The following is a 108,911-nucleotide window of genomic DNA, read 5'->3' as shown; positions in this document are numbered from 1 at the left end:
TCAAAATGAAAATATTGCCCGTTTTCCTGTACTATCTCAGGCTTATGTTGTAAAAATGTGTATACAAAACTTTAATAAAAAGAATTTATAAAAAAAAATAAAAGCATAATTTCCAGGGCTTGGAAAATGTACTTGTCCTCATGTCTCCGACGAGAGGACGCCGGAGCCGGACGAGTAGCTTCCCAGCCGGCCATTGTAATTAAACGGCCAGCCAGGAGCTTCTTGGATGGCGGTTAACCTTTAAGCGACCGGGCGTCTGTAGAGAAGACCGATCACTTGTATTAGCTGCGGTTTAAGTCGTCCCCCCGCTGCTGTTACTGCCGCTGCCAGTCCCGAGGTCCGCTGTGCCCAGGAACGGCATGGCTGCTCTGTGACAGGAGATCAAAGGGAGAACAGTACACAATCTCCCTCTGACCTCACAGATCCCTGAATGCAGGAAGTGATGTATATTTACCCGACGTGACCCCATCTTTTATGTTGTTACCAAAAAAATGGTAAGAATAAATGTTTTATAACATAACGTAGGGAAAACTGCTTTTTTTTCCCCCAAAAATGTATGGTACTTTTTTCATTATATAGTAAAAAAAAATAACCCCCCCAAGTGGTGATTAGATACCACCAAAAACAAGCTCTTCGTGTCCCAAAAAAAAAACGTTAAACTGCACGGCTATAGATTTTTTTCAAGCCCTGATCATTACCCAGGAATGAAAAAAGAAAAAAAAAAAAAGAAAAAAGGAAACTGTCCACAACCACCTGAAGGCTGGTGCAAACCTGGGCGAACCAGGAAGCACGCCCCGAAACTGCGCGATCGTGTGGACTTGCGTGGTCCCATTGATTGCAATGGGGTTACATCAACGTTGCACATTAAAAACAAAAAAGAATACACAAGATTCACCCGGCGCCAATAGAAAAAGGATGGCAGCACCAGCGGTGGTGTGCAACTCCGTGATCGCACAGCAATCCGTGTGCACAATTGCCACGCGGTCACGGATTGCACAAGTGTGAAACTGGCCTGAATGGAAAGCAAAAAGCATGCAGATTAAACATGCCTCCCATAAGATACGAATTGTCTCGCTGTCTCTGGCTTCATTACTTGGGACTCATTGAGAAGATACAAGCATGCAGCAAAATAGGTCAGAGTGAAGGCAGAACACTGGATTTGTACAATTATTCCAGGTCAATGACTCAAAAGAACTGGAACCAATGGATTAGCATGCCAGTTACACAACTAGAATTTTCAAAAGAAGTCATCTACAGATTTCTCCCAAAGTACTGTAATTTTCCTTAAAATGTTTCCACTTTTGCAGCCCAATTGGGAGAACACCTATGTCATATTTGTTACATGTTCCCATTCACATGACAGAACTAAGAATAATTTAAAAAAACCAAAAACAATGTTTCTTACATATTACTTTCTCTTTCTAAAAAAGAAATCTTCCTCTAGGTTGTATTGTTCTCTGGAATGCAAGTGGGGTGGGAAGGTTAAAAGGGAAATTGCACTTAAAAAATAAATACACTTCTTCAAAAAAGAAAAAATATGCATTTAGTATTTGTCTGCGTAGGAACCATTACCGCATTGCAACCACAAATCAGAGGATCGCAGGTGCAATGCTCTGGCTCCTGCAGACTCTTCCTTACTTCCGTCCACATGCATACCAGGTACAGACACTCATTAGCATGGAAATGGGAGGAAGTGTCAATGGCCTATGCACTTGTCGACGTCACCGCACTTTCATTGCATACTATCACAGTGGCTGATGGGACTTAGTTTGTCCATTCACAGACCTGGCTGTGTGGGCAGAGACACACAGTTGCACTGAATTAAAAAAATTATGTTCATCCTTGGGGTTTACATATACTTTACACAAGAACGGTAAGAATTGACGGCAAGAAGAGGCAGTAAAATAAACTGCTCAAATTATACAAAGGCTGCTTTCAAGACGGTTGCAAGCTCACAGCATGAAAAGAAAAAAAAATAGTTTACTGTTCGCATATGTACCTAGAATCTATAAGCAGTAATCCACATGTCATAATATGCATTATGATTACATGCAGTTTGGGATAGATCACCGTCCCTGGACGCATGACAGCAGCCGCATCTAAACAGCATATCTGGGATTCCTGCTGCAGGAATCCGTAGGTTCATGCGGCAGGAATCCCAAAACCCAGAGTGTGAATGGGGCTTAAAAAGGAGAACTACAGGTGAGTGATTTCCACTCATCCTCATAGTTAGAGCCGACCTGTGACAAAAGCTGTCACAGGTCGGCTCTATCGATCAGGAAGTGAGCAGAAACATGCAGCCGATCCGTTCACTTCCCGATAGTCACCGCTTCCCGCAGGGATTCCCCCCTCCTGTCACCGATCCTCCAGCGCCGAGTGGAGCAAGGAACAGGAGAGGGGGCGGGCATAACTGGCTCTGCCTCTAGATAGGCAGAGCCAACTGTCACTCACGCAGCTGGGTGGATCCAGACAGTATCGCCGGGATCCGTCCCGGCTGCGGCACTCAGTATATCGCACTCAGTATATCGTGTATATCCTGTGCCTGCTATATGTCCTCCCGTGACCCGAAAGAGAACTATGGGGAAAAACACTTACCCCATAGTTCTCTTTTAAGTGCTCATTTTGTCTAGGGGAATAAAATAAAGCAGATATACTCACCTGAATCTCGGTCACGTGGCGGTCAGCACTCTACTCTCTCTCACCCCCCTCTGCATCTTCAGTTAATGGACCTGCATACGTAATGACAACAGTCCTTGGACTACTGGAGCCCGGGGAAGAAGAGGCAGTGGGGGCCCGTCTAGCAGCTCAAAAGGAGCTGGCGGCAATAAGGAGCTTTAATATTGTCCTGTAGATAAAACAATCATTTATCCTTGCAGTGCAGGAGTAGCCCCTCTGCAAGTTTTTGTTTGCCCTGAGTTCTTCTTTAAAAAGGTACCGGCTGGCTGGCACTTGATAGCATCTAGCACACAGGAGGAGTTTAATTTGGCACATTCAGCCACAGCACGGATTTACTGTATTTACACTTAGACTTGTTTTAGTATCTCTCCCACCCCCGGCTATAACCATATATTAACATCATTACACAATATAATTCAGGGGAAGATAAAAGCGGTCAGGACATACCAGTAGCAGATGGAAGGGAAGCCATGTCTACATACTGAATGTGAGCTTTGAGGGCCTGCAGGGTTGGGTAGAAAGCACAACGGCATGATTCAGGGGGATGGCTGACGATTTATGACTCTTTGACAGATAAATGTCACTGGGGCCCGAAGGACAGACCATGAATGGAAGGTAAATAACGGAGAATGAATGGGATCCGGACAGGGGAGGAGGGAGGGACATTCACACAGCTCCACCGCCAAAAAGAAGTCTAAGTTTTGTTTATCATTATGTTGTATGATGAGATACCATTTGTGGAAACATTTAGAATACTTATCTGAATACACAAAGAGTAGAGATGAGTGATGAGACTCTGGTAGCCAACTTGAAAATGTCGGAAGGTTCGATCTGATGGAGAACCAAAATCTGAGAAGAATATAAACTCTGAAGAGGACATCATGGCTGAAGCCTCAACAAAAGTATGGAACCCGATGATGCTTTTATATAAATCCCCATCCGGTCATCTGATTGCACATATCTCCATTTCTCAAAACTACATTTCCGCAAGCAATGATAATGTTACATTGTTCAGACACTGAATTGTAGTTCAGAAGGTAGGCTCCGTGACAGCTATGACACAGGGAAGTGCATATTCACAGGGCTGAGTAGAATTGTGTCAGTGCATTGAGGAAGTACATCCGATGGGCATCTTCAATAAATAAGTTAGTTTACGTCAATAAGCAAGTTTGCAAACTTCTAGACCGATAGAGTTATTGGGAGTGGAATAGAACTTTTAGAACAAAGATACCCTTTATAGTGCATCTTAACCCAAGATGAAAACATTAAAATTACTAGACGTGGTGGCTGCGCTTCGTTTCCCCCGCAATTTTTTCCCCCTGTTGATCTTCCTAGTAACACATTTTCTGTTCTGTCCACTGTACTATAGAGAAGCAGCATTGTCACACTAGGACATGAGTGTGTAAGGACTACAGAACAACCCCCCTTCCTCATCTCCATAACATATGGGGGAGCATGTTAATGAGCTGAAACTCTGACCCTCAGTCTGTCCCTCTACTTACACACTGCTCAGAGTAGCCTGGAATATGCACAGAGGTCTTCACCAAAGAAACAGCTAAAAAAGGTAAGAAGCAGATGTAAAAAAAAAAAAGAAGAAGTTCTGCTGTGTGCATGGGAACACAAACAAATAGGAGGGGTTTTCTTGAAATACACTTCATCCAAAACTGAAAGCTTAAAAAAGGCCATTCCCACTTCTATGTTTATGTGTTCCCATTCACACAGCACAACTAAAAATATACTTCTTACCTTAGAGGATTCTTGGCGAAGGCCTTTGTGCAGATTCCAGGCTACCCTGAGGAGTTTGAAATGAGAGGATGAAACTGAAATGTCTCTCATTAACATACACGGGGGGGGGGGAATTTATAAAACTGGAGCAAACAGACTCTGGAGCAGTTACCCATGGCAACAAATCAGCCTCTCTCTCTCTCTCATTTTTAAATCTTAGCGGAGCAGATTGGCTGCAGTGCCAATATGCTCCAGATTTTGTCTACTCCAGTTTTGATAAATTCCCCCCATTGCCTCTACGTCTTTAAAAGGAGAATTATGAGGAGAGTGAAAAAATCCCTCAGCCTCATAGTTCTAGCCGACCTGTGACAGTGAAACTGGATAGGCAGAGCCAGCTGTCACTCATGCAGCTGGGTGGATCCAGACAGTAATGTCGGGATCCGTCCCGGCTGCGGCGTCTCAGTATACCGCGAGCTGTAGCTTGCGGTATACAGAGCTTAGGGTGACGGGAGGACGCTAGTTTGTGTCCTCCCGTTACCCTTAGGAGAACTATGGGGAAAAGCCCTAACCCCATAGTTCTCCTTTAACCCTTTGTTAGGACAAACAGATTAGTTTACAACTGATAATAAATCTGCCAGCACAGACAGGGTCAATTAAACATTACATAGGTGGATGATAGGTAGGATATTTATGCAATTAAAAAGCACCAATTTTTGAAGATTTTTTTCCTTTAAGTTACACAATGTAAATATAAATATGTTATAAATATAAAGTAGATGGCATCCCAATTTGGCTGCATAAGTAGAAGTACACGTAGAAGTACTTTAGGAGTATGGGAGGGTTAGAACCGCTGGACGTTTTTTTTTTTTCTTCTTCTTTTGGGTCCCCATCCATGTCCTATTGGGAAGATTTCCCTTCACTTCCTGTCCCAAAGTCACAACAGGAAGCAAAGAGAAAATCTCTCCAAAGTGAGGGAAATCCCGGGTGGTCAGCGGGGTCACCAGAACTAGCGTCCTCATTGGAAGATTTCCCACCTATTCCTGTTCTGATGACAATCAAAATTTTGGGATTTCCTTTCACTTTAATAATAACGGTCACTAAGGCAAACAGGGAGGGTGAATCTCCCCGACGGGGACACAGACCAGACAAGTGTTCTAATCCCTTTCCACTCTATACAAAAGTCAAAAATGTTCTGGCTTCAGTTACATGTGAGTGAATCTTTTATACAACCCCCACCCTTACAACATCTCAGGGTTACTGCACCTTTAAAGTGAAAAGGTTTTTAAGCCATTTCAAATGCTGATGAAATCACTTACAACGGATGCTGCTCCTTAAATGTTTAAAAGTTTTAGCTTCCTGCAGAATTAGCTAGTCCCCTGAGCACTGGCCCAGATATCTGGGTTTTAGGTTGGCTCCTTTCCCATTCAGGGTCCTATGGAGACACCCTCGTGTGTGTTCGTAACCCGTGTGCGTCGCCACAAAACACACAGACAAAGCAGGGCAAGTTACTCCCTTCCTCCCCTCTCCTCCTTCCTCAGCTCTTCTCCAAGCTAGTAGATGAACAGTTGCTGGAGACTGCGCTGTCCCTTGTGATCTTAGCCCTCGTTCACATCTGAACGTTTTGTAGCGCGTTTTACGCTCGACGAACGCTCTACAAAACGCTCAAAAATATAAATCCCATTGTATTCAATGGTCTCGTTCCCACCTTGGCGTATTTCCGCCCGTCCCTAACGCACTACAAAACGGCCCACGCCTGAAAAGGTACAGGTACTACTTGTGGGCCGTTTTCATTATGACTAAGTGGCTGAGCAAAAACGTAAAGACATTTTGCTGGGCGATGTAGACTTGTATGATCTGGATTCATTATTGAAGAAAAGTTTAGGGAGTTTCATTTCAGTACAGTCATCATGTGTCTCAGTGTCAATACATCAAAAATAAATCCAGACTCGGGACATACATGGCAGCGCACATGTATATTAGACATACACAGCTTGTAACAAGTGTACAGGGCACGCCGCTGACTCAAAAGCTAGGAAGCAAACAGGGAAAACTACCTGGAATTTGTAGCTGCCCTTCCCTAAATCCACCCAGACACCACGCTACAGTCCCTTCAACTTCCTAGCACACCCTCCCCCGACATTCTCATTTATTGTGGAAGGTCTAATTATGGCGCCCTGAACAGGCAGATTAAATGAGTGTACAAAGTTCACCTACAACAAGCAGATAATGTCCTCGCTTCTTTTAACTCTCCGTGTACCACTGCAATCTATGCCATGTAGATTTAGCAGCACAATAATGAAGTGAGAGGGTCATTGCATCTTGTTTTTGAGGGGAACGGAGTTGGGGAAAGCCCTTATAAATAAGGTTTTCATTGCAGTCTGACTTGTGTCAGAGCTGGGGATATGCACCCCTCTATATGTCCTGTGGCCATTGTCGCTGGAATGAAAAAGTGATGGCAAATCTGACATTTTACACCCAAACAACCAGAGGTGAGGGTGAGGCCTCTTTCACATGCTGTTCCGATTAGGTCCACCTGTGTTTTCTGGTGGACCTGATCAGAAAGCTCAGTGGTAGTCTATGGGCCTGTATCCATTTACATCAGATTACCTCAGACTCCATCTAGGTCTGAAAAAAAAAATGAAAAACATTCAGAGTTATTAACAAAAGGGTGAAGAGTTTGGAGAAGACATGAGAAGGGAACAATCTAGGACAACATCGCTGAACTGGAAAGTGAGCTGAATTGGAGAATTTTTCCAAATCAGCTATTTTGGCCTAGATCATTAAAGTGACATTAAACCCTCAGATTTTTTAGCATACACCATTACTGTAATGTGTGCCTTACTGTAATCCATGGTTGTTTCCCTTCTCTTTGCTGCTCTTCCTTTTAAATCCTTATCTCTTCTCATGCTTGGGGAGAACTTCCCTTTGCAGCTGAGTGCCTCTTCCTGTAGTGCTGGCTCAGGTTGTGAACCTACACACAGACACCATGTATCCATTTCAGAGACAAGGCAGTCTGCTGCAAAACAGAAGTTCTGCCCAGCATGAGAACAGATACAGATATAAAAGGAAGAGCAGCAAAGGGCACACATTACAGTATTGTTTTATGTTAAAAAAATCTGAGGGTTTAATGTCACTTTAACTTCTGCTGCCTTCTCCAATATCTTCACCCTTCTGTGAATAACCCTGTCAGTTTTGATGAACCTGATCGTGACGGATTGGAAGTAATCGGATGTAAATGGACACGTCTGCTTACATTCGGCAGCCCATAGATCGAACATGGGTCCAACAGTTTTTCTTCTCACAAGATGCAGGAAAAAACTATAGGGGCATGGATGTCACTGATTTGTGTTCTGTTCTTTCTGATCAGCAGGAGTTCTTTGAACGCATTCCCTGCTGATTGGAACAGACGCCGCCCGTGTGAAAGGGGCCTAAAGAAGAGGCGTGTTCACTTGCTCAGCCGCTGCGAGTGCTGAGTTAGCAAACCGCCGCTGAATGCTGTGCTGCAAGTCGGCGCTCAGCACTGCTAACTTAGCACTCACAGCGGAAGTGAATGTGGATGCAGAGTGCCGAGTGTGACAGAGAGGTGGGGACAGAGCACCATCTGCCATATTTACTGTGGGCACACCTGGCAGCATGGGAGAAAGGTGCCTGTACCCCAATGGAGGAAATCAAACCTACAATTGAATGTTTTCGTGGACGACCACACCAAATATTTGTTGGTGGGAAAAAAAATTATCATCCGCCATTTTTCTGACCATTGTGCAGCCGAAGCGTTCAGTGAAGCTGCTGCAGAACAGCTACTCGCTTGGCTAAGGAACTGAGCAGGCCTTCGGGTATACACGGTTAGAATTTCAAAATGAACAAAAATCGATTTTTGAATGTTTGTTTCACTTTCTATGAATGAATGCATGAATGAATGAATGAAATCAATGATAGATTATGACCGCAGTGACAAAACAAATTAGTAGGAGCACGTTGGAAAATGTTTCTCAAACGAAATGTGAATGTGGTTTTCGTTCAGGAAACTCCATTCATTCCAAAATCAAATAATAAACGGCAATTAAAATCAAACAAAATTTTAGCCTACAATCGCCAAGTCTTTGATGGCATTATCAAACATTCCGACTGTATTGTACGTACGAAAGACTACCTGTGTATACCTACTTTAATCTTCCAATGGGAACACCTGTTTCAAGGACAACGGTAAGAGGGGAGTTCCTCTCACTTAAAAGTCTCTAGGACAGGAAGTGAAGGTAAATAATCCCAATGGAACATGGGCAAAAAAAAAAAAAGGAATTTTAACCCTTCCATACTCAATAACAAAACAAAAAAAAAAGGGAAAGTTTAGACTATACATACACTGCCATATAGCACACTGAACTGGACTATAAAGTGAGCCACTGACATGAGAGGACAGCTGGCCAGCAATAATGTCACATCTATTAGGAGGCTCCATCATTGTCAGCCGACCATTGTCTAGGAATCTGATTGCATGGTTTACAAAATGTATTTGTTTCCTTTGCCCATGCCCAACCCTAACAGCCCTACCAAGGGGATCATTATCTGATCTACATGATGCAGGATATAAGAGACCACCGACATCGATTCTCAATGGTGTGGATATAGATGGCAGTCAATGGGCAAATGTGGACCATTATCACCAAAAGAGAAAGTGAGGTCACATCTAAAAACTTTTGAGTTGTCACCAAAACAAAGAGGGGAGGAAAAAAAATCCTCCAAAAGGGGAAACCTTTTCCTTTAAAAACTCTCTGCCCCATTGCCACACAACAGATTATGTTCCCTGCCTCTTCTACTGATAGAGAGAAAAAGCTCTATGCTGCCGGCTATTGCCAATCGTCACAGAACGCTGCAAGGTCACTACGAGACTACAAGAACTGTGTATTTTGCTAAATCAATGACAGGGGAGTTCTCTGCTCCCCTGTCACCACCTATAGTTCCACCCACAGCTCTGCCCACCCAGCTGCTGTGGAGGAGTAAATTATTAGAGACCACAGGGCCAAAAAGAGTCATGCAAGACTTGATCCCTATCCAGGTCATGCAATTGTGCCTTATAGCCCTATATATGTCAATCTTTCTGCCTGCAAAGTAAAGAAAAATCCACTGCGTAGCCTCCGCTCATAGTACATCTCCTGCCATGCTTTCGGCTGCCCATCACATCAGAGATGCGTTTATGACAGATTCCATCCCCTCTCTGTTAGAACTACAGAACACCTCTCCTCATCGCCATACCATAAGAGGGAGGTGTTCTGAAGTTCACTGCTTAAGATTTCAGCAAAGGCAGAGTGCACAGGACGTTTGTCAGACTGGAGGGATCAACAGGTTTTGTTTTCTTTTACATTTATCAAAAAGATAGAACAAAACTGTGTCAGTAGTATATTTCAACAGAACATAAGGGCACAAATATAATTTCATTGTTAGAATTTACATCCATTTTAGAGGGTTAGCCAATCTCTGCCCTTCAGCTGTAGTGAATCTACAAATCCCATCCTGCATCTGTCTCTAGAAGTAATGTCTGTGGCTGTGGCTGTCAGTCTTGCAATGCCTTATGGGACTTGTAGTTTATAGCTGGAGTTTGGCTACCTTACACAATAATGGTAAGAAATCACAGCAAAGTATACAAAGACCGCTCTTCTGCATTGCTACACGCACTCAACATCAATAGAAAGGTCGCTTTTCACATATGTACCTGGAGGACAGCTATTGAAGGAATTGCTCCGGTTGTCAAAATGTTGATCTCTCAGCAACATCAATGAAAACAAATACCAATGCAGAGAAATAGAGAAGCTTCCAATGTCAACTTTCTTATGAAAAATGCTCAATGCCTGGCTGTCATGCTGCCCCCCCAGCTTCAATACTAACAAAGTCACTGATCTGGATCTAAAGTGCAGCCAGTGAAGTCAGAATGGTGTCGGCACTCCTGATCTGCATCCTTGCCCTGGCTAGTAACTTGAAGCGCTGCAGTCAGGAGGTCAGCATGGAAGCCAGGCAACTAGCATTTACAAAAGCAGAAACCAGCAATGGCGGCTTGCATACTTCCCTTAAAAGGCCCACATACAATACTGTATTCTGGGAACTGAATGGGGATGTAATGATCTTATTTAATACATTATTTTATTTCATTTCTCGTTATTTATTATGGTTTCCACTTTTACATCCAGACCAAGCTGTCCAGTAAAGTAACATGGGTTGGGACAAACCACATCACACTTTGGGGGGGGAGGGGAGGGCTTATAACGGTCAGCTTTTATTCGAATGGTTTAACAACTGCTTAGCTGGAATGAAAATGTATGTGAAGACAAAACTTCCGGTATCAGGAAGCTGGGCGGCCAGTCATTACACCTCCCCCCAGCCTCCTGATTGGCTGGGATGCCGTCTCCACGGTGATTTGGTGATGGAGGAAGCATGGAGCCGGCTTCCCGGCCAATTAGGAAGCCGGGCGGTGTGTAATGACTCGCCGCCCAGCTTCCGGATTGGTCGGGAGGCTGGCCAATCAGGACACCCGGTGGCAAGTCATTATCAGTACTCATACTCGATACTGTAAAACCAATATCGGTGCATCCCTAGCTTTGCTACATTGGGATAACACTTTATATTTGATACAAGATTCTCATGTACGTTGCATAATTTACATTTTTATTTGAAATTGCTTCTTGCCCAATACATGTTCTCTTGCAGCAGTCCTCAACCCGGGGTACTTGAAAATATTTTTGTTAAAAATCTGTGGCAGTGGTGAGTCAGGGACTTTGTGTGCAGAAGATCCGCAGAGTAATCCTGCGGCTGTATTTTCCAACACTCAGTCTATAGTTCCCGGCTGCCAACAATTCATTTAATCCCCCAGCTGAGTGATGTGCCCTTTGCATCTCATAAGTGAAAGGAGCACTAGATCCAGGGAATCCATCGTAATAAACTGCACCCCACAGAGACCCCAAGACAACACTGAACACACCACTGCAATACAGCAAAGACCAGAGAGCCCCCCAGTCTACCCGCTCCCTCCATCATCCCACTGACACAGTGGCATTCGAGACCCTCCTTCTGTTTGTACAATCTGGCCACATCTACCCTTCTGCATGGCACGCTATTAGCCCTACCCCCACTGAGGGGTACAGTTTATACCAGAAGTAGCCAAACTCCGGCCCTCCGGCTGTGGTGGAACTACAAATCCCACGAGGCATTGCAAGATTCTCACAACCACAGACATGACTACGGGAGAGAGAGAGATGCATCATGGGATTTGTAGTTTTAACATAGCCGGAGGGCCGGAGTTTGGCAACCCCTGGTATAAACTGTACCCCACCCAAAAAAGGGTTGGTAACCACTGATCTATTCTGAAAAAAGTCCCCTGTACTGAATTTTTCTTTAAAATGCAAGGTAGGTAGCTGGGCAGGTTAATGTCAACATAATGAACCCTGTACATAGTGTGGTCATTATCAGTTGTCAACTAGATATGAACACTGTCTGTCCTAACAAAGGGTTAAAGATCTAGACGCATTGTAAGTTAATGAGAGGAAGCTCACTCTGTCCCTAGTCTTTCTATGGGGACAGACAGAGCTTCCTGCCACTTGCAAAAGGCCGCTACACAGATACATTTAAAAAGGAAAGAAATATTTTTGGAAAGAGGATTTCAGGCATGCAGTGTGAACATATAGAGGACTGGTCACAAATGGAGATACACTTAGTAAACTGACAACACTGCGAAAGGATTTCACTGCCGTGTAAATATCATAGTCACCCTGTATATAGAAGAAAAATAACAGATGTACTGGAAGGATCAACAGATAATAAAACGAAGGAAACTGCTGTAGTGACTCGGTCACTGAACTGAAACAATCACTGCAAAGAAAAACAAAAGCCAACCGACTGAAGAGAAATTGTCTGCTGGAGTCTCTGAAAACCGACCTTCCTGGGAATGTCCATCGCCTGTGTGTCCCCCTCCATCGACGTCTATGTCAGCACTGGAGAGTGACTTTCACATCTGTCCACTCTAGTGTGTTGTGTTAATGTGCGTTGGGTCTCATGTGAACGTGCATTCATTTTAGAAGAGCTCCCAATGCACAAGAACGGATGGAAAAACGCACACACAGCATTGTGTCGAATACAGCGCACAGGAACGCATCTGCTAACGCGCAAACTGATGCCCACATTAGCGCAAGGGCGCGTTTCTTGAAGGTCATCTGCATGTGAATATATTATTTTTTTCCATTATTATTGTTATTAATACATTTTATCACATTATTTTAGACCCAGCAACGTTATTACTGGGTCACTGTGCTTCTTACTACAATACAGGTAGATCATGGCTGGTGGGAGGAGCCGCCAGGGTGCTGTACTTCTAGACCAGTCTCCACAGCCTCTTCTCCCGGGCTGTGGTGGTCTAAGGAACGCTGACAAAGTATAATGCAGGTCCACGGACTTGCATTAGCCCTCATTCACATTACAGCGACATCAAACATGTATGATTTCATGTAGCATGTTTTGCACGTTTTTACATGCATTTTTGCAAGCAGATTGTGACGCATTAATGTAAATGTGCAAACGCACTAATGTAAATGTGCAAACGCACGGAAAACATGCGTAAAAACACATATGCAGCAATACGTGCGTTTTTTGAGCATTTCCATCGAAGTCTATTGGGCCCAAGAAGCGCATAATCTGCCAAAAAGAAGCTATTTTTTTCCAGCAAAGTGTGTTTTGCATTCCTTATGGCCAATTTTGGGTGCCAGTTTGTCGGTGTTTCATGGAGGCGCGCAATTTTAAGGCTTGCCATGTTTGGTATCCATTTGCTTGGCGCAACCTCATCTTTCATATTTTACCAAAATAAAATAAAAAAATGATATTGTTTTTTGCTATTTTATATATTATTTATTTTCTGCATGCAATAGCAATCAGTCGTATGGGTTCAAAGACGGCTACTAAAGCAGATTCCTGATTCCTTCATCCACACTACACAGCATTGATGGGGGGGGATTTTTTTTTACAATTGGGGGGGGGGGGGGGGTACCCCTCCCCCCCCCACCATGCCAGGCTATTGCATTCAGACAGGCTAGGTGTGCCAACGTCAGAAAACCCCGCAGCACAGTGACTGCAGTCACTGTTCGGCCACCAATCTGTTGCCTGGCTCCTTTGATCAGGCGGGAGGCTGTTGATGGGCCACCCACGCAGTGAATGTCATTTGGGTTCTCAAGAACCATCCGGCATTTGCTCTATGGTTATATCTTTAGCAGCCCAATGGAATGAGGTTTTTCCTTTCTCTAGACCAGATCAACTTCATTTTTTGAACCTTATTACCAATGTAACTATGTGACCGCCGTAATCAGAAATCTGATTGGTTACTACCTCAAGGGCTCTGTCCATCATCTTATTACATCAAACCCTGGCTGGAATATTTGGAATACAGCTGCACAATCGATGCTTTGAGTTCTCTGGTGGATCTTCCCGGGAATGTATACACTACATCCAATGTTTCCATAAACTCTGTATAAATGACTAACAATAACATGAAACAAGGAGTATAAACAATGGCATGGCCCTTCCAGTCTCAGCGTCATTAACACTCAGGGCAGAGACACTTGTGGATGTGGTCCGCCTCTCCGGGATTTTATCATCAAAGGTTTGCCCAGGTCAATGGTAAATCATAATATCAGCTCCTAACCCACAGAAGGTCAGATGAGCTGCGATGATCTGCACAAACCACAAGGGCTCATAAAAACAAAACAATGGGTTGCTATGTGTCCTGTTCACACCAGAATGCCGAGTTGAGGTGCAATGCGCTGCAGAAAATGCAGATTAGGGCTTGTTCACACCAAGCGCGGAGCAGATCCGGACCAGAGCAGGTGCAGACCGGATCAAAACTGCGTCCAATGTATTCCTATGGTATTTTGACCTCCAGTTCACATCGCAGCGTGCGGATCCAGACCAGATGCAGACCGGATGAAAAAAATGCGGCAAGCCCTATTTTACCTGCTCTGGAATGCATCTAAAACGCAAAAACGCATCAAAAACGCATGCAAGTGCCTGAAAGTCCATGTTAAACTTTTTTTTTAACCAAAACCGGCCCTAAACGCACCCAAAACGCGTCTAAAACGCGGCACAACCCACTACACTGCGTGTGCAGAAACCTGACCGGATCTGGTCTGCATTTGGTGTGAACAAGGCCTCAGAAGCTTTATGCAGCATACCGCATGTCACCACAACTTTATTGAGATTCACCCAGTGTCACACTCACAGAGGGTCAAGGGGTACATCAGGAGGGGAGATGCGCCCAGTGTCACACCACTGGCAGTACATTTAGGAGGGGAGATGCGCCCAGTGTCACACCACTGGCAGTACATTTAGGAGGGGAGATTCGCCCAGTGTCACACTGGCAGTACATTTAGGAGGGGAGATTCACCCAGTGTCACACCACTGGCAGTACAGATGGGGAGATTCGCCCAGTATCACAATGACCGTACAGGAGTCTGGCTAGATACATTAGAGAGGACGAGTACCCAGCTCAGCAGCCTGTGACTCCGCCCCCAGCACAGTGTAACTTAGGACCCCGCCCCCCAGACTACACACCTGTTGTAGCAGACACACATATGTGCTTTGCTGGCCACATTCCATGCAAGTCCCCCTACATCCTCTGTGCACCATCACCACACCTGTAACACCATCTCCCACCGTGCACCGAGAACAAGCGGGCAGCCCCCACTCTGCAGCACATCTCAGACTCTCCATCACAGCCCTGCATCCCCGCGGACGTCACCGGGCCACCTATTACCCACCAAGCCGTCATAGCACTTCCACACCAGCCCGCACACACCACTTTCCCAAAGTCCGGTCCCTCACAGCCAGCTGCACGCCCCCTCACCTTGCTCGTGTCCGGTTGCTCCCCCGATCCGTGTCCCGCGGGAGGCGCCTGGGCCGCAGCCGCTTCCTGGTTCCCTCTGCCAGGGGCCGGCTTATTGCATATTCATAACGCCCTTACGTCGGGCAGCCAATAGAAAAAAGCGTCTCCGGCTTTCAGGTTCCGCCCCGCAGGCATAGATGACGTTGCGATGGCTTTTGCTCCGCCCCTCATCTCATGAATAATGTTATGGAACTGATGGTTTGATTCCTCCGCGCACCTGGCTCACCTGTGTAGCAGTACACCAAGGCCCCGCCCGTAACACTCCGCCGTGCAGAAAAGTAAACCCTCGGCTGAGGTCGAAGTGTCCATACACGGTGTATACACAGGAGAGAGGGATCGACAGCGGCTCAGGCAGCGATGTCATCGTTTATATAGTGACGCACTACTTTAAAAGCCTCATTGATCTTATTTATGAAAAACTTGGCACTGTCCAAAATTCCTTCAGTGTTGTGCTGGAGTAGGACTACTTTTCCAATATAATGTGAATGGAGTACAATGGAGCAGAATGGTGCATTCTGGGGTACCGCAAGCAATATACTGTAGGGGATACGTGAAATAAAATAGTAAAATCTGCGTCACAGGTCCTGCGTGTTGACCATATTTAGACATTTTCATGCGTACAGTGCACATGCATCCTTGGAAGCACTTGCACCCTCCAGCCACCTAGCGTCATTTGTCCCTAAAATGCAGGCGGCAGAAGCTCTCTAGGTTCCTAGCAACCAATAAAACACTATATGCTGTACATATGTAAACATTGCACAAACATTACATGCAGACACAACAGTGTTTACACTGGACCTGTGTGCATGAGCCCTAATGACCTCTGTTGCTGGGTTTTTGTTTGATTTAAATGGGTTTTGAATTTATATACAAGTCTATGGGAATGCAAAACTGCTTGAAGGAGGTCAGCTTCAGGTCAGGAGGAGGTCAGCTGCAGGTCATAAAGAAGGCAGCTTCAGGTCAGGAGGAGGTCAGCTGCAGGTCATAAAGAAGGCAGCTTCAGGTCAGGTGGTCAGCTGCAGGTCATAAAGAAGGCAGCTTCAGGTCAGGTGGTCAGCTGCAGGTCATAAAGAAGGCAGCTTTAGGTTAGGTCAGCTGCAGGTCATAAAGAAGGCAGCTTCAGGTTAGGTCAGCTGCAGGTCATAAAGAAGGCAGCTTCAGGTTAGGTCAGCTGCAGGTCATAAAGAAGGCAGCTTCAGGTTAGGTCAGCTGCAGGTCATAATGAAGAAGGCTGCAGCTTAGGAGGTGGTCAGCTGCAGGTCATAAAGAAGGCAGCTTGAGGTTAGGTCAGCTGCAGGTCATAAAGAAGGCAGCTTCCGGGAAGTGCTGCATGTGATTAGTACGCAGCCCCTGTTCTTCTCTATGAGACCACGCGGGCGAACAACGCCCTACGCTCACCCTCCTGCGCGTCCGTACGGGTGCAGGTGTCCCGGCTCTGACGCAGACAGGATTCATCCTGTCAGCGTACGAGTACGGACACCCGCACAGACGTGCAAGGCGCTTGAGTGTAGGGCGGCGTTCGCCCGTGTGGTCCCATAGAGAAGAACAGGGGCTGCGTACTAATCACACGCAGCACCTGTCCTTCCCGGAAGCTGCCCGATACGGCCCTGCATGCAGCATGGAGCTGTACGTGCCTGCCGTTTCTTGTGTGAATGAGGCCTAAATGTAATAAAATCCCAGAGTTCTTCTTTAAACGTAAAAATTTTTACTGATATATAAATCAGCTAATATATTTTCAGTTCATTATTTTCTCCTGTATTTTTTTATAATAAATGGTTTGTTTAAATTGTAATCAATCCAGGTAGTATCATCTTGGTGGGGAGTGGCAGTTAATTTTCTTAAGGGGCCACATGAGAAACTGGGACTGTTGTGGATGGCCAAACCAATAGACATTGTAGGTGTGAGGGCCTGTTTACACCTCTGCTATGCAATTGACGTGCAGTATTGCGCAACGCATGTACCGTGTGTTACAGTGCAGCATGTGCATTGCAGTGCCATTCATTTGAATGCACCTCCCAGTCACATTGCGTTCAACCGCACTGCAACTCGTGGTACCACAACACCATGCATTGCGGTGCAGTATGCATTGCGGTGCAGTTGAAAAAAGTAGTGCATGAAACGCAACGCACACGCCGCACTGTGATGCACAGTAGGTGCGTTTCACAGTAGGGCCCTGAATGAAGCCTGATTGTCCCCACATAGTGTGTGGTGCATACCTTATTTTCTTTTTTCTTGACAGGCCAGAGTCGGGAGGCAGGAGATGGAGCAGCAGGAGAGGACTGAAGAAGAAGATACTCTTCTGTTCTCCTGTAATGCTGGAGGTGGGAACACATTTGATGTCACTGGTTGCTAGGACCACCTGCTGATCCTAGCAACCAATAACTGCAGAGGAGGAGGGCCCCTGACGTCAATGGTTGGAAGGACGCCAGCTGTCCTAGCAACCAGGGATGGTAGAGGACTGCGGTCCGGACACACCCCGATCGCGGACCTGTTCTGGGCTATGGCCTTGGCATTCACTGTCAGCTAGCACCGAGCTCAGCTCAGCGATCATTCTGTGTCCAGGCAGAGGGCCGGACAGGGACAGACAAATAGCCAGATACGGCCTGGGGACTGTATAATGCCCAGGTCTGATCTGGGTGGTCTTGAAATGTCACTGAATGCATCTCACTGGATGAGGGACAAGTGAGCATAAGGCTTCATTCACACAAGTTATCTGAGAAATATAAACAAGTTTTAAGCCTAGTTCACAAGAGCGGCAGACTTTACCTTGTTCTGCGTTGGATTTCTTTATAGACGGCGGTAGAGCAGTGGCTTTTAGGTGTTCAGGAGGCGATACTGCTGCCTTTTTTTATCCTGGGAGGGGGGAGTTTACAAGTAACTACCACACTGCAATCGCGTGCCAAGCCTTTGCCACACCGTTGTGGCGCAGTCCTATTCACATCAATGGACGTGTTTGGCAGGTGCCAACTCCTGCCAAAAGCAACATGCTGTATAATTTTTGCCATGCAATAAGTACAGCATTGTCCAACTGCAGTGATTCCTTTTCAGCCGGCGGCCAGGGAGTTGTAAAAACATAGATAAACCTTCTGTTTTTACTGCCCCCCTTAATTTTGGACAGAGTGGAGAGGGATTAGGATACCTCTCATGTTTTTATTGCCGTGTCCTCGTTAGGAAGATTCACCCTCTATATTTGTCCTGGTGACCATTATCACTGAAAGTGAGGGTTAGTTCACACCATAAGCAGTGCGTTCCGGTCCGATTTAGGCCGGAACGCACTGACTCGCATTGCGGCCAGCTCACTTTTTTGCAGGGCTGGAGGGGGCGTGACGGGTCATTGAAGTGAATGGCACCGTAGCCACGCCCTCCGGCCGCAATGCGATCGCCCTGCAATCAAAATAGTGCTTGCAGCATTTTGACTGTACCGGACCGCACTGCAGGCACAATGTGCCTTGTGATCCCGTGCTGGCGATTGCATTGCGGCCGGAAGGTGTGGCTACGGTGCCATTCACTTCAATGGCCTGCCACACCCTTTCCAGCCCGGTAAAAAAGTGAGCCGGCCGCAATGCGAGTCAGTGATTATCCTGCTCACCCACAGGGACTTCCCTCACTTTGGTGCAGTTTACTCTCACTTCCTGTTGAGACATACAAGCAGGGAGCGAAGGGAAATCTACCTAATGGGGCACATAGGCCAAAAAAATAGCTGACAGAATGTCTAAAGGTGCCCATACACTGCTCGATTCTCGTACGAGAATCGCGGGAAATCCCGCGATCGTACGAGAATCAAACAGTGTGAACGAAGATGTGCGACCGTTTCTAATGTACGGTCGCACGTCTTTTGTCAAAGGAGCATGTTAGAAAACCAGCCGAGAATCGTACGATTTTCGGCTGGTTTGAACAGTGCTCGGGAGACAAATGCCGAACGGGCCTGTGTGCGCACGCGCACACTGCCCGTTCGGCATTGCGGTCATCAGAAGCCCGCCCCTCAGGGGGGCGGGCTTGCGATGATCGAGAGTGCGATCTGCCTGTCCAAGATGGGCAGATCGTACGTTTTTTAAATCACTTTACAACCATTGCAAGACTAAGGTCTTGCGATGGTTGTACAGTGTATGGCCACCTTAACCCTCCTCTAGTATATCCACAACTAAAAACCAGTTTTGTCTTCAGTTCTACTTTAGACACTATTTTTTTTGCTCAATCTTTATAGTACAGTAAATCAAATACAACAGATATAGGGCAGATATAGTGCAAGTTCAACTACAAGCCCCAGCAAAGTCCTCTATCCATTCTTTCTTTTGCAGTTCTCCAAATGCTTCCACGCTGTGATTGCGCAATCCTGCCGCTTTGGTTACGACATTCCAGTATAGTTGATACTGACAGGTGGGATCACTTGTGCAATCCATTGTTAATTCATGACACAGGTGCCCAGCATTTCTGGGTGCAACCTTGTAGAAACACAGAGCTCATTTGTCTTGTAGCAGATGCTGATCTCTTGTTTTTTAATAGGTAGTTTGGTTTATTGAACGTGTTAACCAAAAATATTGCACTATTCAAAGCCATTACTTAAGGTGCCCATACACCTTGCGATTATCGTACGATAATCGCGGGAAATCCCGCGATCGTACGATAATCGCAAGGTGTATGAAAGGAGTGCAACCGTTTTTACTATACGGTCGCACGTCCTTTGTCGAACCAGCATGCTAGAAAACCCGCCGAGAATCGTACGATTGTAGGCGGGTTTCTAGCCCGTGTGCGCACGCACATACAGCCCGTTCAGCATTGCGGTCATCGGAAGCCCGCCCCTCAGCGGGGCGAGGTTTCGATGATCGCAAGTACAATCTGCCTGTCCAAGATGGGCAGATCGTGCAAGCTTTTAATTCGCTTACGACCATCGCAAGACAGGTGTTTTGCGATGGTTGTAAGGTGTATGGGCACCTTAAAGGTGCCCATACACTGCACGATTATCGTACGATAATCGTATGCGATCGGTATTTCGTACGATAATCGAGCAGTGTGAACGGAGACGTGCGACCGTTTCTACTGTACGGTCGCACGTCTTCTGTCGAACCAGCATGTTCGAAAACCAGCCGGGAATCGTACGATTCTCGGCTGGTTAGAACGGTGCTCGGAAGACAAATGCCGAATGGGCCGGTGTGCGCACGCGCACACTGCCCGTTCAGCATTGCGGTCATCGGATCGAGAGGGCGATCTGCCTGTCCAAGATAGGCAGATCGTACGTTTTTTTAATCCCTGTACAACCATCGCAAGACTAAGGTCTTGCGATGGTTGTAGAGTGTATGGCCACCTTAACAGTCCCACATTTGGAGAATTTGTCCATCGAACTGCCAGTCCCTGATAATGTAACTTTTTTTTTTAAAGGTTTTTTATTTAACAAGAAAGTTGGACATTAAGACCTCGTTCACACATAGGGCGTAGCAGACATGTTCTTCGTGGTGACATGACTTTGCGGGTGTTTGTTTCCTGCGTTCTGTTTCTATTCCCCATGATTTCAATGGCTGCCGAACACGCACGAAATGAGGGGAAAGTCGCACATGTTTTAAATTCTGCGATATGTGTTCTCTGTTTTTTTTCCCCGCACACTCATAGGGAGAAAAAAGCACATTTACTCCACCGTGTTTGAGTTGCCATTTACTGGTAATGGCGATGCAAGTGCATGCCATGTTTGTGAGCGTTTTGTGCAGGTATGTCAAACTCGCGCACTTTTGATGTTTGACACACATTCATAAAGTGCCTATGTACTAAAAGGGCCCATTCAAACCAGGCCCGTGCTTTAATTGTGCGGTACCTCGTACTGCACCTACTGTGCCTTACATTAGTGGAGGTGCATTGCATTGCCATTCATATGAATAGCACTCCGAACGAGCCTCGCGCCTGCGATCGACCGTGTTGCAATGTAAGGTACCACAATATCGTGGGGTGGAAAAAATAGTGCATGCACTACTTTTCACAACCGCTCCGCAACGCATGGTATTGAGGTACTGTGCATTGCAACGTGGTCGTTCACATTGCAGGCAGTAAGTACAGTACATTTGGGGTGCCATTCTAATGAATTGCAACACAACGCGCCTCCCGCACTATTAACAGTCAGTAGGTGCATTGCGTGGTACCGTGCATTAATCGCACAGAAACGTGTGATTAACGCACGCCCCCGGTTTTAATACATTTTTGTTCATTTCGTTAGTGGTAGTATGTATGAATTTTCATTACAAACGCATTTTTGTTGCAGCAAGGAGACATTAGACAAAAGGGAAAAAAATAAATAAATGTTTTTGCCTTTTGTCTAATGTCACTTTGCTGCAACGAGAATTTGCTTGTAACGAAAATTCATACATACTACCGCTAACAAAAATTTGGATTTTTTTAGGTTGATGCTTTATTCGGGAAAGACATTTCGGATGCATCTGAAATTTTCGTTATCACAAATTCGTATTTGTTTTCATTCGTTATTGCTGTCATTCGCAAATTCATATACATCTGAATGTACGAATTTTCGAAAACTACTCGCACATGTCTAACAAGTAGTTAACCCTTGCAGTGCAGAAATAGCCCCGCTGCATTGTTGATTTTTACATTTCCCGGAGATCTTCTTTAAATACTTGTTAAGTCTAGGGGTAGAGGAATAAGGTGTAATACTTTATTTTCTCACTCCATTAGGTTTCAGCACTCACCTCTTCTCCCTGATGCTCTGTGTTGTGGGTGCTTTCTCACCAACCCCATGTACAATGCAGGACTATTGGACTACTGCATTGTATGTGGTGACATAAGCTTGTGACCACTGCTGGCCACAGCGCATTAGATAAGAGGTATCAGGGGCATCCAGGGCCTGGTCGCACAGGTTGGTGACACTGTAGGTGCGCTGGAATAGACAGGAGGAAAACAAGTAAAGAACAGTCTTTTAAGCCAAGGGAGTGGAGTTTTTTTTTTTTTAAAAGAGGAGTGGGTGGTCAGCTGTATCAAAGGCAGCAGAAAAGTCTAAGAGTACGAGTACAGAGTAGTGATCATTGTATTTAGCAGTTAGTAAGTCGTTAGTGAGCTTTAGGAGGGCAGTTTCAGTGGAGTGTTGTGGGCGAAAGCCAGACTGTAGAGGGTCAAAAAGGTTGTTATCAGTGAGTTGGTGGCTCAGATGGTTGTAGACAAGGCATTGAAGGAGTTTCAAGGTAAATGGGAGCTAGGAGACTGGTCTTAGGTTGTTCAAACTGGTGGGGTCTAGTGAGGGTTTTTAAGTATCGGGCAGACTAGTGCATGTTTAAGGCTGGGCACACACCTTACAACCATCGCAAGACTTTTGTCTTGCGATGGTTGTAAGGTACTTAAAAAAAAGTACGATCTGCCCATCTTGCATAGGCAGATCGTACTTGCGATGACCGCAATGCCGAACGGGCAGTGTGCGCTTGCGCACACTGGCCCGTCCGGCTTTTATCTTACGAGCATGCTACACACCCGCCGAACATTGTACGATGCCTAGTCTGTTTGCAAACATGTTCGTAAGTTTAAAGTCGTGCGACCTTACAGTAGTAGAGGTCGCACGGCTTCCACACACCTTATGATAATCGTACGATCGCTGGATTTCCCGCGATTATCGTACAATTATCGTAAGGTGTGTGGGGACCTTTAGAGTGCAGAGGAAGATACCAGTGGAGAAGGAGAGGTTGAAGATGAGGGTTAGAGAGTGTGATATCGAGCAAGAGAGAGATCGTAGTACAGATACTCCTCACTTAACGACTGAGTTGCGTTCCTATGAGTTGGTCACTATGCGAGCAATAGAGGAAATCAGCTCTAATATACGGTACAGTGTACAGTACTGACAGTTCAGAGAGCTGGTCGTAAGTCTAAATGGTCAATTACTTAGGTTTGCATACTGTTAATACCCAAGCTCTTGCACATTGTACAATACTGACTGTTTGGAAAGATGGTCGTAAATCCGAATGGTCGATTACTTAAACTTGCATACTGTAAATACCCAAGTTCCTGTTCTGGTCGTAAGTCCGAACTGTCATTAAACAGGTAGGTCGTTATGTGAGGAGTAGCTGTAGTTTTGAGGAAACAGGGAGCAGGTGGTTAGGTGGGAGTCAGAAAAAAGTTTAGCAACCTGCATTGTGTCAAAAGTGGAAAGTATTGAAAGTGATGGTTGATGTAGTATGCTAGGTGAGGGAGATGTCTGAACAGTGGAGATATCATTACAAATTGCATCAGTCTTGTTTTTGAAATGATTGGCAATCCCTTGAGCAGTGAATGAGTTAATTGGTGGAGGTAGTGGGGGACGAAGTAGAGAGTTAAGGTGCCCATACACTGTGCGATTATCGCACGATAATCGCGGGAAATCCCGCGATCGTACGATAATCGCAAAGTGTATGGCAGGCGTGCAACCGCTTTTACTGTACGGTCGCACGTCTTTTGTCTAAGGAGCATGTTCGAAAACCAGCCAAAAATCTTACGATTTTCGGCTGGTTTGTGGCATGCTTGGGAGACAAATGCCGAACGGGCCGGTGTGCGCACGCGCACACTGCCCGTTCAGCATTGCTGTCATCGGAAGCCAGCCCCTCAGCGGGAAGGTGGGCAGATTGTACGTTTTTTTGTAATTACTTTACAACCATCGCAAGACTAAGGTCTTGTGATGGTTGTAAAGTGTATGGCCACCTTTAGAGGTAGCAAAAAATTGACTGTATGGAGTGACGAAATAGGTCTGTTTGGCAGGGTAGAGGCAGGAATTATATCTTAGGAAGACAGAAGAGAAGTCATGCAGTAATTTACTTTTGTATCATAGTCACTCAAGAGCACAGCTCTGTTTTTTGAGACATCTGGTGTTTTTGCCAGGGGTTGTAGAGGTCGGGGCCTAATTTTGCATGTAGTGAGGGAAGCGATGACCCCTGGGGTACCTAACTTGTCTAGGTATAAGGGGATCAACATAACTGTACTTTCTTTTCACTACATCATATACTGTAAATTAACCTATGAGCAAGCATTCTCTATAATGGTACCTTCTGAGGGAATAATAAATAATACATTTACAACCCAGTAAAAAAGAAATATGTGCTGCAACACACGGCAAGAGTCTGAATCAGCCATAAAAGATGCAATAGTAGCCAAAAAAAAAAATGAGGGTTTGGGTCATGATGTGAATGGCTCTTGTTCAAATGTGCAGTGCCATTGAAAGGCTCACTTGCATGTATACAAGGCCCTATTGTTACATAGTTACATAGTTAGTCAGGTTGAAAAAAGACTCAAGTCTATCGAGTTCAACCTATAGTGATACAGAGCAAAAAAGAGAAGAAAAGCCTAAACAGAACGCTATGCCCACAGCTACCCCCTGTTGATCCAGAGGAAGGCAACAAAAACCCCTACAAACCACGGTTATTTAATCGAACTTAATAATCGGCTAACTAATCGATTTTGAAAATAATCGTTAGCTGCAGCTCTACTCAATATCCAGTAATATCCTGTGCATTTCAGAATACATCCAGATGTTTTTTAAAACAATTAACTGAGCTAGCTATAACTAGCTCCTGGGGGAGTCTATTCCACATTTTCACAGCTCTAACTGTGAAGAATCCTTTCCGTACGCAAAGGTTAAACCTCTTTTCCTCCAGACGCAAAGAGTGCCCTCCTTGTCCTTTGCAGCGACCTAACGTGAATAATTTGGCACCAAGCTCTTTATATGTCTTCCTACTTGTACTCAGTACTTGAGTCAATAAAGCCATGAACTCTAAACCTGGTTTTCCCATTTTTTGCTTTGTCTAATGTCACAGGTAAGCTCCCTGTTAAGTCTTGTCAGCTAGAATTGTATTTGAAGGACCTCTGCAAGGAAGAGGGTGGAAGGAAGGCCTGGGGCTGCCACTGCTGCCTCCTTATACAAAATGTTTGATGCCTGGCTGTGTCTAGCTTCAATACATTGAATCACAAACAAGGACTAAGCATGCTCTATATAAGGCCCCGTTCACACCTTTCCGTTTTGTCGGGCGTTCAACGCTCTATGAACGCTCTACAAAACGTACAACCATGAAAATCCCATTGTTTTCTATGGGTATGGTTCACACCTTTCCGTATTTCCGCCCGTCTGAACGCCCTACAAAACGGCTGACGCCCAAACAAGTACATGTACTTCTTTGGGCCGTTTTGGAGGGCGTTTTCCATTGGGATACAGCCAAGTAGCCTTCGGAATCGTGCGACGGTCGCGCATTTTTTTTACCGCGAATCGCGGTAAAAAAACCCGCGTGACGGTCGCGCGACAGACGTGCATGCATAATACGCCTAGGTGTGAACCCAGCCTAAGTGTCACAGTTTCTTCTCTCTATACTTAGTGCAGGTCAGTGACTCAGAAAGCATTGATGCCAATAACAAAGAGACAATTAACATTCTAAAAAGCAGAGGTTAACAAGTATCAGCATACATACTATAATTATCTCATGACAAGCTATTCACACCATTGCAGCGTATTACTACAACGTGTGAATGGGCCCTAAAAGGAAACCTGTCATGAGAACTTAATGCAGGCAGCCACTACTGTTCTGCTTCTTCAACTGCTAGTTACCTGGCTGTCATGCTGGTCCTCTGGTTTCAGCTTTGAATCACTATCCTGCAATTACTATAGAAATAAAAGATATGGACTTTCATTTTTAGCATATTTGTTCCAGGTATGCGACTCCAGGTATAAAGTACTGAAGTCAGAGGAAGCCAGCAATGGAAGCTTCCTTATTTCTCTCATGTCAGCAGGGTGACACAGGTACTGATAAATATGAATTTCAACATTTGTAAACCAGTTCTAGGAAGGTATCCAGAGCTTATGGGAAGTGGGGCATAAGATAGATAGATAGATTAGATAGGATAGATAGATAGTATAGTCAGACTCGGATCTCAGTTTAAACACTTGCTGTCCGCCCTTTGTACATAAACGGACAGACGCTACACTCTCCAGTGAAGAAAGATGTTTTAAATTTCTTTTTTTGTACTTGTGCATACCCTATAGCACACGCACAAGAACTGCACTTTCCAATGGAAAGTGTAGATCACAAAACGTGGATACAGAGCCAATGAGAATGCTCTGTACCAAGTGACTGCTGTCACCAAACACAACATCACACAATGTAAACAATGGTTGCAGTTAGCAGTCAGCTCTCACTTTCCTCTCACACCCAGAAACCAGTGTAAACTAACACCAGCGTCATCCAGTAACAGAAACTATGTTAATCACTCCTCTACTGTATACAGTATGTCAGCTCCATCCTTGCTCTGATCTGACCTGTATATTAACAGTAACAGCTTGTTTTTTTTTCTCAAATGTTTTGGTTTTTTTTCCCTTTACTGTATATAGTAAAAAATATAAAGTGGCTGTCTAAAAAAATATGATATAAAAGTTATTTGGGTACAGTGTTGCAAGACCGAGTAATTGTCAAACTATCACTTTGCTGAAAACTGAAAAATGTCCTGGACAAGAATGGGATTTAACATGCTGGACCTCCAGTGGTTAAGGAGCTGTGCTTCTGGCTGGACAAACTTGCCAATCCATAAATTCAAATTAAAATCAGCGCTAATTGAATAAGACAAAATGATTATGTGTAATGCAAATTATTACAGCAGTATGCAGAAAGACTGATCATTCAAATAAATATTAAAACTGCAGAGCTTCGAGTCAGGCTCCCCCTCCTGTGATTACAATTCACTACAACTTGGCCTTCACTATGTAAATAAAAAAGCAGCTCACCAGAATGCAATATTCCAGAGGTTAGATCAGGGGTAGCCAAACTCCGGCCCTCCAGCTTTGATGGAACTACAAATCCCATGTGGCATTGCAAGATTCTCAAAGCTACAGACATGACTCCCAGAGAGAGATGCATCATGGGATTTGTAGTTTCCCCACAGCTGGAGGGCCGGAGTTTGGCTACCCCTGGGTTAGATGCACATTGTGCACTGAATCCACATTAAGTGCCGCAGTACAAGTGAGATTCCCTTGCCTTGCCAACTTCCACCACTACCTCAGAAGAAAGGTAAAAGTTTTAACAAGAAGATGGACCCCAAAAGGTCAATATGAACTTATTTATGGTACAATCCCAATACAGTATTAGCTGGAACCATGAAACTCTAAACAGCCAAAGCTATGCACCCAACGATGCGCTAATTGTCTTAGATGCTTTGATTTAAAAATACAGCATAATAGACAGTTTATAGTCATAGCAATGTACTAAAACAGTTATATAGAATTACCTACACATATACATTATAGACAACCTTGTTAATAAATACCATTCATAACACTTACCAATCAGATGATTGCATTCACGCTCCAACCATCACCAAAAGAATTAAAGAAAGAATGGTCTTGGCTTTTGTTGGAAGTGCCTCAAAGCTTTCCTTTGCTTCAGTTTTTTAAAATGCAACTCAAAGGTTTCTGGACTTATATAACAGGTACAGAACACCTTTATTACTACTGTAAAACTCTGTTATAATTAAAAAGCATGCAAGTAGGTTAATTGCTCAGTGGCTAATACGTTCTGGTGAGTACAGAGGAATGATACAGGAAATGCCACCTATGCAGGAACTGTAATAGCCTTCTGTGACACTCACAAAATCTAATACATGATAACATAGTCATCTTTATTAAGATATGATATGATTTTTGTACTCATCATAAAATCCTTTTCTCGCAGTCCTTTGAGGGACACAGCTTCATGATAATAAGCAACCTAGGGTTATAGTGATGCCTACAGGAGAAATGGATGCTAGGTACATAGAAAACTGCCCCCTTGCAGCTATAACCTACCCTACCTCATTCCTGCTCAGTTGTAACAAGCAGTCCAAAGATGTATATGAGGGGGGTGGGGGGTTAGCTGTGTCCTAACTCCAAGAAAAGGATTTTGTGGTGAGTACAAAAAGCGTATTTTCTCTCATTTATTACAGGGACGGCTTGGTTATGAAAAGCAACCTAGAGATGACCAAAGGTAGTCCAAATTGAGGGGTACACACACAAAATTCACAGGTGAACCAGACCAACAAGGATAAAAGAATAAAAAAGAAAAGAAAAACCCAGGGTATTATATAGCCACCTGCAGAACATTTAGATAAAAACTAGCATTTGCAGAGGCAGATACATCGACCTTGTAGAACTTAAGGTGCCCATACACTGCTCGATTCTCGTACGAGAATCGCGGGTAATCCGGCGATCGTTCGAGAATCGAGCAGTGTGAACGAAGACGTGCGACCGTTTCTACTGTACGGTCGCACGTCTTTTGTCTAAGGAGCACGCTAGAAAACCAGCCGAAAATCGTACGATTTTCGGCTGGTTTGAACGGTGCTCGGGAGACAAATGCCGAACGGGCCGGTGTGCACACGCGCACCCTGCCTGTTCAGCATTGCAGTCATCGGAAGCCCGCCCCTCAGGGGGGCGGGCTTGCGATGATCGAGAGTACGATCTGCCTGTCCAAGATGGGCAGATCGTACGTTTTTTAAATCACTTTACAACCATCGCAAGACTAACGTCTTGCGATGGTTGTAGAGTGTATGGCCACCTTTAGAGAACATATGTACAGATGACCAGGTCACAGACTTACAGATCTGAGACACAGAGGTCTGATGATGAAAAGCCCAGGAAGCACACTCTGCCCTAGTGGAGTGGAATTTAATGCTGTCAGGACCGGACACCGCAGACACTCCAGCCAGAGTAAATAGTGGTGAGTGTCTTCACCTCTAGTAGCTGCCTTTCAAGGATGCTTTATATGTGCCGCAGGTCCTCAGATTCCCCCAGGTCTGGAACTATATACTCTGACTGTAGAATATCACAGGTTGCCCCAAGGTATAGAGTTGAAGTACTGACTCTTGATGGAGGACATGAAGTGCTGGCTCTCCAGTGGAGACAGGGCTTGTGACGGACAGGTCAGGGTCTAGTGCAGCCTGCAGAGGAAACAGATGCATAACAAGGGCTGAATGGGCTGCAGAGAGGAGTGCATTTTCCAATGATAAACTGAGGTCAGGAGTGGAGGCAGGCAGAAAGCATTTCAGGGACAGGCTGAGGTCAGGACTGGCGTCAGACAGAGTATTCCTGTTACAGGCTGAGGTCAGCAGTGGAGGCAGACAGACAGTATTCCTAGGGACAAGATATTGACACAGGACAGGTTGCCAGATACAATATTTTGAGACAGGAACAGAATGCAAAGTCCAGTGCCCTGGACTTTTGATGCTTAAATAAAGTGCCACTAGCCAATCCCAAAGCTGAAGGGCATGTGGTCAAGCTCATTAGCCCACAGCTAAAAAAGTAATCAGGGAACGGTGCTAAGGGTGTGTGACCAGGCTCATTAGCCCACAGCTGACAACAATGGAATGGTGCAGAGGCAGCAACCCCCAAGAAAAGTTGGGAGGCTTCGACAGAAGTGTGAGACATTCTCCTAACAAATGGAAAACGGAGGAACTTTATCTCGCAATTTATAAACCTGCATAGTAACTTCCACTTACAAATAGTGGATCTGGAATATTATACAGGGAATCATTCTGCCTAAAGGAAGCAGTGGCAATAAAGATCTGCTGGTGTACACCAGTCCCAGACACAGGAAAGGCAACATAATATGCTCAGTAGGGTGAAAAGAAGTTTGAGATTGAGCCCAGGAGCTAAAACCTGACCATGCAGAAACATAATGAATGTTTTGATGCAGGAAATGTTGGTAGAGACCTGTGCTGTTGATTTTTAGCTTTTTGTTGCTGGGGTAAGTGAGTACTGTTACAATAGTGAGGTTCAAGGAACCCCAATCTGTGTGAGGAGAATGGGGGAGGTATACTAAACATAGTGCCACCCTCGTTTTCTCCAAAATGCGCAAGTCAGTAACAAACATGGTTATATTTACATCTCATGTGCTCAGTCAGTGCTAGACAGCCAGGGAAGGTGACACATTTTAAAAACCACAGTCCCATCTTTTTTTTTTTTTAAACAAATTTTATTAGAATTTTGTGATATAATAACATTGCGCATCTGCAAGCAGATAATGCAGTCTTTAACAAAGGTGATATCAAGATATGACATGTAAAGGCCTCAATCTCAGGCCACATTAAAGAAAGCAAAAAGAAAAACAAAAAATTGGGTAGGTAGCTGTATTTTTATGTGAACAGGATGCCGTAACGGGAGCGCCGTCTCCCTGCTGCCACTCACATGGGTGCCGGAACCGGAAGCCCCCACAGTCCCATCTTAAAGCACCTTTGATAGAAAACAGAGAACAGAATGCAGAGATGTCATAAACCTCCACTAGCAGAGTCCTTAAAACACTCAATGTAGCCATGCTGTAAATAGCCAGGTTGTAAACAGTCTGGCAGAACAAAGTTTATATATAATCTATCATTTCTGCTGTGATTGGGTTATCTTCATAAACAGTGGTCACATTAATGCAGGCAAGATAGATACCAATCAGCTAGACACCAAACACATATATACAAGGTCCAGAAGGCTAATGGGACACTTTAGAATGACTAAGTGAGATGTACATAATATCTATATCATATTTGGGATCAGAACAGAATTTAATTTTCTAAATAATATCCTAGTTGTCAGACAGGGAAACCTTGTTAGATGGAAATATAGCTGTGCTCAGGTAAGTTAGTTGTATGGGTGTGTCCGCTGGTGCATAAATAGAATACTCCATCACAACTATGCCACACCCCTTGGATCTTTTGATTGTGTGTGGTAATTCTGCAATGCCCTGACAAGGGACCAGAAAAGATGGCTGCAGTTGCAGCACTAAGCTCTTGCTTGACATCAAAACCACCATGCATACTCAGTCACTTTTTCTGAGGGCATGTGACTCTTGCAGTTATTGGATCAGAGCAAACTGGACACTGCATGGAAGCAAAGACCAGGCAAAGCTTCACTCTTAACCTCTTTTATCTGTCTGATGTTTATGTCTGTTGTATAATATCTTTTCTGTAAATATTTTCTTGCATGGTTTTTCATTCCATTATATTATTTAAAAATTGTTGAGCTAAATCTCTGAATGCTCCAATTATTATTACAGTTGCCTCTGTAAGGAGCTACTGTAGTGTAAACTCTGGCATATTCCTGTCTGGGCGTGGCAGCAATTATACCTTTTCTTAAAAATCATCATTGCAATAGCAGATGCTGTGCACTGTATGTTTCTGTAAAAATGTGTGGTGGTGGCTACCATGTATATATGTATGTGTAAAAGGTTAATCTGCACCTGGTGATGATTATTCTGTTTGCTGGTGATTAGATTGTTGTCCGAGAGCTGCAATTTCAGCGCAAGCGAAGTATGTAATGCATCACATTCTGGTCGTAGCAGTCAGGATCTAAGAGTGTAATTGTCACAATCCGACGGTCCTACCGTAGGAATGAACACTCGCTCTTCAAATCTCTAACTACCTTGTCATTGCTGAACGTACTGGGCCTGTCGCAAAGAGGAGCAATGGCAGATTCTTGGTACCAAAATTGATTAACAATGTTGTAATAAGCAATTAAAATTACATTATCTTACTCACAATTAGTTAAAGTGCATCTAAATACAAGAACAAAAAGTATAATATATTATAGCTTGCCAGATCACAGAAGTGGGGGCTGCATTTATTTTCCTTTTCCTTTATTGTCATCTTTTGCTAAAGCCAGTAACCAGCCAAAAAATGTTACCAGTACCCCGGATTCTCGTCAAGGAACACCAACAGAAACGGTCTTCTTACACTAACAGGGTCTTAAACTCACCGTTTGTATGTTTAAATTTTTACAATTTAAAGAATACACAGGGGAAGGCGCTCTTTCATTTCTCGCAAAGCCAGTAACCATTCCTGTCCTAGAGTGCTTACTTATTTCATCTACAGAGAAGCACAGTTGTCACCTTAAGCTGCTCGCTCCTTATTTGGAGTACAGAGCATCTCTCTCTCTTCTCAGCTATGTAACATATAAGGGGAGGTGTTCTGTAGTTCAGAGAGAGATGGGCGGGGCTGATAACACTGCATGAGATTTCAGTGCAGCACAGGCAGAATCTTCATGAAGCTCACTGGATACTGGTATAAATCAACAGGTAATTTTTTTCTTGTTCTCAAACATATATAAACAAAACACTTGAGAACTATGGGGGAAAACACTTACCCCATAGTTTTCTTTTAAGGGTCACGGGAGGACATAAAACTAGCGTCCGCTTGTGACCCAAAGCTCAGTATATCACGAGCTACTGCTCGTGGTATACTGAGACTGCTGCAGCCGGGACGGATCACAACATTACTGTCAAGATCCACCTAGCAGCGTGTGTGACTGCGGGCTCTCCCTATCTAGAGGCAGAGCCAGCTGTACCCGCCCTCTCCCCCGTCCATTCCTCCAAGTCAGTGCTGGAGGATCGGACAGGGGAAGGGGGGGAATCCCTGTAGGGAGCCGTGACTGACAGTCATCACTCTGTGCAGGAAGATGATCGAGAAGTGAGCGAGCGACGGTATGCGTTCGCTCACTTCCCGATCTATTGAGTCGATGTGCAACAGTTTCATTGTCACACGTCGGCTCGAACTATGAGGATGAGTGATTTATCTATTTAAATTAGTTCTCCTTTAACACTGGTTTATTGTTGGGTTTTACACATACATTATTAAAATTATATATGCAACAATCAGTTGCAAGAGTTTTTTTTGCACACAGCGTTAGCATAATTAAAAAGACAATCTCTGGGAAAATATTACCCCCCAACCCTTTTTTTTTTTTTACCTCCAGTGATGCAGATGTGCCCATGACACTACTGCAAAGCGCTTCTTCTGCATCCTGAGAGAACCCCACCACTGGACAGCCAATGTGTCCACTTCACACAGGTAGAGACATGGACGACAAAGGAGAGAAGACATGGGACTGGAGTGTCATGTGACTTTGGTTTTAGGGGAGTAAAAAGGGAACTTAGATTTTTATTTCTATTGCCTACCAACAGAGTGGGAAGGGATGGGGGAACCTGGAGATCAGCTTTAAAAGTCCAGCCAAGCAGACTGGTTATAAAAGAACACATGCTTACAATATTATCTTTATTAAAATAAACATATTTGAAATAATTCATTTTGCTGAAACAGCATTTTGATTAATTCTGCAAAAGTGCCAGTGAAATGTATCAAATTCAAGGATATACATCTACAGGCAGCTGAAAGTCTTTGAAAGTGTAAAAGGCCACTTCTCCATAATCCACGAGGGCAAACACCAAGGGAACATCTCCGCTTTGATAGGCCAGGGTCTTCAGCGTGAGCAGGGTGGGAATTTGCTCATCAAAGCTAAAAGCAGAACATAGGTAATAATTATAATTTATTAAAAGGGAAGTATTATGCCAATACTGCAATCCAATTTTACGTTCACATTTGTATTAGTTTGCCATTTAATATTGTTATTTTATTATAGCAGAATTATGCCATGGGGTTGGATGAAGCTGGGCATCATTTAACCCACTTTCAGTGAGCCCAGGCCATCATGGACATGCCCCCTAGGGGGTGTGTCACCACACAGCCTGGACTCACATGAAAATGCTTTCTCGGAACTCCCTGCAGCACAGAGGACTGCCCACTGCTGGAGGAACTGGAAGAAGTAGAAACTGGAAGAAAAGTAATAGTAACCTACTTGTCATATGACTGGACAGAAGACATTTGAATCCATGTATGGATCCTGGAGTTTGTAGCACTTTAATGTGGGTGGGGGCTGCCTTACCTCCCTGCTTTAATCTGTATATTAAATGTCTACAGTGCTGGGGATGCAATAATAACATCCTCCCCTTGAGAGCCATCAGCAGACACTTACTGTAATGCAGCTGGTGGCTCTCAATACCAGCAGTCACTGACAATTCTAGTCCCCACTGATCATCAGGAACCAACCAGCTTTGACATAACATTGCCAGCTGGAAGATTCACTGACAAAATAGGGCTTCAGCCTGAAGATGAACACTGGCATCTTAGGACTGAAGTAGGATCTGCAGTGCCATCTACTGAATGGTCTAAATGCCAGATATATTTACGGTACATGAAAAATATATAAATGTTTTATTAATCTATAAAATATATTTTTATATATAAAAAATGTATTTTGATATGCGAATTAGGAAGAGTTATTGTCAAATTAAAAGACGCATACTGAAGCTGATAAATTTAGCCTGGACATAAATGATATCTTTTAACCCTTTTTGTGGCTAGATATCAAGATAGCGTTCATACATTATTTCCAACATTGCAGATTTATCAGGGTCATAGTAACATCCTACCACTGCTAAGTGGAATATAGTGTTTATCGTTCAGAAAGGACAGCTTCAATCAATGTACAATGTAGACAATTCTTATGAAGGCCTTCAATCCTCATTCACACGGGACACACTCGTTCGTGCGGCGTGCACGCCAGTAAACGGGCCTACCCGGGAGGGACAGGTGCTGTCTGTGCAGCCTATTCTTCCCTATGGTAGGATAAGACCATACACTGTGACACGCAACCCGAACATCCATGGGTGTACGGGTGGACACAGACAGGATGTATCCTGTGTCCAAATGCGGACACCCGTACCCCCACGGATGTGCAGTTTGTGTATGCATTTTACAGCATATGGCCACGTGCTCCCATAGGGAAGAACAGGCTGCTGCGCACATCACGCGCAGCACCTGTCCCTCCCGGGATCAGCTTGTTTATGGGCGTGCAGGCCGCACGGACGTGTATGCCCCCCATGTGAATGAGGCTTTAAGAATGAAACATAAATTAGGATAAATTGGTCACTATATTTAATCAAGGATGCAACAGACACAGATGTGACAACATGGATAAATTACCCCCATTGTGTCATTAGCACCTGCTTTGCGATTATGAAAATGCATTATGGGCAACATTTATCTAAGTGTGATATATAAGGCTGGTCATATATGGCTTGATTAGACAGGCCAATGCAATAATCTGAGATTTTCCTAAACATGCATATGCTTCTTGGATGAGTCACACAATAAACAGCACAGGTCCCATGTGTACACATGTGCCGATATCTCCCTGCCTATTGTTCCCAGGGAAACACTGGCCTCGATTTGTGTCACCTTCAAACTGCTTTCACTACAGCTGGGGCTATGGAGAAGTACATCTTGTAGACATTCAGAAGATCTGTCTTTCACTGTGTCATTGCACCCCACTCAACACTGCATTGTTATATGTGGCCTGTGCACAGTGAAAGATCAACAACTGCAAGACATTTTCCAAACTCATACTGCAACACAAATAAGAGCCCAGGAGCTAAGGGTCACAGTCATCTGTGAGGTATGCATATGTAAAGGCATGAATGCACATGTATAACATTACCCAAAGTCTGAGCAGCCCCTAATGATAGCCACATTAGGTACGGATCTGGCCGTTTGAAGTGATATTAAACTGCTTTTTTTACTGTTTTAGATGCCAATGTTACAGTCTGCCGCTTCTTCTGATGTTTCTGCTTTCCATTTTTAACTGGTCTAGGCATTGGCACCGCTACCAGTTGTAGGGGGGCTCATTGCTTGCAGGTTCCTATAGAGCCCCAACAGATCCAGCTTTTCATATGTGCACCTGGGAAGAGGACTACAGGCTGACAAAGACGCTCCCTGCCTTGACAAGACACAGGCAGCCCAAGAGCAATAGATTAGGGCTGCGGAAATTAACGATTAATCCCTCGATTAATCGTAAATTTTTTTGATCGATCAAAAGTATTTTGATCGGTACTCACCTCTCCGCCGGCTTCCGGGTCTTTCGAGAGTTCCGTCGGAGATCCGGTGACGTCACGGACATCGACGTCACGGGCTCCTCCCCCTTCCCCAAGTGGCTCCTCCGGCTAATGAAGGGATTCGTACTCGTGAAAATGACCCAATACTAAACGCAGATACTGGCACTGGCTAAACTACCAGGGCTGCATCAGTCGCATTTCACGACCAGGCCCTGGTGTTCCGCCAGTTTGGGGGGCCCAGAGAGACCAGAACACTGATATTGACTTGCCATGTGTTTCTGGAGATCACACTGCGGCTGGGGGGCGTACCTGCGTTGCCATTGACTTTAATGCAACAACACGCCCCCTCCCACCCCAGAATGCAGTGAGGCGGCCGGGATGTGATCCAGTGCATTCCAACACGAATCGGCCCGGAACGCACTGGAACTGGTGTGAACTAGCCCTGAAAGTCATAACATACATAGAGGGGAATTTATCAAAACTTGAGCAGACAGAATCTGGAGCAGTTGCCTGTGGCAACCAATCAGCATCCAACTTTTATTTTTAAACCTTAACTGAACAAACTGAAGAGAGAAGCCGATTGCTTGTCATAGGCAACTGCTCCAGATACTTTTGCTTCAGTTTTGATAAATTCCCCTCATACTGTTTGAGTGTGTGTGTAGGCCAATGTAGTTGGATCTGTATGTGCGTTATAATTAATCGAAATTAATCGATTAAAAAAAATTTCGATTAATCGAACAGGATTTTTTTTTATCATTACCAGCCCTACAATAGATGCACTAAAACAGACCTCTGTCAAGTGATGAATGGCTGCTTGCAGGGGCCGTGCATGTGTGGTGGCGCTATACATTAAGGAACTAGTCCTGAGGAAAGGGATCAGTTTACTGTGACAAAAGCTATGAGTGCGCACTTCCCAATCTGGAAGTTCAGGGAAGCGGTGAAGAAGAATCCAGAGGCTGCGCCTGTAATAACATTAAAGAGGAACTTTACCCATAACTTTAAACTAAGAACTAGGTCACCTTTGGAAATGCTTAGTAATGACAATCTACAAACGGATACCTATAGAGGATTAGCAGCTTTTTATTCTTTATATACCTTATTTTTCTTTTCTTCACAAGTTTTCCGACAGTGGCCATTGTTACCAAAGGCACATTAATATACAGTAAGCTCCCAGTTATCTGGCACCCACGAGGATTGAATTTGAAATAGCCAATAGCAGGCTGGCTATTTCTCCCCATTATTTACATTCTGCTGCCGACAGTGAAATCTAGCCGCCGGCCGGCAACGAAATATAAACAAAGAAATTATTTAGCAGCTAAAGTTGCTAACAAAATTTGTAGTGTGCACCAAGAAACTGACAGCTTTTTAACCTCTTGCCGTCCGCCCGTAGTAAAAAAACGGACGGACGGCACTGCAGCATCTGCGGGTTGCCGTCTCCAGACGGCAATTTTTTTCTGCTCGCGCGCGCCCCCTAGCGGGCACGAACGGGCAGAAAAGACCCGCTAAATGCACACACCCGTTACCGGGTGTTTCACATATAGGCGATCGGCGGGTCCATAGCCCGCCGATCGCCTATATGTGCTCGTTCGCGGCACCTCAGATCTCTGCTTTATCAGCTTCTTTTGGGGTCCATAGGTGATATTAGGGGTCCTAGAGACCCCTAATATCTCCATAAAGAGGACCTGTCAGTGTGCCTTTGCTATTATATAGGGGGTTGTTATCCCCCTATATAATAGCAATAACAATAAGTGCAAAAAAAAAAATATAAATAAAAAAAAAAAAAAATAACACATAAAAAAATAAAATAAAATAAAAGCCACATATAAAAAAAGGGGAAAAAACCCCCCCAAAATGTTTAACTCCCCCACCCCCACGTTTACGCGCCTATAAACGTAAATACGCGTCCGGTGCCCCAGCGCGCAAAAATTACAATTGCGCTACACATGTTACATATCGCCGCGAACGTCGCAGTGAGAGCAATCATTTTAGGGCCATCAATCACTGATAACACTAAACTGATGAGCGGTAACAGCTTTTAAAGCGTCGCCTATGGCCAATTTTGGGTATTATCGTTTTTTGAGGTTTCGCGCGCGCACGCAATTTTAAGGCTTGACATGTTTAGTGTCTTTTTACCCGACGTGACCCCATCTTTTATATTTTACCAAAAAATTGGGTAATAATAAATGTTTTATCATTTAATATAGGGGAAACTGTTTTTTTTTTTAAATTTCGGTAATTTTTCCTTAATATAGTAAAAAAATAAAACCCCCAGTGGTGAATAAATACCACCAAAAGAAAGCTCTATCTGTCCCCAAAAAAGGGTATAAAATTCATTTCAGTACAGCGCTGCATGACGGAATAAATGTCAGTTAAAGTACCGCAGCGCTGAATACTGAAAAATGGCCTGGATGGGAAGGGGGTTTAACACCGCGGATGTCAACTGGTTAATGCACATCAAGTCACTAGTTGCTTGAGAGTGCCGGTTGCTTTAATGCTGGATAATGGGGAACTTACTGCATCTCCCTTCGGTTCCGGGAACGTGACTAGGACATGTGATCATCTTAAGGGAGGAAAATGCCTTTCCCTGAGATGTTGTGAGATTGCAGATGAGAATTCCCAGCAATGCTCTACGGATGTAACCTCCCAGGATGCAATGCTTGGGCACAGATTACATCATTTGTGCCAAAGTGGACCAGGAAGTGTATAAACTCTATTTGTACGTAAATGAAAAACATGTTTGTTTGGCTAATGAATGGAATATGATTTCATATGAGCATGCAGAGCTGCGTGTTGATGTGATTTTTAATGAAAGGGGTAAAAGGTCCGCTTTAAGTAGTAAGTGCTAATTTTTTTTAATACAGATGTCTTTTTGGGAAAAAAACAAAACCACAGCGCCTTTAGTACTACTTAAATGAAAACATAGTTTCACTATTCTCAATGAATCTAAGAAAAACCATTAGTTCATTACTGCCATTTTAATCATTTTGCATACTACAAACTAGAGTCAAATCAAATTATCAATAATCCAGGGGCGAGTACGGAGTTCACCCAGAATCTGTTTTTAGCACAGTTCCAGGCGCATGAGTTGGAAAATTGACTCATTTTTGCACATGGGCTCCTTAAATGTTTAATGTTTATTATGCTGGAAATTGCAGGGGGGTGCATTGGGGCGGATCTAAGGGGGGGGGGAGGGGGGAGTCTGATTGGGGCCATTGCTTATGGCATTTATGTAGTAATGGGCATATGCTATGCCGTAATGTATTGATGGCTAGGTACCATGTTGGTGTCATGTTGTACACTAAAATATGCAAAATGAATATAAAGATTTACAACAAAAAAAACAATTATCAATAAATCAAATTAGAAATAAAACTAGATCCCAAAAAGTGATTTTTTTTTTTTTAAAGCATTTGAGTGGCTATAAGGTTCAAAAACTATTGGTGGGTTTATAGCCAGAATAACACCAGTAGGGCCATTTATGTGCAAAGAACCGCACAACAATGATACACACAAGCAGCCACCCTGTTCGGTGGATCTTTCCAGTAAGAGGTACAGCATAATGTACCCAGCTTTGAAGATTCTCCCACTCAAACATGGTGAATACAACATGTCTTCCTCCCATCGACAATGACAACTAACCTGAAGAAGTTTTTGTGTTAAACCAAGCAATGGGTTTCACCCAGCTACCCACCTTCGTACACACAAATGTGCATAGGGCTTCCCTGGTTTGGACTTCTTGAATGTCGAGGTTCCATCAGCCTGATACAGGTTGAAGTGAATCTGTGGTAGGTTTGGAAGCTTTTGAATCCTGGTAAAGCAGAAATGAAGTTATATAGGTTGGGCAGACGGTGGATTTGTAAAGAGCCAATAAAGCACATTGAACCTAAAACGTGTTTATACAAAAAAAAACAAAAAAACAAAAAACTTAAAATCATATGACATACATAAAATTAAACCTACTATAGACATAAACACTATAGAACACAGTTTTTTACTTTTGGTCTCCAGTTTCTCAGACAGACTGGCAGATCTCTTTTAGATGAACGATTAAAGAAGAACTCTGAGCAGAAACAAAATGAACCTTTGCAGTGGGGCTACTTCCACAATGCAAGGGTTCACTGTTCCTTTTCATCTAGGGTATAATTTCATATATATTTATATATGTTGCACTTGGCTGCCTTTATTAGTTCTGGAGATTACCACAGAGGACAAACCTCTGCTGCAGTTCAGGTACAAGGCAAATATTTCTACATGCAGCTTCTCATACCACTCTGAAACACAACAGTTCCTATAGGCTGTCTTCCACAGGTGGGGTAAAGTCATAGCATTCCTGCTTATTCACCCCCCTGAGTATGCTGAATATATATAACCTTATCAAATGAAACCATAACGGGAAAGAGAGACAGAAAGGAAAAATGCAACAATGCAACCCAGATGGTAGAAACACTAATGGTGCCCACACACTGAGCAAACGGTCTTTTGAACTCATATCAAACAGTTGATGGCACATCGGTGATTTTAGTTTTTGTGATATTGTGATCAAAATTGTAGGTTTGGTCAGGTTGGAAATTTTTTCTCTAACCGAACAATAATGGATGAATCAGTAGGGTTTCTGTTCGTCAAAAATCTCTGCAAGAACACAGCACATGTACAAAAGGAAATTATTTCCGTCGTTCGTCACAAATTGGTTGGTTAGTATGACTAACGAACGATTTCCGAAATCGACATTTGGCTATGCTTGATGGGGAAATCTAGGTATATTCCAACAAGGGTTTGTTCCAGAAACAAAAAAACTTCAAACGAAATCGTACAATGTATGGCCAATGTAAAGCTGGCCATAGATCTTACAACCATTGCAAGACTTTTGTCTTGCGATGGTTGTAAGGTAATTTCAAAAAACTTACAATCTTCCCATCTTGGACAGGCAGATCGTACTTGCGATCATCAAAAAGCCCACCCTCCTGAGGGGCGGGCGTCCGATGACTGCAATGCTGAACTTGCGCACACCGGCCCGTTCGGCATTTGTCTTACGAGCATGCCACTAACCCCTCGACAATCGTACGATTCTCGTTGGGTTTTCGAACATGCTCTTAAGACAAAAGTTGTGCGACCGTACAGTAGCAGAGGTCACACGCCTTCCATACACCTTGCGATTATCGTACGATCGCAGGATTTCCTACGATTATGGTACCATAATCACAAGGTGTACAGGCACCTTAACATTTATCTGGAGGATCCAAGCAGGGCAACCAGACATTCACCTGTGGAGCAGATACGCCCAGGTGTCATTGAAATCAAGGAAGAAAACTCATCTGAGAAAAAAGGAAATAAGGTGAGCTCAGGAAACAATAGGCAAGTCCTAATATTTGTTAAACCTTAAGCTGCCCATACATCTTGATCTCATCGGACGACACTTTTCGTCCGATGATCGAACTGTTGTACGGCGGCCCCATCCTGCCCCGATTATCGCAAAGTTGGATCTGCGGTAATTAAAAGAAAGCACCTGAACGAATTGCGGTAATCAACCGCAGGTATTTTCATCTGCGCATGAGCAGTGTAAATCGTACGAATTTTGACGTATGGAAATGCCACCAACCTTGTGAAAATCGTACGATTGACCAAAGTTTTCTAACCTGCTGGTTAGTCAAAAGTCGATCAATTGTACAGTATTTGCGGTTGTACACTCCCCATCAACCTTACGAATATTGGACGAAAACGCGGTCGCATACGAAAACCAGCCGACATTCGTAAGGTGTATGGGCATCTTTAGATATGAGAAGAAAAAAAAGGGATGAAGAAAAAGGACAAGTGTAAAACATGACACTGCATACCATCACCCCTTTATACCGACTTTATACCACCACCTCTGCCTCAAGGTAGACTAGGGTGATAAAACCAGCACCCCTTTACCTCGATAAACCTGTATTTTAATATAAAAACAGGAAATGCAGGCCATCTATTCCGTACCTTACCACCAAACAAAAATGACTTCAGGGTTCTCCATGTTGAATCCATTGCAGGAGCAACAATCACCTTGCCTTCTGGTGTACACATGCAGGGAAATTGCAGCTGCCGAGCCCCAAAAGTGGAAGCTGCCAGGAGTCATTAGATGGGGGGCATAGAGATGGGTCTGGGTGCCCAGTGCACTGTGTGTTGTGCTGTTTGTGTTATGCCCTGTGTGTGTGTATTATGCTCTGTGCGTTGCGCTGTGTGTGTTATGCCCTATGTGTTATGCTCTGTGTGCTGTGCAGTGTGTATTATGCCCTGTGGTTTGTGCTGTGTGTGTGTTATGCTGTGTTTTATGCTGTGTGTGTGTAATGCCCTATGTTTGTGAGATATGTTGTGCGTTGTGCTGGGTGTGTATATGTTATGGAGCGAATTACAGCTGAATTGATGATGCCCTGTACTTAACTATAGGGCTCCATCAATTTGGGTGGAATTCACACCATATTGAGTGTGAGGAGGGCTTACTGGTCTTTTGGGTTTATTTGCATCTCTTTTTTTAAATGGTGGAAGAGGGCAATGTTAAAAGGAGGGGAGGCGGGCAGGATAAGATAGGATGGGTTCAGGCTGGGCAACTGGTGGCAAGTAACTTTTAAGGCCTGGCTAGTAGCTCAGGACCTGAGATTTTGACAGACACACACACACACACACTTGTAATAAGTTGTATTTTGCCCTTCGTAGTAAGGGTAAACCATAGTACTCAGTACCTACCTCTTACTATCATCCAGCAGAGTAGACTGGCTCATCACTGAGATGTCTTCCAAAACAGAAGCTGCATAAAGAAATACAGACATTAAATACTTGAAGCCCAAGAGGGGGCAAATGACAGCTCAGAGAAATGACTACATATCCCCGCAGCTGGAATTTAACTAACGTGCACACACAAGTTAAAAAGTGATCATAACAATACTAGTACATTGACCATTATCACCTGTGGATTTGATGGGTCCGAGTATCAGCATTGGTTGAACGGTACTATTCCAAAGATGTGGAGGTCTCTCTTGGTCTCTCCGACATGCCTTCTTGAGCAGGTGCTGCTTGTATTCCTTCCAGTTGGTGCAATTCTTTACTTGGGGGTCTGCATTGATACTAATCTTGTACTTGCGCTCCCAGTCCCATTGCTCTTGCTCTCTTCGAGATGCCTTCTCTCTGCGCAAGTTCAGCTTTCCTAACCAGCGCGATATGTCCACAGGACGCCCCGATATGTTCTCTGGTATTAGATTCGGCTCTGGATCTTGAAACTCAACGCAGGGTTGATTAGGTGCACAATTTGGAAAACGAATTTTCAAGAAGTCCCATCGAGAGCTGGCTGGGAATGTTGCTCCTGCCTTGCTTATTCCTGGATCAGGTTGGGAACTCTTACATGGAGATTTTACATGATTATCTGAATGGTGACTCTCTATTTCATCACTGGCTTGTTGGCTACTTAGATGGATGGGCACAGTTGAAGATGGTGCACTCTCTTCACTGGGGCAGCAGGTACTAGCAGTAATCAAGTTGATTTGGTCACCGTTTGTTGTTTCAAGCTTTGGTCTTAAACTGCAACCACAACAATACACGATTGTAAATTTCAGGACTGATTTTTTTTTTAAAGAAAACCAATACTTAATATACACATTACATTAAAATATATGACAACTGACAAGATCCATTCAAAGGGAATCTGTCCCTAGAACCAAAACATACAACTAATCATTTGGGTCCCTCGCTGGTGTCTATCCTGCGTGCAACGGACCACTAATCCAGCACTGCAGATGTGCTGGCCCAGGCCCCAACTGTCCCTCGCACTGCAGACTTCTCTTCTGGATATTGAGAGGATCCCACAGCTGGCCAGCCAATAGGAAGTGTCAATTTCTTGTGGGCAGTGACATGCACACCCGTAGAAGGACCTCACCTCCTGTAAACAGAAGAGACTCAGGATTGGATGGTCACGTGACCACTGCTTTATAAGTGTCCCTTGCACTGCATACTTCTCTTCTGGATATTGGGAGGATCGCACAGCTGGCCAGCCAATAGGAAGTGTCAATTTCACGTGGGCAGCGACGTGCACACCTGTAGAAGGACCTCACCTCGTGTAAACCGAAGAGACTGAGGATTGGATGGTCACGTGACCACTGCTTTAGGTGACTAAAAATTGCATTTAGATCTTTTTTTTTGTAATGCCAGCGATCACTTTGGTAGGGGTGGGAAGGGGCGAGTGGTTTGAGGTTTTAGGGAGAGTCCAGAGAGCAGCTTAAAATAAAAGCTGCCTCTGCAAAGAAATAGTGTACTTAAATACTACTTTCATGTTATTCACACCACCTATCTCTGCTGGGGCGGAAGAATCTTTAAAACCTGACTTTTCCAGAGTGTTGGATTCCTGGTCCCCTGCTGCACTCCGATTCCTCCCAGACCCCTATATAACTACAGGACACAGCAGCAACTTAGTGGAATGAACCGCAGAGCACAGTGGTGGATCCAGGAACCTGACACTCCTGGAACTTTCGGTTACCGAAGATTCTTCCACTGGCTTTTTCTCATCACTGCAGCAGAGATGGACAGTATGGAATTTAAGTTGAGAAACCTTTAATTTAGGCTTTTTTTTTTTCTTTCTTTAAAACATATGCAAACGCCAGATGTATTATGCATCCCTGTTGCTCAGAATCCTCAGTACACCAGGGATACTGATACTGTTCATTTTTTAAACGCAATCTCTGCTACTTATTAGGAAAAATGAATGTATTCAGCAGCTGCAAATATTATTTGCATCAGCAGGAAGACTAGGTATCCTCTGAGACCTCTGGGCTGAACTTCATTAACAGGAAATCCACAGATGGCATATATTTTTTCCCCACCTCTTCATGAGTATGTCAGAGCCGTCTGACATGCTAAGAAGGGCAGGGGGTGTACTTTGTTGTGCAGTCAATTTTACGTTCCACCCACTCCCTTGCTGCAGCCTCTGTCTGCAGTCTCCTGGGTAGCATATAATCACTAGAGTAGATAGCATTACTTATGTGCCAATGCAAAAAAAATAATACCTGAACTGCCAGCTTGATAGCTACTCAAAAGTTTTAGATAAGGCTCCAAAGAAAGGAGGAGGTATAGTGCGGTGGTAGAATTGGCCTAAAGCGCACCCAGTTAAAAAGTTAAACTAATTGCCAGAGATGACTTCCTGCTAGGGAATAATTAGGCCACTTCCCTTGACGTGAGCGCTCCTTTAACAGCTTAGAGGACATGTAACAGAAGAGGTTTCTGCAAGATGGTGGGTTTTTTATACAGCCTCAGAGAAGAAAGTGGTGCAGGTATGTATGGGTGCAAAACATTTTTACTAGACGTTTTACAAAAATTGCATGAAAAAAAAAAAATGATATATATATATATATCAATCGTGATGGAAATACAAAAGCAGGCATTCGTTATTTCTCCTTGTGAAATTGCTATTTGTCTGGCTTTGGCTTAAATACTTTCCGAGCCACTGACCTAAAACAAGAATAGAGTTAGGGAATCCTGACTTTTTATCAACTTTATTTTGCTATATGTGCTTGTTGCAGGTCTGAGACTCAAGATTAGAGAAACCAGGCACAGCCATGCAGTTGGCCTTTTTGTAGACGGTGGTCAGCAATGGTAGCCTACAGATCTCAACAGGAGAGCATTACTGTACAGCACAAATGGCACTTTCCCAACACGAATGCAATAAGCTTGCATTCATATATTTCTGCACATTTTCAAAGCTCAAAACGTAAAAACTATTATTTCATAATCCCTAAAAAAATGTCCTTTGCAATGAATTAGCATAATCACTTGATGTGTCTTTATATTAAGCTCCTGTATTTATCTAACATGGTAGGGGTTGGGCGAGATAGCATAGTAATAACTTTACCAGTATGTCCCTTCTTTGTCATTGGCTAGTCACAATTTGTTTTTATGGAAATCTCATTGATGGGTTTTAATGAGGATATTATATGTAAGGGTACCAACCTCTATTGATGCTTCTCTTGTTCATACAAGTCAATCGGAAAGCAAAAACCTCATAAAGCAGGTCGATGCAATGTAGATAGAAGTTAAATGCACCTGCCAATGAACTCTGAATGATCTCATAAGCATCTCAAAATGAACCTGAAAATAATCTGCATTTGCCCATCTACATGAACCCAAAGCCCGCAGACATAGGTAGGCCCTAAAAGAGCTATACTAAAGAAGATTGCTTTACATAGGATGGTCTGAATTTCCATTTGCAAAACACTGTTTACTAAAATGACTTCTGATGAGAGGGTGGAGTGTGTGAACAGAGGCTCTAAACATCAGAAGCTATTGTTACCACAGACAAGGAAACCACTACAAAACCAAATGATCACATGTGATGCTCTCATCAACTGCATATACAAGCAATTAAATGTGTTCCTCCTGCTGTCCCAAGGCTCACTATATATAAAATAATTTGCTGAAGCTTTGCTTTCACTTTCATTGTGAATTCTACCTCTTTTATTACTGATCTGGTTAACTGATATGCCGTCACATTTTGTACATACCACTGCAGTTAATAGATCTGATAATTACCAAGGACTTGAGCTCCTTTTGCGCTTACGACTGCGTGCAATATCATGCGTATTCAAGTTCAGCTGTCTCACATATGGCGTCTGTACAGAACTGCAAAAAATAAGAGTAGCACAAATAAAAATTCTGAAAATATATAAACTGCAAATGTCAGTAAATGAAACAAACTGTATACTAGAGAGATGGAAAAACATTCACTTGGTACAGCTGCAGGCTTACAATATCAATTGGTACATATAGAGAGTTAAAGTGGAAACTCACCTGTTTCTGACCCATTTCCTTCCTCTTCTGGTGCTTGGTGGCAAGAAGTGCAACTCTTCATTTTCTCTCCCACCCCACAGTGTACCCCCAGCCTCCCACAAGACCCAATGGCGTTTTTGCAGTGTCCTATGTGGTGCACGCGACTTCCATAGAGCCAGTTTTTACCTAGATGAAAAAGGAGCTACTGCAAAGCCCACTCCCACTGAATTCTAAACCCTAGGTTGCACGGCTTGAATTTGGTCAATTTATGAAGAATCAGATGAAATTCAAGCTGTAAGTGGCCCTGTTGGCAACACCTGGCTGGACTGACTATTACTATAAAATCAAAGGAGCTGGAGGAAAACAGTTGGCCAAACAGCAACTGCATCCAGTCAGATGCCAGTTGTATGAATACAAAAACTCTCTCTCATTCAGCCATGTGTGGCCAGGTTTAGTGAGTACAACTGACATGCTATGTTCCTTATCGTATAGGTGATATAATGTGCTGTGTTATTCACTTATACAGAAGTAGTAAGGAGTGTGTAAATATAGCTCAGTCTGGTGCCTGGGCAGTGTGACCTAGACTGCAAACACATGTAACACAAAGGATCTTGTTTATGGTCTTCTACTGTTTGCTGTGTGTATTAGTATAGAAAGGCATTTTGTCTGCTAAATGTCAATCACTGTTCAATAAGCATACTGCAGTCATGGGCTGGCTCCATGCAGCTCTTCCCACAGATGAAAAGGCAAAGTTTGGTTATATTACTTCGTGCTCTTTCCATTTTTATGAATAACTAAAACCAAAACTTTTTTTTATTTTGTATTCTTTTTTCACCATCTACACCCCAAATGGAGTAATTTCTATCACTTCCTGTTCTATAGACACAGCAGAGTGAGATACAAATCTCTCCAAATTGAGGCAATTGCCCCCTTTAAGTGCCCATACACTGGTCGAATTACTGCCAGTGTTTAATGTACCGGCTGAAATTCGCAGTGTCTTGGGCTGTTGGCTCCCTTTCAGCCTTCCTCGATCAGCTAATTGAAGGAGCCGGCTGGAAAATTTTCCATCGATCAGAGTCGGCAGCAAATGAGCTGCCCGCTCTGATCGGGTATTCTGACTGGTGTCTGGGGCACCTGTCAGAATACAATGCAATCAGAGGGATCGACGCAATTTGTGTTGATGTAGTTCAGACCGCGGGTATGGCCGGCCGACAGATGACACTGAAGTAAGTGTCCAAATTGGAGAATTTTTCATCTCTTTCTATTCTCGTGGCAATTGAAAAGGTTATTAATTGATGCAAACTGGAGTTATGTTTTAAATGCAAGAGCCCTAAGAAAACTACAATGGTAATTGTTAATCTTACTACTGCCCAACCAAGAACTACCTCCCCCCCATGATAGATCAGTTTTGTGGCCAATAGCAATTAGTCTAACCTGGCAGGTCACAGTGATGCAAAATTTACTAAACACTGTTCAGTGCTGCAATTATTGGTTATTACCATGGGTACCTAGTGAGATTATCTTGGATAATTACAATGAGGGGAATTGATCAATACTGGAGCAGTCAGAATCATGAGCATTTGCCCATGGCAATCAGCTTCTCTCTTTCATTTACAAAGCTTAACTGAACAAACTAAAGAGATGCTGATTGGCAACTGCTCCAGATTCTGTCTGCTCCAGTTTTGATGAATTCCCTGCCAATGTATGTAGTCAGTATAGCCTGCTGTTGTTTACAAGGCCTGCAATAAATTGCAGGGAAATTCTTAGGTAAACAGTACGAACAACAATCACTTTGTAAAGGTTTTGTAACCCACAGATGAAACCAAATAGAAACTCAACACTCTCACCTTGGGTTAAAGCGTGTGACAATGTAGCCCAATCTCTTCAAATGGCTATAAACCTGCAGACAAACCATGTACAGACAATAAACTGAGAGCTGAATTTGGTTTGAAAGCACTTCGGTCAATAATGATTCTATTGTTCTGTAAACAGAGGACTAGATCGGAAAGGTCTTTTAAATTGAACAATACCAATACCTGATAGTGCAGCAAGGTGATGGAACCACCTGAAACCAATTTCTCATAGGCCTCCTGGACAGACAGTTGTAGATCCCTAAAGAACAGCTGGATTTTGCCCTAAACAGAAAAAAAAAACCCACTATGACCGACATAAAAATGAAACAAAAAAGAAAAAGCAGAGGAGTGGACATTCTGTTATTTTTTACAATGCAGGCTAACAAATGAAAGCAAATGTAACATTGCTTGGTATGGGCACAACCTAAACAAGCATTTTAATCGGCAATAATCTCTTGGGAGAGCAGGAAAGCTGGACCTCCTCCCCCCCCCCATGCATGTTGTGGGAGACTCCTGGCAGCTTTCCATTTGGGGCACAGTGTCTGCACTCGCCCCGCATGTGTATGTCTTGCTGGTGGTAGAACGAGTAGCGCTGTCACTTCTGACACTGCAAGTAAAGTACTCCCACCAGTGCTAGCCTCGAGGAAACCTGAAACTAGGCATGCTCGAATACTGGTATTTTTGGTACTGAGTACCGATATTTTTTTTTTGTCGGTACTCGCCAATACCAAATACCGAGTACCGGAAGTATCATTCAGGAAGCCAGGCGGGGGTGTAATGACTCGCAACCTGGCTTCCTGATTAACAAGGAAGCTGTCCCATGCTTCTCGACACTGATGAGAAACCATGGAGCCGGCTTGCTGGCCAATCATGGAATATAATCATGGCCGTGTAATGATGCGGCGCCCTGCTTCCCGATTGGCCGGGAAGCAGGCTCCATGCTCCCTCGTCCTTAAAGGACGAGGGAGCAAGAACCGGCTGCCCGGCCAAATCAAAAAGCCAGGTGCTGCGTCATTACACGGCGCCCGGCTTCCTGATTGGCCGGGAAGTCGGCTCTATGCTCTCGTCACAAGTGACGAGGGAGCATGGAGCTGACTTCCCGGCCAATTAGGAAGCCGGGCAGAGTGTAATGACGCAGCGCCCGGCTTCCTGATACAGGAAGTATCGGGCTAGGCATCGGAGCATTTGGACGAGTACTCGCCCAAATACTCGGTATCGATACTAGTATCGGTATCGGTACATCCCTACCTGAAACCACATGGCCACACTATGCTGGAGGCTGTATTGGTCTGGAGCAGATTGTTTTGTGGTGCTCTGGCGGCCACGGACAACTTCCCTGTGAAACAGAAGGCAAGGTGATGGTTGCTCCTGCATTGGATTCAATATGCAGGACCCTAATGTCTGTCTTTTTGGTGGGAAGACACTGAATAGGTTGTCTGTATTTCCTACTTTTATATTAACCCCTTAGTGACGGGAGACATACACTGTACGTCCCCCGTCACCAAGTGCCCAAATGACTGCTCACGTACACTATTGAGGCCTCCATTAATGAAAGAATTAAGCTTTATCAGATACCCAATCGCTTTCAGTGATTGGGTGTCTGACAGTGGTAGGAAGTGCGGTTTACACCTCACTCCTATTACCGTTAGGCAGCTGTACAGATTAGGATTAGCAAATCCCGATCTGTACCGGCTTTTTGCTAAATGTTACAGCATAGAAACATTTCTCTGAGAGCCAGAGAAGAAGATCTGTGCTTCATCAGCTTCTCTGAGGGTCCCAAGATGACATTAGGGGTCTTGGGGAACCCTGATGTCTCCATAAAGAGGACCTGTCATTTTTTCTAGCCATCACATTGGGGGCTTTTTAGTCCCCTATGTGATAGCAATCAAGTGTAAAAAAAAAAAAAAGTTTTTAAATAAAAAATTTAAGTCGCATTAACCGCGTACGCACTTATACACGTAAATAAGCGTTGGTTACAATTGAAAACTATTGCAATTTGAAATATCCAATAGCAGGCTGGCTATTGCTTCCAGCAATAAAGTAAAGTTAAAATTAAAAAAAAAAAGTTAAATAAAAATTTAAATACAAACAAAAACAATTAAGGTAAATAAACTAACATACAGATACACACACAAACTCACATATATATATAGATAGATAGATCTATCTATCTATCTATAGACATACATATACACACACATACAATAGAATAGATTTATATAGAAGTCCTTTTCCATTTCGGCCTGACAAATGTTGCTGCAGGAGGTGCGTTGCAGTGCCATTCATTCAATGGATACCAAATGCTCCTCCCGTCCTCAGTGTGATCGCCTGCACTGGAATGTGCAGTACTGCAATGCCCTGTGTTCCAGTACAATGCGATTGCAAACAATGTGCATACTGTTTTATTATGAAGTAAACTTTAGGTCTGTAAAGCTGCAATTGTGTATTTTATTTTAGATAAATGACGGTATTTAAAAAAAAATCCTATTCGATTAATCGAAGTCAATAATCGGCTAACTAATCGATTATGAAAATAATCGTTAGCTGCAGCCCTATTTAAACACCCTGGTCAGCAAGTGGAAGTGCACTGGGGGTTGCATTTCCTGTCTGGTGGGCGCAGCCATCTCTCATGTATGTCATTTGTGGAAATAGCGTTATCATGTAACTAACTAAACATTTCAGAATTTGATCACACCTTATTTATCCAACCAACAAGAATATTAAGATAGATGTCTGTAAACATTTGAGCTTACAGAATTTTACTTCACAAGCAATTTTCCAGTTCTCGGGGTTACTGCTCCTGGTATTGAAAATGAACCCCGAGCCAGACTCGGTAATACCGCCAGGGAGGTTAAACTGGTGTGAATAGAACCCCAAACATGAATAATGCTCCTAGAATTATTGCTCTCACTTTGGCATGCATGGCGATACCCAACATAAGCAACCAATGTATAGGTGCCCATACACCTTACGACCATTGCAAGACTTTCGTCTTGCGATGGTCGTAACCTTATTGAAAGCTCGTACGATCTGCCCATCTTGGACGGGCAGATCGTACTTGCGATCATTGAAAGCCCGCCCCGCTGAGGGGAGGGCTTCCGATGACTGCAATGCTGAGCGGGCAGTGCGCTTGCAAACACCGGCCCGTTCCGCAGTTGTCGAACGAGCACTCCACTAACCCACCATGCATCGTACGATTCTCGGCGGGTTTTCTAGCATGCTGGTTCGACAAAAGACGTGCGACCGTACAGTAGAAACGGTCGCACGCCTTCCATACACTTTGCGATTATCGCACGATAATAGCAAGGTGTATGGGCACCTTAAGTGTTTCTGCTCATATGTGCTTGTATGCGCGGTGGTGGGGCTTTAATTTTTTTTTATCTCACTCAACTTTTTTTTTTACACCTGCTATCACTTCACATTGCATTCACATAGGGGGCCGATAGTGTGGGGGGTGTCGGGCATGGTATAGAAGCGATCGGGTGGCTTTGGAGTTGTTTAAATTACTTCTACATGAAAGCTGACAGTAGGCTGAGGGAGTGTAAACACGCTCCCTACTGCTATAGCAGCGAGGAGTGTAACTACTGCTCCCTGCTGCTGCAGAAGTAGTACTTGCGTCCGTGGCAGCCAAAGGGTTAAAGATCCTGTAGATCTGCCAGAAATGCACTCAGATGCAGAGTCCTGTTGTGGGATGACAACACACAGTATTTTGGGGGACTTAGTGGCGTCAGCCCTCCCAGTTGTATTTTGCTTAAAGCTGAACTTCAGGCAGAAATATTCTTAACCCATACAGTGGGGCTACCCCACGCTGCAAGGGTTAAGTGCTCATTTTCATCTAGGGAGGAAAATAGTTGGCTGCTAGACTGGTCCAGGCAGCCTCTCTCCTCTTTTGTTCCAGCGGTCTAAGGTCCTGTGAGTCATCACTTCCTATACAGTGTATACGCTGAGGGACATACCATTGCTGGAAAGGAGGAGACTTTCAAGTTTAACGGAGTAATATAGCAGAAATGTTAAATGTTCATTGTCATATTTAAACAAACTACTTACACATTCAAGCAAGTAGAGAGCTTCCTCGGGCAGCAGGCACTGTCTCCCCTCTTTGGCGAAACCCATTGAATGCCAAAATTTGCCCTACACAGAAAGATGGCTGTATTATAGTCACTGCTTTTTTTGTGCGATTACTTACAAGTTAACAGTCACAAACCTGGAAAAATCACACTGAGCATGTGGAGAAAAAAATGCATTCGCACAGGTTATCTTCAGTGAAAACTGTGTATCAAAACAATCAGATGCAGACCTGCAGGCAGTGTCTGCTATAAAAGTCAAGCTTGGCTTATTCCCATCTCCCCATCTTAAAGTGCCTTTCCACTTTTGCAGTCAAATTTTAACAAACGCACATTATACCTAAAAATCATTTCTTACATATTTGATATTTCTTGGGTGAAAACCTTTGTGCACATTGCAGGCTACTCTGAGCATTTCAAAAGTGAAAGCAGAGGGACAAACTGAAGGACAGACGGAGCTTCCTCTCATTAACATTCATAGGGTTATTCACAAAAGGGTGAAGGGTTCGGAGAAGGCAGGAGAAGGGAGCAATCTTCTAGGATAAAATAGCTGAACTGGAAAAATGTTCCTATTCAGCTTACTTTCCAACTCAGCTATGTTGTCCTAGATTGTTCACTTCTCCTGCCTTCTCCAAACTCTTCACCCTTTTGAGAATAACCCTGATAATGATTCTAAGTCTTTAACCCTTTGTTAGGGCAGGCAGTGTCCAAATCTAGATTACAACTGATAATGAAATCTACCAGCACAGTACAGACAGGATTAATTGGAGTTAAAACTTCCTACAGCCCCCTCCATTAACATTACATAAGGAGAAGATGGGCCGGGTTATTAAAGCAAGTAAAAAGCACTTAGCGCTTGTTCACACGACGTTCAGATTTTGCCCAGACCAGAACAGTTTGCTCCTGCACTAAAAATGCATCCCAATGTATTCCTACGTGTTTTATGGGCTCACAGTTCTCACCAGCGCAGTCCTTCCGGACAGAAAAAATGCTGCATGTCACATTCTCTCCGGTCCGGAAACGCACGAACGCGTCAAAAACCCAACGAAAACGTGCCAAAAAACAACCGCACTGCAGTTAACAGCTGACAGCCCCACTCCACACACAAAAAAAAAGGAACTGGAACGCGCTGCACGCATAGCACCGCGTCTGCAGATCTGCACCAGAAAATGGTGTGAACAAGCCCTTAAAGTGACACTAAACTCAGGAATTAAATCTAAAAAATGCATTCAAGCAGCTTAACTATTAAGATAAATGTATATTTATGTATCTCTGAGGTGTAAATCATCTCTGAATCCTAACTACTAACAAACATGTATCTTATTTGTGTATCACTCGCCTGTAGTAAACTACACGTGAGATTGTAGTCCATGAAGGGAGTGACATTGGAGTGGTGACTATGTTACAACACACAGGGACCATAGGGAACAACAGTAGCCACCCTCCAGAAGGAAGGACAGTGTCAGCACCAATTCAGAGATGATTTGAAAACTTGAAAACATTTTTCAGATTAAACTCCTCAGTTTAGTGTTACTTTAAATACTATTTTTTTAAAATTATCTTATGCCATGTGAATGGGAAGATGTAACAAATATAAAGTACGGTAGGTGTAATCCCAGTTTGGCTGCAAAAGTAGAAATACACTTTCAGCCACTAGATGGCGCTGTGTATATGGTAACAATATGTTCTACAGCACCAATTAAAAAATACCACATACTAGAAATGTGGTTGTCAAAATGTTATATAACTCCCTCGCTTCCCCACAGAGAAAAGCCATGACTCATATGTTAACAAGTGATTATTTTGGTTGTCTGGTAACAAGCACAGAGATCGGCAGAGCTTCCAACGCTTCCTCCTCTATCCGAAACTTAAAAAGAAAAGGTTTAGGCTGAGCTCAAAGTTAACAAATGTACGCAGCAAGTAAACCAATGTACATACCGCAGGGAGCGTCAGTTCAACCAAGTCTTCCTCTGGCTTCCATACTCCTCTCCCCAAACGTCCTCTAGAAAAAATAAAATCAAGAATTAGGCAAAGAATTTAGGAGAAATGGAGGAATAGAATTTGGAGAAATGGATTAGGAAAGCTAATCTCACAATTCTGTGCCACGAAAAGGGCAATGAATATTATTTAACCCTGTTTACAAATCTGTAATTAACATAAACACAGGCACTGGAATTATTGACAGTAAAATGAATAGAATAAGGTCTTCACATCTCTTAGAAAGCATACAGAATTCTCAAAACCAATATTGCCGCACACAAGACACATACAAAGGATATTTCTAAATGGACTATTAACTATACCAAAGCATACATATCTGTATAGAGCATCTGCCCTCCAGCTGTGGTGCAACTACATATCCCATTGCAAGACTGACATCCATAGGCATGACTCCCAGAGGCAGCTGCGTGATGGGATTTGTAGTATTACCACAGCTGGAGGGTTGATTTTTTTCCCTACCTCTTGTATAGAGGGTATGTGCATATACTTAAGCATATATAAAAATAAATAAATACAGCTCTGTAATCACTAATAGAGCATTAAATTTATTTTTTAAATGCAAGCAGTCTAAGTACTTGAATTGGGCCTGGTATCAGCCACCTGCAGTCCTCCAGTAGCAACTGAATGCAGAGGCAACTATTTATGATAAGAGTAGATGCATAGTCCTATACAACCGGCCCTTTGAGGGTAACCATACTGCTGATGCGGCCCCCGATGAATTTGAGTTTGCCACCCCTGCTGTAGAGAGTGTAAGAAGAAGAAGCAGTACAAGGAGCTAATCCGTTCATTTGCTGACGATGAGCATTCAAATAGGAGGAGAAAGCAGAGCGACAGGTAGATGAGCTCATCTCTGTGCTGCTTCTCCTCTAACTGCCCAGAAACAGGCTGCAGCAGGTCCAGAAAGGACCTGGGCTCAGAGGAGGTGGATGGAATGTGCTGGCCATCAGACCGAGGACATCTAGTGGCGGACAAAAGTACTGCGGGCAAAGCTCTGGGTTGAAGCTGAATTTTGCTCGCCTAATTTTATCCTTTAATGGCCTATCCATATTATCTTGTTATTTTTGGCTGGAATTCTACTTTAATTATCTTGCACCCAAAATACAAGTATGAAACCCAGAGCGGTCTTAGTGCCAGGAAAATCTGCAGTACAATGCAAAAATCTGAACAACAAACCAGGTCTAGAAAATGTGGTGGACGTGTTGGGGTATCCCCTTTATCAAATGATTCCTTTCTACCTGGTCAACCTGGAGCTATCCTTGGTATACCAGATGCATTTTGGATTAACACAATGGTTGTAAAATGCTACTGAATAATATTAGGATATTTATAAGTTAATTATAAGATTTTCAGTATATATCTTGCATGAGGTATGCATAAACCACAGAATTAGTGACATCACAGCATTACTCATTTACTTACAGGCGCTCAACTCGCTCTTCTCCTAAAAGTTCCCATTGTTCCTCACGGCAGGTCTGCAACTTTGCTCCCTGAACTTCTGAGCCATCTGGCAAAAAGTCCTTCTGCCCGTGAGAACGCTGAGGAAGGTTCTGCTTCCGATTTCGCACAGCGAACAACTCTGCTGGACTGAAAGACACATGAAAACAAAAGCTGCTTTGTTATTTTTTTTACAGCAGAACAAAGAAATGCACAAAATGCACACACGAGTTCAGGTTAAGGCGACATTCGCGGCTCAAGTTTAGGTGCGACTTGGTATTCCTACATTAAGAATCCCTAATCCTCTGTTTAGAAGCGGCAGCTGCATTTGAAAGCGGCACAACGCTGGCACAGCGCATGTATGTGATATGTTTGCATGTGGTTAGGCATCAATCACTATCCCTGGATGCATCGATCGTGCGTCGAGGGACAGTAACCTATTCCTAACAGCATGTAATCGTATCACATACGGTGTGTCAGTGTTCTGCCGCTGTCATCCGATCATTAACTTGAAGAGGTGACATATGGCCATTTACATCCGACTCACCACAGACCCAACATGGGTGCGGTAAATTTAGTTTTTCCCTCCATCGCAAGACAGAGGGAAAAAAATGGACAGTGACATCCATTCCTAACTGCTCTGATCAGCAGCCGAGCTGTGTATGGATCCCCAGCTGATTGGAACTGACAGGCACCTAGGGTCCTAAACCTTTGATATGTAAATATTTGCATGTATAGCCGTTTGTTTTGTTTCAAAGTCTTTTATTCTATAATATTAAAGGTAGGGTTGCACAGATACTTTTTGAGTACCAGTGGCGATACTCGGCATCTTCATGAGAACTACCAGGGTTGCAGCGGTTGCAGCTGGGACCTGGCTCTGGCACTCCACCACTGTCCTGAAATCATTGGTCTGTATTGTTTAAGAAAAACTGTCACATGACAATAAACAAAAATGTATCAGTACTTGTAAGTACTCGGCAAGTACCAGTACTCGTACTCGCAAAACTGGTATCTGTGCATCACTTTATTTATATTTATAAAAACAAAATCGTACATTAAAACAGAGATGTACTAATCCCAGGAGCTCCGTGTGCTCCTTACAAATGACAGCTGCCTCCTAATTTTTGAATTTTTCTCTAGTGTAGTCTTGGAGCTCAAAAGTATCGGTACATGTACTCGTACTTGTACCGAGTATTGTACTTGATATCTGTGCAACCCTAATTAAAAGGGATTCTAAACCCTCACTTTTTTGCATATATCTACTGCTGTCAATGGCATCACTACTGATAATAAAGCTATCATTACACAGCTCGGATTTTGGCTGAATCGTGCTAAATCAGCCAAAATCCAAGCAGTGGGCACCCCTGTCGGCACCACTCGGCTTGACAAGTTTGACTGAGGCGGGGTGAGAATTATCAGTCAAGTAATGATTGAGTGCCATCAGCTGCTGAATAGAATAGCCGGCATTGGAGATTCCTCCATCCTCACCGACGGGTATGGTTGGGGGAATAAATCAAATGGGAAATCTAGCCATGCATGGCAGATGTCACACTGACAGTTTAGCTCTTCTGACTACAAGGAAAAAGCAGGGACCGCCATGTAATCTGAAGGACTACATTGTCATTTTGAGGTCTCAGTCCTGCACAGTGCAGCTGAATTGATGCAAACCACCAGCACTGTGTCCAAGTCTCTCCTATGCTTTATTCCTGCCCTGCTCCTGACCATGGCAATCTGTAAACTGCACCGTGTATACTATATGATACATTTACCACAATGCTGAGTTCTTACCGCTAGGGACATTACTAGGAAGTCATCATTTCATCCCACTGAACACACAGGTACTCTTTGGCCGGTGTCTGATATGGCAGCACTATTTAGAGGGACACATGGACTGTAAACCTCAGTGCCAACCATAGATATCAGTCCCCAGGCAGTAGATGGACACATGGACTGTACACCATTGTCCTAGCCATACATATCACTCCCCAGGCAGTAGAGGGACACATGGACTGTGTACACCGCAGTCCCGGTAATGGATGTCATCAGGCACTAGACTAGAGGGACACATGAACTATGTACACCTCAGTCACAGATATGTCAACGGGCAGTAGAGGAACACATGGACTGTACACCATAGTCCCAGCCATGTATATCAGTCCCCATGCAGTAGAAGGACATATGGACTGTGTACAACTCAGTCACAGCCATAGAAATCAGTCCCCAGGCAGTAGAGGGACACATGGACTGTGTACACCATAGAAATCAGTGCTTAGGCAGTAGAGGGACACATGGACTGTACACCATAGTCCCAGCCATATATATCAGTCCCCAGGCAGTAGAGGGACACAGACTGTACACCATAGTCCCAGCCATATATATCAGTCCCCAGGCAGTAGAGGGACACATGGACTGTACACCATAGTCCCAGCCATGTATATCAGTCCCCAGGCAGTAGAGGACACATGCACTGTGTACAACTCAGTACCAGCCATAGAAATCAGTGCTTAGGCAGTAGAGGACACATGGACTGTACACCATAGTCCCAGCCATAGATATCAGTCCCCAGGCAGTAGAGGACACATGAACTGTGTACTCCTTAGTCCCAGCAATGGATATTAGTCCCCAGGAATAACGGAACAGACTCTATGTACCCGCCTTAGTATTCAGCTGACATGAAAGCACGTACCTTAACATTAGGAAGTTCTACACGACAGGACATCCGGTTCCGGCTCTCCGCCCACATTACACAAGCACCGATGGAAGGAAGAAGAGCGGATACGCACTCCGCTTGGATCAGAGAACCTCTAACTCGCTGAGCCTCGTATATCAGGTGTCCGGCCTCATCTTACACCCAGACCCCGAATAATACACCGAACACACGACATATGATGGGAGGAGCTTCTACAGCGCCCTCAGCTGGAGCTCTGTGTTCGGTCAGGCTGGAGGAGCCAGGAAAAAGGACAGAAGGAGTTCAGATTCTCAGAAGAGGATACTTTATAAAATCACTTATCTTTTATCTCTGTAACACAAAACAAACGTGTTAATGACGGAGAATACCACGCAGCATATTAAAGGATGGAATAAACATTTCTAGTAAATTAATTTAACACTTTTTAGAAATGTCAAAGATATGGGCAGGGCCGTGCCTATAACGAGGTAGCCTGAGGCAGTTGCCTCGGGTGGCATCTGATTGGGTCACATGCTAGCTCTAAGGAACCTGTGACGCTCTGGCCAGTGTCACACCCCAGCTCACTGCCGTCACAGCTCAGCGGGAGGCACTGATTGGGGTTCCACCCAGCTTCTGGCAACCAGTGACGTCAATGAGCTGGGTGGGACGCTGGACAGAGGCATCATGCGTGCCCCCGGACCTGCACCGCCCAATACACATACCCTCCCCCCCTCAGGTAGCTTATTTAGCAGATTCTGCTATAGGCATACCGTGTTTTTTTTCACCATGCGTTTGTGCGAGACAACGTACGTTTTCCCAGCCGCATTGGTTTGCCATTAACAAGTAATGGCAACGGAAGCACGTTGCACTTTTTGACACACTCCATGAACGCATGTCAATGCACACGTTTGACATGTGTTCGCAGAAGGACAACTCCAGGGGCCTCAACAAGAAGACAACAGCATCTATTCTGCTATCTATATCCCAGCGAAGCGAGAGGGGAGGAGAAAAGAGAAACATAAAAAAGGAGACAAAAAGAAAGCAGAGATGCAACAAAGGGAAAAGGTTTATAGGGGGGACGCAGGAACAAGAGGAAGGTAGGGGAGTCCAGGTCATAGAGAACACAACATCACAGATCACCGAAAAGCTCATCAGAGGAGAAGCTACTCACTCACTGTCACATGAGGACTACAAACCGTCAAATGATGTTGCAGCAACATAACATATCCAGGGATTCCAGATATCACATGGCCATCATAAAGGTTGGCCATCGGCTCCTCCATACATCGTACGTACTGCATTCCAGTGGCACGAAATGGCAGCTCTGGTCGCCATTAAAAAGAAAAGGAGAAGACTTCACTTTGCCGATGAGATTGCACCTGGGATAATGGAAAGGAAATAAAACTTTGGGGGTTTGGCTAATAATCGTAATGAACATGCGGTAATAACCATTAAAGATGGCAGTCCAGAAGGGAGTAACACAAGGGCATTCCCACCAAATATACAGGAGAGTCCCCAGGAGAGAGTGACATCGCCAACAGGTGTCAGACATCTGAGGAAACATAAGATGCAGCCTGGTAGGGCGACAATACCACCTGGTCAAAATGTTGAAGTTGCATTCCTGGAGCCTACTAAACATGGAGAATGTATGCGTCAGGATGAAGCACTTGGAGATCTAATCCCCCAAGAGAGTACATCGTAAGTCCATCTCCCATTGAGCCATATAATGGGGAACACCAGCGGTCTCTTAGGTCAAAAGGAGGTCAGAGAGGAAAGTAGTAGAATGGGAAGGTCCATCACTGTGGGAGCAGAGCTACTCGAGGGGCACCAAATGCCTGTGAAGTGCCCCCAAGCTCGCCAATGAGGAGCAGAAGTCCGTCAGATAAGCAAGCCATTGGCCAGGCTGGCGGGTGCAGTCCTGTGTCCGTGAGTGCCAGGTGGATCGAGGAAAGAGATGACAGTCCAAACCACAAATGTATTACAGGACTGACCAGGAGGGAAAGCAGGGTTCCCAAGAACAGGGGTCATGGGACCAATATAAGAAGAAATCTTGTAGGACCGTAACAGAGCATCCTAGGTCTTCAGTAAAGGGGAACACAAAAGTGTCTCAGAAGGGCAGGTGGAAGGGGCAAGACAGGGTAGTGAAAGTGTGTGTTGGGGTGGGAGGGGGGTGAAATAAGGGCCTCTATCAGTCCCCCAAAGTTTATGAGGAGCATGACAAATAGAATCCAAGAGGCATGTCAATAGGGCAGCCGGATAATAAAGCTTTACATGAGGTAGACTCATGCCACCGCTCCCACTTCCATTCAATGAGAATTGTATAACATAAGCGGACCAACAAGCCAGTTCAAATATAACATATCAAAGAAGGTCGTTAAAACCTCCTCAGGAGTACAATAGGGACCATTTGAAGAGGAGACCGGTAAGCATATCCATCTTGTGTAGAGGGCCAAGTGTGATTCAGTCGCTACCAAGTTTGCAGTGGATAGATGAGAACAAGGGTTTATTATTTAAGTCATGCAGCACCTCCAGGGAAGAGCAGCAGACTGCCAAACAGAAGGAAAGCTACTTTGGAGGTCCACTAGCGCTTGATCAGCAGAAATACATTAAAGGCTTCCGATGTATATTGACTTTGAAATTGCTAAGTGCAGCAAAGTGGGAGAACTCCTGCAGGAGGGCCGGAAAAGCAATCCTCGGGTTCATGAGGTCATCTGGATACAAACTAAACTTAAATTCACCAGTCCCAAGCATACTTGGGGCTATGATGGGTGTGTCCAAATTGTGCTTTTAAAACATGGGAGGGGCTTATAAGATAGGTTTGGTGTCTGCAGAATGGTGGATAGGTGGGATCCAGGTGCACAGTTTGTACACCATTACGCTGACACTGCACCTGCTGCCACCTATCCACCATTCCACTGACAATGCCTGTAGGTGGAAGCCAGGTGCATTGTCCATGTCACTGAAATGGTGTATATGTGAAAGCCAGGTGCACACACCTTTCCAGTGACACTGCCACCTACAGGTACTGTAAGTGTCAATGGAATGCCGGATAGGTGAGAATGTCTCTGGAAAGGTGTGTGCACCTGGCTCCCACCTATCCAACCTTCCAGTGATATTGACAGTGCACCTGGCTGCATCCTTCAAGCAATGTCAGTGGAATGTTGGATAGATGGGGGCCAGGTGGACACACCAACCATTTCAGTGACACTGGCTGCATACACAGACAAACATGCATACAAACACATACATACAAAGACTTACCCCTCTGGTGGCATGGCTGGTCTTCAGTTCTCCTAGTAATCCTGGTGGTGGCAGCAGCATCCAACAACGCTGAGGGCACCTTTTCATCCTCCTCCTGCCCAATGCTCATCTATCCAGTGCCAGGACATCATTTGGTGCCCAGGGAGAAGATGTCAAACTGCGATCCTAAGCATTGGTCAGTGGACGTACAAATAACCCCTAACATTGGTACCAGTGGATGCAAAAATAACCCCCAGCATTGGCGTCAGTGGATGCAAAAATAACCCCCAGCATTGGTTCCAGTGGACGTAAAAATAACCCCTAACATTGGTGCCAGTGGATGCAAAAATAACCCCCAGCATTGGCGTCAGTAGATGCGAAAATAACCCCCAGCATTGGTGTCAGTGGATGAAAAAATAACCCCTAGCATTGGTGTCAGTGGATGCAAAAATAAACCCCAGCATTGGTGTCAGTGGATGCAAAAATAACCCCCAGCATTGGCGTCAGTGGATGCGAAAATAACCCCCCGCATTGGTGTCAGTGGATGAAAAAATAACCCCCAGCATTGATGTCAGTGGATGCGAAAAGAACCCCCAGCATTGGTGTCAGTGGATGCGAAAATAACCCCCAGCATTGGTGTCAGTGGATGCAAAAATAACCCCCAGCATTGGCGTCAGTGGATGAAAAAATACCCCCCAGCATTGGCGTCAGTGGATGAAAAAATACCCCCCAGCATTGGCGTCAGTGGATGAAAAAATACCCCCCAGCATTGGCGTCAGTGGATGAAAAAATACCCCCCAGCATTGGCGTCAGTGGATGAAAAAATACCCCCCAGCATTGGCGTCAGTGGATGAAAAAATACCCCCCAGCATTGGCGTCAGTGGATGAAAAAATACCCCCCAGCATTGGCGTCAGTGGATGAAAAAATACCCCCCAGCATTGGCGTCAGTGGATGAAAAAATACCCCCCAGCATTGGCGTCAGTGGATGAAAAAATACCCCCCAGCATTGGCGTCAGTGGATGAAAAAATACCCCCCAGCATTGGCGTCAGTGGATGAAAAAATACCCCCCAGCATTGGCGTCAGTGGATGAAAAAATACCCCCCAGCATTGGCGTCAGTGGATGAAAAAATACCCCCCAGCATTGGCGTCAGTGGATGAAAAAATACCCCCCAGCATTGGCGTCAGTGGATGAAAAAATACCCCCCAGCATTGGCGTCAGTGGATGAAAAAATACCCCCCAGCATTGGCGTCAGTGGATGAAAAAATACCCCCCAGCATTGGCGTCAGTGGATGAAAAAATACCCCCCAGCATTGGCGTCAGTGGATGAAAAAATACCCCCCAGCATTGGCGTCAGTGGATGAAAAAATACCCCCCAGCATTGGCGTCAGTGGATGAAAAAATACCCCCCAGCATTGGCGTCAGTGGATGAAAAAATACCCCCCAGCATTGGCGTCAGTGGATGAAAAAATACCCCCCAGCATTGGCGTCAGTGGATGAAAAAATACCCCCCAGCATTGGCGTCAGTGGATGAAAAAATACCCCCCAGCATTGGCGTCAGTGGATGAAAAAATACCCCCCAGCATTGGCGTCAGTGGATGAAAAAATACCCCCCAGCATTGGCGTCAGTGGATGAAAAAATACCCCCCAGCATTGGCGTCAGTGGATGAAAAAATACCCCCCAGCATTGGCGTCAGTGGATGAAAAAATACCCCCCAGCATTGGCGTCAGTGGATGAAAAAATACCCCCCAGCATTGGCGTCAGTGGATGAAAAAATACCCCCCAGCATTGGCGTCAGTGGATGAAAAAATACCCCCCAGCATTGGCGTCAGTGGATGAAAAAATACCCCCCAGCATTGGCGTCAGTGGATGAAAAAATACCCCCCAGCATTGGCGTCAGTGGATGAAAAAATACCCCCCAGCATTGGCGTCAGTGGATGAAAAAATACCCCCCAGCATTGGCGTCAGTGGATGAAAAAATACCCCCCAGCATTGGCGTCAGTGGATGAAAAAATACCCCCCAGCATTGGCGTCAGTGGATGAAAAAATACCCCCCAGCATTGGCGTCAGTGGATGAAAAAATACCCCCCAGCATTGGCGTCAGTGGATGAAAAAATACCCCCCAGCATTGGCGTCAGTGGATGAAAAAATACCCCCCAGCATTGGCGTCAGTGGATGAAAAAATACCCCCCAGCATTGGCGTCAGTGGATGCGAAAATAACCCCCCGCATTGGTGTCAGTGTATGCAATAATAACCCCCAGCATTGATGTCAGAGGATGCGAAAAGAACCCCCAGCATTGGTGTCAGTGGATGAAAAAATAACCCCCAACATTGGTGTCAGTGGACGCAAGAATAATGCACACACCACTCCAAGTCCAGCCCCAAATAAAGGCAGAGAAATACATCTTGGCACTAGGATATACCCATGGAGACATATCCCTATTCCGGGAGCCATGGGACAGCCATGTGAGTCAGAAAAGCCGTGCAGTCAGGGAGTCCCAGGGAACCCAGCAGCTGACTATTACAGATGAAGATTTTAATAAACAACAGCAAGCAGAATGATGAAACATTAATCTGACAGCTTTCTGTAGCATTACATTCACTGAATAAAATGTGTGACCATTTGGTGACATCAGGGGTTGTACTTGTAGACCCCCATGTCAAGTAAGTAGACCACCACTGATCCACACATTAGGTATCACTAATGTACATCTCTTGGAACTTCATATATTGGTGAATTAGTCCAGATGATTGCACTTTATTTGAAACTCTTCAAGGGTTAAACTAGGAGTCATGGTGATTTATTACGAACAATAAATATTATTTTGTGCCATTCTCTGATTTTGTTTCACTGTGGAGTGTTGACTGACTACATGGCCAAGCTCAGCCAACTTCCATTCCAGCTGTCCTATAAGACTGCCTCGGTGGCATTTGGTGGGTCTTAGCCAGGGAAAGCTGGGACCCCAAGAACTAGCAGTTAGCCTGGAAGACCACAATTTGTATGGCGTACCATGACTTAATGTATGGTGTAAATAAGGATTCTATTGAAAGTGACCCTTTCTTATGTGTTGTGTGGTCATTTAGGGGTAGAGAAAAACCCAAAAGAGATTACTGAGCAGCATTTTTTCTGGCACATTCTTTACTAGGCAGTTGAGGAGTATGGTAATTCTTGCCATAGGGTTGCCATGGATCTTGTTGGGTCACTGCTAAAGACCACTAGGGGGCAGCAGCACATATTGATAATCCTTATCTATGCCAACCAGTATTCAGAAGTGATGCCTCTTAGAAACACATCCTCTAAGGCAGCCTATCTCAACCAGGGTGCCATGGCACATCTAGATGCTTTGGCATATCTAGATGATAACATAATTAGTCTTGACTGGGATTCAGACATCCGGGAGAGAAACATTTTCTCCCTAAAAGGTTTACTCTGCTCTTTGGTTTTTTTTTATGCGCCGGTGCGCCGGCTGCCGTCAGAAAAAAAAAATAAAGCATGGGAATAAATAGCTAGGCTTCTATTGGCTATTTCAATCAGCAGAGGTGGACCTGAAGTTCTCCATCAGGTCCTCCTCTGCTGATTGACACAGCAGAGGGCGGGTGCAATAGCCAGCTTGCTATTGCAAATTCAAATAGCCAATAGCAATCTAGCTATTCATTCCTATGCTTTTTTTTGTGTGTAATTCTGACGGCAGCAACTGTCAGAATACTAAAAAAAAACTGCAGATAGCAAAGGAAGCATTAGCTTCTTTGCCATCTGCCATCATTTCAAGGTGCTCTTCTCTGGTGGGGCAGAGGGCACCTCCCTGAAATGAGAAGAGCACCTCTCTGAATTGAGAAGAGCACCTCCTTGAAGTGAGAAAAGCACCTCTCTGAAATAATGAGAAGAGCATCTCCTTGAAATGGAAATGACAAGAGCACCTCCCTGAAATTACTGTGTTTTCAGGTTGGGATGCATGGGGATTCCACCTACCGAAGTTCCAGGCAAGTCTAGATTCCATTTGTAAGGCCAGGCTAACAGCTAGTCCATAATAAATGCAGAATAGACCTGAAAGAAGCAAAGCAGCTGGGCTACAGCATTAGACAGGGGGTCATAACACTTCTAATGAACCAAAGAAAATAAAAGTTGGTGCCAGTCCATATTAAAAAAAAAGTATTTCTAGGGACTAAAGGATACTGCCGGAGGAATTGTGTATTTTTAATGTTGCCCTTTATGCTGCATTTAAATTCTTCTTCACTCTGATTTTTTTTTTAAATGTTTTCGCATTGGTACATGTCCCCTCCGGCAGTGCCCAGCTACTAATCATCTTTTTTAACAAAAGCTTGCAAATTGGCCTTTAAATAGACAAAACAAAATAGCAAGACTCAGCTCCCATAGACTTCATTTTGGGTGCTATGTTCAAGGTTTGCAAATATATTTTACATGTTCATCAAAAGTCCAGCGACCTAAAGTTTGCTTGGTTTGCTCATCACTACTCCTGTCAAGTTTTTATTGCTGTCTGTGTGCCCCCTAGGTAGGTTCACCCTCTCTATTTGTCCTGATGTCTATTGTCACTTAGAAAGTGATGGTAAGCCAACATTTTACAGTTGTCAGTGTCACCTGAACAGGAGGTGAGGGTAAACCCGCCATCTGTTATGGTGACAACTAAGAGATGAAATCCCCCTATTTTTTAGAGCCTTCCTCTAAATTCCTGTTGTGTCTCCAGTACAGGAAGTGAGGAGAAATCTCCCCAGCAGGACACAGACAGGATCAAATAAACTGACAGGGGTTTTAACCTTTCCCTATTCTATCCAAAACTAAGAAGTCTGTGCTTGACTGGCTGAAGCAGAGAGCAGGGGAGACATTAGGGGTCTAAAAGCAGCGGTGGCACAAGGGTGGGTATCATCTGGTGCGGCCGCCTCGCATGTGTTTTGACGTCTGGGTGGGACGTCTGTGGGGTACGTCACTGCTTGCGGCCATCTTGGTGATCAACATGGCAAAGAAAAGAGGAGATATTAACCTGGCAGGATCAGGTATGCCGTTGGCTCCCTCCCTCTCTCTTGTGCTAAAGCTGGCCATATGCCTTACAATTATCTGCAGATTTTCTGTGGTCAGATGGAAAAGGTGCAACAGATTCCTCCATCTACACTTAACTGTGTAGATGGAGTAATCTCCACCTGGGCAAATCTGTTGCACTTTTTCCATCTGACCACAGAAAATCTGCAGATAATTGTAAGGTGTATGGGCACCTTTACGCTCTCCGTCCATGACAAAGTGCCCAACTTTTAAGAGGGTGTGACACCAAAATGACTGGTCATTTTGGTGTCACTCCCTCTGATGGTGTCACTTGGTGCGGGCCATACCCCATTGTAAAGCCACTGCTAATAGAACCCTGATGTCTCCAAAAAGGGTACCTATCACCTGCCCACCGCTATCACATAGCGGGCCCCCTTGTGACTGCAATAAAAATATATAGATTTGATAAACAAGTGTGGAAAGATGCGTGATAATCTACGGAACCCGTGTTCTTAAAATATATACTGGAATGTTTTGGGGTTTTCAGTAATTTTATAGCCAAAAAAAGATTTTAACATGTGTTCAAAAAATAAAATAATTGCTGCCAGCGAAGTGGTTAAAAAAAAACATAATTTGATTATATCATATATTACCCTTTTGTCAATAGTCAAACATAAATCGCTTTTTATTAATCTAAACAAAAGTCAGCAAAAAATCAAAATATGCCCTTTATACAATATAACTTTTGTGTAGTTGATGGAAATGTTGAAACTACGGAATGATTGAATTAAAATGTGTTTGACCATCATGAGACTTTTGCATTATTTGTGACATTCCCCAGAAGGGAATCCTGCTCCTTTGTAATGATTATCGGTCATCTATGTCTAGATCAGCTGATGGCAGTGATGACAGAATGCGGGATTCCCTGAGTTTGTTTTGTAAACACTAAAGTCAGATATTGCCTTATCGTGTGTCTGCTAATGACAGACAACATTCTTTTCCCAGGGGTGTGACGTTCACAGCTCTCCTACACAATATGACTAGAGCTTCTTTGTTTAAATAATAAGAACCTGGGGGGGGGAATTTCGACAGCCGGTGGGGCTGACTGTACAAATGCAATAGTTGCAGTGGGAGATTCCTCCATCAATTATGTTTAGTGTGAATGGAGGAATCTGTTAGATTGCTAAACTAATAAAATGTAACAATGTATACCCAGTCACACTAGTGTGCCGCGGCACAGTGGTTGAAAAACGCTGGCTTAGGGTATCCCGAAAGCTTAAATTCTTAATAACTTTCGCAAATGACAGCTGGGCGGAGCCAGCCGGGATCTCACGCTTGGCTCAGCCCAGTTGTAATGACAGGTCAGCGACCCCAAATGACCTGGGGATCCTGATCTGTCATTAAACAATAACAACTGGGTGGAGCCAGACATGGTGTCACGGCCGTCTCCTCCCAGTTGTTATTCATTGGCCGGGACCTGCTAGGAGACTCTAGCAGGTGCCGGCCAATAGGAAACAGTTGGGCGGAGCTAGCTGTCACTGCTAGCTCCACCCAATTGTTTTTATTTTTTTTATTATAATTTATTTTCTTTAAAAAATCTTAATTTGTTACTTTTCCTATTTTTTATCATTTTAAAAATAATTTTTAAACTTGTTTTTTGACACTCTTTTAACTTATTTTCTATTCTGCTTGGTACTGCTCGGCAGCATTCGGCTATTCATTCACTGCCATTCGCCCCTATGAGAACAGCAAGTGAGCTGCCAGAACTTTGGCTCTGTCGAAGTCCCTCTGCACTTCGGCAGCCGTACAGAGCCGATGTACGGCTGAAAGCAGCCGTACAAGCCAGAAGTCAATAGCCGAACAGCGTTCTGCTCACTTCACTTCGGCTGGGCTATTCACTCGGCTGCCTTCCACAGCTTTGTGAACAACCCTCATAGAAATCAATAGAAAACAACCTGGGTGTGATGGGCGGGGCACTGTTATAAAAAGCAAACATGCTGAATTTTACCACAGTGCAATGGATCCCACCATGCTGCCCTGCGGAGATCTGAATGTTGTATACAGATTGTACACGCCATATAAAGTTTAAAAAAAAATTTAAACAGTGACAGCTCCAGTAGTGTGCAATACAACGCACACTACCAGAGCTGTCACAGTGCACTACTGAATCGCAGCGTATCAGTGGACGGGCTATTGTAAATGGACTCTAAGTCCCTGTTCACACCTGGACAATTTGACACTCAAAGCTAAGCACGACACAACTCTCAACACAAGAAATCCCATTCATTTCTATGGCCCCTGTTCACACCTGAGAGTTTTGTCGCAAGCTGTAAAATGCTGAACGTTGGAAAAGGTACATGAGCTTTTTTTCGGGCAGATTACAGCGAGTTTGGCCCCACAGACTTCAATGGAAATGCATTTGCACATCTCTGTGTGCGTTTGTGCGCACGTTTGCTTATTTACTGGAATGCATTTCAATCTGCTCAATAAAACGCGCATCTTTGTATATGCGCGCCTAACGTGTGAAAACATTTGCAAAATCGCGCTAAACACACTAGACGGTACACTAAACAAAATGTGTGCTAATATGCACGAAAACCCTGACGCCTAGGTTTGAACAGAGACTAAGGCCTTGTTCACACCAAGCGCGGAGCAGGTGCAGAGCAGAGCAGTTGCAGACCGGATCAAAACTGCGTCCAATGTATTTCAATGGTATTTTTTACTCCAGTTCACATCGCAGCGTTCAGTTCCAGAGCAGGTGAAAAAACTGCAGCAAGCCCTATTTTACCTGCTCTGGACCTGCTTTGGAACGCATGCAAACGCATCAAAATGTCATGCAAATGCCTGGAACGCACTGAAAGCCCATGTTAAACTAAAAAATATATTTTTTTTTAACCAAAAATGGCCTGGAACGCATCAAAAACGTGGCAAAAAATGCAGCAAAAACGCGGCACAACCCTCTGCTCTGCATTTGGTGTGAACAAGGCCTAAGAGACAGATGATCGGCTCTGAACACAGTCTGCATACAGGACTGCCCATTGGTCCCTAGCCTCATATAATTCCTGCTGGGGAAATGTACACTGTTGTCACCCTAGGACAGGAAGTGTGATATTGGCAGGATCACCACATAAAACTAAAGAAAACAAAGCCTGAAAAAAAAACTAATGCAGCCATCACATCTGAGGAATGGTAGGCTGCAATATATTAAACTTTTGTTCTTTTTGTCCACTTTACAGTAAAACTTAAATACAGATGTCACCAGCATAAAAATTCCACGTCAGTGCGAATCCATTTTATTGATAAATGTCACTCAAACAACAAGCGTTTTCGGGGGGCCGCGTAGGGTCCCCTTCATCAGTCTCAGAAATGACATTACATAATAGTACTAGCACTGACAAGAAATGTTTGTGCTGGTGACATCTGTATTTAAGTTTTACGGGGAGTGACAGCATCCGCAGTCATTACGAGCACCCGTTGCTTTTGGTATATCCGGTAAGGAGTGCGGCAAGGTAGATGGATGCCACTTTACAGTAAAATCTCAGGTTTAATAGATAGGTAATCCAACAGCCAACTGAAGGATGCTGGCTTAGCAATGTCAGACTGCAACAGGAAGTGCTCTTACTGGCAGGATCTCCAGTCTGAAACTTTGCAACAGATTCACGACGTTTAATGTGGGTGGCACCCACACGAGAAGAAATCACTGGAAAAAATACAAAGTTTTCCTATTCTTTTTTCTCTAAGTCCTTTAGAACTAAGCACAGATTAGACTTTTTTTTCCCTGTTTAAACAGTATGTGGAGGAAATGATTCCCAGGGCTGGTCAATATCCAACTGGCATCAGATATCAAAGTTCTAGGGTGGTTTGATGTGGTTGTTCTGTGATCACAGCTGTCTAAGTACCAAGTATAAAGAGACTTGTTTCACATCACAGCTCAGATATTACGTCTCAGGCACACGACCATATAAGATTTACGCCGGCTCATGCTGGTACTAGATATGTAAGTTGTGGAAAAATTTGGGTTCGGTTTGGATATTTCGTTATTTCGGGATTCGGATGCGAAATTCAATTAGGTTCGGGTTTACGAATATTTGTTGCGAATACCACAGAAAACCATAGACAGCTATTAATACTAAAGCTGAAGCTCCTAGAGCAGAATGGCATTCGGGAGTCCGAATTTCCAAATAGCATTCGGGAGCTCCAGAAAGCAATAAGGGCTTCAGCTTTAATATGGCTCCCAGGCCCGAATGGCATTCGGGAGCTCTCGAATGCTACTCGGAAATTCAGACTCCATTTGGGTCTTGGAGCATCACTTTTAGTACTAAGTAGTATTCTATAATATGAACAAATTTTCACAGCGGCAACATTGTGACCCATATATACATAAAAGTAACCTGAGGCTCCCAGACTCAAATGGCATTCGGGAGTTACCAAATGCAATTCGAAAACATTTGGATTCAGACACATTCGGATGCATTAAACTGAAAAACACATCTGATTGGCCAGAAAAGTCACATGTCCGATCCAGTTTTGTTTTTGAACTAAATTTGGACAGGTTCTGAAATTCGGAAACGGAAATTCGGATTCGGACGCATTCGGATGCATTGGGATTTGGAAATTCTGATGTGTCCGAATTTTGGAAAATCCGTACAAATTTTAATTTTGAACGAAAGTCAGGGGCAGCACTGCAGCAAGGAGAGGGTAAGTAATTGAAAATTTTTTTTATACAAAAGGAGGGGACAATAAAAAAATATCCTGGATTTTCATTTTAATCACGGCATGCTGTACTCTGAACCATTGCACTATGGTGTAATTATATCACGATGCAATAAAATGTTTTTATGCTTTCTGCATGATCTGAGGTAAGCTGGTGACATATACGTAGGATCTAACGGGACATAGACTCAATAAAAGCCCGAACAAAGTCCAATAAGAGTGCCATGAAAAAGGTCCACAAGTCCAAAAGCTTCACTATCACTAACAATAATATTTGTTCACAAAGAGACAACACAAAACAGCCAACTGATTTCAGGGGTTCAAAGATCGCCCCCTTCATCCAAGCATAGAAGCACATCCATGCTGGTCAGTTTGCATATCACTGTTTCCCTGTTAGAAATAAAGGAAGCTGTGCCGACTCACACCATGCCTATATCTCTGTAGTCAGTTTCTCTCACCTGCCCCCCACCAATCCCAGCCTGCCTATAACGACACTGCTCACCAATCACAGCCTGCCTTTCCTGCCACCTCTCCCATCAATCACATCCTGCCTTTCCCAACACTCTCCCTACCAATCACAGCTTACCTTTCCTGACACCTCCACCATTAATCATAGCCTACCTTTTCCAACACCCCCCACCAATCACAGCCTGCCTTTCCTGACACCTCCCCCATCAATCACAGCCAGCATTTCCCGACACTCGCCCCACCAATCACAGCCTGCCTTTCCCAACACTCCCCATCAATCACAGTCTGCCTTTCCTGACACCTTGCCCATCAATCACAGCCTGCCTTTCCCGACACTCTCCTTACCAATCACAGCCTGCCTTTCCTGACACCTCCCCCATTAATCATAGCCTACCTTTCCCAACACTCCCCCCACCAATCACAGCCTGCCTTTCCCGACACTCCCCGTCAATCACAGTCTGCCTTTCCTGACACTCCCCATCAATCACAGCCTGCCTTTCCTGACACTCCCTACCAATCACAGCCTCTCTTTCCCAGCATAACCCTCACCAATCAAAGCCTGATTTTCCTGACTCTCCCCACCATTCACATTCTGCCCTTTCCAACATACCCCCTACCAAATCACAGCCTGCCTATCCTGGCGTGACCCAAACTCAATGTACACCGATGAGGAAACCCGCTGTGTGTAAGATCACAAACAGCCCACCAAATTAGTAGAATGACACTTGTAATCGTGAAAATGCCCCGATACTTAAAGCCGATACCAGCCCTTTAAATTTCTTAATTACTTCGGCTTCTGTAAGGTTCCGCGCTTGCTGGGGACCTTGCTGCAGCCTGCTGGGGACTTCGCAGCGTCTGTTTACAGCACCGGCCTGGCCGCATATCTCCTGCTCATGCATCCCACTGCCCGCACTCGCTGTACAGACATGGGGAGACCCACAGACGCTGGCACAGCATTGGGGAGACCCGCTACCGCACGTGCCTGAACAGCCATGGGGCGACCCACCACCGCACCCTCCTGAACAGCGATGGGGAGACTTGAAACAGCACCCACCTGAACAGCCATGGCAAAACCCGTACGCAATCCTGGTGACACCGAACGGCCATGGGGAGACTCACACACAGCCCTGGTGAGACCGTGAGCCCTGGTGAGACCTACACACAGCCCTGTTGAGACCGCTGACAGCCATGGTGAGACCCGCAGGCAACCCTGGTGAGACTGCACAGCCCTGGTGAGACCGTGAGCCCTGTTGAGACCGCGCGCAGCCCTAGTGAGACCTGCACACAGCCCTGTTGAGACCGCTGACAACCATGGTGAGATCCGCAGGCAACCATGGTATGACAGCACGTAGCCCTGGTGAGACAGCACGTAGCCCTCTTGAGACACTGCCCACAGCACTGGTGAGACCCCGCACAGCCCTAGTGAGACCCCACACAGCCCTGGTCAGACCCCGTACAGCCTCCTGAGATGCCCCATAGCCCTGGTCAGACCCTACACAGCCTCCTGAGATACCCCATAGCCCTGGTGAGCAACAGAGTATGTAGCGTTATATTATTCTGTTTTTCTGTATAATGGATTGCTGGGATTTGTAGTCCTCTATAGCTGGTGGTATTCTGCATTGCTATATAAGTATAGGTTGGATTTGTAGTCCTCTATCGCTGGTGGTATTCTGCATTGCTATATAATGTATAGCTGGGATTTGTAGTCCTCTTTCGCTGGTGGTATTCTGCATTGCTGTATAATGTATCGCTAGAATTTGTACTCCTCTATAGTTGGTGGTATTACTTGGACCTACCTAACATATCCCATCAAATTATATCCAATCAGGCCCTTGCACTGCATAGTTGTTGGTAGATCTAAAAAAGATTGTAGAATCATATTGAGAGCTTACCACACACATTACAAACTGAGGGCCCGTTCACACATCTAGCAATTACCTACATTGTGCTGCACAAAATCAACACAGGTCACCACAAGGACACATAGAAAACAATTGTGTTCTACCTGTATGTGTCCCTTTCACACTACAATACAGTGGGTGTTACAATAAAATGCAAACATGCTGCATTGTATTCGCAGGGCACTTTATCCTGCCGCAGGCTGCCACAAGACAGCGCAGCCATCTGCGCTGCTGTGCTTGGACCTGAATGTAGTGCACACATTTTACACTCACTGTACAATCTCCTTTAGTTCAACCAAGTATGTAGGGCAAGGGCCTGACTGATTGGATAGATTAGGTAGGTCCTCATATTACCAGTGGCGTATCCAGGGTATGGCACATATGGCAAATGCCCTGGACGCCAGTTGAAAGGGGGGCGCCATTCCATTGGTCAGCGAAAGTTGGCCATACCACGGAGAAAGATGACTTTTCTTCTTTTCCCACCACTCTCCCATACACATCTCCCCGCCTGGCTCCTAGCAACCACGGATTCTCTGGCTGGCTTCCCGCCCAGCTCCTGGCAACCTGTGACATCACTGGTTGCCAAGGGCTAAACGGGACCAGAGCATCCCAGGTTGGTAAGAGCGGGTCGGGGAGATGTGTAAGGGCCATACACATCTTCCTCCCTGGCTAATAGGCACTAGAGCAGGTGGGGAGATGTGTAGGCAGGCCAGATGCTGGCCAGAGTGTCCCAGGTTGCTGAGAGCTGTGCAGGGAGATGTGTAAGGGCTTACACATCTCCCCACCCAGTTGTTAGCAACCTGTAATGCTCTGGCCCAGCTCCTGGCAACCAGTGACATCAGGGGCACAATTTGTTGTAGACACACCTCTGCATATTACATAGTATTGGTAAATCTAAAACTGATTGTGCGAGGATTGTAACATGTATGGTGACCCTAATGCAGTACAATAAAGTGAAAGGCAGAATCAAAAACAAGTTTGGAACAGTTGGATCTTTCACATTCATGTAGTAATAAAACTTATTGGCTTTCCTCTCTCGGAGGGAGTTTCTAAGCGGTCAGCGGCGTAGCTATGATAAACAAAACATTTGTATGTATGTCTGGATTTACTATTATTACATCACGATTCTGAGTCAGCCATCTTTATTAGTGATATGACAGAGAAGAGAGGGCTGTGATTGGCTGGCATCAGTGGACACGTTGTAACACAAGACACCTGTGAACACTGTAACCTTTCTACAACTGTGAGCTCATATTAACCCAATGCGCACTGCCAGAGCATTAATTACACCGGCTGGAAGAGGGAAGAGGCAATTTGCTGCATCTGTCAAGCTCAACGTCCATATAACTGACAGAATACATAGAAAAAGAAAACGAGAGGCCTTATTGAGGTCTGCACAGCAGTATAGAAGTCTATGGGTACGCAGCAGTATAGTAGTCTATGGGTACGCAGCAGTATAGACGTCTATGGGTAAGCAGCAGTATAGAAGTCTATGGGTACACAGCAGTATAGAAGTCTATAGGTACAATGCAGTATAGAAGTTTTTAGGTACACAGCAGCAGGGCTGAAGCTAGGGTGAGGCGGAGGAAGGAGCTGTCACGTTAGAATGGCCGGGGAGGAGAGAGCCGCTTGGCCAGGATCTGACATCCGGCGGCTCTCTCGCTCCTCACCCCTCGACCATCCTGAAGTGACAGCGCTCCCTCCTCCACCCCAATCCCCCCCCTCCCCCCGCTGGCTCCATCGCTTCACTTCTCCTCGGATCCCCACTGCCTCTGCCCATACAGGTGAGAGAAAGCAGCGGGGATCCGAGAGGAAAGGCTGTGCCGCCCCCCTGTGCGTGGCCGAGTGGCAGAGCAAACACTGGAGCGATCAGCTTATCACTCCAGTGTTTGTAAATAACTGGGGACAGATAGTACTATGTGTCCCCAGTTATGAATAAACAGGTGTTTTACATCACTTCCTGTTCATTCATGAGTTTCTGAATGGGTAGTACCACTCAGTATAGAGGCTTCTCCCCATTCGGAAACTGGTTGATAGTAAATATTTAGTAAAGTTGATAGTAAATATTTAGATATTTAGAACAGAGTCTGCTGAAAAAGAGATTGAGGACTCTGTGTCCTCAATTTCTTTTTCTATTTTAAAAAAAAGAAAGCCCCTCTCAATAGTAAAAAATAAATAAATTAAAAAACACATCCTGGAGGCGGGGCACATGACATCACATGACGTGCATGGCATTGGGTGACGCCGCACGCCTTTTTTGGGGGGGCGGGGACATTTTTTTGTTCTTGGCTCGGGCCCAAAAAGAGCTAGCTACGGCTCTGCACAGCAGTATAGAAGTCTATAGGTACACAGCAATATAGAAGTCTATGGGTACACAGCAGTATAGAAGTCTATGGGTACACAGCAGTATAGAAGTCTATGGGTACGCAGCAGTATAGAAGTCTATGGGTACACAACAGTATAGAAGTCTATGGGTGCGCAGCAGTAGTGATGGCAGTGGCGGAACTACCACCATAGCGACCGATGCGGTCGTAATGGAGCCCGCGGCACTGGGGGGGCCCGATCCCCGCTGCTCTCCCCCGCTTGTATGGGCTGAGGCAGCGGGGATCCGGAAAAAAAATGGACGGCGGAGGAGCTGCTGCTGTCCTGAAACTGATAGTAGGACAGCGGCTCGGCTCTCCTCCCCGCCTGCCACTCGATCATCGTGATCGAACGGCAGGCAGGGAGGAGAGCGGAGCCACTGTCCTCCTGTCAGTTTCAGGATGACAGCGGCTGTGGGCATGGACGAGCGGAGGATCGGTAAGTATCATTGATATTTACCGATCCTCCGTGTGAGAAGGACAAACACTGGAGGGATCGTCTGATCACTCCAGTGTTTGTAAATAACTGGGGACACATAGTAGTATGTGTCCCCAGTTATGAATGAACAGGCTGTGATTTACATCACCTCCTGTTCATTCATGAATTTCTCAATGGGGAGAAACAGTCACTACAGAGGCTCCTCCCTTTTGAGAATCTGCTTGATAGTAAATATTTTACTATCAGCAGTTTGTGAATGAATGGGAAGCCTCTGTACTGAGTGCTTCCCATTCACTGAGTGCCGAGGCTGCAGAAAAAGACATTGAGGGCTCTGTGTCCTCAATCTCTTTTTCTATTTCAAAAGGAAAAGTCAGGGGTCTGTTTAGACCCCTAATATTTCCCAGAAGCCCCCCAACAGTAAAATAATAATAAAAAAATAAATTAAAAATGTGTAAATAATAATAAAAAAGCACAACCCCCCTCCTCCCCCGCACACACATAACATACACGTGCACCATATTGTGGTGTACGCCAGGCACATGCTCTGCAGTGCGTTGTTAGAACGCATCGCAGTGCATGATTTTTTTATTTTGTAAAAAAACATTAATTAAACTGTGGCAGCGCATGGCAAAGCTTTGTGACGCATTGCCGTGTGTTGTGATACCTTGTGTTGTAATGAAATATACGTGAAAAATGAATAACTAAATGTGCCGAGCTAAAACAATGATCAGATATAAAGAGTAAAAAAATTAAAAAACAGTGACTCAAACAAATGTCAGTGAAAAAAAATCAATCAGGTGTAAAGTCTTTAAATCTTCATAAATCCGCGAAAGATGTCCAAATATAGCAATAGTGATGAATATTACTTGTTCCTTCACCAAATGCACCACGTGCACCACACCAGATATAGGGGGGCTCACCTTATTGATAGACTCCAGCAAGAGGTCAAACCAGGCAATTCCCTTCTTAACCAGGGGAGGGGGCCCTCAGCTCCAATCGCTCACAGATGTCCCCCCAATGGTTTAATCAGACCAGCAAACAGATCTGTGCAACACTTCTTAAATAGGAAAGCAATAGCCTCCAATGTTTTTTGTTGTTGGGGAGGGGGGGGCCTTACAAAATTTTGCTATGGGGCCCTGGGATTTCTAGTTACGCCCCTGAGTGATGGGCTTGATGTTCGACTTCAACATCATTAGTTCGTGTGTTCCGCAAATAGCCCGCCGAGCGCTCCACAAGACACTGCGCACTGCACGGTGCCTTGTAAAGCCCTGATTGGGTAAAGTCTTGCAACTGACCGTAGGTGCACTGAAGAGCCATGATTGGGCAAATCTTGACCAATCATGGCTCACCTGACAAATGTAAACAGACATGCCACAGGGGATGGCCATAGACTACAGGCATGCCACAAATTCAGTGAAATCTTGTTCTTACAGAGGGAGAGGGAGTTCTGGTAATTAAAGAGGGATAGGAGGTTCTGGTTCTTACAGAGGGACAGGGAGTTCTGGTTCTTATAGAGGGATGGGGGTTCTGGTTCTTATAGAGGGACGGGGTTCTGGTTCTGAGAGGGACAGGGAGTTCTGGTAATGAAAGAAGGATAGGAGGTTCTGTTTCTTACAGAGGGACAGGGAGTTCTGGTTCTTATAGAGGGATGGGGGTTCTGGTTCTTATAGAAGGACAGGGGGTTCTGGTTCTCATAGAGGGACGAGGGGATTGGTTCTGAGAGGGAGAGGGAGTTCTGGTAATTAAAGAGGGATAGGAGGTTCTGGTTCTTACAGAGGGACAGGGAGTTCTGGTTCGTATAGAGGGATGGGGGTTCTGGTTCTTATAGAAGGACAGGGAGTTCTGGTTCTTATAGAGGGATGGGGGTTCTGGTTCTTATAGAGGCACAGGGAGTTCTGGTTCTTATAGAGGGATGGGGGTTCTGGTTCTTATAGAGGCACAGGGAGTTCTGGTTCTTATAGAGGGATGGGAGTTCTGGTTCTTATAGAGGGATGGGGGTTCTGGTTCTGAGAGGGACAGGGAGTTCTGGTAATTAAATAGGGATAGGAGGTTCTGGTTCTTACAAAGAGACAGGGAGTTCACCTGTAGATTTTCTGCAGCTTTTCTATGGTCAGATGGAAAAAGTGCAACAGATTCCTCCAACTACTCTAAACTGTGTGGATGGAGGACTCTCCCGCTGGGCTTCAGAATCTTGCTTGTCAGCCCCACTAAAATACCTGAACAATCTGATTGGATGCAGGCATTGTTCAGGTATTTTGAGAGCCAGCGGGGCCAACTAGCAAGATTCTGAAGCTTGGCACAGTGGGAGATTCCTCCAGCCACACAGTTTAGCATAGTTGGAGGAATCTGTTGCACGTTTTCCATCTGACCATAGAAAATCTGCAGACAATCTATAGGTGTATGGCCAGCGTTAGACTATGAAAAGACATTCGGTATCTAACAGGCAGTTTGGAGTTGGACACACGATAAGATCCGATCATTCAATCTTCTTTATCAGAACTGTCTGCACTGCCTGTTGGTAGATCTATAGAGACTGTACGATCCGATTGGAAGGTGTGTGTGTGTGTGTGCATCATCACTTCCAGATACAACTTCTCCTGGTCAGCACTGCCAGGAATGACAGCGGGCTGGTCCGCGTCCAAACCAAACCTTCCATGAGGAGGAGGAGGAGCGGGGACAGGAGGAAGGGAGGGGATCGGGACAAGGAAAGGGAGGAGGATCGTCTGCAGGGAATCACTACATCGAGCTGGCAGACTTCTTCCGAAACTTAACCCGCGTTATCCTAACGCCCGATATCGGCGATCTCAGCCCCCCCTCGGAGCCTCCAGGTCAGTAGATGACATCCGGGGTCCGAGCGCCGATCCTCTTCCCTCCACTTCGGCCGGATTCGTAGATCTGGGAGAGATCAAAGCGATCCGGTCCGGGGAGGAGGAGATGGGGGCGCTGTTTGGGGTTTACTCTGCCCCGCTCTCAGATCAACTTCAGCTGAAGCTGGAGGTGTGTGTGTGTGTGTAGAGTGTGTATAATGTGTACGATGTGTGCACAGTGTATTATGTGTACAGTGCGTGTATTATGTATACGATGTATATAGTGTGTACAGTGTATTATATATATGTGTGTACATAGTGTGTATAGCGTAATATGTGTATATTATGTGTACCGATGTGTATAGTGTATATTATGTGTATGATGTGTGTGTGTGTATATATAGTGTGTACAGTGTATTGTGTGTGTGTGTGTACGATGTGTGCATTATGTGCCTGTACAGGTAATAGAGCAGTCCCCAGTCTGGCATTCTCTCTCTGCGGGCAGGTGGAGGACTGTGAATGGCTCATTGTGTTGTCACTTTCACAATAGGACAATAAAATGCACTTTTCAGATTAACACTTCACTAACTTTTAGTTTCTATAGATCTGTCTGATCATCATTTTTCCAGGTGAATGTGAGAAAATGGAATGACCCCTCCGATCGGTGAATGCTCCTTCCCCTCTGCCGGTAGCACAGAAGTTTCTGACCATACAATGTGACCATTTGATTATATGATCAGAAACTTCTGGTGAGCTCATTTACATGTCATTTAAACCCCGGAGGAGACCTAAAACTTCATCTCTGCCTCACCTGGAACTTTGGGCACAATCTATAAGAAGTTTGGGAATTGGAAAATGAAATATGTGTTTATGATAATAAAGTAATGAACACGTTATGGGTGATGCACACGGTTTGGAAAGATGTTTGCCTATGTGGACTTTTCCTACAATTGTTTTATTGAATTGATACAACTTTGTGAAGTACATTGTTTTTGATGTGGAGTATACGTGAGGGGTCACGATGAAGGGATCATTGATTACACATACGCAGTGGAAGTTTGGTTTTTGTTTTATCAGACCGTATTATTTATGCCACATATGTCCCACTGGGGAGATTTCCCGTCACTTCCTGTCTGACAGCTGCAACAGGAAGTGAAAGTAGGGACGGGTTTTAATGTTTGACCCCTCCCCACTTCATCCAACACTAGAAATGGCTTTAGTTGCACTTTAACATAATTACTTTTAAGGGCCTGTTCACACGACGTCCGTTTTGTGTGCTGACCGGCTACGTACGCTGCTGCACTCAAAATGCATCCCAATGTATCCCTATGTGTTTTATGGGCTCCAGTTCTCACGTGCGCAGTCCGTTCAGCTTACGAGAAAAAAAATACTTCATGTCACATTTTGTCCGGTCTGGAAACGGTCAGGAAACGCAAACGCGTCAAACGCATCAAAAATGCACTGCAGCTAACATACTAACAGCCCCACTCCAGCAAAAAAATAAAAATATTTTTACTGGAACGCATCAAAAACGTGGCAAAAACGCACTGCATCAGTCTGCAGATCCGCACCTGATCAGGGCCTGATCTCATGTGAACAGGCCCTTGCAGTTCTTTACTTTTAGCACCAGAAAATCATGCATGTACTTGAGGTGCATGTACATCAGGGGTGGGCAAGTTCCGGCCCTCCATTGGGCATTGCAAGATTCTCCCAACCACAGGCATGACTCCCAGAGACAAATGCATGAAGGGAGTTGTAGTTTCACCACAGCTGGAGGGCCAGAGTTTGCCCACCCCTGATGTAGATGCATCTGCCAAACGACGTATGTTGCACAGTGCCGGTATGCATGCTAACAAAGTACAATGGGGGAAATGTATCCAATGTGGAGCAGTAACCAATCAGCTTTGATCTTCAGTGTGTTCAGTTAAACTTAAGACAGAGAGGAGCTGCTTGGTTATCAATGGCAACTGCTCCTGATTCTGAGGGGAATTGATCAAAACTGGAGCAGACAGAGTCCGGAGTAGTTGCCATGGCAGCCAATCACCAAGTATTTTGTCGCTGTTTCACGGACACACACACCATTTTTACGCTTGCCATATTGGGTATCTATTTACTTGGCACGACCTCATCTTTTATATGTTACAAAAATTTGGTATTAGAAATTCTTTGTGTGCACTAAAATGAACTTAAAGGAGAACTATGAGGTGAGTGCTTTTCACTCACCTCATAGTTCTAGCCGACCTGTGACAATGAGACTGTCACAGGTCAGCTCAGTAGATCGGGAAGTGAACGAACACATTGGGGGGGGGAGGAGGGGGTTTAATTAATTTTCAGGCCTAAAATATGGATTACAGTATGATCAGCATTCACCCAGCTGCAGTATACGTTGGCCAGAAGATTTATAAATCAGCCCCTTAGTTTTGACATTGGTAGATGATGGTTTTATTTATTTATTTTTTTAAAGTCTCTGTTCCATTGGTGAGATTTTGTTTCACTTCTGTCCTGCAGACGCAACAATAAGTCATAAAATCTCTGCAAAGTCAGGGGAATCCCCTCGCCAGAACTGGTGTCCCCATAAAGAGGTTTCCACTCACTTTTTTTTATAAGTTAACCCTTTCCTATGCGAAGCTAAAAATATAAGAAAAAAGTCCGTGGTTAGAGATCCGCTTTAACCTTTTTATGCGTGATGGAAGAAATACGCAACAGGCTGACCTCGCACTATAGAGAGCTGCCAAGTGTACAGAAACCAGTCCAGACAGGCAGCACAGAGCAAATATAGCATCATCCATTCATTGCCATGTGCCTGGAATACTATGGCTGGCCTGCCCTTTATTGCTGAGAGGTGATTGAAGCCCGGATGCTGCACTGAATTTTCATTATCAGTTAACTTGACCTTAATCGTATGACTTATTTGTAAGTTTGACGGGGGGGGGGGGGGGGGGGTCCGAGAATTAGGAACTTGCCCAGTTGCGTGCTCCTAGTTCTTTGCTGCAATAATAAATGGTATTGTGCAAGAGTACTATGAGCAAAGATAAAAATCACGTTGATGCTGCGCTGTGCCAGTTATTCGTGTACAGTTTATTTTCATAGGCTTGTAGCTGGTTAATCCCGCTAGTCAATCCATTGATTTTCTACTTTGTATCACATGGTGACAACACTGATCATTGTGTAGTGAAATCACGGCAGCCTTGTCACTCTGTGGACAGGGTAGTCTTGGATGGACTTGTAGTTTTAGATGGATTTTAGGTAAGCAGCTTACAAATGAAACTCCAACTGTACTAACACTTTAAAGCATAAGGTCACATTCCCATGGGCGTATGGGGGTGGTCGCTAGTGAATCTCACCAGTGGAGCTGTACACTGTATGCACATAGTGGGCATGAACAGCTGTGGCCAGCTGAGGTGGCTGTCAGATCTGTACAAATTTGAGGCGCCCCCATGAAACGTGCACAAACTCAGAACGCGCTTGTGGTGCCGTTAATAGCACCCCAGACACAACAACCAAGCATGTGCGTTCTTTCCAGCGCACAAGTGTGCAGAAACGTATAGAAAAAAACCCAGAACATGTGTTGAAATATTGGTGGCGCATCCCCATCGTTTTCAACTGGTCCCTGGACATGCACCAAATGCGGGAAACAAACACCTGCAAATGTTTTGAGACGCACATTACAGCGATGCACGTTCCCACTATGCTCAAGTGTGCATGGGGGCTTAGTGGCACACACACTTTGGATGGTCCTGTGTCTTTATTCAACCTTAACAACTAAGTATACAATGGGGGGGGACTTCTCAAAACTGCATCAGACAGAATCTGGAGCAGTTGCCCATGGCAACCAATCAGCTTCTCTCTTCAGTGTGTTCAGTGAAGCTTTGAAAATATTAGGAATGCACCGATATATCGGCCGCCGAAAACATATCGGACGAAAATTGTCACAGGAGGCTGGGCTCTCCTCTCTCCACCGCTCGCTCAGCCTCCTGTGACAGCGTGTCAGGGTGGAGATCGGTGCAAACACTCAGTGATCGCTGAGTGTTTGTAAAAACATTGAGGACATAGCATGGTTACTATATCCTCAATTATGAATGAATGGGGAGTGATCTACAGTAACCATGCTATGTCCTCATGTTATGAATGAACAGAAACACTCATAGAAAATTCCTGTTCATTTATAACTGGGGCTGGGACTCTGTGTCCTCAATCCTCTTTTTCTATTTTAAAAGGGAAATATCAGGGGTCTGTTTAGACCAATAATATTTCCCCAAAGCCCCTAAAAGTAAAGTAAAAAATAAAAATATTTAATAAAAAATGAATGAATAAATAAATATTAAAAAAAGTTTATAAAACAAAAAAAATTAAAAAAATTTGAAAACATTAAAATAAAAAACATTTTCGGTTTCGGCCTGACATTTTTTTTTTTAATTTCGCTTTCATTTCGGTTTTGAAATTTCCATTTCGGTGCACCTCTAGAAAATATGATACAAGCTGATTGGTTTCCAATGACAACTGCTCCAGATTCTGCCTGCTCCAGTTTCAATAAATCCCCCTTTATATTTTTTCTATGGCGGTCCTTTAATAAGGCGCACTGCGTTAATGAAGTGAATACACTGGCACGCTGTAGAAAACTCTTCACGTTTTGCAGATGTTTTGTGTGTGTTTTTTTTTTCTACAGACAGTTTGTTAATAATTTCTGGCTGTTTGGCAGTCCTGATATGAGGAAAGATTTATAACTTTGGATGCACGCAGCTCCATATCAGGAGTGGCCTTCCTCGCGTACGCCGCGCTCCCAGTTATGTGGTGTGAACATTCACAAGGATTGTCCCACAATTGTGCAGACATGCACCAGGAGAATTCAGCTCAAAAATGTTCCCTTCCAGAATGTGTTTGCCTTTCTAATGGTTAGCCGGCTCTAAGTGACGGTCGCTTTCGGTCATGATAGTGATGAGGAAAATGGAAGGAGCAGATGGAAAATGTTTCTTGTTTTCTTATGTGAGCGAACAAAGCTCTAACCTTGAAGGTGATTTTCGTTACACGTTGTTATGTGCATGTGTTGAGCACAAAAGAGATCTGTTTAATACGTCTGGGATTCTATTCAAGTAGCCGGTCTAGAAGACATTTTGAAGGGCTTTGGGAATTACATTTTTGGACTCGATAGCAAGATCGAACGCTTAAGAACGATTTTGAACAAACTTTTAAGAGTGTACGTCTGGCTTTAGGCTTCATTCACACTATGTGCAATTTAGATGCTTTTATATGCTTCTGTAAATTCATGTACAGTGAGCTCTCAGTAGGTGACAGATAACTTTAGTTTCTGGTTGCTTGAGAGTTAATAGTAACTCTCAAGAAACGCCCCTGGAGCAGCTGTCCATGGCAACCAATCAGCATCCACCTTTCATTTTCAAAGCTTAAAGGATAACTATGAGGTGAGTGATTTTCACTCAGCCTCATAGTTCGAGCTGACGTGTGACAATGAAACTGTCACACGTCGGCTCAATAGATGGGGAAGTGAGCGAACACATACCATCGCTCACTCCTCGAACATGTCCCTGCAGAGAGCAGTGACTGTCAGTCAAGTCTCCCTGCAGGGATTCCCCCCTCCCCACGGAATGGACAGGGAGGGGGCAGGTACAGCTGGGTTTGCCTCTAGATAGGCAGAGCCAGCTGTCACTCACGCAGCTGGGTGGATCTCGACAGTAATGTCAGGATCCATCCCGTCTGCGGCGGTCTCAGTATATCGCGTTTGTAGTTTGTGTCCTCCCAAGACCCTTAGGGGAACTATGGGGAAAAGCACTTAACCCCATAGTTCTCCTTTTAACTGATTAAACTGAAGAGAGAAGCTGATTGGTTGCCATGGGCAACTTCTGTTTTGATAAATCCCCCCCCCCGTTGTGTGTGTGTCCCACAACTACCTTTAAAGGGTTACATTTGGCCAGGACAGCAATTGTCACTGGAAATTTAGTTTGAAAAGCGTTTGCGCCCACAGAACCAATTGCTTTTCTAGGGTTAATATTGGGAAACCAGCAATGTTTCACTAGAATTCCATTGAGCGGCGACGTGTGTACATTCTACCAGCTGCTTTTTATGGGTTAAATATTAGCAGGCCAGCAATTTGTCACTAGAAATACATTGAGGGGAGTGTATGCATGTTTGCCCACAGCGCCAGCTGTTCACTAGCCTAAAATATTTGATGTAGGAGACTTGGCTTTGTTTTCAGTGTCAGGCCTGTGAAGTCTGGTCCCTAAAAACACAACTTCTTATTCCTATTGGCACCAAAGTGCCACGTGTGCCCCCTCTGGCATCAAGATCCCTGTTGAGTCAGGCTAAATACATGTGTATACAAGAGAACCGGCCTGTGGATTTATAGAAAAGGCCATCCAGCTGAATGTTTGCCAAGCTGCCTTTTTTCAATAAAGGGAATGAAAAAAAAAAGTCCATTAGGGAAGTACAAACGAACTTTATGCTTCTCATATTGTAGGCGTATGTGGCGGGAGTGCACGATACTGTTGAGGGGAGGCTAGGGTTAGATATTTGCAGTGCAAGTTACTACGGGGAGGTTGGGGTGCTGGGGGAGGTGGTGCTGGCAGTGCCAGACAGAGCTCCGGAGCTGGGCCGGACGCCAGCCAGAGCATCCCGCTCAGCTCCTTGCAACCAGTGATGTCAGTGAGCTGGGCAGGACCCAGGCCAGAGCGTCTCAGGTTGCTAAGAGCCTGGGGCGCTCTGGCCGGAAAATGCCAACTCCCCCTACCCACATGTGACCCAATGAGATAGCCCCCTGAGGCAATCGCCTCAGGCTGCCTCATTTATAGGCACGACCTTGGGCATAGTAGGAAAACATCACAGCTGGCCAGATTTTCTATGGTCAGATGGAAAAACTGCAACAGATTCCTCCATCTACGCTAAACTGTGTGGCTGGAGGAATCTCCCACTGGGCCAAGCTTCAGTATCTTGCTAGTCGGCCCCGCTGGCTATCAAAACACCTGAACAATGCCTGCATCCAATCAGATTGTTCAGGTATTTTGAGAGCCAGCGGGGCCGACTAGCAAGATACTGAAGCTTGGCCCAGTGGGAGATTCCTCCATCCACACAGTGTAGCGTAAATGGAGGAATCTGTTGCACTTTTTCCATCTGACCATACAAAATCTGCAGGAAATCTATACTGTAGGTGTATGGCCAGCTTAAGGGCCCGTTCGAGTCTAAGCATAGCGTTAAAAGCATGATACTGCGTGATTAACGCACGCTATCGCACAACTCACCTAGTGTTTGTTAACCATGTTCTAGGTGCGTTGTGTTGCTATTTATTTGAATGGCAACCCAACACACCTCCTGGCCAACGTTAACGTGCGGTACTGCAATTCTTGCACTGGAAAAAAGTAGTGTATGCACTACTTTTTTCAATGCATGGTACTGTTTGTTGTGCTGTGTTGCAGTGCACGGCGTCCAGGAGGTATGTTGGAGTACCATTCAAATGAATGATAATGCAGGTGAGGTGTGTTGTGTGATACAGTATGGTGCGATTAACACTGCTTTGGTGTCAACGGGCCCTAAGTGTCTTCTGGAATTGTGCCTCAAATCGCAATGTAGATGCGTTCTGGTGTGCTTACAACCATTCACACCTGAGCGTTTCCTATATGTGTGTACAATGCAAAATAAAGCGTGCTTTGACGCATGTTCGTGCAACACACTTGCTGTACCATTACCAGTTAATGGCACGCCAAATGCGGCTGGTCAAATGTGCGTTTTTTCCCCTCTGCTTTCGTGTGTGTGTTAAAACGCACACAAATGTGGAGGAAAAAAACACGGAAGGCATGTCGCAGATTTTGATACATGGACTACTTTTCTGCATTTGTCGCACATTCTGGACCCCATTGAAATCACTGGAGACGCGTGGAAAATTCAAAAAACAAACGGACACAATGCACGTTCCCGCTACACTTAGGAATGGGGACATAGACCTATTCAGAGCTCCACAGAATTCTGATTTCTCTAAATGCATATGAATTGAATGCACCTACAGCAGGAGTAGGCAACCTCAGCACTTCAGCTTTTGTGGAACTACAGGTTTCATCTATGCCCATAGCCCTCAGCTTGTGTAGCAAGCGTTTGTGTGGTACCGTATCAAAAGCGCATTGCAAGACATGACTGATGACTCCCAGAGGCATGATGGAATTTGTAGTGTCACCACAGTTGGAATGCTGAGGTTGCTTACCCCTGGCCTAAACGCACAGTTTGAATTGCATATTATGAGTGAAGTGCATATATTGAACTCAATATATGCATTTTAAAATGTCCTATAAACACATATCGGACAATGTCGGTGTGTTTGAGGCCTAACGCTCCTGAGTATGTTGTTTTTCATTCATTGTTCATACCTTAGCAGTTCTGGGAGTGAAAAGGTCATAGACCGTCTGTCCTTTCAAGCATGTTTGTTTTTCCCTTGGTGTCCTTATTTCTCTTCACCCAATGCTTTTTAAAGCTATGCTCCCCTGTCATATCCGTCCTTTCCTTTACACTTCACCCCCTCCCCCCCTTCTGAATCTCTCTCAGTTTTATGTATTGCTGCTGCATTTACATGTCTTGCTAATGTAACCTTGTCCCCGGCCGGCACAAAGACACGCAAGGCATGGTGCTGAATTGTAAGCAGGCTTGCAATGCCTGACAAAACAATAAAGCAAAAAGAACAGCTTTCATACCCTGGCCTGCAGGACTGGATTGTCCTCAGCTGGGTCCCTCTGTCCTTGCAGCTCTGGGTTTTAGAGGGACACTTCATCATATTTTACACAGGCAGATTGTTTTATCGCCATTGTACCAAGTTCTGCTCAGCTTTCCTACTTTCATATCCAGTCATTGGGGTGGGATGGCGGGAAGAAGGTGCTTATGTGATAATTAGGGGGGGGCTTCCCTTCAGTTTCCTGTCACCTGATTTATGAATGGGATCTTGCAGCCTGGAAGTGGCACAGGAAGATAAGCTCTGGTGTGATTTAACCCCTTCTGTCGACACATTACTTATTAGGAAATACAATGCTCATTTTTCTTCTTTTTTATAACATTCAGTATGTTGAACTCGTATATAAGTGGCCCAAACCTATATGAACACTAAAAAGTGAAAATGATACTTGTGAATATCTGAATCGGTCATTAAACTGGCAGTACGTAACCATTAACATGCAGTGAAATCTCCCAACGCTGACACAAGGCAAACTGCGTTAAATCGCATGTAAACCATATCCCAAAGAACTGTGGCACAGTGTGAACTGTGTTCTAGCTCATACACAGTGGCTCAGTGGGTAGCACTTCTGCCTTCCAGCACTGCGAGTCCCTGGTTCATATCCTGGTCTGGACACTATCTGCATGGAGTCTGTTCTCCCTGTGCTTGCGTAGGTTTCCTCCGGGTTTCCTCCCTTACTCCAAAGACATCCTGTCTAATTCGGCCCTGTATGCTGGGCCTTCCCTATGAGGCAGCCCGAGGGCTCAGGAGGCATCTCTTAGGGTCTCGTGGGGGGGGGGGGGCGGCAGGCAGAACGGCATGGCAGTATGCCTGCCGCCCTCTTTCTGGGTGATATGTAAGGCAAGTGCCATACACATCTCCCCTGTCCAGCTTTTAGCAACCTGGGACGCTCTGGCTGGCATCCTGCCCAGCTCCTGGCAACCAAAAGCTGGGCAGGACGCCAGCGAGAACCGCGTCACTCTAGCACGGCCCCCCATTGAGTGCATGCACTGTCAGTACCCAAAGAACCCCTACCCCGTCTCAGGCAGCAAAATGGATTGGGAAACACCCTTGCATCTATGTGTATGCATGTGAGATCGGTCCATCGCAAGACAAAAGTCTTGCGATGGTCGTAAGGTGTATGGGCACCTTTTAGACTGATGTGAATATGCAGCGCTGCGTAAATTGTTGGCGCTATATAAATACTTGTAGTCGTAATAGTAGAAAAAATAATGTGCCAAACAACTGTGACACAACGCGAACCGCATTATATCTCATCATATAAACAATAATGTCTTAAGCAACAGTGAACTGTCCTCCTCCAAAGCAAATGTTCCTTTTCATTTAACTCCTCCAGGTGATTGCGCAATTCCTCCATCTCAAACTGGGAATGTGCGTGCCTTGTGCGTTACTTTTCTATCATGGAAAGGTAAATCCGCTACATCAGGGGCGGGCAAACTCAGACCCTCCAGCCCTTGTGGATCTACAACTCTTATCAGGCATATCAAGATTCTCACAGCCATGTCTCCGAGAGAGGCATCATGGGAGTTGTAGTTCCACCACAGCTGGAGGGCCATGGTGATTTAGTGCCAGTGCAGAGTCCATAATACTACTCATCATGTACCTCAAGTATAATGCAAGGCAGTGGACCTGCACAAGAAGTTGATGTCGGTGGTTCTTAGACCACCGGAGTAAGGGGGATAGGAGGCTGCCAGGACTAGGCAAGCAGCCCAGAGGGATGTAGCAGAATCGAGGATCTGGTGAGTGTATCTGCTTTATTTGAGCCCTCTAGACAAGACAACCACTTAACCCTTGCAGTGTGGAAGCACCACCTGGTGACGAGGGAGCATGGAGACGGCTTTCTTGCTAATTTGGTAGCGGCACGGGGGGGGCGTATTGTGAAACCTGGCCTTGGGGCGGCAGGTGGAGTAAATCCGGCCCTGGACAGAGTTCTGCGAAACGCGTCACTTTGCCACCATTTACCTGTAGAATATTGTCTCCACACGTGTGAGGAATGCCTCCTCATCATCGGACTTGCTTACGCCATACTATACTGTAATTTGTGACTGTGGTGCATATATAGGAATATACCTCGGTATTGAATGTGTGGAGAAATATTACGCAATGCAACTTACCTTGGTGAAGAGAAGAATTGGAACTATTTATTGATTTTAGTATGTTTTGTTTTATTTTTCTCTATCGTTGTATGTGACGTATAGATTAAGGTAGGGTGAGAGCTTAAATTTTTTTTATTTTGTAATTGAGCTTGATTTTATTTATTTTAATTTTATTTTGTGTGGGGGTTTTTATTTATTGTTGAGCTTGTTTGTTGTGTTTTTTTTGTTTGTTTACTGTTTTTGTTTTTGTTATTGAGCTTGATTTTTTTTTATTACTGTTTTTTTGTTTATTGAGCTTGATTTTTTATTACTGTGTTTGTTTGTTTTTTTTGGTTGTTATTGAGCTTGTTTTTTTTTTTCCATGACTTTTGATCTGTTGACAGTAGTAAGAGAAGGAATGTCTGCGTGCTTTTGTGGGAGGGTTCTCATGTGACAGTAAGCACGGTTGAAAAGATGACAGGTTGTTAGGGAACACACCTTCTCTTTACCCGTAGAGGAAGAGAGTGGGCCCCAAACACCTGAGGGGTTACTAGGTGTATGGCTTACGCTGTAACACAAATATTTGTCTTTCTTTTTTTTTTTTTCTGCTTCTCTATGCCGTGACATCACATCGCAGCCAACGTCTAAACTGTTCTTTCTCTCTAGGAAAGCCAACGTGACGACATCAAAAGCTTGGCTGCTTTCAGAAAAAAACATGCATTGAAAAACCGCGGCTGAACAGGACAACCCTAAAAGGAATTCTCTGACTTCACAGCGGATGAAAAGAAAAAAGGAAGACGAACCATTCTTCCAAAGGGCTGTCTGATGGAAGCCTGCGAAACTGTACATCCTGCCGTACCTTGTGCACCTGGCCGTACAGCAGGGGAGCTCTCCTACTTCTCAGTGATCCCCATATTGTTATTTGCTTGTTTATTATTGGAGTTTAAGCTTTCCATGTAAGAGAACCCTTCGCTTCGCTTGTTTTCATGCTGTGGAACATTATTCATTCTGCTGAAAAGGAAGCTGTTTATTCCCGTTTGGTGGATCTTGTGAATCTTTTTGGGTCAGACGCCAGGAGATGACTTTATAGCTTGGGTGGCGATGGGTCGGGAAAATGAACTAATTCAAGCTGTTAAAAGCGGAGATGTTGCTACTGTTCAGAAACTGCTTGCAAAGGTCCGGACGTCAAAAAACAGTAAGTAAATGGGGAAGTGGAAGGATGGGTTTGGGGGGAGCATGCTAAAATAATAGACTTTGGATAAAATGTTATTTAGTTCTAAAATCGAGTACAAGCAACAACAAAATTATATCATTGTAAAGAGCTCCCTGGGGAGAAAAGCACTATAGGAATATGTAGTACTGTACAGTGTCACTATTGAATACTGAACATTTTTGAGTTGGGATAGAATGTGGCAGGTTCAGGAAATAGATTTTTATTTAGATTTGTGTCCCCACTGGGAGGTTCCCCTAACTTCCTGTCAGGAAAGGAAGTGATGAAGAATCTTTCCAATGGGTACACATGCAAAAAAACATTTTTAGTAGAGTAGAGGAGTAGTAAACCTTCAGACAATGGTTTTTATCGCTGCTTGTGCCTTCCTCTGACATATGTACCCCCCATGTCTTGTACGGGTGTTTAAACAGGAAGTAAGGGAAAAGCTCGTAATGGACTTCCCTACTCTGCCCAAAACTAAAAACAAACTTTTCTGGATTTGGGATTTAAATAGGACAAATCAAATAATGCAAATCCGCATCTATTTAGAGCTGCAGCTAACGATTATTTTCAAAATCGATTAGTTAGCCGATTATTAAGTTCGATTAATCGGTTAATGGGATAAAATAAATTTTAAAAAATGGTTCCAGTGATGGGACTACTAGTTTGTGTTGAGATTGTAGTCCATCACAGGAGCAAGCTTGGAGCAGTGGAAGTAGAAAAGAAAAAAAAAAGTGTGCAATATAGTGAAATGAAAAGTGTAAAATTATAGAGCAATGAATGCAGAATGGTTTGGCTATAGAGGACTAGAAATCCCAGCAATAATACATTATACAGCGCAATGCAGAATACCACCAGCTATAGAAGAGTACAACAAATCTCACCAATAGTACATTATAGCTGGCGGTATTCTAGTCCTGGTATACTATTGCTGGGTTTTCTAGTCCTCTATAGCTAGTGGTATTCCGCATTGCACCACTGTATAATGTATTATTGCTGGGATTTGTACTCCTATAGCTGGTGGTATTCCGCATTGCGCTGTATAATGTATTATTGCTGGAATTTGTAGTCCTCTATACAGTGCAATGCAGAATAATACCAGCTATAGAGGAGTACAACAAATCCCAGCAATAATATATTACACGCCGCAATGCAGAATAATACCAGCTATATAGAAATACAACAAATCCCAGCAATACATTATACATACAGTGTATGATGTATTGCTGGGATTTGTAGTCCTCTATAGCTGATGGTATAATATACAGCACAATGTACCATCAGCTATAGAGGACTACAAATCCCAGCAATACATTATAGAGCACCATATGGGGGAAAGTGCAGGCTTACCTGAGCAGTCTTTCAGCAACTTGCTTCTGAGATCGGGCCTGTCTATCGGCGGCTGTCATCCCCTCACGCCTGCTCCTCCTTACTTCCCCCCGCGTCCCTGTGCCGATCGTGGATGTGGGCGGGCGGGTCTGGCAGCGGCGAGCGTGTGTGGAGCTTTGAACAGGGCCAAACTAATTGGAAGCCGATTAATCGATGATTGAAAAAGTTGACAATTTTTTCAATAATCGATCATGTCGATTAGTTGTTGCAGCCCAACATCTAATATATTTTATACATTTCTGTAGCGCATTATAATAAAGGAACTCCCTATGCAGGATGCTCTGCATGGGCAGGGTAATTTTTAACCCCCTTCCCCTGCCCCCCAACAGCGTATACTCCCCTGCCCTTTCCCTCACCACTCCATTTAAAACCCTGACTTGTCACATCAAATCTTAACGCTTGCAGTGAGGCTACCCGACATTGCAAGGGTTAAGTGCTCGTTTTGTCTAGGGAGCTAAAATGATAAAGTTATACTCGCCCAAACTACGATCCTGGCTGGCTCCTACACCGCTCTCTCCAGCTCATCTCCTCCTCCACTCCAGCGATGGTATGTCTTAGTGCCCTCACGTTCTATCACAGGACTTTAGACCGGAGGGGGAGTGAGGCTGGAAGGAGCAGTGTAAGAGCAAGCCGGGATCATGGTTCAGTTGGTCCAGGTTGGCTGAGTATAACTTTATTTTAGCTCCCTAGACAAAAGGAGCACTTAAAGTGACATTAGGACCCAAATCCCCCGCCCCCCCAAACAGTGCTCGATCTGTATGTGGACCGAGACTTTGGGATATGCCATTGGGATACCATTCCCATTGAGCTTGATAAAGAGGTTGTTTCCTCGAAACGCGTTGCTCCCGATCCTCCACCCACGACCACACTGACCTGACCACTCTTCACCCTGCTAACATCCCGGCCGACTTTCATCCAACATCACGGCCCGGGCACAGGTCAAGTCTCGGTCCACATACAGATCGAGCCTCTCCAACCGCAGCTGCAGCCCAGCCAGACGCTACTCCGCACATCGTCTGCACTTCCCATCACAGCAGCGGGGACACGGATGAAATTCGTGTGCCACCACCCGCTCCCCCGTTCACCTCTCTCCTCACCATCGCTTCCCTCCTTGGGATGAGCAGCCCCAGGCAGCATATCAGCCTTCATTGAATATACACCTTGGACTTCACGATCCTCCCCACAGACCGGTCCTCATCTGGTCCTGAGATCCAGTCAAGTAAGTGCTTCATCCCATTCCGTTTTCCCTCTCACAATGTCTAACTTAGCTATATAGCCCCTTCAGCTTTGCGCCCTCATGTTTGTTCTTTATGGTTACACTCCTCCTCCATGTGATCGCACTAGGCCAATCACCAGTCACCAGTGTTATTGCATGGAGGAAAAAGAGCAAGTGACCTACCCAAAAGTTCCAGGTATTTCTTTTGAAGATTGAATGTAGTGGTGGGACAGCAGAGGTGAATGATGCTAAGGAAAGGGAATGTTAGGTGACCCTTGTTACTTTGCCCTGCATGGGCAAGCAGAACCAAATCTACTGCGGGTCCATGGAGCAGTTGCCGTAATGTGCCATAATAATGGAATGATTGGTGTCAGCCCTGACCAGTGGTCCTTAGTCAAACTACTCAAACCGTCCCACTGTTCTACTTTCCACAACATCAATGCTAATTGTTCTGCAGTACCAAAATAGGAACTGGAAGGGTTAGCTAGGCTGCTTGGGATAACACAGGAGGTGTGTACAGGACAGCTCTGAATTTATGACCTCAACAGGTTTTTTTTTTTTGCCTTTAACAATCTAATAAAACAAAATGTTTTCAATGCTTTTATTTAACAGACCAAAAGGTATCAAACAAGAGCTGTTCATTGTTGGGGTTTACATACACTTTAATTTGCTAAAGGTCAGCCACAGGGAGCCCACGGGCAATGCTGAAGACGGGTCCTTTACCCTCTGCCTGACATTTTTTGGGCACAGCTTTAAGATTTCAATTCCTCTTTAAGAATAAATGTTCACTTTGTGAAATAAGCGAACTTATGACTGGTAAATCTGTCCCTTGAAGAGGTGCTTGGCAGTACTGGAACCCCTTCTCCCTCAATAATTCTGTGTCCAGGCTGCTGAACAGACGATTTGTGTAGATAATGCTCCATGTAATGGGGAAGTGGCCTAGAGAAATAGTCTGTTACTCTGAAGCTGACTGCATGTCATGGTGGACAGATTGTTTTTTTTTTCGAACAATGGGCCTCATTCATCAAATTGTCTCAGAAACGGGAACCTTGGGGCTAATTTATTAATGCATCTCAACCAAGAATTCTATTCATTGTCCCATAGCCACCAGCCAGATTCAAGCAGGTACTTGAAAATAAAAGCTGAAGAATGAAAGTTTAATTTTAGTGACTATAGGATATTACACATAGTTCTTATATTATACACTCTTATACATTTTGCCAATTTGGTCCATAAAGGGCTGGCTCACACCATCCAGACGCACTGAACGCATCACTGGGCAAGGCTGACGACCGATGCAGCTGGTGTGCGCGGGCCCTTAAAATAAAGGTGCAGGTTATTTTTTTTTGATAGAGCAGGAAACAGTTAAAACTAGTGATGTCCCGATACCACTTTTTTAAGACCAAATACAAGTACTTTCCCTCAGGTACTTGCCAATACCAATTACCGATCCTTTTTCTTAAAGGGACATGTGACTGATGATTTTAGGGCAGTTTCTCACCAGAGAACAATGCAGATGACCGCAGAGCACAATGCATCTCACCAGGCTGTGATCTCACCTGGGTGGCATGTGGATCTCTGTAGGGCTCTCTGGCTATGCTGTGAAGAGTTGATCGGGTGGGTGCCGTCTCCGAGGCTGTACTGTGCTGTGTGGGGCTGTCCATGGCTTTGCCTGCGCCGGTGTTCTATAGAACTCTCCAACTCGGCGAAAACTCCGCCAGTGCGCCTGAGTAGCCACCCAAGTGAAGTATCAAGCTCTACAAACTGCGCAGTGTGCCTGCGCGGGCACTTGATGCCACAAGTATAGGCGCACCTATGGCAACTGGAGAAGTCAACGAGGATTGCAAAAACAGTGACAGCTGGCGCAGGCGCCGTAGTGGCATCCACAACGGACGTGACGTCAAGAGTTGGAGACCTGGACGAGTTGGCCATCTCGACAGAACACCGGGAAGGAGGAGCAGGAGATTTAGAACCATAGAACCAGACAGGCACTGCCAGGTCCCCATAACTCGGCAGCCGTTACGGTATCAGTCTTAAGAATCGTGGCATTTTCACAAGTACAGGTACATGTGAAAATGACTGGTATTGGCCCAGATACCAATGCTAATATCGGTATTGGGTCATCCCTAGTTAAAACCTTGCTAGTTTTTTTTATGTATTTTTATTTTTTTACATTCTCCCCTATTTGGGAAATTTCCTTTCACTTCTGTTTCCAGAGACTCAACAGGAAGTTAGCAGAAATCTCCCAAAGTGAGGGGAATTTCCAGTTGTCCCTGGAAGAAGTGTCCCTCTTAGAAGATTTTCTGATTGTCGCAAACTGCAGGTAACCACATCATGTCCGATGACATGTGAATGCCCATGAACGGCTGTGGTTGCTGATCTCTGTCCCTCACTTCTTGTTTGGGGGACACATAGAGGGGGGCACCTTCCCAGTGGAGGCCCGGACAGTAATAAAAACTCAACAGAACATCTAAAAAAAGGGGAAAAAATAAGTTTTGCTTAGAGATATACTTTAATAAGCAGGATGCTGAAAGATAGCTTTGTGAAAGAAGCACCTAATAGACTCAATTCACAAAGCTGACACACCAAGATAAAGATACTTATTTACAAAAAAAAGCAGAGTCCAGTGGGCTTTGAATGTAACAGTTACACGGCTACAATAATGATCCTTATACTTGTAATTGTAAATTTGAGCCTGTTACACCAATCATATATTGGCAACACATTTTAGCTGACCTAAGACCCTTCTGGCTTTATAGATGAGCAATAATGGAAATCCGTCTTTACCTGATTAAGTCTAGCCATCAGATGGCTTTAATTTCTCCCACTTGACTCGAGAAGGCTGAAGTCATTTGGTGTTTGGAAGGGCAATGAATGTATTCTCTTTGTGTGACAGTGAACTTGCATGTGTGCATTGTGTCCCTGGCAGAGAACAGCAGGCATACTGGTGACAGTGACAGATGAGGACTGTCCGTAGAGATGCCAGGGACTTTCATATGCAGATAAGACCAACGCTCGCAGTGTCACACACGTACTCGGTGTCACCCAGATGTCACCTGCTGACCTGACTGTGCTCGCATCATATATGGTTAAACATTTACCTGAATCTACGTGACCTGAACAACATCCAACTAGGAAACAGTGTGAGTTATTGTATCTCACGCTCCACCTTCCTGTTCATTTCCATGGCCAGAATACAGCTGGAGGAGGAATGACTTTTGTATGTGTTTTCTTCATTGCCAAGAACCTAAAGATTGAGGAATGCTTCATTTTCCTCTCAGTTTGTGGATGCAGAGACCCCAATTTAAAGTGGAAAGAACCATTGTTCTGAAAAATATTGTAGTGTTACAACAGAATTCATGATCTGAATTTTTTTAAATATACTTTTTTTTCCCCCCACATTTAGGCCTCATTCACACTTACAAATGGGGTTGATCGGGTGGATCTCATGGATTGCTCTGTGAGACTTGTGCTAACTAAAGTAGGCAAAAGCACTAAATAAAGCAATGACAGCGAACATCACCAGCAACCGTTCATGGCCGTTGACATGTAATCGGAAACGTTGCAATTACCTGTGAACGTTATCACGTTTCTTTTCACCCTTTTCAATTAACTTTATTGCTACCACACAGGGGTGAACAGGCCCCTAAATGTTTGAAGCTGACAGACCCCTAATGTCTCCATAAAAATAACCTATTGGACTCCTGATGTCTTCTTTGCCCCCCAATACAGATGATCAAGCACAAGAATGAGCTTCATCGCCTGTGTAACTGGCACTCAAGCCGGCTTCTGACATCTCTGAAGCAGGAAGTGCTGAGAGCACAGCGCTCCCTGCTTCATTTATCACAGAGTAGGTTGGCGGGGGTCCCCATGTCTACTCCCACTCTTTATCCCATCTTGCCGTGGTTCTGGGCCCCCCAGAGGAGTGGGGACCCCGAAAACCACGGGGGGCCACCACATTTGCAGCCCACTACAAGTGATCTGGGCAGCTGTACAGCTGACCAGATAACTTGAACTGAGCAAGCATTGTCCGCTGAAAAAAAATGAGTAGCAACAGCCATGGTTTTGATACAACCACTTCAGGATGAGGATGTGTGTATGTATGTATGTATGTATGTATGTATGTATGTATATATATGTATATATATATATAAACCACTGACGGTTAACATACATTTTTATATATACACATGCAACATTCCTGAAGTGATAAAAATGTATGTTAAGTCCAAACTTTTTTTCTTAGTTTTGGGTAGAGTAGGGATGGGTTAAAACCGTCAGTGGTTTTTTTTTTTTTTGTTGCTCTTGCGGCTCCATTTAAAGAGATTTATCCTCACGTTATACCTCATTTTACAAGACAGGAAGTCGGAGGACTCCTCTAACAGCAACACTGGCAGAATTAAAATGTTTTTCTTTAGTAGTGTAGGGAAAGGCTAGAACTCCCTCATATTTATATTTCTGTTGTGGATTTACCCTCATTGCCTGTCTGGTGAAATCGTTGTCAACAGGACAGGAAGTGAGTACAAATATCTCTAATGGAGACCTGGATAGCAGTAAAAATCCCCTAGGAGTTGTAATCTTTTCTCTCGTTGTCCAAAACTAAAAATAAGAGTTTGTCTTGACATTCAATACACATTAATGATGTATGTAAAAGCCACATGTGGTTATCTGAGCATTATTCTTTTTTCATTGTGAATAAAATCTTTGCTCTCACAAGCTATCGGCATCACTACTATTTGACACTTCTTGTATGTCAGATATCATTAAATAGCAACGTCACCACATAATCATGGCAGATTAAAGCATAAGCCCTAGTGGTAACTGTACATGGGGAATATGGAGGCTTGCATAGTTGACCTCACCTCTCCCTCTGAAAATGCTAGTTTCCTGGCTATCGTAATGATTCAACGGCTCCTGTGTGGTAGCAGATCACCTAACTGACCTTTTAATCTTGTTTCAGGTCAGTGAGAGGCAATCGGAGAACTCTAAATATTTTAGAAAGACTTTAGCAAGGGCAACCCTTCTTAGTACAAAAAACCTCCAACTTTTCATTGCTTATTGGTGTCCCTGTTGGTGAAACTTCCCTGTCTTGTCACCCTTTATCACTGGGCAGGAAGTGAGGTAAATCTCACCCAGTTCAAAGGGACTATAAGACCTAACAGAGGATCCAACCTTTCCCTATTATACTACTATTGATTGTTTGTACTTCAAGTTCTCTCACCTTTTGTCCTGGTGACCAAATGGGAAAACCACAATTCTACCCAACAAGGAAAAACGTTATAAAACCCAACTATTCCCTAAACTATCCAAAACAAGAAGAACATGCTTCTCTTTAACCTAAATGATTGGTCAGCAGAACACTGGCTTAGTGGTTATCACTCATGTTTTGCAGCAATGGGGTCCTCTGCTCAAATCTCAACCAGGACACTATCTGCGTGTTTCCTTCCATACCCCAAAGACAAGCTAGTAGAGTAATTGGCTCTTGTCTAGATTGGCCCTAGTTTGTGTGTGCTTGTCTACGAATCCTGTGGTAGACCCTGGTAACAGGTGGCTAATGCCTCTCTGGCATGAAGCCACAGAAAAAGTAAGGTTCAAACGTTAGAAGTGCACCAAAGATGGCAACACAGTCGTGGTAGTAGGAAGGAGATGGGAATTGTCCTGAAATGTGATATACTGTATAATATGGTAGAGAGCAGAAGATTGGGACCCAATTGGTCAACCTGTCCCTTTATTTACATACATCTAAACATGGCCAAAACCTCAGGTATTGGTTGGTGTTAATGTTTCTGGCTGGTTTAGTGTATGAATTTGAACACTTAGGTTGCCTGAGTGGTACATGCTTAGCCATGAGAGGGCGACGGGAGAAGACATCTCCAATTTGGGTTATCTTTGGAGAAGTAATAGTGATCAGTAAATGTTTTCAAATCTCGCTGAATGATCCTTCATCCCAGAGACTGGCTGACCAGGAGTGTCTGCTGGTGATAAGGACATATTTTTGTCAGGTCAAGTGGCACTTATTCCTTGGACTATACTATGTTGTATAGGTTCCTTGGTTAATTAGTTGACAGTGTTCTAGCTGAATTTATTTAGCAGCAGAACCCGCGCAAGTCATTTATGTCAATAATTAAAGGGATGAGTTGGCAACCCTGCTTGGGTGGTGTAGGTAGCTCTCTTTTTCTTTTTGATGTTCTCCTTAGCAGGTAGCTCTTAAAAGTCCTAACCGTATAAACACCTGCTGCATCCAAAAATGCTCAGGGACTTAACTAGATGGTATTAAATTCATATTTAATTATAATGTTGTGCTGAAGAATTCTACTGCTCTTTCTAAAACCTGGCCATCCCTTGTTACATTTGTATGCAGAGTTGAACACCTCGGAGTGTGGATTGTCATGTAATGCAAGAAAAGAATGAATGGTGTATTTAAATACATATTGGGCATTCATTAAAGAAATAAGTGGTCCTTTCCTTTACTCATGCAGGACAATGGAAAAGGGTCTCTTTATGCCCCCCATATCCAACAGCCTGTCCTCATTCCCTTCTGTGCTCTGTTTGGCCATCGGGATCAAAGTGAAATTCCCAGCCATTCCAGGTATGAGTAACCTCTGACTCTTCCCCCCCTGGGGATGTAGTTCATAGCCCTGTGTAAGCTCTGATGGGCCCTGTCACATAGGGATGGAGATGTAGTCCATAGCCTGTGTAAGCTATGACGGGCGCTGTCACATGGGGCTGGGGATGCAGTCCATAGTCCCGTGTGAGCTCTGATAGGCCTTGTCACATGAGGCCGGAGATGTAGTCCATAGCCCCGTGTAAGCTCTGAGAGGCATCTACACATGGGGGCTGGAGATCTAGTGCATAGCCCCATGTAAGCTCTGATAGGCACTGTCACATAGGGCTGGGGATGAAGTCCATAGCCCCGTGTAAGCTATGATAGGTGATAGGTTACCTATTACCGTTGGCTGAATGGCACGGGAGGGAGCATTTTGAGGGATTACTGAATTGAAGAACAAAAATCCCCACAGGGATTCCCCCCTTCCCTCTACTATCCTCCAGCGCTGAGTGGTGGAGCGAATGGGGGAGTGGGCGGGCACAGCTGGCTTCTTGTCTAGATAGGCAGAGCCAGCTGTCATTCACACAGCTGGGTGGATCACGACAGTATTCTGTGAATCACTAATCTCCCATGTAATGGAGATGAACAAAGGCAGACACGTTTGATACAGTGGAGCAGTGTGTGTAGTCACCCAGGCGTAGGAAGAGTAGCTTTAAAGGAGAACTATGGGGTTAAAGGAGAACTGTGGGGTCAGGGCTTTTCCCCATAGTTCTCCTTAGGGTAACGGGAGTACACAAAATAGCATCCTCCCGTTACCCTAAGCTCAGTATACCGTGAGCATCCGCCCAGCTGCGTGAGTGACAGCTGGCTCTGCCTATCTAGAGGCAGAGCCAGCTGTAGCCGCCCCCTCCCCCGTCCGTTCCGCAAGTCAGCCCCTCCCCTGTCACGGCAGAGAGCCATGACAGGATCGAGAGGTGAGCGAACGCCGGTATCTGTTTGCTCACCTCCCGATCTACTGAGCCGACCTGTGACAGTCTCATTGTCACAGGTCGGCTAGAACTATGAGGTGAGTGGAAATCACTCACCTCATAGTTCTCCTTTAAGGCTTTTCCCCATAGTTCTCCTTAGGGTAACGGGAGGACACAAACTAGCGTCCTCCCGTCACCCTAGGCTCAGTGTACCGCGAGCTGTAGCTCGCTGTATACTGAGACGCCGCTGCTGCTCGCGGTATACTGAGACGCTGAAGCGGATCCCGACAATTATGCCGGGATACGCCCAGCTGCGTGACTGACAGCTGGCTCTGCCTATCTAGAGGCAGAGCCAGCTGTACCCACCCCCTCCCCCGTCCGTTCCGCCAGTCAGCGCTGGCGGATCGGAGCGGGGAGGGGGGAATCCAGCCCCTCCCCTGTCACGGCAGAGAGCCGTGACAGGATCGAGAGGTGAGCAAACGCCGGTATGTGTTCGCTCACCTCCCGATCTACTGAGCCGACCTGTGACAGTCTCATTGTCGGTCGGCTAGAACTATGAGGTGAGTGAAAAGCACTCAGCTCATAGTTCTCCTTTAAATGACCCTTAGACTCTGCCCTGCACGGGCAAAGCAAATGTTAACTTTAAAGAGTATTTCTAGTTTTGCAGTCAGAATTGAGAAAACCCCACTAATGCCTCATTGACATGGGCGTGCACATGTGTATGGCATGCACGACCTGCTCCCGGGAGCGATAGGTGAAGTGTGTAATTGAATGCAGCTGCCTGTAAATCCACAGCTGCACACGCATACACGCAGACCCGAACCTGCACATACATGCAGGTCTAGGTGTACGCACTTGGATGCAGACAGTCTGGTAGTCGGGTGTGCACGCCCGGGTGAATGAGGCCTATGTGTTTGTTACTTGTTCCTACTCACATTTTTAAAAATATTCCTTACCTTTTTAGATGTCTCTGTGTACCCAGCTTTTAGACAGACTGCAAACCCTGTACGTTTTCGAAGTCATAGGAAACAGTGTGTGCCCATAGAAAGACTAGGCACACTCTGAGCTTCCCTCATTAACATACAATGGGGGATATTTATCAAAATCAGACAAAATCTGGAGCAGATTTGCACTGCAACCAATCAGCTTCTCTGTCTCATTTTCAAGTCTTACCCGAGCAAACTGAAGAAAGATGCTGATTGGTTGCCATGGGCAACTGCTCCAGATTCTGTCCCAGTTTTGATAAATTCCCCCAAATGCTTCTAGATCTTTAACTCTGTTAGGGTTTACATCTGATAATGAGATCTGCCAGCACAGTACAGAGAGGGTTAATTATATTAAACATTAACCTCCTTAACCTCCTTGCATTCCAGATCACAATCTAGTTTAAAAGAACAAAACAAAAATGGAAGCAGCAATTTTAAGTTTCATTTTCTTTATTCTATGTGAATGAGAATATACAAAAGTGGAAATATATTTTAAAGTGTAGCTCCACTCTCACAGCCAAATCAGAATCACATATGTTATATGTTCCTATTCATATTTCATAAAAATAATTGCTGCTTCCCTTTTTAAGTGATGTTTACTTGTTTACTTGCTTACAAATCCTACCTAGCTTCCCCCCCCCCCCTCCCCTTCCCTATGTAATGTTAAGGAGGGGGCTGGAGGGAAGGCAAATTATTAACCCTGTCTGTACTGTGCTGGCAGATCTCATTATCAGTTGTTAGCTAGATTTGAACACTGTCCTAACAAAGAGTAAGACCCCGTTCACATTGAGCGATTTATCGCGCGGTAATTCCCGCGATATCGCGGCAAATTACCGCGCGATATCGCGCTCCAATGCACTCCAATGGGGCAAAGGGTCCTGCTGTCGCGGGTCGTGTGTCGCTACAGCAGGACCCTTTTTGGAGCGGATTTAGCCGCGATTCATGCAAGCTTGAACGCGACATCGCGCGGCAAATCTCGCGATGTCGCGCAATATGCAAATCGCGTGACAAACGCGCGATCTGCATATCGCGCAGTGGAAACGGGGCCTTAAAAATCTAGAAGCATTGTATGTTAATGAGAGGATCTTCAGTCTGACACTATATTTTAACTCTCAAACTGCTCAGAGTAGCCTGGAATCTGCACACAGGACTTCATCAAACTTGGTCACAATCTGCACACAGGACTTCATGGGTCACACCTAAGCGTATTACATAGGACTTCATCAAAGGGGCATCAAAAGAGCTATATTTTTAAAAAATTATTTTTCGGTATGCTGTGTGACTAGGAAGACAAAACAATTAGGCCTGGTTCACACCTGGGCGTTTTGTAGCACATACGGACGCTCTGCAAAACGCTCAAACACCGAAATCCCATTATTTCCTATGGGTATGGGTCACACCTAAGCGTATTACAGGCCGTATGAACGCGCTACAAAACGCCCTACGCCCAAAGAAGTACAGGAGCTTCTTTGGGGCGTTTTTGTTGCGCGTTTCCATTGGGATACAGCCAAGTAGCCCTCGGAAATGCGCATATTCGATACGCCTAGGTGTGAACCCAAAGAGTGGGGTTTGCTCTAATTTGACTGCAACAGTGGAAATACACTTTAAGCACAGACAGTAAACCCTTATTGAGATGTGCTGCCTTTTGCAAATATTTGTTTGTGTTGGCTTCACCATCGGCAACCACTTAATCAACGGCCTTCTGTCACTTTATTGCTTCTGCGGTATATGGCCCATAAAGGTGTGTTGCTAAGGAGTGGTCTGAGCATATTTTGGTTCTGCATACCTACCCGTCATGTATTAAAATCTTACAGCTTTGCATTTTTATTATGGAAAACATGTCATCTTACAACATTAGGGATGGCTATACCTATCATTATTTTAACATTTAAAGCTGAACTGTTGGCAGATATAAAAGGCACACACGAGAGCAGCTCTGTCATCAAGAATACATTATTAAATGTGAGCAGCGTAAGTACCTGAATCTGACCTGGTATCAGCCACTTGCAGTCTCTGTACAGCAGGGCTGGAGTGTGAGAGGAAGAGGCAGTACAAGAAGCCAATCAGGTCATGTGCTGACAAAAATGATGCTGATAGGAGGAGAAAGCAGAGTGACAAAAAAAGCACCCCCCACATCCATTGCTTTTCATTTCGTATCTCTTGCTTTTATTGTCCTCTCTACCCTTGTATCACTGCTGTCCTCCTCTGTACCCTTCTCTATCTTCCCATCTCTTCTGTTTCTCCACTGTTTTTTTTTATTGAGCATGTAGAACATAGTCCACCTTTTGCAAAAATGTAATAAATGCACCAACATTAATAAGATAAAAAATTTGCATTTATTAACTTTTTACTGTAAAGCATGTAGACCACTGCAGCCGCAATCAGTTCATCGTGGGTTTACATCCAAGCCCTACTGTTATGGGGCTGCTGGAAGCAAACAAGTGCGGTGCCATCATGGTACTTGTGCTCCATTGAGGTAACAGATGGGACTTGTAGTCTTTCTCGTCACAGATCCCTGTGAATGGATTTGTGATTGGAGGATGTGACTTTGCTAGTGGAGCCACACAGCAGCAGAGTGAAGTTAACACATCACCAGGACTCTACTGGGAGAAGCACTCGCCATGTTTCATGTTAGACCCCCTAGAAGTGCAAGGGCCGCTTGAAGGTATAGCTAAAGCCAACCTTTTTTTAGTTTAGAGTATGGAATTTGTCTGTGTGCCATTAGGGAGATTTTTCCTCACTTCCTGTTTTGAGACCAAGGGGGAAGTGAGAGGAGATCACTCTAAAGCAGAGGAGGGCAAACTCCAATCCTCCAGCTTTTGTGGAACTACAAATCCCATGAAGCATTGCAAGATTCTCACCGCAACAAGCATGACTCCCAGAGACAGATGCATGATGGGATTTGTAGCGTCGCCACAGCTGGAGGACCGGAGCTTGCCCACCCCTGCTAAAAAGTCAGGAAAATTACACAGTGGGTACTGAAGCAAGTATGCCCATTGTAAGTTTTCCCCCGCTACTCCAGTTTTAGTGACCACTTCAAGTGTTCGATGTTCTCTTTTTTAAGTGACTGTGGTCACCAGGCCAAATAGAAAGGGTTAATGTCCTCAGGGGACGCACGCAGTAATACAAACCTGGAAGAGGTTCTTACTCTTCCGTAACCTCCTTGGCGGTATTCCCGAGTGTGGCTCGGGGTTCATTTTCACTACCAAAAGCGGTAACCCCGAGCCACACTCGGGATTACAGCGTAACGTCTCTTACCTTGTCCACAATCCCCGCTGTGTCCTCCGTCCGATGCCGGCATCCGTCTTCCAGGTTCCGTCCTTTGCGAGCGCCCGTGTCGTAGGGGGTTGGAACCGGCGGGAATTTTAAAAGTGAAAAAAAAAAACCGAGATAGAACAAAAAAGGGAAAAACAATAATCATACCGCCAGGGAGGTTAAAAAAGAATTTCGGGGGGAAAAAATTGTATTAACCCTTGCAGTAGGCCTATCTCTGCACTGCAAAGGTTTGTTTGTGCCTAGGGAGGGAAATAACAAAGTTACACTCACCTGATCCTCCGAGTACAGGAGCTGTACACCCTCACACGCTGCTTCCCGTAGTGTCATGTCTCCAGGATCCATCATGTCTGTGTGCAGCTGTCAGAACTCTGGGCTGTGGGTAGCAGCGTGTGAGGGTGCACGTTCCTGCATCTCCATAGACTTAAATGCTCTACCTGAATCATCCATCCATCATCCATTCTTCCCGCAGTTATGGGCTCATCAAAAACCAGCCTTCACACTGTATGAAGCAACATACCTCGTGTGAATGATGCCAAAAGCAAAAGAAATGCATACATATTATCCTCTTCCTGAAGTGTGGTTCAATCTAGACACATATCTAGTTATTGTGTGTGTCATGGTGGATCAGGATGAATAATAAGCAATCTGCATTTTTAGATACATCTTCCCCCCTTACAATCATCTTCTGGTCTAATGTCCCATGTGCAGTAAGGTTATCTGGTACACTTTGGTCACCATAGCTTCTTTACCGTGTGTTTATGAAGACACTTCTTGTATATGAGCTCCAGTAACCACCTTGTATTACTGTCGTCTGATATATGTATCCTCACGACCTTCATTTAATCTGTTTTACACAATTATTTGATCATGCTCTTGTAAGCTATGATTTGTTGTTTGTATGTCGTTGTAGATATGGGAGAACAAAGTACATGCTGGATTGTAGTTGTAATTTCTTCCCTCGGGGTCATGGTTTATTGTTTCATCTATTATTCAGTCATTCATGATTTCTTTCCATGCAGGATTTTGCTTGTAGAGGAATGCAAGGAAACTGGTTTGATATAAGTGCATGTCTGAGCAGGACCTTCTACATGCAGGGTCCACAGAGCACAGGCTAATGTTTGCTGTAATCCTTTGACATGTTAAAACATTGAATTCTTACTGCCATTCCATTATACTCTGTCAACTCCTTTTTGTACAAATAGTGATCCCCTGACAGATGCCAGAAAGATTGGATACCTGATCACCTTCCATATATTTGTAGATTATTGAAGGCATGCTAGAGTCTGTTCCTGATGATGAATGTTTAGTAATGTTCTATCACACTGGAGAAATCGGTTTTAGGTGTTTGCCGGCCTTTTTTGTCAATCTTTCCTCAGCTGTGAAGTGTAAGGCTTCAGTCACACTGTGCAATTTGGGATTCCTGTGGCAGGAATCCCAAATCGCCATTTAGATGCACCCGCTGTCACCCGTTTAAGTTAATGACTGGGTGACAGCAGCAGCATCTGTAAGCGGTAGTCCACATGTAATCGTATGCAGTTTAGAATAGATCACTGTCCTTGAATGCACAATAGATACTCATTGGTCATGTGATTGCTCCGCTCTTAGTATGAAGAGTCGGTGTGTGAACGCTGCAACGCCGATTCTTAAGTATTGGGAAGAGTATATTTCACCCCCCTCATAATTCTCCTTTAATATTTTTGTAGCTGACCTTGGTTTTTTTTTTTTTCTACACAAAATTAACATTCTGCTTGCATTTGATGCACAGTTAAGAAGGCCACAGCGTCCCGTGCTGCCAACCCCAATCATTTTAGTCTGGAGAGAGAAGCAAATTGCCCGTGTCATTACTGCCAACGAGTCACCAATTTTCCTGTAACAAGACCTGGCCCAACAGATGACCCTCAGACGGTGATTTTACTAAAGTAGAATTAAAGGAGAACTATGGGGTTAGGGCTTTTCCCCATAGTTCTCCTAAGGGTAACGGGAGGACACAAACTAGCTTCCTCCCGTCACCCTAAGCTCAGTATACCGCGAGCTATAGCCGCAGCTGAAACGGATCCCGACAATTATGTCTGGATCCGCCCAGCTGCGTGAGTGACAGCTGGCTCTGCCTATCTAGAGGCAGAGCCAGCTGTACCCGCCGCCTCTCCCATCCGTTCCGCCAGTCAGCGCTGGAAGATCGGAGTGGGGAGGGGGGAATCCAGTCCCTCCCCTGTCACGGCAGAGAGCCGTGACAGGATCGAGAGGTGAGCGAACGCAGGTATGTGTTCGCTCACTCCCTATCTACTGAGCCGACCTGTGACAGTTTCATTGTCACAGGTCTGCTAGAACTATGAGGTGAGTGAAAAGCGCTCACCTCATAGTTCTCCTTTTAAACACGTGTGATTTCTGAACGTTCATTCGACTTTCTAATGGTTGATGGGGTCAAATCGATTATTGGTTTCGACTGCAGTGTCGAAAAAATTCGAATGAGCGTCTTAGAAAATGTTTCCTGATCGGACAGAATTCCAACAGTGAATGTGGTTTTCATTCAGGAAACTACATTCATTCCAAAATCGAATATTGAATGAAAACGACAATCACCAAGCCTCTGATGTTATTAAAGGAGAACTATGAGGTGAGCGCTTTTCACTCACCTCATAGTTCTAGCCAACCTTTGACAATGAGACTGTCACAGGTCGGCTCAGTAGATCGGGAGGTGAGCGAACACATACCGGCGTTCGCTCACCTCTCGATCCTGTCACGGCTCTCTGCCGTGACAGGGGAGTGGCTGGATTCCCCCCTCCCCGCTCCGATCCGCCAGTGCTGACTGGCGAATCGGACAGGGGGG

At 44.6% G+C, this 108,911-nt stretch overlaps 2 protein-coding genes across 2 annotated transcripts in view; one reads left to right on the top strand and one right to left on the bottom strand.

Annotated features, from left to right (window-relative positions):
• Nucleotides 1–33,316: 33,316 nt before the first annotated feature.
• On the bottom strand, nt 33,317–58,861 carry TSEN54 (tRNA splicing endonuclease subunit 54). Its single transcript, XM_018561535.1, has 12 exons — nt 58,794–58,861; nt 56,093–56,257; nt 54,611–54,674; nt 52,656–52,739; nt 48,792–48,890; nt 48,603–48,655; nt 46,519–46,608; nt 44,448–44,504; nt 42,914–43,521; nt 42,694–42,754; nt 39,671–39,787; nt 33,317–33,544 (listed from the first exon to the last, which is right to left on the bottom strand). The coding sequence occupies exons 1-12, from the start codon at nt 58,799–58,801 to the stop codon at nt 33,394–33,396; spliced, it is 1,557 nt and encodes a 518-aa protein (XP_018417037.1). The 5' UTR covers nt 58,802–58,861; the 3' UTR covers nt 33,317–33,393.
• A 32,545-nt stretch (nt 58,862–91,406) lies between these two features.
• Nucleotides 91,407–108,911, top strand: part of CASKIN2 (CASK interacting protein 2) — a 53,763-nt gene continuing 36,258 nt past the window's right edge. The window contains exon 1 of the mRNA XM_018561548.1: nt 91,407–91,687. Within this exon, the coding sequence (XP_018417050.1) occupies nt 91,594–91,687 (94 nt within the window). The 5' untranslated portion in view covers nt 91,407–91,593. The remainder of the gene's footprint in view (nt 91,688–108,911) is intronic.

Source organism: Nanorana parkeri, unplaced genomic scaffold (assembly GCF_000935625.1).
Source record: "Nanorana parkeri isolate BGI_ZX_2015 unplaced genomic scaffold, ASM93562v1 scaffold529, whole genome shotgun sequence".
NCBI classification, from domain to species: domain Eukaryota; kingdom Metazoa; phylum Chordata; class Amphibia; order Anura; family Dicroglossidae; genus Nanorana; species Nanorana parkeri.
This window is presented reverse-complemented; position numbering and strand designations above follow the sequence as displayed.

Coding starts and splice junctions, on each gene's coding strand:
- TSEN54 (XM_018561535.1), bottom strand. Junction 52,740..54,610: donor TTGAACTGACGCTCCCTGCG/GTATGTACATTG, acceptor CTTTCTGTGTAG/GGCAAATTTTGGCATTCAAT. Junction 46,609..48,602: donor GTCACACGCTTTAACCCAAG/GTGAGAGTGTTG, acceptor TATTTTTTGCAG/TTCTGTACAGACGCCATATG.